The sequence below is a fragment of the Brachycentrus maculatus genome, unplaced genomic scaffold (assembly GCF_059751285.1).
Source record: "Brachycentrus maculatus isolate JH-2025_06_01 unplaced genomic scaffold, ASM5975128v1 h1tg000305l, whole genome shotgun sequence".
NCBI lineage: Eukaryota > Metazoa > Arthropoda > Insecta > Trichoptera > Brachycentridae > Brachycentrus > Brachycentrus maculatus.
In genome coordinates this window covers 144,391-247,567 of record NW_028281055.1, presented here as the reverse complement: position 1 = coordinate 247,567, position 103,177 = coordinate 144,391, and the positions used below count along the sequence as shown (strand labels likewise).

Genomic DNA, 103,177 nt, shown 5'->3' with positions numbered 1-103,177 from the left:
ATATTATTCATGTATACAACAAATAATAAATTACATTGATTTGATAAGTGGTTGAGTTGTAAATCAATATTGATTGAATCAAGTTTATTTAAATTTTTACTTCGTAAATACCACTATTTCTATAAATAAACTGTGGCACGTATTTCGATGCATTCCGCGTCATTTTCAAACACCGTAAATTAAAAATGGATAGATTTCACCACAAACCGAATCAATTAATGAATAAATTGATTGAATCAAGCTACAAATGTACTTAGTGACAATAACCGGAGTCTTTTCCCTACATATTTATTTTGTATGCGACTAGGATTATATAACAGTTGATAATAAAGTACATAGAGTAGGTTACATAAAAAACCACGCTACATTCAGAATTCAGAAAGTTTTTTTCAAAAGACACATGCATTCTAATTTCAAATATTGCAGAGATTGCGTAAGCTATTGCCAGTCATAAAAAAATATTATGGCATCCAGAGCGCAGGCATCAATCATTGGCCCACGTACCGCCTGCGTCAGTTAGGTAAGTACCTAACTGACAGATTTTTCCCCGTCGACTGGCAGCATTCAAAACTTCCAGAGCCAAAATTTGAAGTAATTGAGGATCCGAAATGGAACTAAACACGCACCGTTTCCGCGAAAAGGCGCGGGGGGAGGGGCATTAGCAACAATGAGGGGATTCGCTATCCGAAATCGCGCGATACAACACGTGAGTGGAGTAAAGTCGAGCCAACATTGAAAGAGCGTTAGAACGGCGGTCGTACGAAACAACTAAATTATAAAATTAAATAAATATAATACTAAATTAGACATTTTAATTTATATGTCCTGAGATAAATATTAATTTTAGAATAGGGAAGCAAAAGATTATAATAATATATTATTTATAATGATTTTCATTGAACTTTTTTGGATTCTTTGTTCTTAATAAATCAAATTTCTTATGTTTAAAGTAAAAGAACGGGTTTTATTTATTAAACAAAATTAATATTTACACAATGCTTAAATATGCATATGTTCTTATACCATTTGTTAATGTTTGCATTTCTTACAACATTGAGTTTGTAACACTTATATTCAATATTATTTTGATATAAAAAAATCTTCAATACAATCAGTTTTTTTCCATACCGGAACTCAAAGATGGTTTATAAGTTATGCATATATCTAAGTGCAGGACTGATCCCCTTGCCTTCATATAATAAACGATCAAATCAACTTTGCATCTTTGTCCTATGCACCATCGGGTGGGAATATAGTTTAGCAGTATCTTATATGTTAATATTAAATATCATTTATTTTTTGTCTTTTTATTTAGCAAAATGAACATTAGTAAAATCTACAATGTTTTCGGAGATATGTTAATATAGAATTAGTACGGTATGTTTTTTTTTATTATTTAAATCACATAATTTTTTTTATTCAAACCGCTTTCGTGAATAAATCAAATAATTTGTAAACAATAATTGCATCTATGCAGCATTTCATTATGATAATTTACATCTTTAGAAATATTATTTACGTATTTCAAGATGAAATATATGCAATATGTTAAAACAAACTACAAAAATAATTTACAGATATCAAAACATGGGACAATGTGAGTTTCTATAGTAAAAATTACCTCTCATTATTGAATTTATGAACAAAATATCCTAGTTGCACGTGAATTTAAACGTTAATATTGTAATTAATGCTTTATAGCTTTAGACGCCTTCGAGGTCAAAAGTTATCGAATGTTGTTATTTAGAGAAATTGTTTGTTTGGCATAATAATTCTGACCTCTGACATAATCGTCTGACTAAGTTGTCACGGAAGGAGATTACGATAAGGCACGCGTAATAAGCGTGCCTGATTGAAAAAATAATTATAATTATAAATAACAATCTCAGTAGGTATCACAAATATATAAAAATATAGCAATTGGAAAATATTTTAATCATAATAATAATATTACCTATCAACTGAAAGATATAAATGGATTTTTCTTTCACTGAAAGATACTAATGGATTTTTCTTTCACAATATGTACATACCACAATTTAGGTACCACTAATTGGGTACTATTTGTTTAGATTTTTTTCATGGTGACCTATTATTAGTCAAAATCCAAAATTATGATTCGATGCTAGTTTTCACTTTAAACATGTATGCATCTTTCAGAAATCCGAGTAGTATGGTTGTCAATCATGAATGGAATAGCAAAATAAAGCGTATAAAGTCATCACTTGAATCAGCCAATGACAGGCCCTGTAAATACTCTGACTTGCATAGTCCCATCTCAATTAAAAACTTCTTAATCTATCGTGGATATCATTAAAATATTGATCTCGTAATCATATTAGAATCCAGTAGGCATTTATGCACACCTTCGTAAAAATATACGCTGTGCTTGAATTACCTAACGTCCAAGTGACTCTGAAATCTAGCTACGGCTTATGCAACACCGTTTATCATGTCCCTACTCAGGCTTCAACTTTAAAAGTTTCATAGCCTATGCCTACTTGTGAGTGGATTTACTCTTTATGTTTAAAGTTACTATAATTTCATGTAATTCAAGAGTGAAAATTCTAGGCAAAAACACTCGCTATCTCGCTAGAGGCATGAGTTTATACATTTCAATGATTCTAAGTTAGCAGTGAAGTTACTTAGGTGTATGATTTTAATTCTTGATTTTACTCAGGTAGTGAATTTACTTGTTTATTCTTATATCTATGTGTATACTTACATTTCTACCTAATACTTACTATACGCTGTGCTGCGCTCACGTGCAAGGTTGTTTGCAAAATCCCGCTAAAGGTGGTTCGAACAAACGCCGTCACACTCACAACGTGCCCGCTCTGCCCGTGTTCCTAGTTCCTAGCTCCGAGTGACAGAAGAGAGTGACTCGTATCATGCCGGCTAAGTGCGGTGTTTGTTTCCGTTTTTTATGATGAAATACTTTGAATTTAAAATATAGTATAGTCCTGCCATATCTTCGAATTATTGCACAAAAACGTGAGTACTTTTAACCCAATATTGTTTTCGTTCTGTCATAATTCCGTGATTTTGTCTCAAACCCCATTAACAATCTATCAACTGACAGTTAGTTTTGTGTATTTTACATAATAATGTATTAAGATCGTATTTTGTGTCACTTTATCAAAAAATATATTATTTTTGTGTAAAAATACTTATTATTAATTTAAATACTAATCTTGACATAGTAATGTAAATTGATCAACTAGCAATTTTACCCAATTAAAAATGAAAACATATTTTTTAAAGTATTGATATTATCCCGCCGTTTTCGAAACACAAGAACGAAACGTGATCCTATAACAATTATCCCGTTATAATTTCCCTAAATAGTATTTTTTCCTGTTTTCGAACTAATTCACATATTTTTATAATATCATTTTAAAAGTTGGTAAATAAAATTTTAATTTACCCAAAAATAACCGAAATTTACCCAAAATTAACCAGTATCTGCCTACATATAAATTCACATGATTTTTTTAAAGAATGCACTCCTAAATGCAGAACCAACCGAACGTAGCCATAATGGTCGCGTGATTTGGGCCAATTATTGGTTTCAAATTCGAACGAATTTTAGGCTGTTATGTTTGTGTATTTTATTTGCATTTATGTACCTGTATAGAGTTTAAAAAAATATAAATATATATAGTGGAATATTCCAGATTTTATACCATGTTCATACAAGATAGTTCTGCATTCGCGTGACGATTTTTTTCTGTTTCCTAATACAATATTTTGACATGCGTTCTTATGCGCGTAGGTACCGGTAATTTTATTTAGTAAGTACCTACACACCGGGAAAATGGAGGGAACATAAAAATCGTCCACTTTAAGTAGGTACTTAGCTAATAATTTTTAATGACTTCGCTTGTAAATAGTAGATGTAATCTATTTGCAAACGTTTTACACCATTTTGCTTTTCGAATTGGAATCTTGTACGATAGTCTGAAGGTTATATCTACTTTTGCTTGTTGATTTACGCGAATTCCTAAATTAAGTGGAAAAAAATTGTTTTCACCTCTAATTTTACAACCGAGTACATACATGTAATGTATGCTTAGTACTAAACTTGCCGGTACTAAACTAAAAAGATGTTAAAAATTTATTTGCCCGTATTCACAGTTTCGAATAATTTTTCACTCTAATATTTACATATTTAATATTGCCCTAGACTGGTACCTGAAGCGCAATGCTGATCACTTTTCTTCATTCATTTAACCCATCTTCTTTATCATTTTCTTCTTCTAACCCTTATCCTCACCCAATGGTGCATAGAGCACTGCATAGTAGTAACGATCAAGGTAACGCAGTGTATCTTGATCGTTACTTACATAAAGGCAAGGTGATCAAACCTGCGCTTCAGGGACCAGTCCAGGGTTATATTACATTAATATTAGAGTGTAAAATCAACAATCTCATTTTATTTTCATCTTATAACTGATTCTGATTATTTTTTGACATCTCATCAAAGATGAAGAAGAATATGGAAGTCCGGGTATTTACGGCGCTTACGACCGTCATAGGCTGGTTTAAGTGATCACTTTACACACGTGTAACATTCACCAATTCTACCCATGATTGACAACCACGCTACTCAAATTCTTTGGAAGTTCTTTGGAAGATGTATATGATCCAATTTTGAAACAATGTGCTTGAATCACGTGAACTTCACTAAAAACATCTATTGTGAGATGAAAGAAATAATATGGTAAATAAATGAAAAATAATATGGAAAAATAGTATGATAAAATAATATGAAAAATAACTCCTATACTTAGAGATAATACAGATTTGTGAACAAATATTTGGACACACTCAAAATGTTCATTCATATATCGCTCACTCCTTTCAAGAACGTCATAAACCAAAACTCGACAATTTTCACTTGCGCACGTTTTCGGAATGCCCAGAAAATGTACTATATACCAGCAAAAGCGGCATATTTTTAACTTAATATTTACCCACTACAGGGCAGAAAATGTTGTTTTTGCATGTTGAAGAAAAGGTATTGTTTAATTATTTTTTTAAACATACTAAATATTTTTCAAATGGAGAAAAAACCTTCAGGTTTTACTAAAAAGATCTGTTGCACAGTAAAAAGTTCAATAAGTGGCTTGATATTTATTTTTAATACATTGTATTATATTTTTAAACTTTAAAAACACTCTCCTGAAAAATCAAGTTTTTTTATTTATGACGTTCTTGAAAGGAGTGAGCGATATGTAGGGATATCAATATCAGCCCATGACAGGTCAATAGCCCCAGGCTACCTCGCCGCCTAGGCGTTGACCAGCATTCAAAATGACCATTGCTATTATTTTTTTCTCGAATCATCTAGTCACAGTGTTTCCCAACCTTATTTGTACGGACACGTTATCACAGGTGTCCTTCATTTGTCGTGGGTATGTCCGATTTTTAAAAGGGAGAGATTTAAATCGGAAACAGAATGTGCAAAAGAGCGTATTCAGTTGACAAAAATTTATGAGACAGTATGACATAGGGATCTATCGGATTTGGTGGTGTCTTGTTTATATAAGACAAATAAATGAGCTATGTGACGGATCTTGATTGATAGATAAAAACTAAATATGCTATGAATCCTTGTACTTAATAGGCAAGGAAAATGAAGGCAATTAACAAATATAAAAATTAAAATAAAATCTTATTTATACCATGCCCCACATTGACTAATAAAAAAATCTCTATCCCCCCCCATAACTTTTTTTATTTACCAAAAAAAACTGAAAAAGTGTATTGCTTCAAATAAAAAGTGCACATATCGCTCACTCCTTTCAAGAACGTCATAAATCAAAAAACTTGATTTTTCAGGAGAACGTTTTTACAGTATAATATAATAAAAATATAATACAATGTATTATATAATAAAAAATATAATACAATGTATTATATCAAGCCACTTTTTGATCATTTTACTGTGCAACAGATCTTTTTGGGTAAAACCTGAAGGTTTTTTCTCCATTTGAAAAATATTTAGTATATTTAATAAAATTATTAAACAATACATTTTCTTCAAAATGCAAAAATAAAACTTTCTGCCCTGAAATATTAAATTAAAAATATGCTGCTTTTGCTGGGATGTAGTTCATTTTCTGGGCATTCCGAAAACATGCACAACTGAAAATTGACGATTTTTGATTTATAATATGTTCTATTTTCAATTTACTTTTCATAAATGAATAATATTTTATTATGTTACATTACAGTTCGAAAGAAAGTTAGTGCGTTCCTTAGGCTTGGTTTGAGATTACTGACGATCTTCTTTCATACTCGTGCTATTTATTTTTGCATGGGGTTAGAAAATATAATTAAAATAAGTTTATAAACTTTACAAAATGTAAACGAACGAACAAGTCAATCACACACATGCGAAGTACCCGACTATAATCTCCATTTTTTTACGTTGGGCTAGTATTGCCATCTAGCACTAAAAATAATATGGATGAGTACAAATAAAACCGCCTCCGTAATGGTCAGCACGTTCGACTACCGTTCTGGAGGTCCCGGGTTCGATTCCCAGGGGGGGTCAAATAAATATCGTTATCTTAATGATTTTTTTCATATATTTGTTCTATATTACCCTGCACTGGTACCTGAAGCGGAGGGCTGATCATCTTTCCTTCATGTGTTAACGATCAAGATAACACTGCGTGTATACGTTACAGTGCCCTATGCACCATCGGATACGAAAAAGGGTTTAAAAAAAAAACAATTTTAAATGTGATGCCATCAAATTCTCCAAAAGTCAGAGTCGCAATAAGTGTTTTTTTTCGAAAATGTGTTTTTCGACAAAAAAGTAACAAATATCAACGATTTTACGTATTGACCCCTAAGACATTCAAATTGCCCCCCGGTGGGGCATGGTACAAATGCGGTCCTCGCCAAAAAGTCACATTTCCATTTTAAATGATTTTACGTAATCAGCTTGTAAAATTGTTACATTTTTGTGGAATTTAATGATTTCATATCTGTTTAACACAGGATTGGTCACAACTTTAATTAAGATTTCGATAGAATACAGTAAACAGAACAGATTTGCATTCAAAGGATTTTTTGTGCAATATTGAAAATATAACTTTTTAGTGAGGACCTCCACAAATAAGGTTGGGAAACACTGATCTAATGTCTAACCCACAGACTCTCACCGCAGCTAAAAGTAGGCTACAAAATAACACTTGCTATGCGTTATTTTTTATATCATCTTTCGACCTACATTTTTGCATTTTTTTATAATTTTCTAATCAATGGCTGACATTTCGCTCACTCCTTTCAAGAACGTCATAAATCAAAATTCGTCAATTTTCAGTTGTGCATGTTTTCGGAATGCCCAGAAAATATACTATATCCCAGCAAAAGAGGCATATTTTTAACTTAATATTTACCCGCTACAGGGCAGAAAGTGTTGTTTTTGCATTTTGAAGAAACGGTATTGTTTAATTATTTTTAAATTTTACTAAATATTTTTCAAATAGAGAAAAGTCTTCAGGTTTTACCAAAAAAGATCTGTTGAACAATAAAAAGGTCAATAAGTGGCTTGATATTTATTTTTAATACATTGTATTATATTTTTAAACTTTAAAAACGTTCTCCTGAAAAATCAAGTTTTTTGATTTATGACGTTCTTGAAAGGAGTGAGCGATTTGTGCTACATACATTGTTTTGACTATGTTTATGACGGAGCTTCGTCGAGCCTTTCTTTATCTTAAAACGTCTTTGAACTTCACTTTCTGTCGACCGGGTGGACTGAAAAAGATGTCCATTTCGCACAAAAATATGTTCCATATCTGAGGTGAAATTACACCGAAGAAATATTAACTCCCTACGGATATAAAAACGAAGAAGATAATTAACTACTTAAAAAATTAAATACCTTTTAATTTATGTATTAATTTTAAATCAAACACAGATTTTTTGAGTCTACTAAGTTGTATTTTATTAACAAAAACACATAAAAAATTATATTGTGACAATTGTTAGACATTCGTTTAATAATGCCCTAACAAGGCGAAACAAAGTATTTTTGTTAATAAAATACAACTTAGTAGACTCAAAAAATCTGTGTTTGATTTAAAATTAATACATAAATTAAAATGGAGTTCTACAAATTAAACGCCAAATCAATAAATAAATTAAATACCTTTTTATTAAGCATGAGAAATTGAAACAAAAAAAACACACGCACATATTACTGTATTATATACTGAATTCAGCATAATCAATAAATTTACAACATTTTGAGTGTGTCCAAATACTTGTTCACCAAATCTGGATTATCTCCAATTACAGGAGTTATTTTCATTTTATTGGTACCGTAAATGCCCAGACTTTCATACTCTTCTTCATCTTTGATGAGATGTCAAAAAATAATACGATCAATAAATATTGAGTATAAATCCCTCACCAAGCACAAGAGCTTTTTCACTTTTTTTGGAAAGCCACAGCTAACTAGAATAATATATTTCACAAGTAGAAATGTCTTGTTAATAAATTAAAATGAATTTTTAAATATTTTAAAATACTTTATTTATAATTAAAATGTAATGTTTATTTAATAGTTAGTTAGTAATGTGCGTTTAGTTATGTTAAGTTAGTTAGTAATTTTAGTTTAGTACTGTTTTTTTTATTTTTAATATTTTACTTTTTTTAATACTGCTTTGACTTGGTAGTGTAACAGGGGATCAATCATGACCTGGATAGATTATTATCTTTTCAGGTATACGACGTACTAATCATCGTGCTATCTTTTTCATACAAGTACCAGAAGGGCATCTTTCCCTTTTTTCGTAATTGTACGAAAACATTGGTTTTATATTGTTCATCCCTCTTGTAAAAGAATTGAGAAAAAACACTTATTCGCACTCTTCCTGTACGTATCGATTTTTAATTATCAATTATTATGGGTTATCGATTTAAAAAAAATTGATATCTCAAGATAGATGAAGAAAAATATGGAAGTCTGGGTATTTACAGGGCTAAAAATCTCTCTCTGGCTGATTTAATTGATATTGTATAAATTGATCACTTAAACCAGCCTATGACAGGTCGCAAGGCCTGTAAATACTCAGAATTCCATATTTTTCCTTATTCTAAATTTTAGAATTTTTTTTAAACGATATTTATTCATTTATCAAAACATATTACATGCATAAGTCATATATATAATATTCCCGACGAGTAATTTTTATTTCTCTTTTTGGGACATGGGATTAAGGTTAACGAGACTGGAACAAACAAAAAATTTACACAAAATATTTTTTTTAAATAACCAAAACTGATACATGGCAAAATATAAAAACAATAAACAGGTATAATAAATAGGCATAAGAAGCATATTTAAAACAAATAAATGAGAAAAACATAAGGTATATCAATGAAACTCCGAAGTGGACAATCCGAGATTTGTGAACAAAGATTTGGACACACTCAAAATATTGTGAATATATATATATATATATTTTACGAGTACAAGTACTGGTCAAACGCCAACCGAAACTACGTGACGTATAAAATTATTGAATGAGGTTCTACTTAAAACTGCGTTCACGCACGGTTGTATGTTTTAGGTTACTGAGAGTTTCCACATCACCCATCATGCTTTGGCATCGTGCGAAAAAGGTGAAGGTTCACTGACCAAGTCTCCAATTCATATTTTTTCCTAACTATTTTTTATGTCAGTAGATCATCCTTATACTGATAATTTATACCACAATATAGGTCAGAAAGTTCCGGTCATTCTGACGATCTGCATCATTAGATCCGTATCACTTGAGTGATCCGTTCACAAAGACCGGATCAATTGAACAATGATAATTCATCCATCATACAAATCTCGCCGGCGAGTGAGTGTTGTTGGCTAGAATTTTCTCTCATGCATTACATAAAGTTAAAGTTACTTTAAATACAAAGAATAAATCCATTTACGAGTAGGTATATGCTATAAAACTTATAAAGATGGTGCCTAAATAGGGCCTTGATAAGAGGTGTTGCATAAGTCGTTGCTAGATTTCAAGGTTACTTGTCCGCGCACAATTTTTTTTGGAAAATATATTTGAATTTAATTTTTTTAGAATACACATTTAAAAAATATTTTTTTATCATTTTAACTCCTTACTTTTCAATAACTCTTTTCTTTTCATAACCATATATTTATTTAGAGAAAAAAAAATTGATTAAAAAACGGTGTTTTAATATATTTACATAAAATAACGTTAAATGTTACCTGGGTGTAAAGAAAATTGAGTTGGGATTTATCGTATATTGGGCCTTACTTAACGCAGTGAACAGATCAGCGTTCGTGAATGATATCCGCTCAAAATTCGAATCGGGTCACTCAATCGATGTGTAAGAACGGATCCTTAAGATCCGTTCGTTCGCTAACGAGCATGTCTACAACATAACCAGTTATTGCGATCCTGGCATTGACATTGCTATTCTATATCAAGGCCAAACGGCGTAACTGAGATGTTTACTACGCAACCATTGCAGAGTGTCAACTCCATGATCTGACCTTGCAAACGTTTCCGCGCTGCGTGGAACTCCACATGTCACGATTGTGTGATCAGACCTAACAAGAAAGGAGAATCACTTTCTATTGATATTTTATTAATTTATTATTAATCGATTGTTTTATTTTTATGAGATAAACAGAACATGTATAAAATGAACGGCACACGCTTTCAAATACATACGAAAATCTATCTTTAGAGACAAAATAAAAAGTTCACGTGGAAGCCTGGGCGTAACAGACTTAAATAGGAAGGTAGAGGAAAGACAGTGATGGTATGGGCATAATGGACGCAGAGAACCGGAGCATGTTGTAAACCAGGCAATAGAAATGGATCTTTCTCGAAAGATATCTAGAGGAAGACCAAAAAATTCATCGAAGCTGCAAAGAGAAAACATGTTTCGAAGACATGGCCTTGGTGACGTTGTCCATGATAGAAGGACCTACAACCTGAGGACGAGGAGAGCTGACCCCAACAGTCTACAAAGACGAGTTGGGATGTAGCCAGAAAGAAGAAGAAGACAAATATCTATCTTTGACTCGTAACACAGTGCGGCTGTCCAAATTTAAAACACAGTAAGGGACATTTTTTTGTAGTAGTTTTTTTTTGCATTTTTGGACTAAGTAGAGTCTACTTAGTCCATAAATGCAAAAAAAAACCTACTACAAAAAAATGTCCCTTACTGTGTTTTAAATTTGGACAGCCGAGTGGTTCTGAAGCATTTTCAAGTCAGGGAGCACTTTTTGATCATAAGGTAAAATTCGTAAAATACGCTAAAACTAAAGATCCAAAAAACATACAAGGAAAACTTTTATTAAAAATAAAACTGATTATTTTATCACAGAAAAGCAAAAAATTACATTAATATGAAAAAAATTTGCGGCGTAAATTATTAAATGTGACATCTGAGCTTGTCGGCTTTTACAAATTACAGCGATATTAGGTATAAACATAGCTACTCTCATTTCTTCATCCAAATTGCTAAGCCAAAGGACACAAATCCTTTCAATGAACCTACCGTTGATGGAGCACCGTCTGCATAAATCGCTACACATAACTCCCATGATATTTTCAATTGTTCTAAGTATGATGATATAGAATCAAAGATATATTGACCGCTGTCGTGAGGTGAGCGCACACAACTTCACTTTGGAAGGGTGCTGACATCTAGCCATTATACTTGCAACTCAAATCGCACAGTAAATGAGCTAAAATTAAATATTGGTTTTCATAATTTTCATAATGAAGAGATAAGGTGCAGGACGCAGCAAATCTTGGTGACAACTGTCGTCAAGAAAAGGCGATCAGTTGGCTTGGCCATGTACTCCGCATGCCTCCTGAGAGCCTTAATCAAGCTTGCCTCTTTTACAAGGCATCAGGTTCCCGAACACTGCTGACAATTCGTCGGCAGTTCTCGTCAGAACTTCGGGACGCGGATCTGACTTGGGAGGATGCAAGGGAGCTGGCAGCCGACAGAAAAGCCTGGAGACAGTTTGTGGACTCCATATGCTCCACCTAGGGAGCGGATATGGTTTAAAAATAAGTTCGCGTAGCACTTGCAACAAGCTCGCGGAGCACTGGTTTAGAACCACTGCTCTAATGTAACAAAACGCTCATTTCTTATCCTTTCTCTTTTTCAAATAATTAAATATTCTAATGATGAACCGGAAATCCGGTCACTATCCGGTATATGACCTATCTAGTTCTTCTTACAAATCCACCGAATACCGGATACTTAATTGAGCTAGCAAAATGCAATTGAAATTACAAATCTATTTAATTTCAAGGGTAAGATGTTCGAATAGTGAAATAAGTAAGGAATGCAAAGCTGAGACAAGCATTATCGATAAAATTAAGAAAGGCGTGTTGAGATGGTTCTGACATGTAGAACGAATGTGTGAGGAAAGAACGGTAAAACAAATTTATGAGGCGAATGTAATTGGAAAAAGGAGCGGAGGAAGACCGAGAAAACTTGGCACGACCAGGTATGCCAAATTCTTGAAAGCGGTCAGGTTAGGACAGAATGGTGTAGCGTTCTATTCTCTCTGCCTACCCCTGCGGGGAAGCGGCGTGATGGTTAGTTAGTTAGTTAGTTATTTTAACCTTCGACGAATAAAAAAGATATCGTGGGTTAAGTATTTACATGTCATAAAGGAAGGTGCTATTAGAGGAAGTACTAGCTTCGCACACAAGATCTCATTTTGTAAAGAAAATCATCTAATTTTGAGTGTGTCTAAATTTTCTTCACGAAAGTACAAAATAAATATAAAAATAAATAAATAAGTTAAATGAAAATAAATAAAATAGATGTTATTATTTCTAATATGTTTAATTTCACTATGCAATGAAAACATTGAAACTAGAATGCAATGCAAAACATGCAAAATGTCAAGTGACTGCAGCTGTCAAGAAGTAAGCTGTCCCCGTCAATAATTTTTATGGGTTTTTATGTTGAAATTGTCAAACTGTCTTCTTTAAATCAGGCGGGTGATATTACTATTTAACTACTTATTTTTTGACATCTCAACAAAGATGAAGAAAAATATGGAAGTCTGGGCATTTACGAAGCTTATGAACGTCATAGCCTGGTTTAAGTGATCACTTTACATACTCTTCACTTCACTTTATTTACTACCCATGATTGACAACCACACTGCTCAAATTATTGGAAGTTCTATATATATATATATATATATATATATATATATATATATATATATATATATATATATATATATATATATATATATGTATATGTATATGTATATGTATATATATATATGTATATATATATATATATATATATATATATATATATATATATATATATATATATATATATATATATATATATATATATATATATATATATATATATATATATATATATATATATATATATATATATATATATATATATATATATATATATATATATATATATATATATATATATATATATATATATATATATATATATATATATATATATATATATATATATATATATATATATATATATATATATATATATATATATATATATATATATATATATATATATATATATATATATATATATATATATATATATATATATATATATATATATATATATATATATATATATGATCCAATTTCGAAACACTGTGCTGAGACATCTATTGTAATGTAGTGAGATGAAAAAGCTTTAAAAAACTCCTATAATTGGAGATAATCCAGATTTGTGAACAAGTATTTGGACACACTCAAAATTTTACTAGTTAGTATAAAAGAGGTATACTAGGTAATATCGTAGTCGTACAGGAGAAAGTGACCAACTAACAAAACGTAAAATGTTCAGGAGGGCCATTTAAGTCACTTTTGCTTGGCAAGAAAATAAACATCAATGCTGTTAGTCATTTTTAACAAGTCAATATATTATACTTACAAGTTTAAAATCCTTTGGGATTTTTTTCAGGGCAAGATTAAGCTATTAAGATATCAAACAGTCAATGATCACGTTTTTGTGAAAATTACACTTGGTCACTTTCTCCTGTATGACTGCGATATAACAATGTTTTTTTTTAAATGAATAAATCGCAAAGCCTCTATTTTAAGAGGCTTGTCTGCAGGTAGGATAGTAAGGATAGGGAAGGTAAATGTGAAAAATACATAGCAAACACCCAGACCAATCGAAAATATATCTTTCTTGAAATTATTTTGCAATTGGCGGCAATTGAACCCGCGACGCCAGTTTCGCAGTCGAGCTTCTGCCCAACTACACCACGGCGCCTGTTATGTTCATCAATATTAAATATCATATTAACGGCTATGAATATTCGTATCTGCCATAGAACCCCAATACAACGGCAACAGGATATTAAGTTATAAACCATTTTCGGCGCACTTTGGCGCGAGATTGTCTGCTAGACGAAGATTGATGGCGCCTAAAAAATACCGACCTTACATTTTCACGTATATTACATAACTTCCTCTCCGCTAATGCCCGAGCATTATCGCGTTCTTTTTATAGGCAAATTAATTACAAAAAAATCGGAAAACTATCAACTATGGTTTGGATATCTCAAATCTCCCGCATCATTTAAAAACAAATGCAGAATTTTCACTCATGAATTACATGAAATTATAGTAACTTTGAACGTGTTAAGTAAATCGACCCACGAGTAGGCATAGGCTATAAAACTTAAAAAGTTTAACTTTTCGAACTAACTCTAAATCGGACCCTTATCCGGACCAAATAGTGCATAGGGCACTGCATCACATAAACGCAGTGTTATCTTGATCCTTAACACATGAAGGAAAGGTGATCAGCCCTCCGCTCCAGGTACCAGTCCGGGGTAATAACTTTAAACATAATAAGTAAATCGACTTAGACGAGTATTTAGTTCAATTAGTCAGCTAGATCCGATTCTGACCCGACGTTGGCCGGTACACAGACGCCCACAACCCCGACCAGCACAGCAGACAGACACGGAACAGTGCAAAGACATTTACAGAAAATGGTCAGTCATCGCATTTCCACTCAACCATTATTCATTATTCGGACTGCCGGACATATTGAAAGCTGTCCCACCGCATGCCCAGATCTGATACAGAAGCATCTAGGCTTCCTGACAGATCTGCTCTTGCTAAGCATTTTTTTAAAAACTAAGTTGCGAAATTTATTGAAAATGTGAAACAATATAAAATTGTATCCCGATTTTACTGTGAATTTACATTTTAAAGCTTTCAATATACCTGTCACTGCCAATCTAAATAAATACAAGATTGTAAGTCCATCACCAAATTTTCTTGATGTACCCCGGTGTAGGCAGTGAAAGGGATTAGTGTTTAGTTCAATTAGTCAGCCAGATCCGATTCCGACTCGACGTTGGCCGGTACACAGACGCCCACAACCCCGACCAGCACAGCAGACACACGGAACAGTGCAAAGACATTTACAGAAAATGGTCAGTCATCGCATTTCCACTCAACCATTATTCATCGACACTATTTCGGATATCGGACTGCCGGACGGTAAAAGTCCGTGTAGTGCACAAGCGCTCTTATTGAGTTTGGAGACCACTGCTCTAGCGGGTGTCTGATAGAATAGGCACCCGTGGCGTTGCATGCCGATTGACCGCGCGGGGTGGTGATCGCCGGGCTTTTGTCGCGAACGACTCACGTGTAAGGCACCGAGGTGAGAAGGTCGGCACATTCGTAGATTACACACATTTAGATCATTCATCATCGACTATGTGGTATATATGGAGAGGCTGGTGTTCTGCATGAGCAGTGTTGCGACATCCTCCGCCGGGACTTGTCTGCCGATCCTGGCTAACTCTGACTCTCGATTAACCCGAACAAAATGAAATAGTGTTCTTTGCAAAAATTTGAATAATTTTTCATCTTCGAAAAGTGTGAATCGCTCCGTTTTGGTTCTTCAGAAATAAGACGGTAAGATTTCAATTATTAATCCTTGAACATATTTAATTTAACTATAGATTACGGGACATTCGTATAATTTACGACGGGCATCCAATTTGCGGGGAACACTGAGGCAACGCATGTAAAGAATGTATGCAGTGACAACTTATCTTGTATCAATGTATCTTAGTTTTTTGTCGATATTTTATTTATTTATTTATTTGTTAAATCATTATATTAGTTTTCCGATATTTTATTTATTTATTTTAACATATTACATACATAAGTCACTTGTATAATATTCCCGATGAGTAATTCCATTACATTCCATTGGAGATGTACTTATGTATGTTTATATTCGAGGGAGCATAATATGGGATTGTAACATTTTTTTATGAAAATGTTAATTAATTATAACAAATTAACTAACCAACCATCGCGGTACTCACCGCAGGGGTAGGCAGATAGGATAGATCGCCACACCAACCCGTCTTGACAAACAATCTTCACCTCTTCCACATTCATGCATTCCCTCATATATACCCGCCGATTATTCCGACAGTCAAGTTTTCCTCGGTTTTTCTGCGCTTCTGTTACCAACCACGTTCGCCACATTTTTTTAAACCCTCATCCGCACATTTTTTTTAACATACTAAATATTTTTCAAATGGAGAAAAAACATTCAGGTTTTACCTAAAAAGATCTGTTGCACAGTAAATAGTTCAAAAAGTGGCTTGATATTTATTTTTACAACATTTTATAATATTTTTAAACTTTTAAAACGATCTTTTGAAAAATCAAGTTTTTTGATTTATGACGTTGTTTTAATGAGTGAGCGATATATCAATATTGTGCAATCCAAAAATTTCATTATATTTAGCAATCAGTGGCGTGCCTAGGGTTTACGAGTAAGGCAAGTCCATTATTTTTCACATTCGTGAATACATGATGCACTTATAATTTCTTTACGTCATATCATTCTCAGTATAGTAAGCACCCAGAAAGTATTATAAATATAAACAATGTATTGTAATCATTGTAAAAATATGCATACATGTAACTTTTGTAAGGTATAGCCATCACCTTGAAATAAAGAAAATGTTCACTATAGTAAAATATCTTCCTCAGATATCAACCATCACCAATAAGAACCATCACCATATAATGGCATGCATAGTGTTTAATAATCATATAAGCGCGCGATAATTTAAAAATAGTCATACATTAATTATGTATTTTTAATCATTTGGTCTAGATTTAGTCATTTTTATTTGGAGTTGTTAGGCAAGTCGGGCTTTTGGGCTTCTAGGGAAGTACCGCCACTGCTACCAATATAGTTATGTTATCTAGGGTTAAAAATGTTGTGAATTAAAAAAAAAAAACAGGTCAAAAATAATTTTTCAGGTATCTTAGTTATACAGTTAGTTCGATTTTGAGGTAAATAAGCTTTTTTCGCCTTCTGTAAAAGAGGGTCTTTGTTAGAAAGTGTTCGCACATATTCCACCTTACTGATAATGCGTCATTATCAGCCGGGCTATAAATTAAAACTGCATGCGCGTTTACAATTGTACAGATAAGACTGCTTAAGAGTAATTTAACTCAAATCGATTCTATAACATATCGCTCACTCCTTTCAACAACGTCATTTATCAAAAAACTTGATTTTTCACGAGTTTGTATTTTTTTTTTTGAATTACCTAACGTCCAAGTGACTCTGAAATCTAGCTACGGCTTATGCAACACCGTTTATCATGTCCCTACTCAGGCTTCAACTTTATAAGTTTCATAGCCTATGCCTACTTGTGAGTGGATTTACTCTTTATGTTTAAAGTTACTATAATTTCATGTAATTCATGAGTGAAAATTCTAGGCAAAAACACTCGCTATCTTGCTAGAGGCATGAGTTTATACATTTCAATGATTCTAAGTTAGCAGTGAAGTTACTTAGGTGTATGATTTTAATTCTTGATTTTACTCAGGTAGTGAATTTACTTGTTTATTCTTATATCTATGTGTATACTTACATTTCTACCTAATACTTACATTGCGCCTAGGAAGGCAACACGCTTAACTTAATATTACACTTAACTAACTTATGATTAAGTAGCGTCTGTGTGCGGGCGGCTGGAATGGGCGGGCTCGTCGGGGGGGTATTTTTCACGAGATCGTTTTTCAAGCTTTAAAATATAATAAAATGTATTAATAATAAATATCAAGCCACTTATTGAACTTTTTAGTGTGCAACACGTCATATATAAAAATTCGTCAATTGTCAATTGTGCATGTTTTCGAAATGCCCAGAAAGTGTACTATATCCCAGCAAAAGCGGCATATTTTTTAACTTAATATTTACCAGCTACAGGGCAGAAAGTGTTTGCATTTCGAAGAAAAAGTATTGTTTTTTTTTTTTTTTTAAATATACTAAATATTTTTCAAATGGAGAAAAAACATTCAGGTTTTACCTAGAAAGATCTGTTGCACGGTAAAATTTCAATAATTGGCTTGATATTTATTTTTAATACAATTTTATTTTATTTTTAAACTTTAAAAACGATCTCCTGAAAAATCAAGTTTTTTTGATATATGACGTTGTTGAAAGGAGTGAGCCATATGTAGAATCCTAATAGACCTATGATGGAACTACCATAGTAAAACATACTAATGGTGATGTATTTAACTTTATACTAACTGACTTAACCATCACATCGCTTCCCCAAAGGGGTAGGCAGAGAGAAAAGATGATTGACGTCATGAGATTAACGATAAAATAATAATAATAATAAAACCCTTATCCGCACCCCAATGGTGCATTGGGCACTGCTTCATATGAACATAGTGTTATCTTGATCGTTTACACACGAAGGAAAGGTGATCAGCCCTCCGCTTCAGGTACCAGTCCAGGGTGATATTGAATAAATATTACAGTGAAAAAATCACTTGTATTTATTTGACCCCCCTGGGAATCGAACCCGGGACCTCCAGAACGGTAGCCGAGCGTGCTGACCATTACACTACAGAGGCGGACGATAAAATTGTTAAAGAAAAACCCTTGTTATTTTCTCTGATGTACCCGATAAATTGTGATTATTATGAATATTATTTTTTAAACCAATGCGTTAATATGTTATGGAGGAATACCTCAAATCTTGGTCTTGTATTTATTATATTTACAGAGATATGGATGGTTATTAGAAGCAATGTGTACACTCTAGGCCAGTGCTCCGCAACCTTTTCTCACCTGCGACACACCAAAAGTCTTCCTAGAATTCCGCGGCACACCTAAAGTTTTATTTCTATTGATTTGGCTTTTAATTTTTACCACTCTATTTTAATTTATGCATTAATTGTTAAATTAAACGCCGATTTTTTTAGTCAACTTGTTTTTTTATTTGTTAAAAAACACATAAAAATTTATATTGTGACAATTGTTTCGCCTCGCATTTGATTGAAAATGACATAACTAAGCGAAACAATTGTCATAATATTAATTTTTATGTATTTTTTCACAATAAAATACTAGTAGACATAAAAATCTGTGTTTGATTTAACAATTAATACATAAAATACGTTGAAAAATTATGTTTTTATAATTATATTATAATTTTGAAATAAAAGACAATGTTATGAAAAATAATTTGTCATTGTGTGTTATTAATGACCAATTATTTTTGTATTTAATTACATAATGTTAAATAAAAAATGTCAATTACATTGAATTTGGCCGCGGCACACCTGAATCCTGCTCACGGCACACCATTGTGCCACGGCACACCGGTTGCGGAGCACCGCTGTAGGTACACAACACCGGGAAGGGGGGTTGAATACGTTATACATATAATATATTTAGATCATTGACTGATGTTTCCGATCTAAAAATATCATTAATCTAAATTAATGATTGCAGCGGAATCGATTCGGAAGAAAGATAAACTTATCTATTTGTAATAAATCTGATAATATTTTTATCGCGAGTACCTATATTAGACCGACGATAAAAAATGCAATGATTCAATCTCAAATTCATTGAGAATTTATTTTAATAATTATTTATGTACTCTGTCTCCGTAGTGTTCACGCGTTAGCTACCGTGTTGGAGGCTCCAGGTTCGATTCCCAGGGTGGTAAAAATAAATATTAGTTTTGAATATTGAAAGCATTAACTTTGTGGATCATATTGATATATTATTTCGAGAAATAAAAATATTTTGTGTTCTGATCCACTCACATTTTTATTAACCAACTAGTTTCGGCAACAACCTGTTGCCCTCTTCAGGGTTACATTTATTATTAGTGAGTAATAAATGTAACCCTGAAGAGGACAACAGGTTGTTGCCGAAACTAGTTGGTTAATAAAAATGTGAGTGGATCAGAACACAAAGTATTTTTATTTCTCGAAATAATATATAAATATTAGTGTTTTTTCTCCATATTTAGATTTTTCATGTTATCCAGGACTTGTACCTGAAGCGCAGAATTGATCACTTCATGTTAGTAATGATCAATATTGTTATCGGGTGCCCTGTGCACCACTTTGGTATGGTTAGGGGCCCGAATAATGAAATTAATTATTTTTATCTTAGCCTTTAACTTTTAGGGTATTTACAGGGTAAATATGTATTTAAATAATAATAATAATAATAATAAATCCCTTACCGCACCCCAATGGTGCATAGGGCACTGCTTCATATAAACGCAGTGTTATCTCGATCACACCACCTGATCACCTTTCACACGCTGATCACCTTTCCTTCATTTACACATGAAGGAAAGGTGATCAGCCCTCCACTTCAGGTACCAGTCCAGTGTAATATTGAATAAATATTAGAGTTAAAAAATCACTTTTATTTATTAAACCCCCCTGGGAATCGAACCCGGGACCTCCAGAACGGTAGCCGAGCATGCTGACCATTACACTACGGAGGCGGACAGGTATTTAAATACTTAATAAATACCCAGACATTCATATAAAATACCCTATTAAATACCCAGACTTCCATATTCCTCTCCATCTATATTGAGAAGTCTATATAAATAATTCTAAGTGGACAAACCTAGATTTGTGAACAAGGATTTGGACACATACTCAAAATATTGCGAATAAAATAATTGGTCTGATTATGTTAAATAAAAATTGAAAATCATGTTTTCAGACGGCTTCTAGTATGTTAAATAATTCGGGAATATCTTACATACATTTTATGAAGATCTCTGCTAAATAAAAAAAACTTACTCAACTCAACCATAGATGGTGTCAATTTTAGGATATATACAACTTCCGAAATTTAAGAAGTGTGGTTGTAAACCATGGGTAGAATGGTGAATGTTGCACGTGAATAAAGTGATCACCAGCCTATGGTAGGTCGTAAGTCCTGTAGATACCCAGACTTCTTTATTCTTCTTTATATATGTTGAGATGTCAATAAAAATTTTCGTATAAGTATATATTTTTTTAAATTCGGTTTTAATTCAGTAAAAGAAAACGCGTTATTAAAGTTTTGATAACCGCAAATATAGAATTCAGTACGCGACCGGCTGCGCGAGGAGACGCACGTGTCTCCAAGCACAATTTTTTTTTTTTAAAGAAACACGATTTTATTTTTATTTAATAAATATTGCAAATATTTAGTAATAATAATAATGTTTCAGTAAATCTTTTCTTTTCAAAACCATATATTTTTATATATATATATATATATATATATATATATATATATATATATATATATATATATATATATATATATATATATATATATATATATATATATATATATATATATATATATATATATATATATATAGAATAAAAGCTTATTTTTTTCAGTACAAAAACGGTGTTTTAAACAAAAAAAAATCAGTTACGTTATATTATAAAAAAAATGAATTATGTTACCTGGGTCAAGCCAGAAAATTTTCTTAAAAGAAATAAAATGTTGCGGGCTATCGATTATCCCGCTTAAAAAAAAACATACGTTGTTTGTTATATTGCCTACCTGATTAAAAACTCTGTGCACGCCACTGGTACGTGCTAAAACACACATCGCTCACTCCTTTCAACAACGCATATATAAAAAAACATGATTTTTCTGGAGAACGTTTGTAAACTTAAAAAAAATAATAAAATGTATTTAAAATAAATATTTCAAGCCACTTATTGAACTTTTTACTGTGCAACACATCTTTTTAGGTGAAACCTAAATGTTTTTTCTCCATTTGAAAAATATTGAGTATATTTAAAAAAATAATTATACATTACCTTTTCTTCGAAATGGAAAAACAACACTTTTTACCCTGTAGCGGGTAAATATTAAGTTTAAAATATGCCACTTTTGCTGGGATATAGTATATTTTCTGGCCATTTCGAAAACAAGCACAACTAAAAATTGTCATTTTTTTACATATGACGTTGTTGAAAGGAGTGAGCGACATATTAAAAGATTTATTTGATTATACATTCTGACCACCGTGTTTCTTCATAACAATGTTAGTATTATGTGTCACTCGTATTTGCGTTAATTCTTGAAAACAATCGTCATAGTACCTACATATCATGTTATTAAAAGCGGCGATCATACGATTCGGATCGCGTGTCGCGCGTCATGACTTGGTCTTGCATCAGTCTCATACATATATGTACATACGCACGTGGCGCCATGTCAATGGTCAGTGGGTGTTGCGCTATAATTATTGCAATGTCATTGTCGGTCGATATGGTTCCCATGACCTCCGACTTTACACGTATAGTAATGGGGAATCAAGACAGGTCGTGAGTTACATGACACACGTAGGTCTTGGGAGTGAGCTGTGATACAGGGGGAGGTCACAATATACCTAATATGGTCGCAGTGACATAAGGGATGCAAGATCCCTTGACCTCAAAAAAAAATTGAGATTGAGATCTCAAGCGTTCAAATTCAGAACGCGACCGGCCGCGCTAGGGGTCGGACGTGTTTCCGCGCACATTTTTTTTTTAGAATTTAGTCTATTGAAATTTGATGTTTTTTTTTAGAATATGTATTAAATAAATATTTATTTAAGTGTATTTCACAAAAAAGTTTGAATTTGTAAAAATATATTCAAAGTAGTGCTCATGATTTGAAGTATTATTGAAAATCTTATCTGAAAACTTGAGTACACATCGCGCGCACAGATTATGACAGCGCGCCGCTCAGGCTTGCCAACTTGACGGCTAACGCACTATATAACGTCCAAATTGTTTTGTAAAACGTCCAATTTGATCTATTAAACGTCCAATTTGGTTTTAAAAGTCCAATTTGAACCTCAGTCCTTTAAATTAAAGGGTTTTTTTTTATTTTGCGAACATTTGGTCATATTCGGATTTTTATTCTGGAACGTAAAGATGGAGAAGAAGATTCGAAAAATACAACATAATACCCGGACAAATTGTAAAACAACATTTCTCGCAATTGGCGGGGATCGAACCCGCGACGTCTGCTTGCCAGCCGGGCGTCTGCCGACCTCGATGGTGAAAATAATGTGCAGTCTCAGAAATCAATATTGTCTGCGTTCAATAAAGTGCTCAGACGGCAAAATTTTGTGAACTGTGTTGAACTTCCTTTTATAGTTTATTAGCAAGCGCGTTGGGCTACCCCGGTGCAGGTCCCAGGTTCTATTTTCAGCGCCCTATGCACCACTTGACTACGGATAAGGACGAGAAGAAGATTTCTGTTGAAAAAATACTGAGAAGCTTAAGATTTTATTAAACTTTCATTATAGCTATTATTAAGGCCCAGTATTCGATAAGTGACAACTTAATTTTTTCCAAATCCACGTAATATTATACGCAATGGATAAATATCACGATGTGTGATTATTGGCTAATAAATTAATATGAAAAATCACAAGAATATCGTATCACGGTAGCATTCTTATTGAAATATGTAGAGAAATAAGGGATATATGAAGGTTTAAACTTTAGATATTTTTACAAAATGAAAAACGTGCGTTCGCATACGTCATCAAATTTCCGTCATCGAACGTTTTATGACGTCATACGAATTTTCCAAAAGAAAATGATGAATGAAAATATCAATTATATCGGCTGTTATAAGCACAAAACGAGTATAATAATAATAATAATAATAAATCGCTTACCGCACCCCAGTGGTGCATAGGGCACTGCTTCATATAAACGCAGTGTTATCTCGATCGATTACACATTAAGGAAAGATGATCAGCCCTCCACTTCAAGTACCAGTCCAGTGTAATATTGAATAAATATTAGAGTGAAAAATCACTTTTATTTATTAAACCGCCCTGGGAATCGAACCCGGGAACTCCAGAACGGTAGGCGAGCATGCTGACCATTACACTACGGAGGCGGACAACCAGTATAATACAATCCTTTATAATTTGAGTATGTTAAACTAGATATTCCTCACACTTCCCGTCTCACAAAGATCCACTGATTTTTTCTCTTAAAATACCGTTTTTTAATTGAAATACTAAGTTTTTCTTCGAAATAATTACATGTTTTTTTTTTTTTTAAACTTATTTTAAGGCTCGAAGTTAAAAATATATATCATTTATACAAATATTTATTCATTGTATATTTAAAAAAAATAGATTTACATTCTAAAAAAATTGGGCGTGAACAGAGGTCCAGCCCTTAACGCGGCCGAGCGCGTTGTGATTTGAACGCTTGGGTTCTAGGCCTTAAATTGCATTTAAAAATATACTATAAGAAGTTATTAAATGACTTAATAACTTTACAACATTTTGAGTGTGTCCAAATACTTGTTCACAAAATCTGGATTATCTCCAATTACAGGAGTTATTTTCATATTATTTTTTGATATCTCATCAAAGATGAAGAAAAAAAAAAAATAATAATAATAATAAAACTTAATAACTTAATTAAGTGATTTAAAATTTCTTAAAAAGATATTAAGTTATTTTCGTGTCTGCGGAAAATTTGCTGTTTGTCCGTTACATTCATAAAAAATTGGGGCAGGCACGTATTGATCAAATATGACATGATTGAACCATTGATTTACAGCAGGCAGATGTACGTAGGTACCGAGAGGTGCATTATAATTCAACAATGCGAGTTAGCGTGTTATTGCTTCGACCTTCCGACCTTGCGGTGCATACTATCTACTATCTACACTCCCATAGGTCACGACCAGAGGGCTGTTCACCCTTAGCATATCGCTCACTCCTTTCAAGAACGTCATGAATCAAAATACTTGATTTTTCAGGAGAACGTTTTTAAACTTTAAAAATATAACACAATATATTAAAAATAAATATCAATCCTCTTATTGAACTTTTTACTGTGCAACATATCTTTTAAGGTAAAACCCGAATGTTTTATCTGCATTTGAGAAATATTTAGTATATTTAAAAAAAATATTAAACAATACATTTTCTTAAAAATGCAAAAACAACATTTTCTGGCCTGTAGCGGGTAAATATAAAGTAAAAAAAATGCCGCTTTTGCTACAGTATAGTACATTTTCTGGGCATTCTGAAAGCATGTACAACTGAAAATTGTCGATTTTTGATTTATGACGTTCTTGAAAGGAGTGAGCGATATGTTTTAATGAAACCTTTGTTATGATCGATACCAAACTGTCAACACTTATAATACCAAAAATATTAATATGTATTATTTCTTATATCTGGCACTGGATTATACTCATCCTACGTATGAGATGTCAAGATTATTTTATTTTATTAATTTATTTAATATAGTTACATTTTTAAGTACAACATAATACAATATCTAAACATTTATACAAATGGCAAACTTATAGTGTTAGATTCGCTGTGCCTCTACAAAAAAGGGACTGAGCTCTTGTGCTTGGAGAGGGACTTACACTCAAGGTTTAATGTTTTATATAATTAATGGTAAAATAGTCATTTAAAAAAAAATCAAGATTTATATTAACGAACTATTTTTTGGAGTTTTATTCTTTGTTATTAGGTCACCTACCAATAAAAAGTATTTCGATGACATTCTATTAGCCATTTTTTTTATTCTGTCACTAACGCCCAAAATAGGTATTTTTCATAAAATCGCTAAATTCCAAATATCTCAAAAACTATCAACATTCGGCCGTACATTGTCATACTTAAATTAATTATTCTTCAAACCCTTATCTGCACCCCAATGGTGCATAGGGCACTGCATCATATAAACGTAATGTTATCTTCATCGTTAACACATAAAGGAAAGGTGGTCAACCTTCCGCTTCAGGTACCAGTCCAGTATATAATATTGAATAAATATTAGAGTGAAAAGTATTTTTTTTCAATATAAGCTAACTAAAGAAATAAAATGAAATAAATTTGGTGGAAGCAGAAATTGATTTATAAAATTTTATATTTTGTATATTAAAAGCATGGTTAACATTGTGGTATGGTAATATAACACTCTCCTTATCATTCATCATTCACTTTGTGTGATACCACTTTAATTGTGTTTTCTTCAAAATAAATGTTAAACCAATATTTTTTATCGAGTTTTGACTTATACAATATAATAAATCCCTTACCGCACCCCAATGGTGCATAGGGCACTGCTTCATATAAACGCAGTGTTATCTCGATCGATTACACATGAAGGAAAGGTGATCAGCCCTCCACTTCAGGTACCAGTCCAGTGTAATATTGAATAAATATTAGAGTGAAAAAAATCACTTTTATTTATTAAACCCCCCTGGGAATCGAACCCGGGACCTCCAGAACGGTAGGCGAGCATGCTGACCATTACACTACGGAGGCGGACAATATATGGTGTGTAATATAAAAGTGGTATTACATAATGTGAACGATGAACGATAATGAGAGTTATAAAATTGTAAGCTATATGCTTTTAAAAAAAACGTATGTACGTTTATATAAATAAATAAATTATAAAAAATATGGACCCGCGAACTAACACGCATGGCTACCCTAATCAATATTACATGCCGTAATTTTCCTTACGGTCGTGAAAATTCGCGTACTTACACTGCCTAGAGGCGCGATCCACATCCGTAGGCGCGTATGCGCCTATAGCAGACTCTACCTACGCAGATTAAATCGTTTTCCAGTACCGGCTGGAACGTCGTCCGAGGCGGTTACTTTATCATATATACGAACATAGGCGATGAATTTGCTAGACTGCCAGACTGCCAGACTGCTAGACTGCTAGGCTGCCAGGCTGCTAGGCTGCTAAAATTTCGGTCTCGTTCTCTCCGCTCGGTTGGTACACAGACTATCGAATCCGACTAGCGTCACGCCGTTTTCCGTAGCCCGCCCGTTCGATGTTCGCGCCCTTCCCGCGCGAAGTTTCTAGACTCTAAGCCGTCTCGCAGTTCCTCGCGGAGCCCCCGAGCCCCCCGAGCCCCCCGGAGCCCCCGATGGTGTCCTGCGACGTGCAGGCCCGATGCGACAAGCTCCCGGAGCGGGGCATGACCGACCCGGACGATGTCATCAGGTGTGTTTTCATTTGACCTTTGGGGAGATTTTCATTGTTTACAACCGGCTTTCGAGACGTTTTTCGACCTATCCACAGCCTATACCGGCGCAGAGTTTTAGATTTTTCTCCGCTTTATACGCGGGTCGTATTTTTGTCTTGTTCAGATTTTCCGTTGGGGCGCGTTATACGAGGGTATGCTTATTAGTGTAGAATTTTCTCTCGATATGTGAGTCATGGAAAATCACTTCACATTCGAGGTTAAACTCGAAAATACGTTGCAACAAAATTGACGATAGGTATGTTGAATATCCATATGACGTCCTTTGTCAATATGTGTTTTTGATATTGGGATTAAATTAAACATTTAATGATTTTAAATTACTATAATTTACCTACCTACCTAAACACATTTGTGTATCATTGACGCCATTATATAGTTAGTATTATTGAATAATTTAAATGGATTTAATCTAATCAAAAAAGGTTATTTTGCATTTGCAAAGCACATAATTCTGTGCATAAATAATTAATTAATTTGTGTTTTTGTATTTTATTATATTAAAAATTTTACGGATTGACCTTGCTTTTATGTAATTTACTAATCATGATTACGATGCATCAGCCCAAATCCTTAACTTATGCATATAAATTTATAAATATATATATATATATATATATATATATATATATATATATATATATATATATATATATATATATATATATATATATATATATATATATATATATATATATATATATATATATATATATATATATATATATATATATATATATATATATATATATATATATATATATATATATATATATATATATATATATATATATATATATATATATATATGTATATATATGTATATATATGTATATATATATATATATATATATATATATATATATATATATATATATATATATATATATATATATATATATATATATATATATATATATATATATATATATAATCGGCTACCGTTCTGGAGGTCCCTGGTTCGATTCCCAAGGGGGGTAAAATAAATATTAGTGATTTTTTCACTGTCATATTTATTCTGGACTGGTTCCTTGAAGCGGAGGGCTGATAACACTGCGTTTATATGACGCAGTGCCCTATGCACCATTGGGGTGCGGATAAGGGTTTTATTTTATTATTATTATATTTATCTAAATAAACAAATTATTTACATTTTAATAAAAAAAATGTTTTTGCTTAAATTTTAACATGCAATCTTTTCATTAAAATTTAAAATATTTTTGTAAAATAATATTTATTAAAAAAAAAAAAAATATTATAAAAAATTACTTTGTTATTCAAATTAGTGACGCAAATATATTCAGTGCTTTATATTTTACCCGGTAAAAAAAATAATTTGCATAAATTGCGTAATATGTTTTTATTATATTCATATGATTCTTTGATATGAGTTGAATAGGGAGTAATAAAACACTTGGTCAAATAACAAAATAGCATAAAATAAATTTTATATTTTTATATTATTATTTATTCTACCAGACACTGAATTATTCACAAATGAAGCTTTTCAGGAATGTTTCCAAAAGTGGAAATACAGTTGGGATGAGTGTGTGCGTCGGGGAGGTGAATACTTTGACAAATAACTTCTAAATAAGACAAATAAGACAAATAACTTCTAAATAAAGTACTTTTTTATTTTTTTATTTATTTTTCAAAACATATTACATACATAAGTCATAAATAATATTCCCGATGAGTAATTTCTATTATCATTTTTGGGCATGGGATTAAGGTTAACAAGACTAGAACACAAATAAAAAAAGTTACAAAAAATATATTTTTTGAATAACCATAACTAATACATGGCAAAATATAAAAACAATAAACAGGTATAATAAATAGGCATAAGAAGCATATTTAAAAGAAATAAATGAAAAAACATTAGGTAAGAAGCATATTTAAAATAAACAAATGAGTAAATATGAAAAAATGAGAAAATATAACAAATGAGACAATATTAAAAAAAAACATAAGGTAAAAACAAAACTAGAAAATATGACTAAACACTACATATATATCTTTCCGTAAAGTATTTTTTCAGAACATTTATTTTGGATCCCAGAATGGGTTCTATCTTATATTTGTCGGGCAGCTGGTTAATTTGGGTATAGGCAATATATTTTAAGGACCTTACTCCAAATTTACTAGTTATTATTATTTTATTGATATTAGTCTAGGCATTAATTGAATAGCCCTCGTATTGTACAGAATAGACAATGTATTATAGGACCACACCTATTCCACACACTTCCTTTTATTCCTAGTTATTCCTAACATATATACTCCGGAAACCTTACAAAGATATAATTATTTCACAATGAAAATAATTTCTTCCTTTGTGCATAATGAGTTTTCCTTCAACTTGATTCCGTTCCAACCAGCCGGTATGCTTATCCAAGGGCACGTTGAACTGATAGTACTTCTTGAATAATTTATACCTGCCTTGTGTATGTAAACATTTTTCTTCCCCTAACCCCTCAATGTAAGCATAATTGTAAATATGTGTACTGTTTAATTTTTAAAAATGTATTGTTTAATTTTTTTTTTAAAAATACTAAATATTTTTCAAATGGAAAAAAAACCTTCAGGTTTTACCTAAAAAGATCTGTTACACAGTAAAATGTTAAATAAGTGACTTGATATTTATTTTTAATACATTGTATTATATTTTCAAACTTTAAAAACGTTCTCCTGAAAAATCAAGTTTTTTAATTTATGATTTTCTTGAAAGGAGTGAGCGATATGTATAAATGTATAGAAATTTTATCAAATTGTATTTAAAAATGTTACTGTATTAAATAAATAAATAAAAATTAAGGAAACTCATATGTGGAGAAACCCAGGTTTATGAACAAGTAATTGGGCACTTAAAATGTTGTGACTGAAAGGGTAATTTATAGGAGATAGTTTGATAATTGCAAAATTAAATTCCATAATAATTATTGTAATCGTAACTCTACATGAAAGTGCCGTGAATCAAAAAAATAAGATGACATTTAAGTGTTACATGTGTGTTAGGTGATCACTTAACCAGCCAATAACAGATCGTTAGCCCTGTAAATGCCCAGACTTCCATATTCTTCTTCATCTACGTTGAGATGTCAAAAATGTAATACAATTAGTTTTTCATTCAAACCCTTATCTGCACGCAATGGTGCATAGGGCACTTCATCGTACTGACGCAGTGTTATCTGGATCGTTACTTACATGAAGGTAAGGTGATCACTACTGCGCTTCAGGTACCAGTCCAAGGTTATATGAAATAAATACTAGAGTGTAAGATCACTGAAATTTATTTTTACTCTTCCTGGGAATTGAACCCGAGACCTCCAGCACGGTAGCTAAAGACACTATCCATTACACCACGGAGGCGGACATTTCACAATTTGTACCCGATGCAAAAAAATTAGCAAATTTTTTAATTGCTTTTTTTTTGTTTCCAGCAAAGAGAAAAGTGATTCAGCGATGCCGCCCTACCAGAGCGACGTGACGGGCGTCCTGTTTGAGTCCGACGCCACGACCAGCGACCTGGGCATCTCGGAGGAGGCGCTCAAGGCGGTGCCCGCAGACAGCCGGGAGCTGAAGCTGGTCTGGAGGAACATCATAGCCTTCGCGTACCTGCACATAGCCGCCCTCTACGGAGCCTACCTGTTCCTCACATCTGCCAAATGGCAAACTGATTTCTTGGGTAGGATTTTTATTTAATTTTCCTGTAAATTATCATCATATTTCTCATAAAAAAGTAATATCTTTCATCTCACAATTTTTTTTCTCATCTTCGCCTGTATCCCACATCATCTGTAACTAACAAAAATAAAAGAGTATTTTTCATGTTTGTTTTTTTTCAGCTTTCCTGCTGTACGTAGCTTCCGGGCTGGGTATCACGGCCGGAGTGCACAGGCTTTGGTCGCACAAGTCCTACAGCGCAAAATGGCCTCTGAGACTAATACTGGCGCTCTTCAACACTCTCGCATTCCAGGTATGAATTCAAATAAATTTTTATTTGCTATTTATTTTGTGAAAAAACAAACATACTATAGACCTTTTTTGAGTTTAAAAAAAAACATATTTCTTTTCTGGGTTCCGGTTATGTAAGATGAACAGTAAAAGATTACTAGTTCCTTGACTTTGGTTTATTCTATAAATAAATTACTAGAAGCTCTAAGCGAGTGGCTGCTGTGTAGGAGAGACTAATCTAGAATGACGCTTGCCAGACTACGTGGGTGTTCACACGGTAGCGGGATGTTGTTCTCACGGTAGCGGGATGTTGTTCTCACCACTATGTCAGCGACATACCCACATTCCCTACAATTTCTATTTCTTGTGTTTTTAAAAGATCTATATTTTATGATTCAATTAAATTTCAATTAACATATCGCTCACTCCTTTCAAGAACGTCATAAATCAAAATACTTGATTTTTCAGGAGGACGTTTTTAAAGTTGAAGAATATAATACAATGTATTAAAAATAAATATCAAGCCACTTACTGAACTTTTTACTGTGCAACTGATCTTTTTAGGTAAAATCTGAAGTTTTTTTCTCCATTTGAAAAATATTTCGTTTTTTGATAAAAATAATTAAACAATACCTTTTCTTCAAAATGCAAAAACAACACTTTCTGCCCTGTAGCAGGTAAATATTAAGTTAAAAATATGGCGCTTTTGCTGGGATATAGTACATTTTCTGGGCATTCCGAAAACATGCACAACTGAAAATTGTCAATTTTTGATTTATGACGTTCTTGAAAGGAGTGAGCGATATACCTACATAACTAACTAAAAAATTTAAAGCGTATACATTAAATACATACAAAATATGCAAGAACTTTTGCTAAAGGTGTAGAAGAATCCCGCTTTGGAAAACTCCTTCAGACACATGGAACAGATCAATATCCAATGAGATATTGTTCAACATAGCGGTAGCTCTTCCTACAGGCATAACCATCGGCAGGTAGGTCCTGTGTATAGGAATGTTAAACAATCTACGCCGACGCTGTCTTAGGTAACTATCGGGAACATACAGACCAATGTTCCGGATAATTTCAGGGTTATCAATCATACCGCACAACAATGGATAAAAATGTGTAATCAAATACACATTCCTTCTAGTCTCTTTTGTAGCCAAACATACCCTGGAGAAACTCGATCGGGTAGAGCCAAGGATAATAGCCGTACTCTCTCATCACACTATGTATTCATCTATGGATACCATCCTTGAGTGATTTTAACATATCCATGTCCAAGTGATGTAAGCTATTAAGAGTAAAGGTTTGCAACTCCGAGTCCCCTAACCACTGCTTCTATTCTCGTTTCCTACGTAGCATTCCTTTTCCATTTCCTTGCTAGCAAAATAAACAGTTAGATCCTACATTTTGAGTTCCTTTACATACGTCATCTGTATCTTGTCAAGTATGCATTCCACTCCTTTTTTGAATCTTGAACGCAGAACTGATATGCATAATCAACCCTAGATTACAGGACATTTATAAAATTTACGACACACATCCAATCTGTGGGGAGCACCGAAGCAACACATGAGAATGTAGTTATAACTAGCATGCATCATTCAAGTTTTTACAGATATTTTATATTTGTAATTTATGTGAAGTTCTCAACAAAAATGTTGCACTTATTTTTAAATGTTTTAGTAAACATTTTTGGTGAAATGTCGGTTTTTCTTATCGTTGTACATTTTACGATAGTCCCGTATTTAAGGTACATTGAAACAAGTTCCGTTGTCTAGGGTTAACTATCAAGCGGTTACCTGAATGTAAAACTATCCTAAATGGGTGTCGAGTATTTTTACAGGGAAAACATTAAATTTTTAAATTTGAGTTCTCTTCACATGTTCAGTTATTAAATTCACATGCCCAAACCCTAATCACATTATATAATGAATTTAAAAAAAAAACTATCAAGCTTCTTCTCCGCAGGGAGAGGTAGACAGAATAGAACGCCACACCAATCACCCCATTTAGCAGTATTTTTTTTTGAGTAGCTATTGATTAAAGTTAATAATTTTCTGCATAACAAAATCAGTTTGCCAAAAAAACACAATGCATGAACGAAAATTGAATTGACTCGGTATTTGACCACATCTACTAGTTCCCTATGCGTCATTTGAACACAAATCCGGTGTCGTGTTGTGGTCCTATAGTTAGTGTCGCGGACTCTTGAGTCAGAGTTTCTCGGTTCAAACCCACTCTACCACAATTTGATACCTATTTCTAATAATGAGCCGCTTAGGCTCACAGAAATAGTATGAAATTGAAGTATTTTTATAAATAATAAAAACAAATATTTCTCTTTCTTAAAAAAAGGTAGAAGAAGACTTAAACTTGAAAGAGATTTTAAGATGCGATGATTATTTCAGGATTCAGTGATAGATTGGGCCCGAGACCACCGCATGCATCACAAGTACAGCGAGACGGATGCTGATCCCCACAACGCCACCCGAGGGTTCTTCTTCTCCCACATCGGCTGGCTGCTGTGCCGGAAACACCCGCTCATCAAGGAGAAGGGAAAGGGCCTGGACATGAGCGACCTCTACGCCGATCCCATACTGCGCTTCCAGAAGAAGTGAGGCTCTTCCATACCTTGTACCGGTTGACATGTCTGACTCAGAAGCAATCTAGTTTCGGGATATTGAGCTTCGACACTAGCAATCCTTCTCCTATGTTGGACAGATATTATTTATTGATTTGGCAATAACTTTGCAGAATGACGTGTTGATTATTTTTATTTCATTCATTTAAACCCTTATCCGCATCCCAATGATGCGTAGGGCACTGCATCATATAAACGCAGTGTTATCTTGATCGTAAACATATGAAGGAAAGGTGATCAGCCCTCCGCTTCAGGTACCAGTCCAGGGTAATATTGAATAAATATTAGTGAAAAAATCAGTTTATAACACAAGTGTGGAATTGTTTAATTTGCTTTTTTTTAACATAACTATTTTTTGTTAATGTAATGTAATGTCGATTATTGTTAATGTAACTATTGTTTATTGTATCATTTTTTTATATGTAAGCTGTACAATTCCCAAATAAATAAAAATAAATAAAGCTGGAGACTGACCGGAGCATTTCGTCGTAACGTAACACGTTACGATGCGAGCATTCAGGCAGTCAGTACACCGAGCCGAGCGCTCTATCCATAGTTTCGGATGCTCGGTGATGCCCGCCGCGAGCGATGTTACGATGTTATGTTACGACGAAATGGTCCAGTCAGTTTCCACCTTTAAATCGCACCAAAATGTAACAATTTTACAAGCTAGAATTCCTGATTACTTCAAATCATTTATAATGCAAATGTAATGTTTTGGTGAGGACCTCCACAAAACAGTGGTTTTCGAAACTATATTTTTTTGTATATTTTGTGTGTTCAGATACTACATGATCCTGATGCCCGTAATATGCTTCATCATCCCGACCCTGATCCCCGTGTACCTGTGGGGAGAGACCTGGAGCAACTCCTTCTTCGTGGCCACCATGTTCCGCTACACCTTCATCCTGAACGTGACGTGGCTGGTGAACAGCGCCGCGCACAAGTTCGGCAACAAGCCGTACGACCGCAACATCAACCCCACGCAGAACATGTCCGTGGCGCTCTTCGCCCTGGGAGAGGGCTTCCACAACTACCACCACACCTTCCCCTGGGACTACAAGACGGCCGAGCTCGGCAACAGCAGGCTGAACTTCACCACCCTCTTCATCAACTTCTTCGCTCGCGTCGGCTGGGCCTACGATCTCAAGACGGTGTCCACGCAGATCATCGAGAAGCGTGTCAAGCGAACAGGTGACGGCACCCATCCCCTGTGGGGTTGGGGAGACTGCGATCAACCCCGAGAAGAGCTGGAGGACGCCACCATCATGCATCGTAAGGCAGAATAACCCGGATATATATGTATAAGATATCCTGATAACCTGTATTCCATTTAAGTGAAGACTTTCCTCCGTGTGTTTGAATGCATATCAGTGTACGACGTGAGATATATTTTCCATATATCGCTGCCTAGTTTTGTTTGGCTCGTAGCGTAGGCGCGTTCCTCATTCCTCGTCGCTATATGTTACTTAGGTTAATATTTATCGCTCGCGACTCTTGAGTTTACTAATTTGACATTCTACTCGTCGTTTATTGAGTTGCAACTAGCTTCGGTGATAAAGTGCTAATTTAATATTTATTATTGTGTGTACAAGGATAGGCTTCCAAAGTCTGAAGAGTAATATTAGATTAATATTATTTTGATTACTGAATTTTTTACATCCCATATTTTGGTTGGGAGAGAATAGGTACGAGAGAAGACGAGAGAGAGAAGGGAATAAGAGAGAAGAGACTGGAAAGATCTGGATAGTTGTGATATTCCGGTCGCAACGTATGACGCTTACGGATGGAAACTATAATGAGTGCTGGAAAACACTAAATATTATTTTTAAATATTTTTGATAGAGGATTGTTCAGTAGATACGGGAAGGGTTTAAAAATGAATACTTATTATTGGAATTTGAGGATTTTGTCTTTTATATTATCAGATAATGTGTAATGTAAACTGTACAGGGATCGAAACACTTAGGAACCAAATTATATAAATACTTTATGCAAAGTAACTATGTATCTATATCTCTTCTGTGTTTTGGGAACTCATTGTGAAAGTACCTTCCACTTGTTAGGCTACTCTGGTGTTCTATGTATATAAAACATTATAGTATATAACTGTGCGTTTCAAATAAACCTGTGATGGAAACATACCCTTTTTATTTCTCCATTGTATGTACCCTTTATTTATCCTAAAATATCACTTTTTTAGCAAAACTTTTTTAAAAAATCAACAGGTAAACATGGAATTTTTTTTCACAACATTTTGAGTGTCCAAATACTTGTTCACAAATCTAGGTTTCTATGCTTAGTTTTTACACATTTTTGACATTTCAATTTAGATGAAGAAGAATATGGAAGAATACTATTTGTATGCAAGATCAGGATCTTCAGAGGCACCTGAAAACTTAATTTAAATTTTTTTACAAAATTAAGTCAGTAAAATAACTGCTCAATGTATAAGCTGCATAAAAAATTGAACAAACAAGTCGTTAGCCCTGAGAATGCCCATACTTGCATATTCTTCTTCATCTATATTCATATTCATCTATATTCTACTTCAAATAAACAAAAGTAAAACAAAGGTTCTTGTCATCGACCGATTCGGCACCCTGATAAGGAACAATTCTTTAAGGGATTATGAAGAAGTCGACGACTTTATCTATTTAGGTGCACTCATTTCTAAAGACGGAGGCTGTGAAGCAGAAATCCGGAGAAGAATTGGAATGGCAAAATCAGCAATGTCTAGTCTGGCGAAGATATGGAAAAATCGGTCCATACTGAGGAGAACGAAAACCCGTCTAGTGAAATCTCTTGTATTCTCCATTGCGCTGTATGGAGTGGAAACATGGACACTGAGGAAAAAGGAAAGACATATGCTGGATGTGTTTGAAATGTGGTGCTGGAGGAGGATGCTGCGCATTCCTTGGACTGCAAGACGCACAAACGTCTCCATTCTCCGCGAACTGTCAGTGACAGAAAGACTCTCCACGACTTGCAGGAAAAGGATTCTGTCCTACTTTGGGCATATCGCCAGAAAGAACGAGAAGAGTCTTGAAAAACTGGTAGTAACAGGTACAGTTGAAGGCAAGCGGGCAAGAGGACGGTCTCCAACAAGATGGACAGACCAAATAAAAGAATTAACCGGATCCTCGCTAAACGCTGCCATCAAGTTGGCCCAGGACCGGGAAGAATGGAGAGGACTTGTGCACCAAGTGCCTGACATTCCAGAAGACCACGACGCTCAGCATTGAGCAAGAAGATGAAGAAGAGATATTCATATGTCAAAATCTTATTATTAAATAGACCTAGTTACTCGAAATGTGTTTATTTACAATATTTAAAAAAAATGACAAAACACTTGGTACAGCATTCAGACAAAATATTTCACTGGTGTTCTTTGACGACGTGTTTCATTTTTTCTGGAACGTGAGGCACCACTCCGGGTTTGCTGTGCTTCCTCCTGTTGGCCTCCTTCCTCTTGGCCTTGTCCCGTATTATCCGGTGCTCGTTGTGAGCGTTATAGACGTGCTTGGGCACTTGTCTGTGGCGAGCGATCCGCTTTATCTGCGGATGGCTCGCAAACTTCTCTTTGAGCGCTTCAGAATAATTTATGGCCGCCTTCTCACGGGGCTTCAACTGAAATAATATTAGGAAAAGGTAAGTAAAGATAATAATAGATGGTAGAGCTGAAAATATAGCGTAACAATGTTGTGATCTGGTAAAGGCTCAGTATATGATAATTCGAAACTTAATTTTCTTTAACCTTTCCGGGAGTATGGACGTAAGTAAACGTCGGTGCGAATTTTCCTTAAAGGAGTATCAACGTTAATGAACGTCGAAGTCTATCTATCAGTTGGTAAGATGTAATTTGTATAGTAATGACATCTGTGGATATTTGCATTTAACTTTGTCATAAAATAAAACCTAGAGATGGTGAGCTTTATTTTTTATTTCAATTATTTTTTACATAATTCCTATCTTCATAATACACAAAGATTTTATTTTTTTTTTAATATATATTTTATGTAAAAAAACCCACTCCCCAGAGAAAGTCGGATATAAACTATTGTACTCCTGGAAGAGTTAAACTAAGGTTACATTTGACATTAAAAAAAATGTACAAATCGGAATTAGGTTTGAGGTTGCTTGTAATTAGTATACTAATTAGGGTCGGGGTTGATGAAAAAACTACCCGACAACAATGTGTTAAAATATTTGAGTTTAAGAGTCTTCTCTAACCCTAATCCGCACCCAATAGTGCAAAGGGCACAGCATCATGTAAATGCAGTGTTATCTTGATCGTTAACACATTAATGAGAGGTGATCAGCCCTCCGCTTCAGGTACCAGTACAGGGTAATTTTGAATAAATATTAGATGGAAAAATAACTTTTATTTATTTGATCCCCACCTGGGAATTAAACCCGGTGCCTCCAGTAAGGTAGCCAAACGTGCTGACCATTAGTCTACGGAGGCGGACAAAATATTATACAGATGGGTATTGGGCTTGCGGTTACTTGCGATTAGTATATATTAGTGAGGGTCGGGCGGCAGACTATCTGAGTATAATTAACCGGTTAACTGCCAAAAGCGTCTTAAGACGCATAATTTTCTGTGAACGGAGCGCCGCTCATACAAAAATTATGTCATAAGACGCGCTGTTTTAAATGGGCTTTTAGTAAAGAAAATCAATTATTTAAATTGTACAAATATATTGAACGCATAGTCACATCTATTGAGAATATCTTTGCATACTTAGAATTGAAACAGAATTTGTTTTTACCACTTTAAACGTAAATTATAGAGAGCTTTGTCGTCGGAACAACTGATGGTGCTCAGGGTTGTCTAATAATCGCCGAGTTGACGTCACTGCCGAATCTGATGACAGTGATTTTAGTGTCAATTCTGATAATTTTTAATTTTAAATTTTTCAAAACATAGTTTGTGTCTGTGTATACTTTTAATATTATACTAACATAAACAATTACTTTTGACATATAATTTAGATTTCATATTTTCTATGACAAATTTTGTGACAACCCTGCACCATGAACAATTAATTTTATGATTATGGATAAATGAATGCACGACTGACTGGCGTGCTCTTTATTTATTTGGTAAGTTTTATAAATAAATGTTATTACACTTTCAATAACGATATGTTTAGAAGGTTTTATTTTTGTTGTGAAATTCGTGGCGCGCTGGGTACCGCCGTACATGTACCTGTCGGCAGTTAACCGGTTTAGGTTGGGGTTGATGAAAGAACCGCCCGACAACAATGTGCCTACGTATTTGAGTACAAAAGATTAAACCAAAAATGCAGGGACTATTGTACGGAAGGACTCACCGCCCCTAATTTTTCCGACGCCTTGGCCTTCCAGATCCTGATGTTCATCTCGTCGGAGCCGCTGAGTATGTACTTGTTGTCCAGCGACCACTTAACACAGGTGAGGCGCTGCATGCGCTTGGTATGGTACACGTCCCGCGAGTGTCCCTTGAGCGCCTCGAAGATGCGCAGCGTCTTGTCGTAGCTGGCCGCCACCAGCTCCTTGCCGGTCGGCGAGTAGTCCACGTCGATCACAGCCGACACGTGGTCCTTGTGAATGTTGACAGGGACTTTTAGATGACGCGTGTCAAACGTGTATAGACTAGAAATAAATGGGTTGTAAATTAAATAAAATATCCGCCAAAAATATCCATAGGGTAATGGTCAGCACGGTCAGCACGGTCAGCTACCGTGCTGGAGGTACTGTACAGAATTAATGCCAACACCATTCAATCAATCAAATAGACCGAAGCAGTCCAACGTACATCCCACAAGTTCATTCAGTTCTTGATAAAAATATGTTTTTGTTTTTAACCTTCCCATCCCGTTGATATGTATTTACAACAATTTGACTATAAAAATGAGAATATAAATATTAATTATAATAGATATGGGCTCAGAATTTTTGTATTCCTCCGTCGTACTATTATGTCCTACATAAAAGTATTTTAATACATACTAAGTTATTCATTAGCAGAGACGAAAATAAATAAATTGTAAATTATATCAGGGATAGAATCATCATCATACAAACGTTTCTCAGAGTATGCGTGCGTGCCGCACGTTTACAACGATCCCATTTTAGTAGCGCACGAGTCGTCGCCCAGGGTGGTCGAATCGCTGCGCGCTAGCTTCAGCGGCAATTGCGATGTATTTTTCCTCTTTTTTAGGTATTTACCAGAGCTAACATTACAAAATTGATGCATTTCAACCTCAAAAATGTTTAATAAAAGCAACACTTAGGAATATTTACATTTTTCCATTTTTAAATCACATTTTCATATGGTGTACAAAATACATATCACCGGAGCGCGCGGAAGTTTTAAGCATCGTAAGGGAAGGGTTAACAAAACTTTTTCATGTTTTATAGCCTTTAGCTACTTAACTTAACCTGAACATATTGTAAACCAGGCAATCGCCATGGATCTTCCTCGAAAGACATCTAAAGAAAGACCAAAAAATTCATGGATGCTACAGAGATAACATGATTCAAAGGCATGGCCTATATGATGTTGTCTAAGATAAAAGGATCTACTACAACCTGAGGACGAGGAGAGCTTACTTCGACAGTCTACAAAGACGATAAGTTGGGATGGGGCCAGGAAGAAGAAGCTACTTATAGGAGTTTTGAATGCTTACTTATAATCCTCATTAGCCACGGTGAAAATAAAGGCTTCCATGGGATTCCAGCACAGGGAATTGGATCTCATCTCCATAACAACCTTCCTTACGGCACCAGCTTCACGACTATCATACAGTATGATGCTTCTGTCGCTTGCGCAGCAGGCAAGAAGATTCTTCTCCACCTGTAATCATGAACAGCAAATTTGATTGTGATCCAAAGTAAAAATAAAAATGTTTAAAAAATGGAAAAACTAGGTTTTTAACATTCTTCACCTGAAATATCAAAAATTATGCATGCTCCAAAACGGGGTATTAGTGATTGAGGCAAACAATGAGCAGTCAGTAGCATGTTCAAAGGTCAACTGTGCGAATTTTAAATTATAAATAAAACACTTGTTTTTAACTATTTGAGTATCATATATGGGTTTGAATATAAACTCAGTTTATATTCAAACCCATAGATGGAGCATCTGTAGTTTCGGAAACTAGTCGTAACAATATAATATTCAGTTGTAAAAAACAAGTGTTTTATATATAATTTAATTATGCCTTACCACAAAGTAAATACCAAAATAATAAATAGCATGAATGATCTATGCTACAATCATTCACTCATTCAAACCCTTATCTGAACCCCAGTGGTGCATAAGGCACTGCATCATAACGCAGTGTTACCTTTACCATTAACACATGAAAGAAAGGTGATCAGCCCTCCGCTTCAGGTACCAATACAGGGTAATATTGAATAAATATTAGAGTAAATAAGTCACTTATATTTATTCAACTCCCTCCCCTGGGAATTGAGCCCGGGACCTCCAGTATGGTAGCCGAGCGTGCTGTCCATTACACTACGGAGGCGGACATGCTACATACTTAAATTTATCCAATTGTTAAGAATTTATAAGAGTGAAAAATATGTGAGTAAACAAGAAAATATATCAAACGAACTTGATTGAATGCAACATGATGCAAGCTGTCCACGCCCCACTGGAAGGTGCGGACAGGCTCACTCCTGGTCTCCTCCCAAAGCTGACACATCTCTCCGCACGTCGCGAACAAAGGCTCGCTTCTGTGATGAGACAATCCCGTCACCATCGTCCTGCTGAGGATCGTATCGATAGGCTCTTCAACTTCCCCGTCGGCAGGCCCGTCTACATTCCAAGTCTTAATGGTCTTGTCATCGCCGATCGTGATAAATCTCTCTCCGTCGGGTAGGAAACAGATCTGTCTGACGTATCCCTCGTGAGCCACGAAGCTCCGGGTGCATTTCAGTGTCGGCAAGTTCCATATTCGCACCTCCCCGTCGAAGGCGCCACTCGCAGTCAGGGACAGGCGAGAGGGGTGCTTCCCGATGCAGGAAACTCCGTCAGAATGGCCGTCCAAACAGCCGACAAACGGCTTGGCAAATACTCTTTCTAATTTTACGGCATTTAATGCTCTGACATATTCTCTCGGCGCCTCGAATGGGTGAAGTCCGGGATCATAATTTCGCGGAACTGAAAAAAATTATATTATCATAAAAAATTTAAGGTATTTGGCAACAAAATATATAAAATTTTCATGCAATTCTCAATGCCCCATTGCAAGAATGCAATATATTTGACATTCATTCGGATGAGCAACTATCGGCTCATTAAGAGCTTTGCATTGTTGTTTGTAATAACCTCAATTATAATATTGTGTGGTAATCAAATATTTATATGACTTATCGGAAAAAGATAAACTTGCAATATTTTAGAGGGAAACTTAAAACATATTCTATTATCTACATTAAAATTTACTCCGAAAAAAAGCATACTTTATTATAAAGTAAAGGAAAAAAATTAAATATATTACCTCTGTGAATATCTCGTTTGGTTTGACGAATGTATTCATCCGGGTTTCTACTAATAACTTTGACTTTCATTTCGATTTATTGTTATTTTCATTAAAACTGAATTTAAACTAAATACTGTTTCTTGATGAAAACACACGAGACACGAGGATTGAAATCAAAATAACGTGATGTCAAATTGTCAAATTAATATCATAGACAATAAAATGTTGCCGCCATCAAAATATTCGCTATCCATAGCCAATATATTTCTGCATCAACACGATAAAATACAAACTTTTAAAATTTTTCAAAAGTTGTCATGAGTTTGCACAGTTACCAAAAAATGTAATTAATCGTATACTTACTCTTGTGTCTTGTTTTTATCCGTAAAAATAATTATTTTCTGTGTTAATCAGTATAAAGCCATCGCTTTGTCCCGTATGGCCTAAAAAATCTAATCATTTCATTAAAACTTATTTAAAACTTTCCAACTTTTAATGATTTATTCAGTTAAATGTAAATTTGCACCAGCAATTTTTAACAAAAAAATCAAAAATAAATAATTGCTTATATGAGTACAAAACAGACCAAAAAACCCTTTAACTTTAATTATTGTTGTGAGAGTTATATGAAAACTACTTGTTGATAATACCAAAAATATGATATTTTTTGAAAAATAACAGTCAACTTGGACAATGTTCAGACAATATTGGACATTCCATTAGGGTTAAAACAGTGTATAATTATATACATATTTCCAAAGTAACTGTTGGCCACCATTAAAAAAAACGAATGTGAAATCTCAGGGAGCAAAATTATTTTATAAAAAAGGAAGAATTGGATCGTAAAACGCATATTAAGAAAACAAGTACATACTTCATAAAATACAAATAAGTTATAGAAATCTCTATTATTTTAGTTTTAAGTTATCAAAAATTTATTTCGCTATATATTTTTTCAATTTTATAATCTGGCAATCTAATACATCTCGCTATTGTTTATTTTGATGTCTATGGTAAACAGACAGATTTGACAAAAGTCAGATTTCGAGGCAGAAATTTGGCAGTCCGCGGAGGCGTTATTGTTCGAGAGTGTGTGGTTATTCAATTCTGCGTAGGATAAATGTTTCTCCGGTTTTAATCCCAAATTTATTAATATTTTTGTTAAATGGCATTTCATGAACTCTAATTTAAATAGTAATCATTACAACTTCAATGATTTAATTAATGTTTTAGTCAATAACCCAGTTATAAAAAAGCTCAGTGAAAAGTGATACAAATATTTAATTTACGATTCAAGAATAGAAAAAGTAAGTCGTTTGATTTTATAAACAGTTTCATAGTGTATTAAATCCTTTTCGAAATATGGTTTTTATTAATTATTATTTATTGAGAATGCTGATATTATATGTATTTTTCAATATGATTGAATTTTGATTTGTGTTGAAAATATGTCAATTAAAATTTTGTACTGACATTTCTCGTAGTTTTTTCCACATGAATTTTCCGAATTCATGTGGGAAAAAACTTTATAGTTTTTATTTTATTCTATATGTCAATTTATTTATCACCGAGTAATTATTTATTTAAAACTATAATTTAAATGTAACCTAAATCTATATCATCACGTTATGCAAACAGGGTAGTAAGATAAATAAATGGATCATAATCTCTTCCGCTGAATGTGGCTCTAAAATACTTATATGTACATAAACATACATCTTATCAACCAATAATATTATACGTATGAGAAACATTTTTACAGATTGTAATTAATATGTTCTAAATATTCTGAATTTTATATTCAATAATATTTTATTATTATTCTGTAATACATATATTTATTCTGCTATCAGAAGCATTTTACGAGGGAGGAGTTTTTCTCAGTCACATTTTTCCCAAGAAGCTAGTGAGCATATTTTACTATGACCACCGTTGTATTTTTTTATCAGTCTGTTCGTCTCCGTAATGAAGTAGTTAGCGCGTTTGGCTTCCGCGTTGGAGGTCCCGGGTTCGTTTCCCATTGAGGATAAAATAATTATCAATAATATTTCACTTTAACCTTGTACTTGAAGGCAGGACTGATTACCTGAATTTTACGTAATTAAACATCAAGGTGTAATAATCCTTTGATACCTTGCGGTGCCCTTTGCACCACTACTTGCGTATAAGGGTAATAAATAGAAGAAGATAAGCAGAGCTGGTTTTAAGTGACGATTTTTCTATAGCCTCGTATTATTTATCGAACCAAAAAATGTCTTTTTTCTTCTTCTTCTCTCCCTTATCCGCACCCGATGGTGCATAGGGCACTGCATCATATAAACGCAGTGGTATCTTGATCGTTGTTATCACATGAAGAAAAGATGATCAGCCCTCCGCTTTAGGTACCAGTCCAGGGTTAATATTGAATAAATATTGCAGTGAAAAAAATCACTTATTATACCATCAGTTATTTGATCCCCCTGGGAATCGAACCCAGGACCTGTTGTACGGTAGCCGAGCGTGCTGATCATTACACTACAGAGGCAGACAAAAATAAATACTTCAGTTTTAAAAAATCCACGGTATTTTAAGCTCCTTTATACATGTAAGGCAGCTTGTACACTACACGGAATTTTACCGTCCGGCAGTCCGGTTTTGAAAAATGAAAGCGACTACGACAGTTTAGCGTGGTCGAATTAACGCACAACGTGTTCACGCACCGATCAAGAGCTCCGATCCGAAGAAAGATGGACAAAAGCACAAGCCAATCCAAGCCTATCATCGTTTTAAAACGCTAACTGACGTGCCGGACGGTGAAATTCCGTGTAGTGGACAAACTCTTCCAACAATTTTACTGTATACTCGTACATAGAAACATACACATATATTATTATTTTTATTTCAAAACTTATCCAAAAGATCGTATAATTATTATTGGCAATAATAGTGTTGCCACATTCGACATAGCAATTGAACTATTCTTCCGGAATTACATCACTACAATAATGGTGTCGTGATCGCTTCTCCGAATGTCAAACCAAAGGCCGAACTATGCTCCCTGCACACGTCACTTTACCGAATTCGGGATACCGAGATGCTCGCTCGGGATTATTCTATTATTTGTTAAAATACCATATTAAAGTGCTGTTTTACGAATTTCTCAAAAGAAAATTATTGAATTATTAAAAATATATATAAATATAAAAATAATCCATAAAAACATATAACGCTCACTCCTTTCATCAACGTCATATATCAAAAAACTTAATTTTTCAGAAATCGTTTATAACGTTTAAAAATGTAATGAAATGTATTAAAAATAAATATCAAGCCACTTATTGAACTTTTTACTGTGCAACAGATCTTTTTAAGTAAACCCTGAATGTTTTTTTTCTCCATTTGAAAAATATTAAGTATATTTAAAAAAATAATTAAACAATACCTTTTCTTAAAAATGCAAAAACAACACTTTCTGCCCTGTAGCGGGTAAATATTAAGTTAGAAATATGCCGCTTTTGCTGGGATATAGTACATCTGGGGATTCCGAAAACACGCACAACTGAAAATTGTCGATTTTTGATTTATGACGTTGTTGAAAGGAGTGAGCGATATATGGAATGAAAGAAGAAAAAACGGTTATAAATTTAACACGGTCCTTATCACCCATCGTTCACTTTGTGTAATACCACTTTAATAAACACTAATTCGTGACTACCGGTTTAGGAATAATCATTCTATTATCAGGTCATTAAAATAAAATTATTACGGTCTGGCATTTATACAAAAACAAAATTTTGTCTATTAAAATGGTATTACACGAAGTGAACGATGAATGATAAGTAGAGTGTTATATTACCATACCACAAAGTTAACAATGCTTTTAATATACAAAATAGGTTATAAATTTATTTACCGATTGGTTTGAAATTTTGATACAACGTCGCATTTAAATACGCGCGTTTTTATATACCTGTGAGATGTAATTATTTTTTAACTGTTTTTTTTTAAACCGCAATGGCAGCACTATCTGTTGAACATAATAGCAATACACGCTGTACTAAACAATGCGCTTTGTGAACAGCGTGCTTCTTGACAGCTGCTAAAATATTAAATACCCACAAGCGTAATAAATCAGATGCGAGATATAAGAAATGCTTTTGTAATTGATTTTTTTTCTCAAAACACCATTTTTGTATTGAAAAATTACGTTTTTCTTTGAAATAAATACACGGTTTTGAAAAGAAAAGAGTTATTTAATGGAAAAGAGTTAAAAAAATATTAAAAAAAAAATTTTCAATATAATATTCTGAAAAAAAATGTGCGTGACAACACGTGTGGCTTTTCGCGCTGCTAGTCGCGTACTTAATTGTATATTTGTGAGTACACTCTCAAATGAAATAAAATAAATAAAATCAAAATAAAAACAATAGCTAACACATTCAAATACATTAATGAAATTTTCGAATCGACTCAAAGTTCAGAGCAATAAATCTCCGTTACGGGTACCCACATACATATTATCTGCTTCGTTACGCTCGAATCTCTACTTTTCGTGAATATACATATCGCTCACTCCTTTCTACAACGTCATATATCAAAAAACTTGATTTTTCAGGAAATCGTTTTTTAAGTTTGAAAATACAATGAAATGTGTTAAAAAATAAATATCAAGCAACTTTTTGAACTTTTTACTGTACAACAGATCTTTTTAGGTAAAACCTGAAGGTTTTTTCTCCATTTGAAAAATATTTAGCATATTTAAATAAATCAAACAATACCTTTTCTTCAAAATGCAAAAACAACATTTTCTGCCCTGTAGCGGGTAAATATTAAGTTAAAAAATATTCCGCTTTTGCTGGGATATAGTGCATTTTCTGGGCATTCCGAAAACATTGAAAAAAATTTGAGCACAACTGAAAATTGACGATTTTTGATATATGACGTCGTTGAAAGGAGTGAGCGATATATTTCCGAATTAAAAGTCATTTGACATTTTGCACGGCATTATTACACCACGAATGGATGAATTGTTCGCATCTATTGTTGTAATAATAATCAAATCATAGCCAAGGTTCAATTAACGGATAATTACCCGAAAAGCGCCTCTTGCATCCGGAGCTTCTGAAAGGGGCTTTACAAATATAGTGTACAAAGTTGGCAATCATCTGTTGCGTTTTGAATTTGTAATTGGAATAATTTGTTTTTCCCCCTTTCTTTGTTTCAATGTGAAAGGCCACTAACCTTAGGTACTTACTCTGAAAGGTCCAGCAATATTCCCAGGTCCGGTATAGAAACTATTGGATTATAATCACATACATGTGTGTGATTTTTTTTATTTAAAAAAAAGATAAATATTTTTGTTTTTATTATTTACACAAATATTCCAATATCATACTATTTCTGTAAGCCTAAGCGGCTCATTATTAGAAATATGTATCAAATTGTGGTAGAGTGGGTTCGAACCGAGAAACTCTGACTTAAGAGCCCGCGGCACTAACCACAGGACCACAACCCGACACTTGTAATTTAGGATTCGGACCTCATATACAAATAAAAGATGTAAGAGAAATATATAAATAGAGTTTTTGGTCAATAAAAAAAGCTTATTCGTTCCGCAAATAGATGTCCCTAGTGAAAATTCTAGTGATTCTTGTACAATGTTTTTAAAAATTGGATCATATATATATATATATATATATATATATATATATATATATATATATATATATATATATTGTCAATCATGGGTAGAATTGGTGAATGTTAGACGTGTGTAAAGTAATCACTTAAACCAGCCTATGGCGGTCGTAAGCCCCGTAAATGCCCAGACTTCCGTATTCCGTGTTCTTCATCTATGTTGAGATGTCAAAAAATAATATGAAACTATTGGTTTCCATTCGGATCCATATATTTAAAAAAATCTCAATGGTGCATAGGGCACTGCATCGTTTTAACGCAGTGTTATTTTGACCGTTACTTACATGAAGGCAAGGTCTATGGTAATATTAAATAAATATTAGGGAACATTGCAAGGTAATATAAAATAAATATTAGGTGACAGTCCAGGGTAATATTAAATAAATATTAGGTAACAATCCAGGGTAATATTAAATAAATGTTAGGTAACAGTCCAGGGTAATATTAAATAAATATTAGGTAACAGTCCTGGGTAATATTAAATAAATGTTAGGTAACAGTCCAGGGTAATATTAAATAAATATTAGGTAACAGTCCAGGGTAATATTAAATAAATGTTAGGTAACAGTCCAGGGTAATATTAAATAAATATTAGGTAACAGTCCTGGGTAATATTAAATAAATGTTAGGTAACAGTCCAGGGTAATATTAAATAAATATTAGAGTAAATCACTAATACATATTTATTTTCACCCCCCTTGGAATCGAACCCGGGACCTCCAGCACGGTAGCCATATTTTATTCAGTAAAAACAAACTCATTTTTTTCATATATTTCTCATAGGTGCATGTCGTATCTCACAATAAGTAATTTGCCAGTGAATGGAGTGATATAAATTAGAGGAATTAGTATGAATTGCACATATTTAAGAAGCAGTACTCATTGTCCATTAAATTAACCATTGTTTTCTTATCTCTATATATTGCCAAATGTATTATATGTGTATGTAATAAAATAACCTGGCCATAATGGTACATTAATTTAATGTGTGAATTTCTTGATTCGCTAATGTAGATGTAATGAGAATAATCTTTATGCTGTTTCATGTTCCTGCTATTATTATAAAATAACGGAAAACATTTATATTATCCACTGACACTTCGTGATGGAATTGCATTTTTAATATATTATTAGATTAAAACCAATATTTTTAGCTTTTCCACTTTTTTTTATTTGACCAGCGACCGGGTTTCGTCGTTACCGACATCATCAAACTGGTGGGAGGCTATACAAATTGTTATGTTATATATAAAACAAGGCGGTGGGAGGCTATACAAATTGTTATGTTATATATAAAACATAAATTAATTTCTCAATAAAATTATATCAAATCATGGTTATCAACTTCTGCTATTAGATTAAAACCAATATTTTTAGCTTTTCCACTTTTTTTATTTGACCAGCGACCGGGTTTCGTCGTTACCGACATCATCAAACTGGTGGGAGGCTATACAAATTGTTATGTTATATATAAAACAAGGCGGTGGGAGGCTATACAAATTGTTGTGTTATATATAAAACATAAATTAATTTCTCAATAAAATTATATCAAATCATGGTTATCAACTCCTGCCTTGTTTTGTATATAACATAACAATTTGTATAGCCTCCCACCAGCTTGATGATGTCGGTAACGACGAAACCCGGTCGCTGGTCAAATAAAAAAAGTGGAAAAGCTAAAAATATTGGTTTTAATCTAATAATATATTATAACGGAATACAGTATCGAACAGATTTATTGAAACAATTTTTTTTCGTATTTTCAACACCCTCTAAAAACATGTTTTGGGGGTGTTCCTCGTATTATGGACCAGGGCTGCTTCTTTCAGTGACTAAGACGATGAATAGCGAGAAGTATCACCCAATTCTACTGGAAAATATACTACCAGAGACACAAAAACGAAGGTCAAATGGTAATGGAATATTTCAGAAGGATTTAACCCCCTGCCACAAATCCAAAAAAATTATGAAATTTTTCACACAAAAACAATGAACTGTGTTGGACTGATCAAAAATTTTGCCAGACATAAACGTAATTGAAAATCTATCGGCAATCTGTAAGAATCGGCTCTCCAAAATTTATTGCACTACGGTGGAAAAGCTCATTTTGTCCATAATTCAGGTATGGTTTCGAGACGAAAAAATGGCAACCACGTGCCAAAACTTTATATAATAGATGTCAAGAAGAGTTAAATCTTTGATTGAGCCCAAATGAAATAATTATAAATATCAATTTATGATATAACTAATAAATAAAAGATTAAACAAAACTTTTTGCGAAAATACAAAAAAAAGTTTTGTTTCAATTAATCTGTTCGATACTGTAGTAGTTTTAACGTTGTAGTGAAAAAAATTGGTCCGAGAATTTATTAACTTAAAAAAATGTAAAATTTTTTGGTGTGTCTCAATCTATATTATAAAAATATAAATGTGTCAGATTGTGGTCCTGTGGTTAGTGTCGCAGACTCTTGAGTCAGAGTTTCTGGGTTCGAACTCACTCTACCACAATTTGATACCTATTTTTAATAATGAGCCGCTTAGGCTCACAGAAATAGTATGAAATTGAGTATTCATATAAATTATAAAAAAATCTCTTTTTATTACAAAAAATCATGTTTTCAGGCGTATCCTAGTATGTAAAATAATTCAGGCAGAATCATTCATTTCATAAGGGTCTCTGCTAAATTAAAAGCTTACTCAACTCAACCATAGATGGTGCCGGGAACTGAAATGTGAAAGAACGTGTCAATTAAAGGAAATATACTAGTTCCGAAATTTGGGTAGTGTGCTTGTCAATTATATGTATAATTTTAAAATGACCACTTAAACCGGCCTGTGACAATTCGTGAGCCCTGTAAATGCCCTGACTTTCATATTCTTCTTGATCTGTGTTGAGATGTCAATAAAAAGATTTGTCATTTACTTTCAACGTTGTGACTTTATTTACTTTGAAGGTTATTTTATTTACTTTAAAAGTTGTGATTTGATTGTTCTCAAACGTGATTTATTTACTGTAAAGGTTTTTACGTTTGTTGCTTTAAAAATTGTTGCTTTATTTACTCGAAAATTTAGTTCCTTTAAAATTTTCACTTTATTTAATTTAAAAATGGTGACTTTATTTGCTTTTAAAGTTATAGTTTTACCACTCTAAGATTATCACATCATTTCAGCTATCCACTTTAAAGTATTTTTTTTACTTGGTAAATAAATACCTCACATACGATGTTTGAAAATGGTATTGAATGCGTCGAAACACACATCACAATATATTTAAAGAAACAATGATATTAACCAAGTAAAAGTAAAGTATTAAATTGATAGGTATTTCCACAATATGACTACCGAATTGACTAATGAACGGTTGTCACTTTCTTTACTTGAAATGTTATTAAAATAGTTACTTTAAAAGTTCGCGATCAATTCAAATTTATTTAAAAATAAATATCGCTCAACTATTATAACTTGTGTATTTACCTAATTGACTGGCGATAAAATGAGGTCAGATTATAAAATTATTATCTCAATGTTAAAAAAGTAGACATTGAATGGTTATATATGTTTACATATAAGTATATTAAATCTTAAAAAATGAGGTTATTACCGAGATTTGATGAAAACAAATACACTATTTAAAAAGGTTAATTTCACTTTTTCTTTCATCTCTGTGCAGTCTTTAAAACATGAAATTATTGACCTTTTTGAAATTAAATTAATTTAAAAAAATACACTGTATTTAAAAATGTGAATTTCAATTTTTCTTTCATCTCTGTGCAGTCTTTAAAACATGAAATTATTGACCTTTTTGAAATTGATAGTATCTCGTCCATAAAATGCATTAGTTTTATTCCTCAGAATAAAATGTTATTATTTTTTTTACTTGTAATTTAATAATAAATATATGCTGTACATGAGTATATCTAGGTCATGCAAAAAATGGCTTACGCGATAAAATATGTATTTAAAAATTAAGTCGTGTCAATGTCGGACCGAAGACGTGCGTCCCATCAATTTGTATTTCCATTCCCTTCTCCAGTGCAGAACTTCATTATTGGTTCTGAACGAGGTTGATCCTACATCGTATCTGTTAATACACGTACTGGTTTGTCTGAATAAAAACATTTTTTTATCAAATCATTGTTTATTTTTCAAAAAGACCCATCGTTAATAATGTTTAAAAAAATATTTATCTAAATACATAATTCATGGTTTCAATTTCGATGAAAACCTCCCCATAAGTGTACCTGCACACTTAACGGAAATTAAACGATTAGTAAATGTATATTTACATGAATTATTCGTCAACACTTTCAAAGTTCGTTTCAATATGTTTCAATATGTTTCGATTATTGTTTTTCTTTAAATATAAATATTGTGTAAGACCACTTTTTCAGTTAATTAGTATAAATACGACTAGTTTTGAGAACTACAGATGTTCTCGTCAACAAGTGAAAATACAAACTATTTGTCATTGTTATGAGGACATCTGTACTTATTGAAACTAGTAGTTTTATATTCATAAACCTAAAAAGTGGTCTATCATATTTAACACTCTCCTTATCATTCATCAAATTTTATATTACCATACCACAAAGTTAACAATGCTTTTAATATACTAAATATGTATCTAATATTTATTTTTAATAGATTAAAATCATCATGTTATGCCACAATGCTAATGCCAAATCAATAAATAATATATTTGTAATATAAGTACATTATTACTCTTATTAATAAGAGTACGTGTTCATCCCTGAAGAAGACAAGGTGCTTGTCGAAACCAATTGGAAAAATGGTGCCAAATTATAATGTGTAAGGCCATTTTTTCAGTTTAAGTTTCCAGAACTACAGATGTTCTCGACAACAGGAGAAAATACAAACTAGTTACTATTATTATGATAACACCGCAATAATAAAAGCTGTTAAAAACAAAGTTTGTGTTGATAACAATTTTTTATAAAGTTTATAAAATTTGCCATAAATTATCAGCAAAAAACATCGAAGAAATAATATATTTGTTTACCTTAGCTTTTTTAATGATATTAAGCAGCTCGTGTTTTTTAAGCATAATTGTATCGTGCTCAAATTTCAGAACCACTTTTTACACATGCAAACTATATTTCTTAAAAGCAGTTTTTCAGCAACGAATGTATTATAATCAATCCGATTCCGCACTTAACTTTTTTTGTGAAATTTCTAGTATCGTGCAGAGCAGGGTCAGCTTCGAGAGGAGTACTCGTATGTACACAGAGTATGTAGACACTGTAGTTGTTGCCCTTGTATGATAAATAGCAAATATACTCGTATTCTCAATAACGTTCCTTACTTTGCGATCTCACGACCGACATTAACCCGATGGTTGCCAGAGACGAGATATCTCGGCAAATGGCGGAGTGCCCGTATGGCCAGAGACGAGATATCTCGTCAGTACTTTTGATGACGTATTACTCCGCAGTTTTAACTCATATTGACAATCTGTCAAAAACGGAACATACATTGCCATCAGTTGAAGTTGTCACAAAATATTTTATAAAGTTTTTAAATACTTTTAAGTGATTTATCGGTATCACTTTCAGCTGACAGTTGACAGATGTCATTAGGGCTACCACTCAAACCACTTGAAATATTGATTATTTTAATCGATTGTTTTGAACGCCAGGGGTTTTTATTTTGCTCAATTTTTTTGTGTTTTTCTTATTATTTTAAAATATTCCATTGATAAATAATAGTTGTGTGTTAATATTAAATTTAATAAAAACTTGCGTGTGCGACTTAGTGTGACAACCCTGAAAATTTGAAACTGGTTTAACTTCAAGAATAAAACTCTAACAATCGATGCGGGATATAATATTTGGTAAGTAAATTATAATTCAATAAAAACAACAAAAAAAAAAATCTTTAGACAACTTTTTTTTTTCAAAAAAATACTTGGCCTGTTGAGCACTGCGGCGTAATTTATTTGCGGCTATGAAAAGGTTAAAAATTAAGTTTTTATCATTATTTATTCTCAGACACTGGATTGTCGCCCTACGAATGACATATTATTCATATTATAGGTGTCTCAAGTTGAGATAAAACATCTATCATTTTTTTATGAAGGCAGATGGAAGTCTGAGCATCTCAGGGCTTACGATATGGCATTTGGCTGGCTTAAGTGATCACTTGTGTAACATTCAACGTTCTGCTTATTATTTAATATCCATTTCAACCTGTTTATTAAATATTAAGATCAAACACTGGTTTTTAGAGTCAACTAAATTGTATTTTATTATTAAAAACACAAAAATAAAATTTGTGACAATTGTTTCGCCTTATATAGCATTTTCAAACTACTGTCAGTAAAAATGGATAGATATTACCACAAAGTGACTGCGGTATCAATTGATGGAAAAAATGTTAAGCGATTGAAAATTTTGCATTGGGAACAATTTAATAATTGCTAGAATAAGACTTTGTGTGACATATCGCTCACTCCTTTCAAGAACGTCATAAATCATAAATCGTCAATTTTCAGTTGCGCATGTTTTCAGAATACCCAGAAAATGTACTATATCCCAGCAAAACCGGCATATTTTAAACTTAATATTTACCTACTACAGGGCAGAAAGTGTTGTTTTTGCATTTTTAAGAAAATGCATTGTTTAATTTTTTATTTACATAAACTAAATGTTTTTCAAATGGAGAAATAACCTTCAGGTTTTACCTAAAAAGATCAGATACACAGTTAAAAGTTCAATAAGTGGCTTGATATTTATTTTTAATACATTGTATTATATTTTTTAACTTTGAAAACGTTCTCCTGAAAAATCAAGTTTTTTGATTTATGACGTTCTTGAAAGGAGTGAGCGATATATCGCTCACTCCTTTCAAGAACGTCATAAATCAAAAAACTTGATTTTTCAGGAGAACGTTTTTAAAGTATGAAAATATAACACAATGTATTGAAAATAAATAATTAGCCACTTATTGAATGTTTTACTGTGCAACAGATTTTTTAGGTAAAACCTGAAGGTTTTTTCTCCATTTGAAAAATATTTAGTTTATTTAAAAAAAATAATTAAACAATACATTTTCTTAAAAATGCAGAAACAACATTTTTTGCCCTGCAGCGGGTAAATATTAAGTTAAAAATATGCCTCTTTTGCTGGGATATAGTACATTTTCTGGGCATTCCGAAAACATGCACAACTGAAAATTGACGAATTTTGATTTATGACGTTCTTGAAAGGAGCGAGCGATATGTGGTACAGATTGATTAAAGACTGTATTTAAAAATAGCAGTGCATATAATACTCGAGCATTTCAACAAGTTATTTATCATTTTTGTATCTCCACTCGAGATATATTCATTCTTTCATATTTAATAAACAATTGCCACAAATTTTAATTTTGTGTTTTTAATAATAAAATACAATTTTGTAGACTCTAAAAACCAGTGTTTGAGCTTAATATATATTAATATATAACCTTAATATATAAATTGAAATGGAGTTCTACATATTAAACGGCAAATCTATAAATAATTTATACTTAGTTTTTTTTTTCTTGTTTTTACAATGGTTTAAAAATTATGAAACTGTGCAGTCACCGTACGCCTTCGCAACGTCTGGACCAACAATTCATACGTTACATTTGACAGCTTATTAATAATTAATGGAGATTTATATTGCTGTTTCATCTGAATTCTTGTCTCCCAGTGACCAAGATAAAGACAGTGATATAATCTTCATAAATCTTGAAATGTTGGAAATTTTTTAATTTGTTTTATGTTTGTACCATGTGAAATGAATTTTCTAAACAACATATACTTGCTTACTTCAGCCTTCTCCTTGTGTCCAGTATTGAACAAAGGCCTCCCTCTTGGACTTGTTGCGACTCTCCCGTGCAGGCCCGCCACTTTCCTAATGTCATCGGACCATGTTGTGTGGGGCCTACCCACGCTTCTGTATTACATATCGCTCACTCCTTTCAAGAACGTCATAAATCTAAATACTTGATTTTTCAGGAGAACGTTTTTAAAGTTTAAAAATATAATACAATTTATTAAAAATAAATATCAAGCCACTTACTGAACTTTTTACTGTGCAACAGAACTTTTTAGGTAAAACCTGAAGGTTTTTTCTCCATTTGAAAAATATTTAGTAAATTTAAAAAAATAATTAAACAATACCCTTTCTTCAAAATGCAAAAACAACACTTTCTGCCCTGTAGCAGGTAAATATTAAGTTAAAAATATGTCTCTTTTGCTGAGATATAGTACATTTTCTGGGCATTCTGAAAACATGCACAACTGAAAATTGACGATTTTTGAATTATAACGTTCTTGAAAGGAGTGAGCGATATGTTCTAGACCTCCAGTCAAGCATCTTCGTCCATCTATCCTCAGACATACGTGCCACATGACCTGCCCAGTTCCGCTTTTGTTCCGCGATTCTTTGGTCAAAAGGGAAAACCCTTATCCTAATATTAATATCTCGATCCCAAAGGGATATACAAGTATTTGGCATTATTCTATCCATTGCTGTTTGTGTTACCTGGAGTTTATATATGGTTCGTTTTGTTAGGGAAAAATTCTCGAAGCCATATCGCTCACTCCTTTCAAGAACGTCATAAATCAAAATTCGTGAATATTCAGTTGTGCATGTTTTCGAAATGCCCAGAAAATGCACTATATCACAGCAAAAGCGGCATATTTGAAAATAATATTTACCCGCTACAGGGGAGAAAGTGTTGTTTTTGCATTTTGAGGAAAAGGTATTGTTTTATTATTTTTTTTAATAAACTAAATATTTTTCAAATGGAGAAAAAACCTTCAGGTTTTATCTAAAAATATTTGTTGCACAGTAAAAAGTTCAATAAGTGGCTTGATATATATTTTTAATACATTGTATTACATTTTTAAACTTTAAAAACGTTCTCCTGAAAAATCAAGTTTTTTGGATTTATGACGTTCTTGAAAGGAGTGAGCGATATGTGAGCACTCTTTTATTTTTTTTTATTTAATATATATTTTTTTAAATACAATTTAATACAATTTCTATACATTTCTACTTAATACAATCTTATAATTTTAGTTGCGCTGAGCCTCTCCAACAAAGAGACCGAGCTCTTGTGCGTGCAGAGGGACTTTTTATTCTTTTTTGTTTTTGTTTTCAGTATCATATTAACACGTCTAACATATAGATATTTCAAATTACCTAGAAATTGACATTTTTGCGCTCTACGTAATCAGTGATGTGGCAGTCGTTGCGTTTTTTTTTATTCACAATGTACCACGCGCTTTTGTGGGAGGAACTAACCGTCTCTCTTAGTTAGTAGTCTCGATACTAGGCGAGGGGAGAAGCGCAGACCTACGTCATCATCAACAATGAAAAGCCATTTTATGATTAACTAACTATATTTACTAACCATCACGCCGTTTACCGCAGGGTTAGGTAGAGAGTATAGAGCGCCACACCAATCCGTCTTTGAAAACAATCTTCGCCTCTTTCACATTCATGCTTCTCCTCAAATATACCTGCCGATTATTCGGACTGCTGACTTGACCACGCCCAAGTATCAGAAATACTTGATTTTGCCAATTTTTCTTCGGTCTTCCTCTGCTCCTTTTTTACAACTACATTCGCCCCCTAAAATATCCATCGAAAGTTGACCAAGTGTCTAATTAACTAACTAACTAACCACCTCGTCGGCTATCCGCAGGGGTAGACAGAGAGAATAGAACGCCACTGTCTTTGCAAACATACTTCGCCTCTACTATATTCATAGATCTCATAATAAGTATATACCCGTTGATTATTTCGACTGCTGACCCGACCACTTTCAAGTATTTGACATACCTGATCATGCAAAGTTTTCTTCGGTCTTCCTGTGCTCCTTTTTCTAACTACAATCGCCTCATAATTTTGTTTTACCGTTCTTTCCTCACCCATTCGTTCCACGTGTCCAAACCATCTCAACCGCCCATCAAACCGTCTGAAACCTATCTGTACTGTTATCAAATTAGTATCAGATTTTGACTGCATTCGGGTTTTAATAGTAACGGATACATTGTCGACTCATTGTGGACCTCAAATAATACGCAAATTTCCAAACCCTCTACTTGTTGAAATCAAAAGTGATTAGACCGTTTAGAGCAATTGATATAATGGGCCATACTGTATTTGAGGAACAATCGTGATCAAGAATCTGTAATCGTTTTTTAAAAAAATATATATATTATTGAAAAAATTCGTTTATTAACTGACCCGAACACTACAGCAGTGTTCCGCAGTCTTTTTGTATTCAAGGTACACGTACCAAATTAAGAAATTTCAGAGGTGCATATTTACCATATCCCTCACTCCTTTCAAGAACGTCATAAATCAAAAATCGTCAATTTTCAGTTGTGCATGTTTTCGGAATGCCCAGAAAATGTACTATATCCCAGCAAAAGCGTCATAATTTTAACTTAATATTTACCCGCTACAGGGCAAAAAGTGTTGTTTTTGCATTTTGAAGAAAGGGTATTTTAAATTATTTTTTCAAATATGCTAAATATTTTTCAAATGGAGAAAAAACATCCAGGTTCTACCCAAAAAGATCTGTTGCACAGTAAAAAGTTCAATAAGTAGCTTGATATTTTTTTAAAATACATTTTATTATATTTTTAAACTTTAAAAACAATTTTGGGAACAAAGTGAATGGTGCACTGAAATCAGTTATAGCAAATAAAAACCTATCAGCGGAAGCTAAACTGGCAGTGCACAACGGAGTCCTGGTTCCAACTCTAATGTATGGAAGTGAAACATGGAGTTGGCAAAAGAAGGATGAAAGTAGACTGAATGCAGTAGAAATGCGATATCTCAGAAGAATGTGCGACAAAACGATGTATGATAGATGTGCGAATAGTGAAATAAGGAAGGAATGCATAAGCATTATCGATAAAATTAAGAAAGGTGTGTTGAGATGGTTTGGACATGTAGAACGAATGAGTGAGGAAAGAACGGTAAAACAAATTTATGAGGCGAATGTTAGTGGGAAAAGAAGTAGAGGAAGACTGAGAAAACATGGCACGATCAGGTATGCCAAATACTTGAAAGTGGTCAGGTTAGGAGTCGTAACAATCGGCGGGTATGTATGAGGAGATGCATGAACGTGGAAGAGGCGAAGAATGTTTGCAAGGATAGAGTGGTGTGGCCCTCTATTTTCTCTGCCTACCCCTGCGGGGAAGCGGCGTGATGGTTAGTTAGTTAGTTAAAAACAATTTCCTGAAAATCAAGTTTTTTTATTATATATAACGTTGTTGAAAGGAGTGAGCGATTTGTGCATCTCCCTAATGAACAAAAATTTGGACACACTCAAAATATTGTGAATGTACACTTTTCATTAATTATGGAAATAAGAATTAAATTTAAGTAAAAAAAAAATTAGTTACATTTTCGAGTTATTACTTTCGGCCGCGACTGTAGGTGTAAATTTGTATGTCGGTTGTCCGCACTAACTGTTTCATTGCAAAGAATTGTGATACTCATCGAATACGACATGAATAATATAAATTGAATAAATACAATGCGTTGTTGGTGCATCTTTAAAAGGAAATACTACTTTAAAACTGGATAGATAAACAAAAATGGTGATGAAATTATGGCCCTATTATATTTGATGTTACTACTACCATTACGCTGTTTCCCCGCAAGGGTAGGCAGTGAAGATGGAACGCCACAATCTTCTGTCACATACACTCCTCGCTTCCTTCACATCCATACATCTAGTCATACATGCCCTCCGATTACGCAGACTTTTGACTTTTGACACCACCAGATTTTAGGTTCTGATTGATCTAATCGTTCGTGCCGAGTCTTTTCCGGCTGTCCTCGTTCTGTTCTCCCGCTCACATTTGCCACATATATTTTCTTAGTCATTCTCTCGTTATCCATTCGATCCACATGTCCATGCCACCTTAAAGAACGCTTTTTAATCTTTTCAATTATCCCTTGCTCAGCCTTACATTCCTTTCTTATATTTTCGTTTTTAATTCTGTCATACGATTATTTTTCCACACATTCTTCTAAGGAAGCTCATATTTGATGTTTAGGTGCTATGTTGTGAATTTGTTAGAATAATGTGTGATATATATATATATATATATATATATATATATATATATATATATATATATATATATATATATATATATATATATAAATATATATATAAATATATATATATATATATATATATATATATATATATATATATATATATATATATATATATATATATATATATATATATATATATATATATATATATATATATTTTTTTTTTTTTTTTTTTTTTAAAGAAAAGAGAAATATTTGTGTTTTTATTATTTACACAAATATCTCAATTTCATACTATTTCTGTAAGCCTAAGCGGCTCATTATTAGAAATAGGTATCAAATTGTAGTACAGTGGATTGTAGTAGAGTGGAGTGGAACGAACCGAGAAACTCTGAAGAGTCCACCACACTAACCACGGTACCACAACCCGACACATTAGTAAAAATATTATGTTAAATTCGTGTAAGTGAAAATAAAACAATTGACTCTAGTGTGTATCTACCTAGTATCTGATACGTCGCTCACTCCTTTCAAGAACGTCATAAATCAAAAATCGTGAATTTTGAGTGGGGCATGTTTTCGGAATGCCCAGAAAATGTATTACATCCCAGCAAAAGAGGCATATTTTAAACTTAATATTTACCCGCTACAGGGCAGAAAATTTTGTTAAAAAGGTATTGTTTTTTTTTTTTTTTTAAATAAAATAAATATTTTTCAAATGGAGAAAAAACCTTCAGGTTTTACCTAAAAAGATCTGTTGCACAGTAAAAAGTTCAGTAAGTGGCTTCATATTTATTTTTAATACATTGTATTATATTATTTTTTGACATCTCATCAAAGATGAAGAAGAATATGGAAGTCTGGGCATTTACGGGGCTGACGGCTGTCATAGGCTGGTTTAAGTGATCACTTTACACACGTGTAACATTCACCAATTCTACCCATTATTGACAACCACACTACTCAAATTCTTGGAAGTTCTATATATATGAACCAATTTAGAAACCTTGTTCTTGAATCACTAGAACTTCACGTGAGACATCTATTGGTGAGATGTAAAGAAGCTTTTTACTAAGCTGAAACTCTTATATTAGTATGTGAGGTCCAAATCCTGGATTTCAATCACACACTTGAGAAACGCCAGAAAATACCATTTTCATTTTTATTATTTAAGCTTATAATTTGACCAGATAATTTATTTACAACATTTTGAGTGTGTCCAAATACTTATTAAAGTATTTGGACACACTCAAAATGTTGTACATTGTATTATATTTTTCAACTTTAAAAACGTTCTCCCGAAAAATCAAGTTTTTTGATTTAAGACGTTCTTGAAAGGAGTGAGCGATGTATGTACTTCACACAAATTTCCGTGTTAATCACTTAAGAAAAGATGAGATAATCTCTGGTTTACTTAATCTATGCTTGAAAACTCGAAATTGCCAAATTTTCGTTTCGAGTTCTTGGATCCTCGTAACACTTGAATAATAAAATATGCAAATGAGATGACGTATTTCGACGGCTCAGTTCGTAAAGTGGCCAACTCCACATTGGTTTACTTTACAGAAGACAGTAAAAAAACGCAAAACTGTTCCCAATTTTTCAACAAATAATTTGCTTTATTTTATCATTAACTAACTAATTAGTTGCCATCACGCTGTCTCTTTGCAGGGGTAGGCAGAGAAAACGAAACGCCATACCAATATGTCTTTGTAAACAATCTTCGTCTCTTAACCGCCGATTATTCCGACTCCTGACCTCGGAAAACTTTACATATACATACATATATGCGCCTACACACTCACATGTTACTTATGAATGCATATATATGCATTTATACTTACTATATGCATATATGTATTTATACTTACTACACTATTTACGGGTTAGTTATTTACGTTTTGTAAAAACATGTTTTATTTTATTTTGAAATAGCCTTTGTTATCGTAATGGCAGTGCCATCTGTTGATAACGTAAGTGCAACACACGCAAAACTAAACATTGCTAATGGCGGACAGCGTATTTCTTGACCATTGCTCAAGTAATGGATTTTGTACAAGGATTAGGAAATTATGTGTGATTTCTCTTATTCTATTTGATCAGACTGGGCCACAGCAATGCGTGGCTGGGTACAACTTTGAACAAGTGTATTTTTTTCTAAATTGGTAGTCTCTTTTGGATGGCTAGATTGTCACATTTTACCCTCTCTCGTAAAGTGGAGTTGGCTACTTTCGGGATGAGACCAGCGATTTGGCAACGGTGTGACAGGTGATCTGTAATCAGCGGTCGTGTAGTCAGGTCAGGCAACTCCAAATTCTTGTTGTCCATATTTCGGTATCGCGAACCGCTATCTCTTCATATATACATATGTATAACATATATTATGTATGAATTACGTTCTCCGACTGCTTTATTTTCGGGTTACTGCCCGAATGTTTTACATCATTTTTAGTCGTACGGACTGCACGGATCAAACATCGTCCTGATATTGCTATTTTTTAATCATTCTCTCTCTTCTGCGCGTGTCGTGTCAGGCCTTTTGAAGAGCTTTCGAAGACAGCAGCTGGAGGCGCGTTGCATGAACCTGGGTGTAGGCCTATCCGACATCGTGATAGTTCATAAGGAACTCTCACTTATTTATCATACATGATAAAAATAATGAAGGATATTGGTCAACATAAACCAAGCTAGGACACAAAATGCCGAACCCTCTTCTAGTGGAACGGAAGGTCTATTGACGATAGTCAACAGTCCGGCTTCTCCTGAAGAGTCTTACGTGGTTTCCTCCCAGCAATGAGCAAATGCTGAAAATTTCGTGCTTGGCCCACACTAGATCCCTACAGTTCCCAACACAGATAAAAATAAAACTTTTTTTTAGCTAAAAAAAACAAAAATCCACTTAATGATCTATTAACCTTGTACATAATAAGCACATAAATAAATAAGGTACATAAATAATAATGCAACTCCCATCTAAAAATATGTGTTTTGAATATTGAAAGCATTATCTTTGTGGATCATATTGATATATTATTTCGAGAAATAAAAGTACTTTGTGTTCTGATCCACTCACATTTTTATTAACCAACTAGTTTCGGCAACAACCTGTTGCCCTCTTCAGGGTTGCATTTATTACTAGTAATAAATGAAACCCTGAAGAGGGCAACAGGTTGTTGCCGAAACTACTTGGTTAATAAAAGTGTGAGTGGATCAGAACACAAAGTATTTTTGTTTCTCGAAATAATATAAAAATATGTCCTTTGACATGACATCACTTGAGAGTAATTGTCCTTATCTTTTTCAAAATTTAAAAAATATATACATAAACTTTTAAGTACTCAGGTCAGGAGTCAGAATCGGCGAGCATGTATTAGGAGATACATGAATGTTAAAGAGGTGAAGATTGTTTGCAAAGACAGATTGGTGTAGCGTTCTATTCTCTCTACCAACCCTTGCGGGGAAGCGACGTAATAATTTTTTACTTAGTTAGATTTCTTCTCTTCTTGGTGTGGGCCTTATGGTCTATTTTAAAAAAGGGGTTTTGCCTCCTACGATGTCGATTCCCATCTTTCAATCCATCTCTTTGGTGGTCTGTCCGGGTGTCGTCTACCTTGGGGTTGGCCGTGCAGTGCAATGTGGGGAGTGTCTAGATGGTTCCATTCTCCTCGCATGCTCGTACCATTGCCTAGATTCGAGTAGATTTACTATAGCTAAATTATATTTACCTAACTGGCAGTTCGGCTGTCCAAATTTAAAACACAGTAAGGGACATTTTTTTGTAGTACTTTTTTTTGCATTTATGGACTAAGTAGAGTCTACTTAGTCCATAAATGCAAAAAAAAGCACTACAAAAAAATGTCCCTTACTGTGTTTTAAATTTGGACAGCCGAGTTGTGTTGTTTTGCCAGTACAAGGTCAATGGCTTCTTTTGTGACCCAAGAAAAACTCGTGTAAATTTTTTAAACATAGCTTTTTTAATTTCTAACGGAGATCCTTTTCACTAAAAACATTAACATGTTAAATCGTAAACTTCTGTATTGTCTCAATAACAATACAAATTTTACCGGTAAACGAAGTGCCATGGTAATGAGATTGCTAAGTTGGAAAATATACATAGAAATAAATACTTACACAATTTTAAACCCTCGTATATAGAACCAACAAACTAGAATATTTTTGCATTATTCATTTTCGATATCTCAACATACACAAGAAGAACATGGAAGTCTGGTTATTTACGGGGCTTACGACCGTCATAGGCTGGTTTAAGTGATCACTTTGCACACGTGTAACATTCACCAATTCTAGCGATGATTGCCAACCACACTATTCAAAACTTGGAACTTCTCTATATACTGATCAAACTCGTGACATAGTGTTTGAATTGTCTAGAATTTCACTAGATACATCTTTGGTGGGATGAGAGAATATTTTTATTGAGCGGAAATTCTTTCATTTGTATGTGAGGTCCGAATTCTGGATTATAATCACAAACATGAGAAGAGCTAGAAAATATCCTTTTCGTTTTATTATTTTAGCTTGTAATTTGACATTTAATTTAATTAATAATTTAACATTATGAGTGTGTCCAAATACCAATAAATAAATGTTTAGATGTCGAAAAATAATTTAAAAAGAACTTGGAGATATCCAGATTTGTGAACAAGTATTTGGACAAACTCAATGTGTTGTAGAGTAGTTTGGTACCAAATTCAATCTAATGAATGTACAAAATAAAATACAAACAGCAGTATTGAAGTACATTTTGATCATAATTTATATTTGAAGCACTAACTTTGTGATTTTCCATTTTATAATTAAAAAAATTTATTTGTTTTAAAATCATTGTAAATATTCTATAATAACTTAATTATAATGTCTACCGGTTTCGAAGCTAAACCGCTTCTTTATCAAGACTAGTCAACTGGACTTTCGAAGCTAACAGCTTCTTTGTCAAGTATCAATCAGTCGCGAAGAAGCGGTTAGCTTCGAAACCGGTAGACATTAAAATTAAATTATAATAAAATATTTATAGTGATTTTAAAACAAAGTTACATTATTTTTATTAAAAAAAGAGAAATATTTTTGTTTCTATTATTTACATAAATATTTCAATTTCATACTATTTATATGAGCCCAAGCGGCTCATTATTAGAAATAGGTATAAAATTTCGGTAGAGTGGGTTCGAACCGAGAAAATCTGACTTAACAGTCCGGGAACTAACCACGGCACCACAACGCGACACTTTCATTTTAATTATACATTTTAATTATTTCACGATAGTGCTAGAAAGATGAAACAAATGATGTTGGTCGTGATTGATCTAAGTGAAAGGAACATTTTGATGAACGTTTAGGATTATATACATACGTGGTAATGTGTTAGACATGATATTGATTGATTATTATAATTAAACTTTTAAAATTACTTTAGGGATCTTTTGGCAGTAACCCAACGATGAGTTCGTGTAGTTTCGTAATATGTACGGGTAGGTACTAGGTCAAAATGTTACATTTTTGACCTTACATAACTGACGGTTGATGGCACGATGACCCCTAGGGCTAATCGTAACCATAAGAAATTAAACTTATATGTATGTACATATATATTTTCTTTTCACCATTCGGTCATTAAATCGATTATGTACTTAGTGTAATGAATTTTTAAAGCTACTCGATTTCTTCATACCGTTTTTTAGTTAAGGTTCAGTAGTATTCGTTAATTCGTAACTTAATTTTCCCTAAATCCATGTAACAAGTTATGTAAGTATTTGTTTGTTTTTTTTAAACATTGTTTTTTAATTGAAAAAATAAAACTTTCTTTTAAATAATTAGATGGTTTTTAAAAGAAAAGAGTTATTGAAAGATAAGGAGGATAAAAAATATAAAAATATTTTTTTCTATATGTGGAGGTCCTCACCAAAACGTCACATTTCCATTATAAATCAAATGATTTTAAGGAATTCTAGTTTGTAAAATTGTTACGTTTTAGTGCGATTTAGGATTTCATATTGGTTTAACATAGGATTGGTCACGTTTAGTCGCAACTTTAATTAAGATTTCGATAGAATACAGTAAACAGAACAGATTTGTATTTAAAGGATTTTTTGTGCAATATTGGAAATGTAACTTTTTGGCGAGGACCGCCACATATATATTTTAAAAAACAAAAAATATCTGAAAAATATTATTTTTAAAAATCGGGCGTGAAGAGACGTGTAACTTCTCCGGCGGTTGGCAGCTAATTGAACTCTGTGTTTGCGAGTTAGGCCTTAAATTGATTTTTTAATGCTTGAAGCTTCGTTTTATTTCGGAGGTTCGGGGTTCGATATCCTCTCGGGCTACCTGGAATTTAAAAATAGAAATTTGTTCACCCGACCAGTGCTGTGACCCGCGGGTATCGAACTCTGGGTGGCAGTGTCAAAACATATCGCTCACTCCTTTCAAGAACGTCATAAATCAAAAAACTTGATTTTTCAGGAGAACGTTTTTAAAGTTTAAAAATATAATACAATGTATTAAAAATAAATATCAAGCCACTTACTGAACTTTTTACTGTGCAACAGATCTTTTTAGGTAAAACCTGAAGGTTTTTTCTCCATTTGAAAAATATTAAGTATATTTAAAACAATAATTAAACAATACCTTTTTTTTCAAAATGCAAAAACAACACTTTCTGCCCTGTAGCGGCTAAATATTAAGTTGAAAATATGCCACCTTTGCTGGGATATAGTACATTTTCTGGACATTCCAAAAACATACACAACTGAAAATTGACGATTTTTTATTTATGACGTTCTTGAAAGGAGTGAGCGATATGTGCTAAAAAGAAATAATAAAAAATAATCCCCTTAACCTCTTCTTTTATTCCCACTCGTTTAAAACATCATGGATATTTTTTATCTAATTGAATCATATAAATACTTATTAGTTATACTTTAAAAAAAATATATTTAAAGAATCATATAGATAAATTTTCTCCTTAATTAAATCACAGACAGTTGAGAGTCGAGATAGTATGCATCTTAAAAAATTCTAATCAATAAATTATCTACAACATTTTGTTTGGAGTGTGTCCAAATACTTGTTCACAAAATCTGGATTATCCCAATTACAGAATAAAATAAAAGAGTTTCTGCTAATTAAAAAGCTTCTTTTCATCTCACCAATAGATGTCTCTAGTGAAGTTCTAGTGATTCAAGAACAATATTTTAAAATTGGTTCATATATATATATATATATATATATATATATATATATATATATATATATATATATATATATATATATATATATATATATATATATATATATATATATATATATATATAACGTGGTAATATTTTTCTTTATAAATTGGGTGTAAATAATATGTAAAGTGGGTGTATAATAATAAAATAAACAATGTGTTGCTTTGTAATTAAAGAAACGACAATAAAAGTTTATTCTTAATTAATCTTTACAATAATTTTTATATCTATCTGATTCTGACAGTTAATAATATTATATTTTTTCTATCGGATCTCTTTTGTTTAATTCTGTTCGACGCATGCGACATCTGGTGGTAGAACTGTTTTATGTAGGTACTATTTGTAAGTACTTAATAAAATGTATAGGTAGGTACCTAGTTATTTTATTACATATATATATAGAACTTCCAAGAAGAAAAATCTACGAGTCAGTTCCCAGTCAGAATTTTTTAGGACCACTGTCGTTTTAAGATGCCATTTATAAGATTTTTTTTATATTTTCTCATTAAATGTGCATCCATTTTAGTCTGTTTTATTCTCTAGTCGCGTGTTTGTCGTGAGTTGAATCGCCAATTTGGGGAATTTCTCGAAATTCAAGCGAAAAATTGTTATTGTTCCAGCTTATTTTTATTCTCTCACTGTCCAAACAGAACCTTGACATCGCCCATCGCGATAATGTTGTGAAGAATACACACGGAATTACAATATGTACAAACCATTTGACGATCTGCCTCATTAATGCCGAATTTTGTGAGCTGTGCAAACCCACGCTAAAAGCCAAAATAACTTATTTATTGATTTGACGTTTAATTTTTAGAACTCCATTTTGATTTATGTATTAATTTTTAAATCAAACACAGTTTTTTTTAGTCTATTAAGTTGTATTTTATTAAAAAAACACATAAAAATTTATATTGGGACAATTCGGCTGTCCAAATTTAAAACACAGTAAGGGACATTTTTTTTGTAGTAGTTTTTTTTTGCATTTATGGACTAAGTAGACTCTACTTAGTCCAAAAATGCAAAAAAAACCTACTACAAAAAAATGTCCCTTACTGTGTTTTAAATTTGGACAGCCGAATTGTTTCGCCTACTTATGGCATTTTCAAACGAATGTGTTTCACATTCGTTTGAAAATGCCTAAACTAGGCGAAACAATTGTCACAATATTAATTTTTATTTGTTTTTTTTTTTAATAAAACACAACTTATTTTTTGACATCTCATCAAAGATGAAGAAGAATATGGAAGTCTGGGCATTTACGGGGCTGACGACCGTCATAGGCTGGTTTAAGTGATCACTTTACACAGTGTAACATTCACCAATTCTACCCATTATTGACAACCACACTACTCAAATTCTTGGAAGTTCCATATAAAAATAATATGAAAAAACTCCTATAATTAGAGATAATCCAGATTTGTGAACAAGTATTTGGACGCACTCAAAATGTTGTAAAACACAACTTAGTAGACTCAAAAAAACTGTGTTTGATTTAAAAATTAAGCCAAAATAACCTGTTTCGATCAACCCCAAGATTGTCCAGGGTGCTATTCTATAATTTTTAATTTAAGTTTTACTTAGTAAATACCACTATTTCTTAAAATCTATTGTGACCTCTGTTTCGATGCATTCCGCATCATTATCAAATACGGTGTGGCGTTCGCAGACAGATTAGTGTGGCGTTCCGACGTGATAGTTAGTCGGTTAATATTTATTTAATATTACCCTGGACTGGTACATAAAGTGTTATATAATAATTTATTAAATAAGTACTTCATCCGTTTTACGAGGTGCCCTATGCACCATTTGGTGCAGACAGGTCAGTAATAAATAAATAATTATAATAAGAGGAATTGCTTTAAGTTTTTTATTTGTTGTGATTAAAATATAGATGGTTTCGTGTTTTATGTAGCCCTAATTTCTGATTTAAACAATTTTACTGCTGATTTTCCTATGGTTTAAAAAAAATATTAGTTAATATTGTCCGCCTCCGTAGTGTAATGGTCAGCACGCTCGGCTACCGTTCTGGAGGTCCCGGGTTCGATTCCCAAGGGGGGTAAAATAAATATAAGTGATTTTTTCACTGTAATATTTATTCAATATTACCATGGACTGGTACCTGAAGCGGAGGGCTGATCACCTTTCCTTCATAAGTAAAACGATCATGATAACACTGCGTTTATAAGACACAGTGCCCTATGCACCATTGGGGTGCGGATAAGGGTTTTATTATTTATTATTAATATTGTTTTTAAAAAAAAGTGAACATTTTTTGTATTTTCGAGTGTATAAACTAACCTGGGACAAACCGCTATAGTATAATATTAAACATGAGTATATTACGACCGGTTTTTTGTTACAAGTTTAATGTGTTCATATTTTTAAAGAATCTTTTTCATTTTATTTTTTAAATATACAATATAAATAGCTCCAAATCGTGATTATGTCGACCGGAGTTCAAGGTCGTTCAACTTTTAAATATTATTTTTGCTGAGTAGGGTCGTTGAGCGCAAAACTAGTTTCATTATGTTCTCATTCATACTTTGTGCTTATAATTTGATTTTATTTATTTACCTTTGCAAGTTATTTTATTATTACATACTATAAACGAATGATACAACGATAAGTACTTTTTTTAAATTTTTTAAAATTTATTATCATTTTTTTTATTGCATTACTTTACTAACTAGACTAAGTTCCTCTAAGGGCGCTTGTCCACTACACAGAATTTTACCGTCCGGCACGTCAGTTAGCGTTTTAAAACGACGATTGACTTGGATTGGCTTATGCTTTTGTCCATATTTTTTCGGATCGGTGCTCTTGATCGGTGCGTGCGCGTAAATTCGATCACGCTAAACTGTCGTAGTCGCTTTCATTTTTTCAAAACCGGACAGCCGTTTTGATTTATAATAGCCGATATAATTAATATTTTCATTCATCATTTTCTTTTGGAAAATTCGCCATCGAAAAAACGTTATTTTCGTAAGTTGGCAATGAATGACGTCACAGAAACGATGGAATTATTTTAATGTTGGTGTCATTGCTAAATTATTGGCGGCTCTATTTGTTGATGTCCTATGGTCCACCCTCCCACCCCCCCCCCTTCCCTCATATTAATATAAAACAAATGGTAGTGTAGTGGTAAACCAACAATTCATACTACTACTATTACAGCTCTATAAACCATAGACAATAAAGCATATGACGTCATAAAACGTTCGATGACGGTAATTTGATGACGTATGCGAACGCACGTTTTTCATTTTATTCAAATATCTAAAGTTTAAACCTTAATATCTCCCTTAGTTCCCTACAGATTTCAATAAGAATGTTATCGATAGTCTTGTGATTTTTCATATTAATTTATTAGCTAATAATCCAACATCGTGACAAAAGCCTATTGCATATTTCGGCTGTCCAAACTTAAAACACAGTAAGGGACATTTTTTTGTAGTACGTTTTTTTTGCATTTTTGGACTGAGTAGAATCTACTTAGTCCAAAAATGTAAAACAAACGTACTACAAAAAATGTCCCTTACTGTGTTTTGAGTTTGGACAGCCCATTTGAATCGGCATTTAATTTCGTGGCGTAATGATAGTTGTGATGACGTATGGCTCTCATCTCCAGTAGCTGGTATTTATTCAGCTATTCATTGTTCGGTGGCAGCATCCTTCTCATTTCATTATATCACTTTGACATCTGGTGATCATTTTATATTTATGTATACGAGGGTCCGTTTATCACTCTTTGTTTAGTCACTAAGTCGTCGAAATAAAAGGTTTACCATATTGTAGTAGAGGCGACTGCGAGCAACAGAGTGCTTTTGAAAAAAAACTGTTAATGTTGAAGTGAAAAATTATTTAAATTTATACATATTTTTTACAAAAATGTTAGTAATATTAGTATATAACTACTCACCGACATTTTTTGTCTACAGGTTTCGAGACGTACCCGTCTCTTCGTCAGGACAATCACTACAACAGCATGCAAACAAATGAATTTAAATTTTAAAATGTTTTAATACTGGTTCTAGTAATGGGTATTCACGACATTTTGAGTGTCCAAAAACTTATTCACTAAATGTCATGAAATTAATCATATATGTATGACTTTAAAAAATTGAGTAGTAGAAATTCATGGTGGGGAAATACGGGTAGAGTGTTACACTTGTAAAGTGATCTCTTAAACCAGCCTACGACGGGTCGTAAACCCTGTAAATATTTAGACTTCAAAATTCTTATTCATCTATGATGGTATGTCAGTGTATGTAATAGTATTGTTTAATAAATTGGGCCTTTAGTTTCCACGAGGCGTGGATTGATAAACCAAAGTGAGTTTCCAGAAAGTTCTGCACTCGGTCGTACTTTATCTCTCGGAAGTCGTTCATGTACACTTCCACGTGTGTGTGTGTGTGTGTGTGTGTGTAATGTCCTATGCGTTGCTCTCGTTAACACCAACACGAGCGCAATAACGCACACATTAACACAATTTGTCGTTATGTCGGGTCAGTGAAGTTACCAATGTATTTGCGGCTACTCGGCTGTCCAAATTTAAAACACAGTAAGGAACCTTTTTTTGTAGTAGGTTTTTTTTGCATTTTTGGACTAAGTAGAGTCTACTTAGTCCATAAATGCAAAAAAAAAACCTGCTACAAAAAAAATGTCCCGTACTGTGTTTTAAATTTGGACAGCCGTACTGTACTCACCATAAGTATTGAAATAGGCATAATTTTGTATTATATTACATCATTTCTCTTCTTCATTCTAATTCGCATCCAAAGCTCCATCAAGTACCGTAATAAGACGCACATTGATATTTTAAATTCAAATTTTTATTATTAGATATGCAAAGCCAAAACTATTTGATAGAAAGTAGACTGAATGCAGTCGAAATGCGTTCTCTCAGACGAATGTGCGACAAAACGTTGTAAGATAGACGTTCGAATGGTGATATAAGGAAAGAATTGCTGGCTGAGATAAGCATCATCGATAAAATTAAGAAAAGTGGCAAGATGGTTTGGGCATGTTGGCAAAAAATAGCCTCTATATATTCGAAATTTATATAAAAAAATGCATTTTTTAAAGAAAAAAGCGCGTCTTATAATCCGTACAATTTTTTTTTTTATTACCTAACGTCCAAGGCTTCAACTTTATAAGTTTCATACCCTATGCCTACTTGTGAGTAGATTTACTCTTTATGTTTAAAGTTACTATAATTTCATGTAATTCATGAGTGAAAATTCTAGGCAAAAACACTCGCGAATCCGTACGAATCCGAGTAATGTTTAACCCTCATTTAGTCCTGCGATGTAAGCCGGTTGGTCAGCCATTGACCGAAACTATGCGACGCCGGATGACTACAGCATGGTTAAAAAGTTGCTTACACACGGATGATCCGCCGACAGTCATTCAGTACGACAGAATGAAGACTCTGTTTTCCACTGTTTTTTGTTTCTAAAAACTGTACACATTGAAATCTTTGCGATTGAGTTTTTGTTCTAAAAAATTGCTGAAAAATGTGAGATCATCGATTTGATTTTTTTTATTCTTTTATATTCACATAAAATAATCCATACCTTTTTTTTATGCAAAAAAAACTCTCTGCATGAGAAGAATTTCTCTTGGGAAATGCATTTATTATTCAATGATAATAATATCAGTAAGATGTTTGCCTACGGGTGGAATATCGGATTTTACACACCGTACATATGAAATGTATTTTCCAGTTAATTTTTATATTCCAAACCCTTATCCGCACCCCAATGGTGCATAGGGCACTGTATCATATAAACGCAGTGTTATCTTGATCGTTAATACATGAAGGAAAGGTGATCAGCCCTCCGCTTCCGGTACCAGTCGAGGGTCATATTGAATAAATATTAGAGTGAAAAAATCACCTATGTTTATTTGACCTCCACTCCCCTAGGAAATCGAACCCCGGATCTCCAGAACGGTAGCCGAGCGTGCTGACCATTACACTTCGGAGGCGGAATTTTATATTAATATATCATATACCGCGATATTTTCCATCTTGTGAAATAATTTATTAAAGAGTCACACTATATTTATTGATTTGGCGTTTAATTTGTAGAACTCCATTTTAATTTATGTATTAATTTTAAATCAAACACAGATTTTTTGAGTCTACTAAGTTGTATTTTATTAACGAAAACACATAAAAAATTATACTGTGACAATTGTTTCGCCTTGTTAGGGCAATGTAATTTATCATTTCGCTCATGATAAAGCAAAATCTCACAAGCCGTTTTAATGTAATTATATGGGAGCCATAAATGTGCATATTTTCAGAATTTTCCTGTTATAATTATTCATATTAAATCTATGTATGCAGTTAAAAAATATAATTGCATTGATTTCGCTTTATTATGAGAAATACATAATCGACGATCACCCTATACATTTCGTGCGTACGTGATACGCGGCACGCTGTTTCATCAAATCCCAGTAAGTAATGGGCGCAAAAGATTATTAAATATTTGAATTTATTTTCCTAGGTTTAATTTAATTTAAACGTTTTGATTACATGAAGATTAATTAATAATATAATGTTTGTGGCACATTTTATAAAACTTTATAAAGCAAAACTAAAACTTTGTTTTTGACCACTTATATTTTTGATACTTTTCTTACTACTACGCACCCTAAATATGAATATTTCACAGTATTATGTTTAGTACATATCCATCCCTGAAGATGACAAGGTGCTTGTCGGGAAAAAAAGTACCAAAAATCTTATTTTCTTTAAACCCTTATTCGCACCCCAATGGTGCATAGGGCACTGCATCCTATAAACGCAATGCTATCTTGATCGCTTACGCATGAAGGAAAGGTGATCAGCCCTCCGCTTCAGGTACCAGTCCAGGGTAATATTTAATAAGTATTAGAGTGAAAAAATCGTTTATATTTATTTGACCCCCCTGGGAATCGAACCCGGGACCTCCAGTACGGTAACCGAGCGTGCTGACCATTACACAACGGAGGCGGACATAGACCAAAAATCTATAGAAAGATGAAGGTGTTAAAAAGATTCCAATGAAAATAGCACTGATTATCTTGTGATTTTTTTTAATAGATTTTTTTGGCTTATAAAATAGGTCATTAAAGAAACTTTATTGTAACCTTTTAAGTTTATTTGAAGATAAAACAAAACCAGTTCATCGACGATTACGTGGAGGTCACTAATATTACCGATGCTGAGAGCGACGAATTGATCTAACTTTTCTAAACGGGCACACGGAGCGTTAAATAACTCATCATTGAAACTAGTTACGGCTATTCTACTCAATTAGTTTTTCTATTATGACGCCGTTTCACGAACTACGACCCGTGAAATCGCTGCCAATATCAACACAATAACCTCTGTGCGTACTAAACATATTTAACATTTACGAAAAATCTTTATTTTATAAACACAATAAAATAACAACTCTATAGTTTTTTTCCACTTTTATTTTATTTTAAGAGCTCTTGAGGTATTATTTTACGAAAATGGCGCTTTATTAATTAAACAAAATTATCATTTCGCTCACTCCTTTCAACAACGTCATATATCAAAAAACTTGATTTTTCAGGAGATCGTTTTTAATGTTTAAAAATATATTACAATGCATTAAAAATAAATATCAAGCCACTTATTATATTCTTCCATATTCTTCTTCATCTTTGATGAGATGTCAAAAAATAATATTAAAAAAAAATAATGTCAAGCCACTTATTGAACTTTTTACTGTGTAACAGATCTTTTTAGGTAAAACCTGAAGGTTTTTTCTCCATTTGAAAAATATTGAGTATATTTAAAAAAAAAAACTTAAACAATACCTTTTTTTCAAAATGCAAAAACAACACTTTCTGCCCTGTAGCGGGTAAATATTAAGTTTAAAATATTCCGCTTTTGCTGGAATATAGTACATTTTCTGGGCATTCCGAAAACATGCACAACTGAAAATCGACGAATTTTGATATATGACGTTGTTAAAGGAGTGAGCGATTTGTTAAATGCTTTTTACTGATACTTTCTAAGTAGTGCATTTTATAAAATTCATAAAATAAAACTTAAACTTTGTTTTACCACTTTTATTTTTCGTACTCTTCTCCAACCGGTTTCGACAAGCACCTTGTCATCTTCAGGGATGGATATGTACTATCCATACCTACACACACAAGTACATATCCAACCCTGAATATGACAAGGTGCTTGTCGAAACCGGTTGGAGAAAAGTAGTTGAAAACGTATTGTAAATTTTATTTTATTCCATTATTAATATTATTATTAAAATAAGACGGGTTCGAACCTTGATACTCTGACTCGGGAGTCCGCAACACTAACCATGGGACTACAACTCGTGTCACATTCAATTACCAATCATTATATCAGAGCATATAGCTATCAAAATTTAAATTAGTTTAATATGATAAATGTTAGTTATATTTATTAAAAAGCAATTTAAGAAAATTTAATTTGACATATTCTTATGTAACCTGCTTAGTTTTCGCATAAATAAATAATAATGGATATTTTTGTATAAATATAAAAAAAACCTTTGTATGTATTTATATTATATATTCTTTACTTACAAAGAGAAAAGAAATCTCGCAACAGTCCAAACTCCTTCGGATATTTCCGTTTTTGGCATGAGATGTTTTATAATAATTCATGTAAATAAGCAGATATTATATTAAACGCACTGGTGAAAGTTTATTTAAATTATTCAAATTAAATCACTAAGTTTTGTGGATTTTTTTTAAGTAGTTATTTTGGTAACCAAAATGTTAAATTATTTTTTAATTATATATTTTAACCCTTAGACTGATGAGATTTTATGAAAATTTTATTAAAAAAAAAAAAGAACAAGTTTTTTTTATTGCAATTTTAGGATATTAAGATATGTTCGAAACATACGAAATAATACTGACACGACCCGGATCAATTGAAAATGAATATTTCTCGAATTAATTTTGCAATTAGCGGGAATCGAACCACAATACCAGTTTCACAGTCGAGCGTCTACCCAACTACGCTAAGGCACTTGTTTTTTCGGCAGATAATGTCGAGCCATACTCCATATGGGAGAAGTATGGGTTAATGTTTATTGTGGGCTAGCAATGTAATATTAGATATGTGGTGAGTACCTACCTTCTGAGAAATGATGTAATTTCTCCATTATCGGGTTCCTTGTTATATTTATGTTTGTGGTTTTAAAAAAATGCACACTTGTTAAATGCTATAGTATAAATCGTCGTGTGTTGATGTGCTATAAAAAAGAAGTTTTACTGTATAGTTTTACATTTGTTGCGGATTAAAACTGTTAAATTTGTGCTAACAAGTTAATTATTAACATTTCTGTATCGGAGTTTTTTCAGATTTGCCAAATTTGGTTAAAACACGGGCATTATTTCATGATCACTCGCAAAATCAGGATCGGCGTGAAATATATTTATCTTATGAACTAAAATTTAAATTTAAATGAAAATTTAGTTAGGTGCATTCTTCAAAGTGTAGCGATAAGCGATACTGTTTCTTTGTGGGTCACACTCTGTGTGATGATTGGTTTTCTTCTTTCATGGTCAGTGTCCACCCATATCTATCCACCACCCGTCTATTCAACTCACTGTACCCACTACAGCGCATGTCGGAGATAATTTGGTCTTCGCAGTTTAAGCGGAGTCATCCTCTGTAGTTTGTACCTTCCCACATGCCCTCTGCAGTCGTAAGAAGCACACCTGGGTGTCTTATATTATGGCCCATCCATTTGGTTCGCTGTTGTGCTACTTTATTAAGTAACCATCTAGACTCCCCACCCTGCTTGATACCTCGCTGTTCCCTACATGTTTGAACCGATGAATCCCCAACATGCAAATGTAGCACCACGTATAAAACGCCTCTGGCTGACCCCGTTCTGCATGTCCAATAATCCTTGTTTCACTTCCATATAATAGTATGCTCCAGACCAAAGTTTTAATTGGTGCTAAGTAAAAGTAATAATTAAGGATTGCGAAGGTTCGATATCATAACTGTGTGAATTTTCAGTTTTGCAAAATGAATCTCATTTGGTGCATATCATGGAGCCTGCTGCTGTGTTGGAACGCGAAGGCCGAGGTGTACACCGCCCTCGCAGACATGGAAGGACTTCTGGAGACGGAAGGAATACTGCTCGACTCCCTTCACACATACGTGCGCTACCAGGAAGACAGACTCAAATTGCTTCGGAAGTAAGTCCACTCAAATTCCTTATTTCACCCTTTGACTGATGAATTTGAATGTAGATTTTGTTCAGAAAAAGGACCGTTTTTTTATTTCAAATATATGATATAAACATATGTCAGAAACATAGGAAATAATACCGACATTGGGGGCTAGAGTCCACTACAATCCATACATTTAGTGTCACCTTGTGAGAAAACATTCTCAACTACCTCATAAAATAACATAGTAAAATCAGTTTGAATGATTTCTTTGCCCTTTTTTTGCCCGTATGTGTGATAGTTAACCCTCTCGTACATATAAATTTTTTACAATAAGTATTAAAAATGTCAAATGTGGAATTTATGTAATGTAGGTAATTTGGAACAGGAGTAAAATATTTGAATTTTTTGTAAGAGGCTTATTTACATTTGAGGGAGCCTAATAAGGGATTGTAACATCTTTATGATAATATTAATGAATGATATTAAATTATTATATGTGTATAGGTAAAATAAAATGTATTTCGTTATTTCGATATGACATAACAGTGCAATGAATATGAATAATGTTACAATTTACTGAACAATTGATAATAATATTAGAAATAAAAAGATTTTATATGCTCCAATGGAAATCTTTATAAGACTCTAGGCACAATGGTTCTTCGTTACATCGTTTGCAAACACGACGAGTGTTCTTCCTACAGTTGTTATGGTGGCATTTTGATCAAGCAAGTCTTAAAATAATTTACTGCTAACAAATTTGTGAGATGAGTACTTTTTCAACAATTTGGCAGCACTTTTTATGACCTCATTTGAGAGCTTAATGTAAGAGAGAGTTTATACCAGAGATGTGCCTAGTTGTTAATTGTTACATTTTTAGTTTCCTGATTGGGATAGTATCCGTTACTTTCTCTCAATTCATATTACTTTCCAACTATTCTTTGTTTTCAAATTGTCAAATATATCAGGAGCAGAAATACACAAATAAATCGGCTTATTTTAAAGAAGTTGTTATTCAATTCGGTTTTTCAATTCCATTTCCCATCACTGGTTTATACATTCAGGGTATGTTTCAACTTTAAGGACTATTGTACGGGTTTAACATCTACTATTTTGTTTTATTTACAGGCAATACAATGACTATAAATCAGAACACCAAACAGCCATGCAGGACGTGAGTAATTACTTGTCCAACCCCATAAACGCTTTCAAGGTCATAAAAAGACTCTCTTCAGACTGGATAGACACTGAAAAAATTATGGAAAACGACCCCGGAGCAAGTAAGTCTTACGTTTCATATTATTTTATGGATTATTCATTTTAGGTGTGTCCAAATCCTTGTTTACAAATCTGGGTTTTCACTTGGGAGTTTTTTTCGGAGAAGCAGGGTGATGGTTAGATACAATTTTAATATTATTTATTTTATCGGACACTGGATTATTCACACTACGGATGAAATATCAATTTTAACCACCCTACCTTCGGGTTATTTTCAGACATATTTTTTATAAAAAAGTCACAACGTTTGTTGTCACAAAATATTGTCAGGTATGAAACCAATTTTCAACTTAAGGAAATATGACCATGTTTCACCCTGTCGCACTGAATTAAAATGGCTTCATTTTAAACAACGCATAAATTCACAATCTCTCGCCCTACTATATAACATTCTTCACGTCCCCAGTGCACCAATTTATCTTGTAGAAAACTTCGTTTACCTTTCTGATCATGGTCTATCGCTTCGCTCTTCCCAAGAGAGAACATTCTCCATTCCTTGCCACAACACAGCATTCCTCAGTAATTCCTTTACTGTCCAAGCGGCTAGACTCTGGAATGAACTACCTCTACACGTAAAAAATGCACCTTCTATTTTAACCTTCAAAAAACGCCTGAAACATCATTATCTTACCTTAGAACCCTAACTGTCCATCTCCTCCTCCCCTGACCCCTCCTCTCTTTCTTAAACTTGCTACCTGATTCTACCTATTTATCATTAGAATTCTAGAATACTTTTTTGTCTAATTGTTAATAATTGTTTTTTAGTTTTTTGATAAAATCTATTACATCAGACAATAATATGTATTAACTTTTAAAAACGTCTGAGACATTACTATCTGTCATTAGAATCTTAACTGTCGATCAAACCTCCTCCTTCTACCTCCTTCCCTAAACTCCCTTCTTCCTTTGCCCTCCTTATTATCGTCTTTTGTTAATTTATGTTTCTTTTTAAATGTCAATTTGTAATTTATGTTTTTTTAAATGTTCAAGTACTATCTGCCCACTGATTGCAAACGGCTATATATGGTATCAAACGTTTTGATCAATATCACTAGTCCGTCTTTGGTCGGTTGGAAGATATTGCTTTTTAGCAATAAGCCCGCCAATGTACTTTTTATTTTCTGTACATGAAGTTTAAATAAATAAATAAAATAAAACCTGACAAAAATTTGTCAGTGTATCCGGTACGCATTAAATATTTTTGGAACAGATATCTTTTCTCGTGCATGTAGGTCATACGGGTTAGCGCGGAATGGTGAAGAAAAACCGCGCGTATCACATATCGCTCACTCCTTTCAAGAACGTCATAAATCAAAAAACTTGATTTTTCAGGAGAACGTTTTTAAAGTTTAAAAATTTAATACAATGTTTTAAAAATAAATATCAAGCCACTTATTGAACTTTTTACTGTGCAACAAGTCTTTTTAGGTAAAACCTGAAGGTTTTTTCTCCATTTAAAAAATATTTAGTATATTAAAAAAAAATACTTAAACAATACCTTTTCTTCAAAATGCAAAAACAACTCTTTCTGCCCTGTAGCGGGTACTGTACTTTTGCTGGGATATAGTACATTTTCTGGGCATTCCGAAAACATGCACAACTGAAAATTGTCAATTTTTTATTTATGACGTTCTTGAAAGGAGTAAGCGATATGTTTGTATGTGTAGGGCGGTTAAAGATTGATATGAAACTTGTATCATTCTTCCATTTTATTTTAAAGTCAGCCAAATGCCAGGTAATAAGCCATGGGATGCTCAGATTTACATCTTCTTTCATATACAAAGGGAAGAATGATACATATTTCATATTTTGTATATTAAAAGCACTGATAACTTTGTGGTATGGTAATAAAACACTCTCCTTATCATTCATTGTTTACTTTGTGTAATACCACTTTTATAAATACTTATTCGTGACTACCAGTTTCGGAAAATCATTCCATTGTCAGGTTACTAAAATTAAATTATTACAATTTGACATTTGTATAAAAATAAAATTTTGAAAGATAGAATACAGTTTTTTTCTTAAGTGGACTCGAAGTTAAATTTAGTTGGTTATTTATTATGGGTAAGTCTTTACTTTTTTTTATAAAAAAGGAAATATATTTATTTTTATTATTTACACAAATATGTCTGCCTCCGTAGTGTAATGGTCAGCATGCTCGGCTACCGTTCTGGAGGTCCCGGGTTCGATTCCCAAGGGGGGTAAAATAAATATTAGTGATTTTATTCACTGTCATATTTATTCAATATTACCCTGGACTGGTACCTGAAGCGGAGGGCTGATCACCTTTCCTTCATGTGTAAACGATCAAGATAACACTGCGTTTATATGACGCAGTGCCCTATGCACCATTGGGGTGCGGATAAGGGTTTTATTATTATTATTACACAAATATTTCAATTTCATACTATTTCTGTGAGCCTAAGCGGCTCATTATTAGAAATAGGTATCGAAATGTGGTAGAGTGAGTTTGAACTGAGAAAGTCTGATTTAAGAGTCCGGGACACTAACCACAGGACCACAACCCGACACATTACTTTTTCTAATTTTTCTGGTAGTCACGAATAAGTGTTTATAAAAGTGGTATTACACAAAGCAAACAATAAACAATAAGGAGAGTGTTTTAATACATATTTCATATCAAATTGATATGAAATGTGTTGAGTCATATTTAAAATTTATGTTTAGATAAGTAGTTAGTTATAATGCAAATGTGTTTATTTGCAGCTTTTGTGAGAAATATGACCAGTATGAAGGAAGTGTTGAAGTTCCCGAATGATGAGGACCTCAGCGGGGCGGCGGCCGCTCTGGTGAGGCTGCAGGACCTGTACCGGCTGGACACTGCAGAGGTGGCCAAGGGAAAACTTAACGGAGTCAAGTACAGGTGAGTGTCATAATAAATTTTAATGCTACACTTCAAAATAATGGTCAAATCAATTAAATTTCAATAGGGCATTATCACTCGGAAGGAATATCTAATTTATCATACTCAACCTATGGACTATAGGACTGTGTAAGACTCGTTTTGTGTTTATAAGAGTCGATATAATCAATATTTTCATTCATCATTTAATTTTTGCAAAATTCGCCTTCGTAAAAACGTTGTTTTCGTAAGTTGGTAACGAATGACGTCACAGAAGCGAATCCACACTACTACTATTACAGCTCTATAAAGCAGATACATAAAGGGATACACCCCATAACACACCCTATGACGTCAAATTTGATGACGTATAGCGGTGTCCGTTTTTCGTTTTATTAAAATATCTAAAGATTAAACCTTCATATCTCCCTTATTTATCTACAGATTTCAATAAGAATCATACCAATAGTCTTAATTTATTACGCGTGACGTTTTTGTTTGTTTTTTGCAGTGCTCCTATGTCGGCCCACGATTGCTTTGAATTAGGTCGGCAGACGTACAACTTGGGAGATTATGTACACACGGAGATGTGGATGACGGAAGCGCTGACAAAGCACGATCTGGAATCCAACAAAACTGTTCCCAAGAGTGAAATACTGGAGTACCTTGCCTTCTCCGCCTACATGTCAGGTTAGCGCTTATCTCGGTTCACTAACTTGAATGGTCAACTAATGGTTGACTTGTAATTGTAGTCAATATTCCCATAATTTGTACTGATTTTTTACATTCAGTAATATTTCATTGTTGAAAGTAATGTAACTTGACTGTTGATATAACAACTAAGGCCAGATTTAGACTTTATAAGGTTGAATAAGCAACGTGTATTTTTTAAATCACATTTTGAGTATATAACTGGAAATTTCCAGGTAACATTGCAAATGCGTTAACCTTAACAAATGACCTGCTGGAAATCATTCCCGACCATTCCAGAGCAAAAGGAAACATTCCACATTATGAAAAGGCACTTCGGGAGAAAAGAGACGCAGAAAAGGTAATTGAGTAATATTTATTATTATTAACACATTCACTGCATTCAATCTATCGCAAAAAAAAATCACGAGATGATGATAACGTAGTAATTTTCAAAACTCTATATCAAATTAAAAAATTAAATAATGAAAAAATTATTTTTGTAGATCTAGTATACGCTGTTCTCTTTGTGTGAAGCATTCACGGTTAGCTCATGTTTATACTCACTTTGAGACAAGCAAGTATAAACATGTGTTGTTGAAGGGATTAAAGCTGACTTTAAACTCGCAAATTACACATTCATACATTACATTTAATATTATTTCTTTCACATACACATAGAATATTGTATCAAGACTGTAAGGGTATACCTTTAACTATGCGATGATACTTTCAAGCCATTTGACTCATTGTTATCAGCCATACGCGCCTAGCACGTATTCGACACCAAGGGAAAGGGACTGCCATTATTAATACTGCTTTATTTTTCAGGATATTGGAACAGTGTTGCCAACACCAACAAAAAGAGATATAGAACGAAGCACATATGAGGACCTGTGCAGGGGAGAACTAGAGCTTCCAGAAAATATTAAGAAAAAGTTAGTTTTATCTTAGCTTATTCTACTCCACTTCTGAACATATTCAAATTGAACAATCTTACGATATCCCTTGTCATTTATTTTGTCTCCAAATTATAATTATTGTTTTTTTCTTCTCTCAGTTTGAAGTGTCGTTATTTCTCTGACAATCATCCGTTCTTGAGATTGGCGCCATTCAAATTGGAAGAACAATATCTGGATCCGTACATTGTCGTATTTCATGACATACTGTTTGAGAATGAGATGAACTTCATCAAGGAATTTGCCAAGCCGAGGGTAAGAGCGTTTTTCTATATCTTAGAAATAAAATAATGCAAATAAAAATTCATTATTTAATTTGTCTGCCTTCGCATAACACATTAAGGTATCATAGAAAAGATAGATCAACATAAATATGGCAGCTGAGAGCATTCCCTCATTCACAAACTGACTGCGACTGACCATATGAACATATCTTTCTTTTACAACAATAATAATAATATAATAGAGTTTCTGCTCAATAAAAATCTTCTTTTTATGTCACCAATAGATGTCTCTAGTGAAGTTCTAGTGATTCAAGAACGATGTTTCAAAATTGGTTCATATATATAGAACTTCCAAGAATTTGAGTAGTGTGGTTGTCAATAATGGGTAGAATTGGTGAATGTTACACGTGTGTAAAGTGATAACTTAAACCAGCCTATGACGATCGTCAGCCCCGTAAATGCCCAGACTTCCATGTTCTTCTTCATCTTTGATGAGATGTCAAAATCTTTCATTTCACCAATGAAGAACACATCCCATGCTTGCTTCATTTGATCATGAGGGATCACTCGTCCTCTCATAAAAGCACATTGCACATCTCAAATCCGATCTTTCCTCACACTTTCAATTGTAATCTTCCTATAGAGTTTACAGACGGGCCTTAATAGACTTATTGCCCTATAATTCTCACTCTCTGCGTGAGACCCCTTTCCCTTGAATAGAGATATGACTACTTCCCGTCTCCAATCCAGAGGTGTGTATCCTTCCTCGAGAAACAGGTTAAATAGTCTGTGCAACCATGTGAGTGTGGTCTGTCCACCACACTTTACAAACTCTATAGCAATTGTTTCGTCTAATGGTACTGGAACACTGATGATTAGAAAGACGGAAACGCACAAATGCAGACAATTATTTATTTTCCAAAAATTACAAAATTATCTAGGCGAGAAGAGCAAAGTGATGCCAATAAATTGAGTGAAGCACAATGTTTCGTTCTTAACAGTACTGAGTATAAACACAAAGAAAACATGTCACCAAACCGATCAAATAATACTCAGTACTGAAACTCATAGGACAAAGAGTGAGTGCGATGTATGTACGTTGCAATTTTAATCTTATCTGAGCACACAAAAATTTGCCCACTACCCTTTATATACGATTTTAAAAGAGTTGCATGTGGTGGGGACAATATTGTAAACAAAATAAAAGTCGATGAACTGCGTCTCTCTGTTCTTCTCGCATACATTTATGAATACAATTTTAATACACAAATTCTTTTAAAAAATACACAAATTTGGAATGAACAGCAATATTATCATACCCAACAGGTTATCCGTCTGCATTAATTTTAAAGCGTTAATTATTTCTGACATACTTATTTCACATACCATACCCTCACTCATACTTCCCTTTATTGGTACTTTGGTGGAGACATTACTTTTACTTTCACTAACTTCCATAAAGTATTCTTTCCATCTCTCTTTCACTTCACTTTCGTTAATAACTCCTAAATGGAGCAAATCCATGATTTGTGTATTGAAAGCTGTCCCACCGTATTCCCATATCTGATAGAGAAGCATCTAGACTTCCTGACAGACCTTCTCTAGCAAAGCAATTTTTTTGTTTTGTGAACTAAGTTGCGAAATTTATAGAAAATGTGAAACGAAATAGTATCCTGATTTACTGTGAATTTACATTTAAAAGGTTTCAATATCCCTGACTAACTGAACTAACTGCTAATCCCTTTCACTGCCTGCCCCGGGGCAGTGAAAGGAATTAGCAGTTTAGATAGATAATTTGGTGGTGGTTTTACAAACTTGTATTTATTTAGATTGGCACTGACAGGGTTTTTGTATAATGCCGGGGTTCCCAAAGTGCGCGCCGCAGAAAGTGAAGAGGGGCGCCGTGAGTCGATCATATATCATTATCCGAAATCACAAATATTATCGGGTACCTTTAAAGCAATGATTTCTATTTTGAGCGCTCGCATCTTTAACCTGTTAACCGGGCGGGACACATAAATACGTCAAACGTAAACAATATCGGGTTCGGGTAGGACATATGAATACGTCCTTGAAATATATATTTATTATATTATACCATATACATATATGGACGTATATTTTTAAAACAACAAAGGTATTAGCCATCCATACATGTCTTGACATGAATTTAAGACACGGAGTGAATCAGTATTCCCGCCCGTTACAAGTTGCGTAATTGGACAGCGGACCGCCCGGTTAACAGGTTAAAAAACATAGGTACATACTCATAAGTAGGTCGCCGCGACAAAATACTAGTAAATGCGCCGCGAGCTGTAAAAGATTGAGAACCCCTGGTAAAATGTAATAAACTGGATTGAAGTTACTGTTTGTTTTTCCAGTTCAAGCGTGCAACCGTCCAGGACTCGGAGACGGGGGAGCTGGTGCACGCCAAGTACCGCATCAGCAAGTCAGCCTGGCTGAAGGACCACGAGCACAAGGTGGTGGCCACCGTCTCGCAGCGCGTGGCCGACCTCACGGGGCTGTCCATGGACACGGCGGAGGAGCTGCAGGTGGCCAACTACGGCATCGGGGGCCACTACGAGCCGCACTTTGACTTCGCCAGGGTAAGTGCTGCTCCTCAACTCCTCAGCTCCATTGTCACTCGGACTGACATGTATTTTGGTGTACTTTTTTCTTTGCAATATCGTAGATTATCCAATAATTGACAAATGTTGAACAAAAGTGTAATGGCAATCAATTCACATGGTTTTAGGTTTTTTTAATTGTGGATGTTAGCAAAAAAGATAGGTGTGTTATTAAAATATCAATTTAGAAGTCAGTATTGCAAATAATTAATAAATTGAATAATAAAAATAAACAGGTATAAATAATTATTTTTAATTAATGTTTTACTTAGGAAATACCACTATTTCTTAAAATCTACTGTGACACGTGTTTCAATGCATTCCGCATCATTTTCAAACACGGTATGTGAAACTAATTCCAAATTTTAGAGTTGGGTCATTGGGACGTTGAAGGTTGAAGCACTTGTCACAGTAGATTTTAAGAAATAGTGGTATTTAATAACTAAAACATTAATTAAAAATGGATAGTTTTGCCACAAAGTGACTGCCGAATCAATGAATGAAAATAAATAATTATTACAAATTATTTACCTTCTTATATTTATTTGACATCTCTCTGAACTGGTACCTGAGCGCAGGACTGATCATCTTGTCTTTATGTGACTAACGATCAAGACAACGCTACAATGTAGTCCCCTATAGACCATTGGGTGCAGATAAGGGTGTTGTTAAATTATTATTTTTTATCTTCATTTTTGCAGAAGGAAGAAAAAAATGCTTTTGGTGGGGAAAATGGAGTAGGAAACAGGATAGCAACAGTTCTATTTTATGTAAGTTTCGCTTTATGTGTGTTATACTTGTGTAAAATGTATTTTTAATAAAAACTCACTAATGGAATCCTATCCAATTATTCCCATGTTATAAGACACAAATTTCTAGTTCACAACTTTGTGAATATGCCAAGATATCAGCATTTGAACATCCCATTTTAACATTTCAGAGTATCAGAATACAAGTGTTACCATATTTGATAACAAAACATATGGGAATATGGCTTTTCATGTACTTCGTATTGTTATCATATTCCCATCCGCTTTCTTGCAAATATACGATCTGACACAGCAATCTGTGCTAGTTTTGGTATTTAAAGTTATAGTGATAATTTAAACTATATATTCTTATGTCTATAAAGCCTAATGTTAGTAATGACTTGTACAGATGACAGACGTAGCTCAGGGCGGTAATACGGTGTTTCCGGAACTCGGTTTGAGTCTGAAACCTGAAAAGGGGATGGCAGTTTTCTGGATGAACCTCTTCCCTTCGGGTGAGGGAAACTTTGCTACTCGACACGCCGCCTGTCCTGTATTACAAGGCTCAAAATGGGGTAAGATATTATTTTGTAAATATATATATTTTTATTTGGCATAATTCTTGAAAATTTCATTGTAGAAAATGAAATGCTTTATTGAGAAAATATGTATGCATCGGTTCCGCATCGTAAGGCAAGCTTGCCAAATTTAGTGCCCTGATTGCGAACTGGTAAGATCGCTTTACACATAGCAGCTGTTGTAGCCGATCAAATTGTGAGGCATCTATTAGCCAATTCGCCTGGAATTCATAATTTAGTATTTCAGCACATTGTTTGCAGGAAGGGCTTAAAACTGTCTTTTACATACTGTTGGTAGGGAGCAAGAGATGCTTATAAGCGTTCTATTTACTTACTTTTGGTAGAGGTTGGCGAGTGTTAGTATACTGAAGGTCGTGTGGTAGACTGTCTGAGTTTAATTAGGGTCAGGGTTGATGATGAAACACAAGCATATGGTACGTACTTTCGATCACAGCTATGAGGGCAGTAGGAAATGTCGCTACTTACCTACACGGAAAGCCGGACTTCATGCTGCTTACTCAGAACAGTATTTACATGTTTTCTTGAAGTAAAAATAAACTAAATTGTTTCTTTCAGTTTCCAACAAGTGGATACACCAATACGGGCAAGAGCTGATAAAGCCGTGCACCCTCGAGTACCAGCCGGAAGGAATGAATTCCTTTTTCGCTAAACCAATCAAGAAGCAAGTCAATACGAGCTGAACTACAAAATCATTTAGGTCGAAAAATGTATATCAAAATGGAAACATCTAGAAGTTCACTTCAATTGCATATTCGAAACAATTTATTTTAATATTATTATTTAAGAAATGCATTCACATATATTTTTTAATTGGTTGTTGGGGAAATTCTGTCGTATTTGGCCATACATATGAAGTGTCTTATTCTGTATCCTAATTAACATATCCTTAACAAAACCGTTATATCATCTTTAGAAAGTACAAACACTTTACTGTCAGTTGTGAATTTATAGCTTGGATTAAATTTCTGAACACAAGAAATGTGGGATTATATTCTCTACTAAACAATCTTCTTCTTCTTCTAACCCTTATCCGCACCCAATGGTGCATAGGGCACTGCATCGTATTGACGCAGTGTTATATTGATCGTTATTTACATGAAGGCAAGGTGATCACTCCTGCGCCCCAGGGACTAGTCCAGGGTAATAAATATTAGAGAGTGTAAAATCACTAATATTTATTTTCACCACCCTGAGAATCGAACCCGGTACCTCCAGCACGGTACCTAAACACGCTAACCATTACACCACGGAGGCGGACTAAACTATAGGACTATCAACCCAAAGAATAAGACATCTTTTTACATCAATTTGAATATGAAAATATGACAGAATTTTCCTGCAATGTGATTTTATTATTCCAATGATAAACGATATATCAAATTATAAGTTTTAAAATTGTTCACATTTTTCGAAAGATTTATTTCAAATTGCGAAAATTAGATTACCATTTTTTTATTATTATTACACATGTGAAGGAAAAATTATATGAATGAGTTTATTCGATTCTAGAATCTCAAAACTTACGATTGTAACTTTTGGTATTACGTACATAATCTATCATGTGCCATACTAGTCATTTAAAAAAATGAGAGTATCAATACGGATTACACTTCAGTGTCATATTAGGTACTACTTATTTTTAAAACAATCCTACGATAAACCTGGATTGATTGTTTTTTTTTTTCAAATTATACAAATATCATCAATACATATTGTCATTCGACATCTTTTATCAGAATATGTAGAAACTGAAATGTTATAAAAAATCTTTTGATGTAAGAACTCGTTATTTGAAAATAAAAACTAATTGTAGTAAGAAAATTATTATAAAAAAATTAACTCATTTTTCAGTATACAAATTGATGCATGTATTTTATTGTTATTGTTGCTGACAAAGAAACAAATACATCAAATTAAATTATTTTATTTATTGTTTTTTTGGTGAAATTTATCAAAATTGTTTTTTTTTACTTTTTTCCTAGTGAATTATTTTTTGAATTATCAATACATATTTTGTTTAATAAAAAAAAACGTTAAAGGGACCAGAATAACGAATATTTTTAAATTAAATTAATTTCATTATTATGAAAAAAGCTCTGAAATTAATAACTTCAGAGCTTTTTTCCGCGCTCATTTTTTGGCCCTTGCCAAATATTACTTGGACCCTTTTTCATTCCAACATGCATCAGTAATTATATTAAATTTTGATTCTAGATCTGAGTTATTTTGGTCTTTATTCTAATTTAACGAAGTTTACAACATTTTGAGTGTGTCCAAATACTTGTTTACAAAATCTGGATTATCTCCAATTACAGGAGTTAACGAAGTTTGACGTAAGAATACTCATCTTTATCAATAGAGTTTACTTATAACCCTTAGTCCGCCTCCGTAGTGTAATGGTCAGCACGCTCGGCTACCGTTCTGGAGGATCCGGGTTCGATTCCCAGGGGGGGTAAAATAAATATGAGTGATTTTTCACTGTAATATTTATTCAACATTACCCTGGACTTGTTCCTGAAGCGGAGGGCTGATCACCTTTCCTTCATGTGTAAATGGTCAAGATAACACTGCGTTTATATGACGCAGTGCCCTATGCACCATTGGAGTGCGGATAAGGGTTTTATTATTATTATTATTATTATTATAACCCTTATCCGCACCCAATGGTGCATAGGGCACTGCATCGAATTGACGCAGTGTTATCTTGATCATTACTTACATGAAGGCAAGGTGATCACTCCTGCGCTTCAGGAACCAGTCCAGGGTAATATTAAATAAATATTACGGCGTAAAATCACTAATATTTATTTTCACCCCCCCTGGGAATCGAACCCGGGACCTCCAGCACGGAAGCTAAACACGCTGACCATTACACCACGGAGGCGGACATCAACAGAGTGGTGATCAATAATATATGTTAATAAGATATACATATTTAGTTATAAGTATGTCATCTCATCATCCAGATGTGCTTGAATTGAATAGTAAAGCTGTTATTCCACACCCTACGATGTCGTGTGTTGTATCGCATTTAATTGTGGCCATATTTTATATTTAATATTGTCGACGTTCGATGGCTCTTTACCAAATTGTTCCTTAAGGCTATTTTTACATTATGTTTAAAGTTTCTATAAATGGACTACTTATGATAATATTTTTTATATGAATGTTCTAAATTTACATCACATTGTTAGTGTCATTGTATTTTTATAAATATACAGTCGCTGAAATGCTTTTCTCGCTTTTTATTTTATTATTTGTATTGCTACCCCCTGTACATGTGACAAGCGCCTGTTGTTCAACTCAAAAATATGTATGAGACTCTTATGCATTACAAATGGAACTTTTTAAGTTCTTGAAACAGTCAATTTAATCCATTTCTTTCTTTGCATTTGTTGACAATTCTATTACGTCAGGATTAGAAAACGTTTATGTTGAATTTAATTCAAGAAAATCTTAATTTTTTCATCAATTTCCATTAATTGTACTCTAAGAACTTGTTGGTTTTTTATAGCTGGAAGTATGACAAATAATTTAGACTGCAAATTTTTTAAATGACGAGAGAATACTGCATCGATGGCAGAACTTGATCTGGTTATGGACTGACCTTTGTCAGTAGTGTTCAATTTTAACATGAATTTTATCCAACATCTTAGTACGTAATGGTTAAGCTTCGTCTAAGTTGAATCACCACTCATGATCATTGGCATTTTGTCCAGTTCTTTTTCCAAGAATACTGCACCTTCAATAGTGGAAATTGTTGATAAATTTTGAAACATGTTCAGATAATGTACAGCATAATATGCAAATGTCTACTGGTTCCCTATACTACGTATTAACACAGTAAACGCAGTGCATGCACATAGACCATTTATGACGTATGCGACGGAGAGAGTAGAAACGATTCTCTTACTCTTTCCTTTCAACTGCCGGATGAATTTGAAAAAGGGAAAACGTTTCACTTTTTTTCTGATCCAAGCCAATTTGCCCTAATATGCTTAAAATATTTTCACTTCTCCATATAAACACCTCTAAGGAAGAACCTCGAAGTTGTAACGCACATCAACTAGATGCATGACTTTAAGGACCTTAGTGTTGGACCTGTGTGTGTTGCACATATTGACTGTTTTCACATTGGATGTCAAATTTGGACATTTGGATTTTTTTTGGACGCTTGTCTCAGTGACAATTTTTTTACTAAATACCACTAGACTTGTATAGCAAACTGGATAAATTTGTTCACATTTGGTAATTAGTAACAGTGGCACATGGATTACTTCAATGATAAGAGATTTTGTTATGATAATAGTTTATTAACAACAATTTAATTCTAAGTATGTTTCTCAGTCTGGTGATGCTCTCACCTCCTTCCACTCACATTTCTCTCATCAAGATGGTTATCTCTGTCTAGCACACTTTCCTAACTTATGATTAAATAAAGTCTTTAAAAAAATCAACACAAAAAAGGTAATATGTGTTGTATGACATCTAGGTCTTAGGTGACATATCGTAGTCGTACAGGAGAAAGTGACCAACTGACAAAACGTAAAATGTTCAGGAGGGCCATTTAAACGTTTTTACACTTTTGTTATCAATCAAAAACAAAGAAATAATGTATTCACGATTGTGATTATTTTTGTGTGAAAAGAGATGTTTACTAATATTGAAATGAGTAAAAAATATTTTTGAAAATTTACATCCTAAAGTTTTTAAAATTACTTAAAGCAGTTGGTCACTTTTTCCTGGCATAAATTTAGGAAAAAATGCAGATAGTCACTTTTGATTCTTAGAATGAGAACGGAAACGTTAGTTACAGATACAAAAGTTTAATTCAAAGCATTTTATTTTATTAATTTAAATTAAGAAAGAAACTTTTTTTTGGAAAATAAACTAGCTGGTAACATAACATATATTTTTTAAATAACATAACTTTTTTTTTTAATAAATATACAAAAAGTAAAGAAGTATTATTCTGACTCAGATTCAGAATCTAAGTTTGGTTCTGGTGCTCTGTCCTCCAGCCCGGGTTCGATTCCCAGGGGGGGTTGAAAATAAATATTAGTGATTTTACACTATAATATTTATTTCATATTACCCTGGACTGGTCCCTGAAGCGCAGGAGTGATCATCCTGCCTTCATGTAAGTAACGATCAAGATAACACTGCATCAATACGATGCAGTGCCCTATGCACCATTAGTTGCGGATAAGGGTTAGAAGAAGATTTGAGATCTAACATATCGTCAAATCTTAATTCATGTACATTATATGGATCACTCTTTCTTGATTTTTACATATTTTCATCAATAATTTACCTCTACTGGCCATTTGACTTTGAATTTAGTCACTTTGTTTCTCTAGAAACATTTAAATGTCAAATGTTTCATACAGAACTATAAATAACTTCATGGCGTTGAAAATTGTTACAACAGGCAATAATGTCCAAGTGTCACTTGGTCACTTTTGCTTGTAAAGAAAATGAACATCAATGCAGTTAGTCATTTTTAACATGTGAAAATATTATACTTCCAAGTTAAAAATCGCTCTGGGATTTTTTTCAGGGCAGTATTAAGCTAGTAAGATGTCAAATAGTTAATAATCACGTTTTTGTAAAAACTGCGGTTGGTCACTTTCTCCTGTATGACTACGATATGTTTAAATACAAATAAATCTCACAAATCGGGTCTCAATAAAAAATGCAATTCTTAAAATGGAGTTCTACAAATTAAACGTCAAATCAATAAATAAATAAATGCAATTCTATTATCAAGTACTCTATACAAGACTTATCTTATCGGTTTAACCTTTTCACTGAAGTGTTTCATACAGTATCGTATTTAATATCAAGATGAATTGAGTCCTTGATATGAAGAGTCCCACAACATTGGGGTTAACACACACAAATATACTCCTGTATAATTTGTCCAAACAGATATAACAATTACGTTAATCTAAACACTAAATGACACTTTGAAATGACACTGAGAATAAATAATATGTAAAAATTTGTAATGAAATACATTTTCTAATTCTGTACATTATATTTTGTTAACGGAGTTCCATCGAAGAATCGGCTTGGGGTATTCTTTGATGAGTCCTTCTTCTTGGTATTCCAGATCACACGGCCACAAAAATTCTTGTCCTTGTTGTCGGATCCACTTGTTGGCTACTGCAATGTCAGAAATACATATTACAAAAATACTTTCATACAAGTCTGGTATCCCAAAAACCATAGTGTCCGAGACGTCTTCCGTCCGTACAAGACTGTAATCTCTGGTCTCCTCTGCTGCGCAAGAAGGGGCAAGTCCTGACGGTTTAGCGGTGGCGTAAGTACCGCTTGATGACGCGTCGGTCGAGATTGATGGTTCTAGACGTCCCCGTTGTACCCAGTTGTAAGCTGGATACGGACGGAGGTGACTAAAAACTCGAGCCGGGAAGAACCAAGCGCTGGACCGACAAGTCAACCTCAATAGCCCTGAAAAGGGCTTTCCAAAACAGGTCCGTGAATCGGTGCAGAGAGGCGAAGTGGTCCAGGCTGGCGGCGCGGCGAGGTCTCGAAGGTCTGGAGCGGAGAAGTGAAAGACAAGTTTCAGTAGTTGAAGAGAACTAACTTTATTTACAAACTACATCTTTCTTAAACTAAAAACAGGTGCGAATATACCTATATAATTTACAATGAAGTCGCTAACACCTAGCCTAATGAAAATTAGAGAGAAATATAAAGACAACAGCTATATTTTTCAACTCTGAAATAATGTACAGTAAAACCTTGATATAATGGACCTCTGTTTAACGAACTTTGGATATAACAGATAAAACATCTTGTCAAATGTAAAAAAAATTAATATCCTATTAATATTATACATGCCGCCGACATTCAGGTGTCGCCGCATGTAAACAATTTTTAGCGGCCATGGTAATCACTTCATACGTCAAACACTAGAATTTTAGACATAATGTCGTCCAGCTCGTAGACTTTACCTAGCCAGAGCAATTGTATATTAGAGGATTCCCTAATAATAATAATAATAATAAATTAGGATAATTTTTTCAGGGCCATTTTCATAAAATACTATCTCAAGAACGCTGCTTCAGCGATTGAATTGGGGAAAAGAAGATAGTGGAAATTATTTAGCAAATACATCCTTTAAACGCGTAACTAACTAACTAACCATCACGCCGCTTCCCCGCAGGGGTAGGCAGAGAGAATCGAACGCTACACCACTCTGCCTTTGCAAACATTCTTTGCCTCTTCTACATTCATGCATCTCCTCATACATACCCGACGATTATTACTATTGTGACTCCTGACCCGGCCGCTTTCAAGTATTTGACATACCTGATTGTGCCAAGTTTTCCTCGGTCGTCCTCTGCTTCTTTTTCCAACTACATTCGCCCCATAAATTTGTTTAACCGTTCTTTCTTCACTCATACGCTCCACATGTCCAAACCATCTCAACACACCTTTCTTAATTTTATCGATAATGCTTATCTCAGCCTTACATTCTTTCCTTATTTCATCATTCGAACATCTATCAAACATCGTTTTGCCACACATTCGTCTGAGGGATCGCATTTCGACTGCATTCAGTCTGCTTTCATCCTTTTTTTGCCAACTCCATGCTTCGCTTCCATACATAAGGGTTGGAACCAGAACTCCATTGTGTACTGCCAGTTTTGCTTCCGCTGATAGATTTTTATTTGCTAAAACTGATTTTAGTGCACCATTCACTCTGTTCCCAGCACTCACTCTCCTTTCTATGTCTTTATCAATCTTTCCATCCCTAGGAAACATATATAACTTTAATAACACATAGGTTTCAACGCTGCACACTAGCATTTGCCACATATTCACAATTTTTTGTGTTTTGTTTTCTTTATTTATATCTAAATACAGTGCTCATATTTTCAAAAACAGTTTTTTTAATTATTTTAAATCTATTTTTACATAACGGACTTTCGACTTTAGCGTACACCGTCTCCCCCCAAAATAGTCCATTGGATCAAGGTTTTACTGTAATTTTTTATTTTTATTTATGAATTCTTAACTTCCAAAAAAGCTCTTAAGCGGGTTGAACAAGGTGTAGTACTTACCCCACTTGGTCCCTTTTAGAACCGGGCAGGCTCCGTGAAGAGCGGCGAAATTTCCCTCTCCCGACGGATGAAGGTTTAACCAGAACAGGGCGTCTCCTTTCCGGGGAGATACTCCGACTCCTAGTTCAGGGAACACGGTCCTTCCACCCTGCTCCACATCTGTCAACTGGATTGTAAATTATCAATTGTAGACTGAAAACCATAGCCGTTTAGGTGACTTTGTGGTGTATACAATAGTTTCACATCAAAATTCTTCACTGTTCATAAAAAAGTCAATATCAAACATAAGTCAATATAATATTGTATCATGATCGTTTAATTATGAGAAAGCAAGGTGATTAAGGGACAGTTGCTGAGTGATATCGAAGTCCGGAAGGTGTCCTTTTTGGAGCATGTACATGCGGACAAAGTGTGAGCAGAAGACAGATCTCCTAGCTCCGGAATAAACGAGATTGGATGAAGATCAAAACTGTTGAGGCGCTGTTTAGAGCTGCCCAAGACAAGAACTCTCAAGTAATAGTCGATGTCAGGAGGACCTGACATGACACGCATAGAAGAAGAAGGTCCTGTGCTTCAGGGTGATACTAAATCAATATCAGGGTGAAAAATCAGTTACATTTAGTTTGACTTTCAGAGAATTGAATCCGGAACTTCCAATATTATAGATAAACATGCAAATCTTTACACTACAAAGGATTGATCTTGCCATTACCAAATTTTTTACTAACCGATTCATATCGACCGAATTGTTAATGTCGAAATGATTATAACAAATGGAATTGAATGTACATACGTATGTATATTTCTAATTAATAATACTACAGTTTACTTTTATAGAAGCAGATTGTCTTTACTTACGTAAAATATAAGAGTAGCAATTCGGTTTCCTCTAGGATCGTTGTGTAAATGCATGCCTTGTTCCTCTGCTTTCTAAAACAATTTATGAATTATTAATTTTATTAACTTCATATTTTACATAGCATTTTATTTACTTTATGGAAACCTCTTAGCAATTAATTGTCTATTTTTATTATTTGTCATTTTATCTATGGTCTTTTTTTATTTGGTAGAGAAGCTTTTATTATTTATATGTATGAAAGATCCTTCCCGAATTATTTTACATACTGGGAGATGCGTAAAAGAATTATCATTTAATTATTTTTTATGAAGCTTATAATTTGACCAGTTATTTTTATCACAACATTTTGGGTGTCCAAATCCTTGTTCACAAATCTGAATTTCTCCACTTAGGAGTTATTTTTACATTTTTGACCTCTGAAATTATTTTAAAGAAAATAATCCATTCGTCGGGAACTACACTTGGATGGCTTGACTCTGGCCAATATGTGTACCCGACGGATTCTCAAGTGCTTTGGACACGTTGCGCGTGGCAACGAAGATAGCCTGGAACGACTAGTTGTGATCGGTAGCCTGGAGGGAAAGAGAGGGAGAAGAAGATCCCCACACGATGGACCGATCAAATTAAGGCATCAGCAGGCACCTCAGTGGTTGGAGCGCTACGTGCAGCGCAGTCAAGGGATAACTGGAGAAGAGTCATTGCTTCTGCAAGGGTCACAACCCTCAGCAATGAGGAATAAGACGGAGAAGAAAAAAAAAAAATTTTGGATGAAGAATTTGAATGAACGTTATATTTCTATTATCAAATCAAGAGCAGAATTTTGTAAAGTATTATTTATTTTATATCGATGATGCATTGCATTACTCTACCTTTGAAAAGTCCACGTGAGGTTCATAATGTCCGCCGAGGCCATAGTTGGCTATCTGAAGGTCTTCAGCTGAAGTCATGGATAGTCCAGTCATGTCGAATGCCCTTTGATTGAGAGCTTTTGTGAATTCTTCATCTTTATTTATCCAACATGTTTTGCTAACTCTGTATCGAGCCAAATATTGTAAATTACTGTGGAAATCCGTAACAAAGGAACGTTTTAGCTAAAAAATTATAAATAATAAGAAAAAATATACAACGAGAAGTAGTTAACTTTCAAGACAGATTATTCAACAAAAAACAAATACACTCTTGTATATTTGTTTTTTGTTGAATAATTATTATTAATTTTGTTTCTTAATATGATATATTATTAACACACTAAGGACGGGAAAGGTATTTTACCAGTTTGGTCGATTAATGCTAAAGGACAGGAACAGTATTTTTACCTCCTACGCCGGCCTCATTTCAAAGTCAGAAAAGAAGGAATTATGTAATGCTTTTATTTTAATATTATTTACCAATCTCTTTGTTAAGGTTTTATCTATATGTACACAATTATTGAATCCTGTCGCCAGCACTCCGCAGGCGTAAAAAACACCCATCCTTAGTGTCTTAATAATAGATAAACACACTAAAACATTTGTTGACATATCGCTCACTCCTTTCAAGAACGTCATAAATCAAAAAACTTGATTTTTCAGGAGAACGTTTTAAATGTTTAAAAATATAATACAATGTTTTAAAAGTAAATATCAAGCCAATTATTGAACTTTTTACTGTGCAACAGATCTTTTTAGGTAAAACCTGAAGGTTTTTTCTCCATTTAAAAAATATTTAGTATATTTTAAAAAAAAAACTAAACAATACCTTTTCTTCAAAATGCAAAAACAACACTTTCTGTCCTGTAGCGGGTAAATATTAAGTAAAAAATATGCCGCTTTTGCTTTGATATAGTACATTTTCTGGGCATTCCGAAAACATGCATAACTGAAAATTGACGATTTTTGAATATGACGTTGTTGAAAGGAGTGAGCGATATGAAACCTTTTTTTATCATAACTCAAATAGAACGTTGTTGTAAAATCAAAATATAACACTATTGTAATGTCGACCAGTTTCGAAGGAAACAGCTTCTTCCTCGGGACTCTATCTTCTTAATACTATCTACTCTTAATACTAAAAAATCTACAATTTTGTAAGCTGAGCTTGGGTAGGAATCAAAAATGGAAATTTTTTGGATTGATCGGCGGTTACAGACAAATCAAAAATGCTAAAAAATAGAAAATTACAAAATATGTATTACTACCACTATTGTTGACCCTCCGGCTCCGTAGTGTAATGGTCAGTACGCTCGGCTACCGTTCTGGAGGTCCTGCGTTCAATTCCCAGGGGGGGTAAAATAAATATAAGTGTTTTTTTTTCACTGTAATATTTATTCAATATTTCCCTGGACTGGTACCTAAAGTGGAGGGCTGATCACCTTTCTTTATAAGGGTTTTTTAATTGTTGACCCTATGCGCATGATGTATAGGGCACTGCATCAAATTGATGCATTGTCATTTTGATTATATACTATACGAATAAACAGTAGCCAACTGTGCTAACCACTACATATGGAGGCAGATAGAACGGACTGGCAGACACATTGCTTACTTACCTTAGGCTTGGCCGTTTCTTGAATATATTCAATTTCCTTATTATATACAACATCATGAAAAACAGCAACATAAGGGTCAAAGTACAATACTTCTAGTTTTACTGGAGCCAATATCAAGAAAGGGTGATTCTTGGTTGAATAATAACACTTGAGACTGGAAATTAATGTTTATCCATTACAAACCTTCAATTCGCCTTTGCATTATAAAATTGCCGTTGTAGTTTCGAAATGCAGTTTGTTAAATATTTTATTTTTAAATTCGGTAAAGTATTTAGCATCCAGTACCACTGAGTGAGAGAAAATGTAAAGCTTAATAAATGGCAAAGGTGAAAATTATTTTCATATTATTTTTTGACATCTCATCAAAGATGAAGAAGAATATGGAAGTCTGGGCATTTACGGGGCTGACGACCGTCATAGGCTGGTTTAAGTGATCACTTTACACACGTGTAACCTTCACCAATTCTATCCATTATTGACAACCACACTTCTCAAATTCTTGAAAGTTGTATATATATGAACCAATTTTGAAACATTATTCTTGAATCACTAGAACTTCACTACAGACATCGATTGGTGAGATGAAAATAAGTTTTTATTGAGCAGAAACTCTTTTATTAGTATGTGGGTTCCGAATCCTGGATTATAATCACACACATGAGAAAATATCATTTTCATTTTTATTATTTAAGCTTTTAATTTGACCAGATAATTACAACATTTTATTTTAAAATGAATAATACATTTCTCTAAATCATTACACTACATTACTTTCTTGGTGTGAAATTAATATCAACCATTATTGAAAAGTTTTTTACATAACACATTGATATTAGTGTAGTTTAAGTAAAGATTAAAAATATGTTATTAATTACTCTTTATATTAGATGTCTCAAAAGAAACAAAGCATATTTTTATACGCGAGTGGTATGTTTGCTTCAGCACACATATCACAATGAGATGTGATAATAAGTGGCAAGCTTCAGAGAAAGGCTAATAAAGAGCCCTAACCTCATCAGAAAACTTCTTGTGGAGCACAAATAGCGGCTGAACTAGAGTTTCATGTTGAGATTGCTACGCTATCTACTTCATAAATTTTACAGTATTATTTATTTATCAATTACGCTTTTATTTTTCACTTTTTTTAAAATTTATTTTTACAACATTGCTATTTTATTTTAATTTTGTATAATATTGTTATAAACAAAACATGGCTGACTGCACCTGAAGGATTGAACCTGCCGCTTAGTCCAGCCGGAATGAAAATAATTTAATATATATTTTTATATGACCATACAAAGGAATATGAAAGTCTGGGTATTAATAATACGATCACTCGAGTCAGCCAATGTTAGATTGTAAGCCAGTGAATGCCTAGACTTCTATATTTCCTTCGTATTAAAAGGTGTGTCGTTTCTTGAGACATCTGGCCCTCAGAGGTCAAATCCAGTGTTTTGAATGCAATAAAATAATTAAAGAAATATATGGTTATTTACTCTTTCATTATATTAGGTGGAAGGTCCAAGTCATCACGACACAACTCGGCATAGTTTTCAAAATAAACCGCTTGTCTGGGTGTCTCGTAGGATGGAAATACCTAAGAAAAGGGAAGCTTTAACTTAAGATATTCAGAATTTTTACTATAGTACTAGATTCAAATCAGAGGAGACCGAGAGGAGATCGTCGGCAGTGAATTTCACTTAAAAAATGGTATGTATAAAAAATAGGTCTGCTTTTAATTTTTACTGTAAATTTTCCTATTGATGATGATGTAAAAATGCCTGGAATTAATCAATTAAGATTGTCTTAAAAACAATTTCAGAAATGGTTGCTCTTTGAAGATATTTCTTCACAAACAAACCACTTTCAGCAAGAAAATCTATCAAACGCACTCAATCTTCTGCTTCACAGTGTCCTCTTACGCCTAAATCGACGATTATTGCAATATTTTCAATTGCCTTAAGGGATAGCTGCTTTACCTTGTCATATTGATATGTGCGGAAGTGCATATTATCCGTATAAGAAGCGCCATTATTGTAGATTACTTTAATGAAATTCCATAAAGCATTGCTTTCGCATCACAGATTATGCTACGCATGTTCAAAGAGACTTGACAAGGCACTTTCACGCTGATAATGCGTGGAGATGTATTTTCGTCACTTTTCTAAAGCATGATTTCTATCTAAGAGCATAGTCTGTCTCGCTGATGTCATCATCCCGAGGAACAGAAAGATTCTCGTATCTCATGATAGTACAGAATTATGTGCAAACTAAAACATGCATGATAACTCATTTACGCTTATGTGAAGGTATAGAAGATAGTTGGCCAATAATTCTAGCAAAACCTTTCGTTATTAAAAAAATACTCTATGTTATGACTGAATTTTAGATATTGGTAAATCAAATTGTGTGAGGACATGAAGCACATTGCACATATACGCACATACTGAGAAACCGCGTGTGATTCTAATATATTAATTGTAACATTCATTACCTCCCCAGCATCCTTCCTTTGTTTTTGGTCCTTATATTTAGGTAAATTACTTTTGGCTGTAAAATGATCGGGATTTATTTTGAGAATTTCCATAGTTGCATTTAGACCAGTTTCAATATCACCTATGAACAGAAAAACCGTTTCATAAAAACAAACTATATTTTCAAAATATTTTTTGTTAAAATCTTTGTTCACAAATTCTGGGTTACGCTCCATTTAGGAGTTATTTATTTCAATATTTTTTATTGATTTCTTAAAAAACTAAGTATTAAGAGTATTATTTTCAAAATAGATTTTTGGGCAAGAATAACATTATTTAATAATGCACTACTTACACTTATTTATGTTTTGAATATGTTTACCATCAAATCAAACATACATTGATCTATACATACGTTTATGACACTACATATAGCAGACACATTTGCGTAATATCATAGATGAATATCAGATACGATCAAGGGATAGTGAAATAATGAAGAGCAGATTTGAGTGACCTACAGTGTATCCTCTCATAACGAACATAATTCGTTCCGGAATCTTACTCGCTAAACGAAACACTCATGCGAAACATTTTTTGTTTTGACTGGAGCGGAAGTCCCGGTTAACAAGTTAATGTCGTAAAAAAGGGACTTGCTCTTTCTTTGTAAATTGTTATGGGAAATATCGCTCGTAAGGGAGCAACATTTTCACTTTTTTTGTTGTTTCTTATGCAAATTACTCATTATAAGAGGTTCCACTGTATTTGGTTTGTATATCTCATAACATGAATACATGAATGATTGTATTATTAAACTTGCAGAGGTGAATAAATAAGATGGAGTCTACCTTTGAGATATGATGAATGTGCTAGATACTCCAAAATGTCAGTTTGGAGAGTTGGGTTAAATTTGTCTGGTTCGTATTTGGTTAAGGCTACATTTAGCCAGTCAGTTGTGTTGGAGTACAGCTTCAGAGAGTATATTTGACGCGCCAACTCGAAACAATCTGTATCCGACATTGGACTACTGTAAAAATATTCAATAAGATGAATAAAATTAGTTTAAAAAAATGTGTTTATGTAACTGGAGGTGAGGGGAATCCTTCATCACAACTGCACCATAAAGTTAAAGGCTGATTCTGAGCTGTGATTGTACTATGCATTATAACAATAACTCAATTCCTTCCATTAAAATACCAAGTATTTTATTTATTGTTTCGGCATTAACTTTGTGGTAAGACATGTTACAATGATTAAAGAAAACACTTCGTTTTTACCACTTGAGTTTTATTATACTATACAGACCTGAATGATGGAAGTTTAACTTCTGAAACATGTAGTCTATAATAAAACTCAAGTGGTAAAAAATGAAGTGTTTTCTTTAATCATTGTAAAATACCAAGTCATAATAATGTACAATTATTCTGGGTAATATTAAACAAAACCAATATATTTTGTTGTTATTAATTTTGTCTCTTTTTTTAAAAAGTTTTACTCA

The 103,177-nt window shown here is 33.3% G+C and overlaps 4 protein-coding genes across 7 annotated transcripts; 2 read left to right on the top strand and 2 right to left on the bottom strand.

Moving 5' to 3' along the window:
- Nucleotides 1-2,819: 2,819 nt before the first annotated feature.
- LOC148304763 (acyl-CoA Delta-9 desaturase-like) lies at nt 2,820-36,183 on the top strand. 3 transcript variants are annotated; one of them, XM_088267764.1, is made up of 5 exons: nt 2,820-2,994; nt 30,876-31,120; nt 31,281-31,411; nt 33,807-34,012; nt 34,824-36,179. In XM_088267764.1, the coding sequence occupies exons 2-5, from the start codon at nt 30,898-30,900 to the stop codon at nt 35,326-35,328; spliced, it is 1,065 nt and encodes a 354-aa protein (XP_088123890.1). In that variant the 5' UTR covers nt 2,820-2,994; nt 30,876-30,897; the 3' UTR covers nt 35,329-36,179. The 3 variants fall into 3 exon arrangements, with proteins under 3 accessions (XP_088123890.1, XP_088123891.1, XP_088123889.1); XM_088267765.1 differs by lacking the exon at nt 2,820-2,994 and adding an exon at nt 15,815-15,977; XM_088267763.1 differs by lacking the exon at nt 2,820-2,994 and adding an exon at nt 27,005-27,392 and having other exon boundaries at nt 34,824-36,183.
- A 1,159-nt stretch (nt 36,184-37,342) lies between these two features.
- LOC148304762 (DDB1- and CUL4-associated factor 13) lies at nt 37,343-42,718 on the bottom strand. Its single transcript, XM_088267762.1, has 5 exons — nt 42,538-42,718; nt 41,650-42,197; nt 40,717-40,883; nt 39,379-39,679; nt 37,343-37,669 (listed from the first exon to the last, which is right to left on the bottom strand). Exons 1-5 carry the CDS (start codon nt 42,605-42,607, stop codon nt 37,418-37,420), a joined length of 1,338 nt encoding a protein of 445 aa, XP_088123888.1. The 5' UTR covers nt 42,608-42,718; the 3' UTR covers nt 37,343-37,417.
- Nucleotides 42,719-43,578: 860 nt separating this feature from the next.
- On the top strand, nt 43,579-90,961 carry PH4alphaEFB (prolyl 4-hydroxylase subunit alpha-1). Of its 2 annotated transcripts, XR_015838301.1 has the most exons (13): nt 43,579-43,826; nt 77,577-77,758; nt 78,863-79,014; nt 81,743-81,899; nt 82,390-82,568; nt 82,805-82,929; nt 83,400-83,506; nt 83,629-83,782; nt 86,133-86,357; nt 87,080-87,148; nt 87,537-87,702; nt 88,282-88,978; nt 90,609-90,961. XR_015838301.1 is itself a non-coding variant. In XM_088267745.1 (12 exons), the coding sequence occupies exons 2-12, from the start codon at nt 77,586-77,588 to the stop codon at nt 88,404-88,406; spliced, it is 1,632 nt and encodes a 543-aa protein (XP_088123871.1). In that variant the 5' UTR covers nt 43,579-43,826; nt 77,577-77,585; the 3' UTR covers nt 88,407-89,423. The 2 variants fall into 2 exon arrangements, 1 of the variants encoding a protein (XP_088123871.1); XM_088267745.1 differs by lacking the exon at nt 90,609-90,961 and having other exon boundaries at nt 88,282-89,423.
- Nucleotides 90,962-92,109: 1,148 nt separating this feature from the next.
- On the bottom strand, nt 92,110-102,699 carry LOC148304760 (prolyl 4-hydroxylase subunit alpha-2-like). Its single transcript, XM_088267748.1, has 8 exons — nt 102,528-102,699; nt 101,700-101,821; nt 100,702-100,802; nt 99,206-99,359; nt 97,548-97,769; nt 96,678-96,749; nt 95,820-95,985; nt 92,110-93,894 (listed from the first exon to the last, which is right to left on the bottom strand). Exons 1-8 carry the CDS (start codon nt 102,697-102,699, stop codon nt 93,764-93,766), a joined length of 1,140 nt encoding a protein of 379 aa, XP_088123874.1. The 3' UTR covers nt 92,110-93,763.
- Between the last annotated feature and the right edge of the window lie 478 nt (nt 102,700-103,177).

What these genes read in the sequence shown, in the direction of transcription:
- LOC148304763 (XM_088267763.1), top strand. Translation starts at nt 27,316, where the DNA reads ATGGTGTCCTGCGACGTGCAGGCCCGATGCGACAAGCTCCCGGAGCGG. An exon ending in GACCCGGACGATGTCATCAG is followed by an intron (nt 27,393 to 30,875) that starts GTGTGTTTTCAT and finishes TTTTGTTTCCAG; the next exon opens with CAAAGAGAAAAGTGATTCAG. An exon ending in ATACTGCGCTTCCAGAAGAA is followed by an intron (nt 34,013 to 34,823) that starts GTGAGGCTCTTC and finishes TTGTGTGTTCAG; the next exon opens with ATACTACATGATCCTGATGC.
- PH4alphaEFB (XM_088267745.1), top strand. Translation starts at nt 77,586, where the DNA reads ATGAATCTCATTTGGTGCATATCATGGAGCCTGCTGCTGTGTTGGAAC. An exon ending in AGAAAAGAGACGCAGAAAAG is followed by an intron (nt 82,930 to 83,399) that starts GTAATTGAGTAA and finishes TTTATTTTTCAG; the next exon opens with GATATTGGAACAGTGTTGCC. An exon ending in ATTACAAGGCTCAAAATGGG is followed by an intron (nt 87,703 to 88,281) that starts GTAAGATATTAT and finishes TGTTTCTTTCAG; the next exon opens with TTTCCAACAAGTGGATACAC.
- LOC148304760 (XM_088267748.1), bottom strand. Translation starts at nt 102,699, where the DNA reads ATGTCGGATACAGATTGTTTCGAGTTGGCGCGTCAAATATACTCTCTG. An exon ending in ACATTCATCATATCTCAAAG is followed by an intron (nt 101,822 to 102,527) that starts GTAGACTCCATC and finishes TTCTGTTCATAG; the next exon opens with GTGATATTGAAACTGGTCTA. An exon ending in TTGCTACTCTTATATTTTAC is followed by an intron (nt 95,986 to 96,677) that starts GTAAGTAAAGAC and finishes TTTACAATCCAG; the next exon opens with TTGACAGATGTGGAGCAGGG.
- LOC148304762 (XM_088267762.1), bottom strand. Translation starts at nt 42,607, where the DNA reads ATGAAAGTCAAAGTTATTAGTAGAAACCCGGATGAATACATTCGTCAA. An exon ending in CAAACGAGATATTCACAGAG is followed by an intron (nt 42,198 to 42,537) that starts GTAATATATTTA and finishes AATTTTTTTCAG; the next exon opens with TTCCGCGAAATTATGATCCC. An exon ending in ATCATGTTGCATTCAATCAA is followed by an intron (nt 40,884 to 41,649) that starts GTTCGTTTGATA and finishes TCATGATTACAG; the next exon opens with GTGGAGAAGAATCTTCTTGC.